This window comes from Thunnus thynnus, chromosome 24 (assembly GCF_963924715.1).
Source record: "Thunnus thynnus chromosome 24, fThuThy2.1, whole genome shotgun sequence".
Classification (NCBI taxonomy): domain Eukaryota; kingdom Metazoa; phylum Chordata; class Actinopteri; order Scombriformes; family Scombridae; genus Thunnus; species Thunnus thynnus.
This window is the reverse complement of record NC_089540.1, coordinates 17,973,052-18,117,071: the sequence shown is the minus strand read 5'-3', so window position 1 is coordinate 18,117,071 and position 144,020 is coordinate 17,973,052. Positions and strand designations below refer to the sequence as shown.

General features: G+C 38.0%; 4 protein-coding genes across 9 annotated transcripts in view; 1 reads left to right on the top strand and 3 right to left on the bottom strand.

The window, feature by feature from the left end:
• LOC137177371 (NLR family CARD domain-containing protein 3-like) overlaps positions 1–243 on the top strand; it is a 6,287-nt gene extending 6,044 nt beyond the window's left edge. The window contains exon 10 of the mRNA XM_067583641.1: positions 1–243. This exon is cut by the window's left edge and continues 334 nt beyond it. Within this exon, the coding sequence (XP_067439742.1) occupies positions 1–211 (211 nt within the window). The 3' untranslated portion in view covers positions 212–243.
• Positions 244–26,501: 26,258 nt separating this feature from the next.
• LOC137177377 (glutaminase kidney isoform, mitochondrial) lies at positions 26,502–60,869 on the bottom strand. Of its 4 annotated transcripts, none has more exons than XM_067583649.1 (18): positions 60,456–60,869; positions 48,711–48,807; positions 47,173–47,291; positions 44,633–44,762; positions 44,211–44,290; positions 43,414–43,577; positions 41,643–41,701; positions 36,574–36,606; positions 35,447–35,505; positions 35,142–35,208; positions 34,682–34,732; positions 34,411–34,587; positions 34,186–34,317; positions 33,907–33,999; positions 32,569–32,630; positions 32,264–32,340; positions 32,090–32,153; positions 26,502–31,414 (listed from the first exon to the last, which is right to left on the bottom strand). In XM_067583649.1, exons 1-18 carry the CDS (start codon positions 60,725–60,727, stop codon positions 31,267–31,269), a joined length of 1,884 nt encoding a protein of 627 aa, XP_067439750.1. In that variant the 5' UTR covers positions 60,728–60,869; the 3' UTR covers positions 26,502–31,266. The 4 variants fall into 4 exon arrangements, with proteins under 4 accessions (XP_067439750.1, XP_067439751.1, XP_067439752.1 ...); XM_067583650.1 differs by having other exon boundaries at positions 48,711–48,801; XM_067583651.1 differs by lacking the exon at positions 60,456–60,869 and adding an exon at positions 52,106–52,815.
• A 5,642-nt stretch (positions 60,870–66,511) lies between these two features.
• nab1b (NGFI-A binding protein 1b (EGR1 binding protein 1)) lies at positions 66,512–96,144 on the bottom strand. Of its 2 annotated transcripts, none has more exons than XM_067583654.1 (8): positions 95,999–96,144; positions 81,214–82,016; positions 80,971–81,104; positions 80,421–80,472; positions 77,903–78,022; positions 74,172–74,340; positions 70,082–70,237; positions 66,512–69,850 (listed from the first exon to the last, which is right to left on the bottom strand). In XM_067583654.1, exons 2-8 carry the CDS (start codon positions 82,012–82,014, stop codon positions 69,774–69,776), a joined length of 1,509 nt encoding a protein of 502 aa, XP_067439755.1. In that variant the 5' UTR covers positions 82,015–82,016; positions 95,999–96,144; the 3' UTR covers positions 66,512–69,773. The 2 variants fall into 2 exon arrangements, with proteins under 2 accessions (XP_067439755.1, XP_067439754.1); XM_067583653.1 differs by lacking the exon at positions 95,999–96,144 and adding an exon at positions 88,275–88,775.
• A 13,665-nt stretch (positions 96,145–109,809) lies between these two features.
• LOC137177376 (major facilitator superfamily domain-containing protein 6-A-like) lies at positions 109,810–141,388 on the bottom strand. 2 transcript variants are annotated; one of them, XM_067583648.1, is made up of 8 exons: positions 141,110–141,388; positions 136,869–138,435; positions 130,131–130,228; positions 126,897–127,058; positions 126,561–126,659; positions 125,416–125,708; positions 112,686–112,763; positions 109,810–110,195 (listed from the first exon to the last, which is right to left on the bottom strand). In XM_067583648.1, exons 2-7 carry the CDS (start codon positions 138,431–138,433, stop codon positions 112,716–112,718), a joined length of 2,265 nt encoding a protein of 754 aa, XP_067439749.1. In that variant the 5' UTR covers positions 138,434–138,435; positions 141,110–141,388; the 3' UTR covers positions 109,810–110,195; positions 112,686–112,715. The 2 variants fall into 2 exon arrangements, with proteins under 2 accessions (XP_067439749.1, XP_067439748.1); XM_067583647.1 differs by lacking the exons at positions 109,810–110,195; positions 112,686–112,763 and adding an exon at positions 119,844–122,124 and having other exon boundaries at positions 141,110–141,387.
• Between the last annotated feature and the right edge of the window lie 2,632 nt (positions 141,389–144,020).

Here is a 144,020-nt window from a genome sequence, read left to right as displayed (position 1 = left end):
AATCATCCCCTCCTCCTCTGTCTCTAACAGAGTAGCAGTGTATGTGGACTGTCCTGCTGGCACTCTGTCCTTCTACAGAGTCTCCTCTGACACACTGATCCACCTCCACACCATCAACACCACATTCACTCAGCCTTTGTATGCTGGGTTTGGGTTTGGGTTTGGGTTTGGGTTCTGGACTGGTTCCTCAGTGTCTCTGTGTTCTCAGTAGGAGGGAGAGTCTCCTCATGTCAGAGAAACTTTCAGTTAGATGTTTTTTTATAACTTGTACATTATTAGAAGTTATACTATTTATCTAAACACAATTTAGCGCAGGGTCAATTTCTCATTCCTACAACCTTCACACAACTCAACTTTTAATGACAAGTGACTTTTTTATATAAATAATGTACATTAATAGTTATATTTGGAAAATCTGCTTTGGACAAAAAGCAAGTGTTTTTTTCTCCAGGAACAAAACAGTGAAACATTGTGTCAGTTAACCTCAGGTTTGTGATGAGGAGCTGAGAGAGGAAACACAGAAAGTAAAAAGCTCACAGCTCAACATCCAAACACAGACTGCACACAGAGCTGCAAGCATGGAGAGGAAACCATCACATCTACAGATCCAGGTTCAGTTCTCCAGTTTACTTTATCAGCTAAAAACTCTGATTTTTCCCTTTTTTAACTTAATTTGAAAGATGAATAAAACATCTGGACTCCTGCTGTCAGACTTCCTACAGACCAACCTATGTTTACTATTTCAATCATGGTGAACATGCAGGTTTGGAAAAACAAAATCTTTATCCAAATTTCACCAAACAAGACTTTTACAGTCTGTGAAACAGAAATACAAGAAACAAGAGAAATGGCTTGTGTATCACAGTCTGCATTAGAGTACATCAGGGGTGCAAGACGCAAGCTGTTGGGAAGATTAAAGGGTCTCTCTGTTATTGTCAAGAAACTGGATCAGAGAGAAGTTCTCACGGAGGAAAAAGTCAGTAACATAAAGACAGAGAGTGATGACTTTGATAAAACCAGAAAAATACTGGACTCTGTCATAAATAAGGGGGAGAGGCCTGCTATGAATTTCTCAGGATTATTGACACAACAAGGAAGAGGACCTTCGAGAGGCCATCTGCTGTACCTGAGAACACCAATTTAACTTCTACTCAAAACAACACATTTGACCTAAACTATTGGATCAGCTGCTTTTCCTTCAAGGATGACATGCAAATTGATATAAACTTCTTTCAGGGTATTTTAAAAGAAAGTGCGATTGGTTTGATTCCATGTTTATTTATAGCTTATCATAGTAGTCAAAAGGCATATCAGTCAAATCAGTTAATTGCTTATCAGTTTTTTACTTACCATTGCTTTCTTGTTGGCCTAAAATCTTTTTCCCTTTCGTGTCAAGGCAGGAATATGTTTTTGAGATTAAATATCTCTACATCTGTCTGATTTAAGCCAAAAAAAGAAACTAACTAACAAAATAATATATATAACATAAAATACATGTATTAAAAAAGTATGGACAAATGATGTAATAAAATACTAATTTAAGAATCTCTGGTTTAAAAATGTGTATATCTGCAGTTGTGCTTGTAGTTTCTGCTCTTGTCCACCAGATGGTGCCATTATATGAATTATATATTATATATATATATATTTATATATTATATAATAAAAGACATTATGCAGCAGAATGGCCTCTGTCTATCAGTGGTATATATTATATTATATTATATTATATTATATTATATCATTGGATTATTATCACTAATCATCAACATGTAACCAACCAACTACTTTATATACTGTATAAAATGTCTATTATTGTATGTAGTGGGGGAAAAAACTACAATATTTGGAACATATATTGAAATGTGTGGGAGTAGAAGTATCAGCCACCACTGATCATCAAACTCAGGTGCATCTAAATGAAGCAGAGCCTCGTTAATGTTATCAGCTTCACCTGTGCTCTTCCTGACGTGACTCCTAAAGTCCCCCATGTGTTTATACTCCTCCATTTGTAACTTAAAAATATTTTCAAAACATTTAAAAAGTGCTATACTCAGTTTAAACATCACCAAAATCCAGTAGTAATGCACAAATACAACAACTCACTACATCTTCTTTACATTTATAATATTGTATATTACAGATGTTAAATATTTAATGATTAATATGAGGTATAAATTTAGCTCCCTCTTTCTTTTTCTCCCAGGCTGGCTGACTGTGTTCCTGGTCATCAGATTGCTTCAATGACATCACATCTCTTCCTCCTACAGGTGGTACAGTTTAAATAAAATAAACTGTTTTCTACTCTTTTCTGGATTCAAATGGTTCATTAAACTTCTATCTCTTGAAAGTTAGAAGCAGAGAACTCAACTTATAAATTCCTCCAATCATCAATTAGTGTAGTGAAAGTAGGTGGATTGTGTGGTTAAGTTTTATTATTGTTCTTCTCTGTTTTAATGACTATGAATTTTGAATGTCAACACCTAAAAGAGAACTGAAAAGGTCTGTGAAAAGACAATTAATGCCAGTGAAATTGGCTCTGTGTCTGTGTTCAGTGGCTTTTCAGAGATTTTCAGGTTTTGAGTTTAAGCCTGAGTGTATTTTGAAGGTTTATCTTCAGAAGACTGTTCTAATAAAGCAGACTTCCAGTCTCTGTGTCTAAATGATTTGAGATGGCAGATGACTCTGTAGAAGTTTCAATGCTGAGAGAGACATTTAATTTTAAAAACCAATGTCCAGAGAAAAGACTGAAATGCTCTAAGACATTGCACTACTGGTCTCTCTGTCCCAGTGGTTCAAGCTGATTGTCCATATCAGTAAGTTTAGAAAGATCAATAGCACTATTGGCATCAATATTTATAGCATTTGAATAATATGTAATGTCATCTGTGTTTATTAAACTGACAGCATGCAGTTTATCTTTTCACCACTGGGGAGCCAAAGCTTCATCAATGAAGAGTAATACTCCATGTTTAATGCAGATATTAGATACATTATAACTCTACTGATCATTAATCAATAATGACTCATCAGCACATTTAAAAGTGTTTGTCCACCTATGATATCAAAGACAAACTAACTGTGACCAAGTCAAGTGTGATAATATTAAAGCTCAAGATGTTTTACAGTCGATTAACTGATTTGACTGATTAGTTCATGTTAATGTTTGTCAGTGTGACTCTGTGAGCAGTGATTCATAAACTCCAGCTTTCAAACATTCAAACAGAAGCTGAGTATTTGTGTGTTCACATGAGGAAGTTTCATGTCTTAATATCACTTCAGCATCTGAACTTTACTCTGAGATTCAGTCAAACCAGTCAGACTGCGTACTACAGACACGCGCACACTGATGAAGGATAAGAAGCTGCGTCGGTTAAATGACTTTAATGAAAATGTAGCTTTAACTGAAGCACAAAGCTGTTTTTCTACACAGACCTGCTCAAGACTTAACAGAGCTGCAGAGTGATGAAGTTCATGAGAAAAAGTTCAGTAAGTGGAGTTCGGTTTCTCTACATTAAAGGGACATGGTTTTCTCTAGTTTGTGGAAAATGAATCACTGATTATTTCAGCTGGAGAAACTAATTTATTATGATGTGCTGTTGTTGGATGGAGTTTCTTTAAATCATGTGGTGGCTTAAACAGTCGTCATTTCAAACAAATATCAGCTGCTAAACTTCCTCCTTAGATGAGGAAAGATGGCTATCTGTTCATTACGTTCATATTTCAAATGGTGTTGTTTTTCATGTCTGTGTGAGAAGAAACTCTGAAGAGTCCAAAAGTCAGATTTGTGTGAATTATTGATTTTAATTCTGACTGTGATGGAGGAGATTATTTCCATCTGATCTGTGATGTGTTCTGTAACAGAGGATGAAGTACAATTATTGATGTGAAGAAATAACTTTACAAATATTATAAAAAGATGTTTTATATGTCTTAAATCTTGTGAAGCTAAATGTAACATTCGGCTTCTCTTCACATGAATTTTTGTATAATACTTTTGTATCATACTTTACATTTCTCTTTAGTAACTTCAGGGTTTGTTTCTTGTATGATGTTTTTTAGTTGATGTTTTTATTTAATCGGAAAGTTTAGAGAATTTTCATGTTCTTCTTTGAAGATATGCACTTGATTTCTAATTCACATGAAAGAAAGTTCACATGTGCAAATTACATTTTATCTGTGTTATTAAATGTCTCACACCAGTTAAGATCTAACATCTGGCGCTGTTAAACAAGTCTGTATTTACTGTAAAAAAAAAAAAAAAAAAAAAAGTCATATCAAAGGAAACGTGCCCTGATTATAATAATTTAATAAATTTCTGTTGGTGCATCATGTGCACGACTTATGTGACAGCAACATCAGAGAGAACTCATGCATGACTGAAACTCAAAATTTTGTTTATTGGTGTTGACTTTCATGAATATTAATGAAGCTTATATATATAATATATATATATAATATGTTGGTGGAGGTGGAGTGGGGGACAGAGGAGGATGGGTGCCTGCTGACCTCCGCAGGGCGGGATCTCTTACATTGGACTCAATGTATTTCATTTTTTTTCATGCTAATCTGTGATTGGCCATGACACATAAAATGACGCTCCAAGGGAGGCTGTCCTCCCTTACCAATCAACAACCAGAATGCAATTTTGACATTGAATTGATCCAATGATAGTTTCCAGAATTCATCTTCAATTCTCTCCACTGTAAGGCAGAGTAGCAGCAATAGATAGCTCCTTGCCTTAGCCAATGCAACAGCTGGCTTGTTGTAGCAGCCTGAAGGACTCTTTATATGGAAGGACTGTTAAGGACTGTTGTTAAGCTAGTGGGAGAAATTATCTGGTCTGTACAGTGCAGCAGCTGCAGGACGCTACCATGGAGGCTGGAAAGAGAAGCAACCGGAGAAACAACCAGGAGAGTTAGCTTGTTTGTCATTGTTGCTAATGATATCAGACTGGTTAACCAGCAGCCACAAAGTTCTGTTAACTAACAAACAAGATGACCAACAGCTACAAATGGACGTTATGACATGAATACTTCATCTCCATGAAAGAAAGAAGAAGACGTCAGATAACGTGAGTCAGATACAGCTTCTCTGTCTCTGTCTCTTTGGTTGCTAATTTCATCTCTGATGGTTAAATGTCTGTGTGGCTTTTTTGTGTTTTTTATCTCCTTAACAAGAATGCAGCAGAGATCATATAATGTGTTGTGGGTAAGGTTAGTTTGCTTGTTGAAGTTACAGTGAGCTGTCTGGACTCACTCATTCATTTGTTTTTAATTGAGTGGTTGTTCAGTCACCTGTTGATGTTGTGTGATTAGTGAATGAGCGCAGGAAGTCTGGCTGCTTGCTTCTGACAGTTTCTTTAGTTCGTTTCAAGCTGAGCCGTATATTGAGTAATAAGCTTAAAATAGCGAGAATAACAAGTGTTAACTAGTGGTGTAACTGATTGTAGTTGATCCGTGATCCGTACAATTCGTCCCCCATGGTTCGGCAGGTATATGAACTGAGGATTAATTGCAAAATTTAATGTCTCGTTTAAGACAAAGTAAACAAACTGCTGTAAGTACAAGTCATGGACAGTCAGCGTGTCGCTAACAAGGATTTTGAAGAGCAATGATCAAACCAGCATCTAACGGGTCTGATGTGACATTTGAGTTATGTTTACCTGCTGTTTAATGTGCTGCAGCTGAGCAGCTAATTAGCATCTAGCTGCTAACTAACATTAGCAGTGAATGTTTGTTATCATCAAGTTTTGATGATGTGGACAGATTCACAGTTTAAAATAGGAAGGTTTCATGCCTCATATTGCAATAACTGAGCACTGAATATTTTATTTATTTTATTTTATTTTATTTAAACATTGGACATCTTAAATGTTGTTTTCATTTAAGACAATGGGCAAAAGTTCCTTGCTGTTTCTGGCTGTCAGTGTGTTATAGAGTAACTGGAGAACAAAGTTTTATTTGTCCCCCCCCCTTTTTTTCCCGCTGATCCTAATAATGATCTGATCCGTTACTCAAATCCGTGATATGATCCGAACCGTGAGTTTTGTGTTCATGTTAACACCCCTAGTGTTAACATGTCAGCTTTGTATACTAGGCCTGTATTTTGTATATCGTACATATAGATAAGGGTGTGTAAGTCATGTATTTGATACATGGATTAATACTCTCTGATGTGGACCTACACTTTTAGATCTGTGAATGTTTTTAGTGTTCAATCTTTTTAGTATTCAGCACTGATCTGAACCTGTATTACATTATAAGCTTTGTGCTACTTTATATATTTCTGTATACTAAGAAAATTCATAGGCAACACGTGTAAGTCATGTGATATGTTGTCTGTTTTTGATGAGAACATAAATTTCTTTTCACAATAGAACAATACTATAAATTTGAATTTCACTTTGTTTGGAAAATGACACATTTGAACCACTCCATGGCTAAAATGAGCACTTCTTTCTTTAGAGACATTATGTATATGCTAAATGTCTTTAAAGAAACAGCCTTTTCACCACTCAGGGGTTTTTGTTTTTGAAAGCAAATTGTTTTATTGGCATATGAAATTGCCCCCCACCCCTTGGATTTCATCAGGTGGGGGACAATGATATAGTTTGATGCGGTTTGTTGTAAGATTCCATGTTGGTTTTCCTCCTGTCCTCCCCAATTTTTTGAGTCACCAGCCGCCACTGATATAAATATATATATATATATATTAATATATATATTAATATATATATATATGTATATGTATATATATATATATAATAACCGGGTACTATACGTACACACACACACACACACACACACACACACACACACACACACACATATATATATATATATATATATATATATATATATATATACACACACACACACACACACATACATACATATATATATACATACATACATACATACATACATATATATATATATATATATATATATATATATATATATATATATATGTACATACATGTAAAGCTATAAGTGTCTTCCGGGAAAATTCTATCAGAGACCTCTCAAATATTTTTGGTACAATGATCGGGTACTATACGCACACACACACACACATATGTACTTTGAATTTGGGGTGTCTTAAAATTATAAAAATTATAATCTTCCGTGAATATTCTTTGCACTAGTTTGAATTAGTTTGCTGCTCTTCACTTCACTGTAGCTTCATGACGCCATCTAGTGGACTGATAGTGGAAGTACAGCAGCTGATGGCAGCTTTCTCTGCCTCACACTGCTGTCTGACTTCATTCAAACTGATAATGAAAATAAAGCCAATCACAGAAGGAGCAGCTGATATTTAGGGTCTAACAGGAGAAATGATGTAAAGGATGATTTGTGTTTCCTTTCCAGATGAAGTTAGAAAGTGTGTGTGACTGATGTTGATGTGACTTCAGCAACATGAATCAGTGTGAGGACAGAGAGGAGGGAGTCCCTCCCTATAAACGCTCTCTGTATGGGGAACATGACAGCCAGACCAAAGCCCAGAGGTAAGATGAGGATATCTAAGTGTCCATCACTGTTCTCCACCATCATTATTCACACTCAAAGCTTTGTGTGTGTTGTGTTGAAGAACAAGGAAGCAGCACAGACCAGACTCTGCTGGACCTGGAACTGAACCTGAATCTGAACCTGAACCCAGTTGTTTGTCTTTCAAAAGAGACCACTCAAAGGATATTGTTATTGAATTCAAACAAAGACATTCATTTGACAAAATGTGAGATTTGGTATCAAATAATGTTTCTTTAATCAATTAGTTTTTTTCCAGAGAGAATTCTACTAAATATTTGAGCTCAATAACTTTCAATGCTGTTTTTCTACCAGGATCCATCAGAGACCAGACTCTCCCAGACCTGAAACCAGCTGTGTGTCCTTCAAGAGCAACTGGTCAAAGCACACTCTTATTGACTTTAAACAAAGACATTCATCTGATCAAAGGTAAGTTGTTTTCAGTATTAAAATCAGGAAAACATGAGCTAAAATCTAAAACAGGATAAATAGTTGTCAGTTGAATCATGTTGAAATTGAGGGTTTTAGCTCTTCAGCAATGCAGTGAGGAAAAAAATAAATATTTAGAATAGAAAAAGCAATAGTAATAGATAAAATAGTATAAACAACAACAGTATGAACCATATGAATGTATGTATGTAAAGTGCAATGTGTGTGTGTTGTTTTTTATATTAAAATTGTTCAAATTTGAAACATTTTAAAGAAGAATTCTGCTGAATATGTGAGCTTAAACAAAATGATAAGTGATGTTTTCCTACCAGGATCCATCAGACATCAGACTCTCCTGGACCTGAACCCAGCTGTGTGTCCTTCAAGAGCGACCGATCAAAGGACGCTGTTATGGACTTTAAACAAAGACATTCATCTGATCAAAAGTAAGTAGTTTTCAGTATTAAAATCAGGAAAATATGACCTAAAATCCAAAGGATAAATAGTTGTTTGTTAAATTATTTAAGAAAAAGATCATTTATTGAGATTTCTAATATGAGTAAGACATAAAACTCAGAAATCTGATGCAATCTTTGTTATTGAAGTTTTCCAAAGAACATTTTAGCACAGGGAATCTTTGGATGTTACACTTCCAGCAGCAAAAAGAATTTAATTTTGGATGACTTTTGTTCTCATGTTGTTGTAAGTGGGTGTAGAGGACTCTTGTCCCCAGCGTCAGCACTGTAGCTGTAGTTTGAAGCTTTCATTATGTGCAGCCAATTAATGAATCAAGAAGTTGCTTAAAGTTTTCATCTGTAAAGGTTCATCCTCTGACAAGCAGCGCTGTATTTCAGCAGCGCTCACACTCACACAGTCAAACACATTCACACTGGGAGCTGCCCAGTGAAACCAGTCTGATACAACCATACACTGGCTCTAGCTGCCTTGCTCCAGGGCAATTCAGCAGTGTACAGTGAGGGAGGGAGAGCTTCATGGAGGGTTGGTGAGAGCAGTTGGGACTAAACCTGAGCTGAAAGCTACAAACAGACTGAGCTGTTGATTCTCAGTGGGATCAGCAGGACTAGTAAAACTTTACCACCACAGGGAGTCATCTGATTCTGGTTCACATCCAGATATCACTTGATGGACCTTTAGCTTGTGTTTGTCTCTGTGTGGACAGACATGATGTGAGCTCATTCTTCATGATTTCTCCACAGAGTGGACCAGGAGAGCTCAGAGCTACCCAGTGGTCAGTCTGCCCAGCAGCATCAAACAAACCTGGACTCCATATTTATGGTATGTATGTGTATAACAACTACTTTTACACCTATTCTGTTCACAATCATCTCCATGCTGCACTTTGTAGACCAGTGGATTGTCAGTCTGTCCAACATGGATCTGATGTTTGCTTCATGATTTTAGTTTGATTGTCATTCATTTAGTATTCTGTTCCAGCTGCTGGAGGAGAACATCGTCACTTTTGTGAAGAACGAGCTGAAGAAGATGCAGAACATTCTGAGTCCAGATGACCCAGAATGCTTAGAGTGTCAGAGGGAGGATGAGGAGGTGTTGGACAGTGAGGAGACAGTGCAGGGGAGGAGCAGCAGAGAGGCATTTCTGAAGATCACACTGCACTTCCTGAGGAGAATGAAGCAGGAGGAGCTGGCTGACCGTCTGCAGAGCAGTAAGAGGATTTCTATAAAGATTTAACATGACGGATACATGACACATTTACTGATGTCTCAATAGATGAAGGAAAATATGTTTATATATGCATTTTTAGGGGAAGTAAAGTGTCATATTTTCTTTATTAATCAATTATTGATCTTATTTCTGATTTGTTCATTCAGGAACTCGTGCTGCAGAGTGTCAATATAAACTCAAGTCTAACCTGAAGAAGAAGTTCCAGTGTGTGTTTGAGGGGATTGCTAAAGCAGGAAACCCAACCCTTCTGAATCAGATCTACACAGAGCTCTACATCACAGAGGGAGGGACTGCACAGGTCAATGATGAACATGAGGTCAGACAGATTGAAACAGCATACAGGAAACCAGACAGACCAGAAACAACAATCAGATATGAAGACATCTTTAAAGCCTCACTTGGAAGAGATGAACCAATCAGAACAGTGATGACAAAGGGAGTGGCTGGCATTGGGAAAACAGTCTTAACACAGAAGTTCACTCTGGACTGGGCTGAAGACAAAACCAACCAGGAGCTACACTTCACATTTCCATTCACTTTCAGGGAGCTGAATGTGCTGAAAGAGAAAAAGTACAGCTTGGTGGAACTTGTTCATCACTTCTTTACTGAAACCAAAGAAGCAGGAATCTGCAGCTTTGAAGAGTTCCAGGTTGTGTTCATCTTTGATGGTCTGGATGAGTGTCGACTTCCTCTGGACTTCCACAACAATGAGATCCTGACTGATGTTACAGAGTCCACCTCAGTGGATGTGCTGCTGACAAACCTCATCAGGGGGAAACTGCTTCCCTCTGCTCACCTCTGGATAACCACACGACCTGCAGCAGCCAATCAGATCCCTGCTGAGTGTGTCGACATGGTGACAGAAGTCAGAGGGTTCACTGACCCACAAAAGGAGGAGTACTTCAGGAAGAGATTCAGAGATGAGGAGCAGGCTAGCACCATCATTTCTCACATCAAGACATCACGAAGCCTTCACATCATGTGCCACATGCCAGTCTTCTGCTGGATCGCTGCTACAGTTCTGGAGAATGTGTTGAAAAGCAGAGAGGGAGGAGAGCTGCCCAAGACCCTGACTGAGATGTACATCCACTTCCTGGTGGTTCAGTCCAAACTGAAGAACGTCAAGTATGATGGAGGAGCTGAGACAGATCCACACTGGAGTCCAGAGAGCAGGAAGATGATTGAGTCTCTGGGAAAACTGGCTTTTGAGCAGCTGCAAAAAGACAACCTCATCTTCTATGAATCAGACCTGAAAGAGTGTGGCATCGATATCAGAGCAGCCTCAGTGTACTCAGGAGTGTTCACACAGATCTTTAAAGAGGAGAGAGGGCTGTACCAGGACAAGGTGTTCTGCTTCATCCATTTGAGTGTTCAGGAGTTTCTGGCTGCTCTTCATGTCCATCGGACATTCATCAACTCTGGGGTCAATCTGCTGGCAGAAGAACAGTCAACCTCCTCCTGGCCTGAAGTGTTCAGGGGCAGATCAACTAATTTCTACCAGAGTGCTGTGGATGAGGCCTTAAAGAGCCCGAACGGACACCTGGACTTGTTCCTACGTTTCCTCCTGGGTCTTTCACTGCAGACCAATCAGACTCTCCTACGAGGTCTGCTGAAACGAACAGGAAGTAGCTCAAAGACCAATCAGAAAACAGTCGAATACATCAAAAAGAGGATCCATGAGAATCAGTCTGCAGAGAGAAGCATCAATTTGTTCCACTGTCTGAATGAACTGAATGATCATTCTTTAGTGGAGGAGATCCAGCAGTATCTGAGGACAGGAAGTCTCTTCACAAACAATCTCTCTCCTGCTCAGTGGTCAGCTCTGGTCTTCATATTACTGTCATCAGAAAAAGATCTGGACGTGTTTGACCTGAAGAAATACTCTGCTTCAGAGGAGGCTCTTCTGAGGCTGCTGCCGGTAGTCAAAGCCTCCAACAAAGCTCTGTAAGTACACAGATAGTTGGATATATTCATCATTATTTAAATACTCTGCTATCTTTTCAACAGTGCAGAAAAATAAATAATGTCTTACTTGTTTTTTTCTTTTTATTTCCTCTTCAGGTTGAGTGGCTGTAACCTCTCAGAGAGAAGCTGTGCAGCTCTGTCCTCAGTTCTCAGCTCCCAGTTCTCTAGTCTGAGAGAGCTGGAATTGAGTAACAACAACCTGCAGGTTTCAGGAGTGAGGTATCTGTCTGTTGGACTGAAGAGTCCTCACTGTAAACTGGAAACCCTCAGGTCAGGATTCATAAACCTGTTCAACAGATGACCATTTAAATTCTGATTTATGTTAATTAATAGTATTTTTATGCATCATTTTTATGTATGACTGTCAAACCAGTTGTGTTACTAGCCTTTGGCAGTAGTTTCCCTCACTGTCTTTGTTTTTTAAACCTGGAAAATCAGTGAGGAAATATAAAAAGCATCTCAAATTGAGCCATTAATTCATGGAGTTGGACCAAATAAAAACATAAAGCTAATTATTTGAGAAATTTATTTTTAGCATTTGACTGCACAAACAGTCTGACATGTGTGTTGTTTTGTGTTTTTGCAGCCTGTCAGGATGTCTGATCACAGAGGAAGGCTGTGCCTCTCTAGCATCAGCTTTGAGCTCCAACCCCTCCCATCTGAGAGTGCTGGATCTAAGCTACAATCATCCAGGAGATTCAGGAGAGAAGCTGCTGTCTGCTGGACTGGAGGATCCACGCTGGAGACTAGACACTCTCAGGTATGGAAAGACAATGTCTGATAAAGGAGGAAGAGTTGGAAATATTTTCTCTGTCAGAGCTGATCACAGATCTCTGAATCTTTGAGTTTTTGTTATTTCTAACTGAAGTTTCCTGTAAATGTTGAAAGTGAAAATTAGATTCAATAAGGGTTTCAGAAGGATTGGGATACTGGATTCAGATTGGATAAATGTTTCCAAAGCCCAACCCCACATTTGAACAGAATAATAAAACAGTATACTAGATGTAACATACATGTTTGCATGCTGAAAGAGAACGTGCTGCTCTGACCACCCTCCTCCTTTCAGGCTGCAGCCTGCTGGAGTCCAATGGTTGACACCAGGTCTGAGGAAGTGTAAGTGTGTTTTTCATTTGATTCTTAAAAACAAAGCAAACTTCAAACTGTGACATCACTCATTCACATCCTACTGAGGATAAAGATGATGTCATCATCAAACAGATGATAGATCAATAACTGCAGCTGTATTGTGTCTTGTTCTCTCCATCAGATTTCTGTGAACTCACATTGGATCCAAACACAGCACACAGAGGGCTCAAACTGTCTGACAACAACAGGAGGGTGACACATTTTGGGGGGGATCCATCATATCCTGATCATCCACGCAGATTTGATGACTGGCCTCAGCTGCTGTGTAGAAATTATCTGACTGGTCGCTGTTACTGGGAGGTCGAGTGGAGAGGAGGAGTTTATATATCAGTGAGTTACAGAGGTATCAGCAGGGAAGGATACAGTGATAGCTGCAGGTTTGGAGGGAATGATCAGTCCTGGAGTCTGATCTGCTCTGATGGTGTTTTCTCTGTCTGGCACAATAAAAGTGGAACATCCATTCCCTGCTGCTCCTCCTCCTCTGTCTCTAACAGAGTAGCAGTGTATGTGGACTGTCCTGCTGGCACTCTGTCCTTCTACAGAGTCTCCTCTGACACATTGATCCACCTCCACACCTTCAACACCACATTCACTCAGCCTCTGTATGCTGGGTTTGGGTTTGGGTTTGGCCAGTCTGGTTCAGTTTCTCTGTGTTCTCTGTAGGAGGGAGAGTCTCCTCCTGTTAGAGAAACTTTCTTGTGTTATTTAGTACCAACCTGATCTCTGACTGGTTGTAAATACAGCTTCTAAACCCAACATGGTTTCCACGTGACTGACAGTTTGTCAGTAACATATATGCACATTTAAAAATGCTCTAAAAAGATAGCTCAGTCTGTTAGTGGACTGTTTGGAGGTTGTGGGTTATGAATCTCAAAAGCTCTCACAGAGAAAACCCCCACCAGCTGAAAGTCTACTGAAGAGTCAAGTTGTGATGAAGGTTTTTAAAATTGTTGAAAGAGTTTTGTAAACTAACTGTAACACAAATAATAACAGTAATTATCCACTGCCCTACATAGGCAGTTTGTTGTTTTTTCTCTTGTTTGTTGTTATTACTTTTATTATGTCTGTCTCTACTAGATGTGCATGTAGAGATTCAAAGAAATATTACCAATTCATAGTTTTGTCTATAAAATGTCAGAAAATTGTGTAAAAAGCTCATTTTAATTTCACAGAGTGAAAGGCAGTGTCTTTAAATGTCTTATTTTGTCTCAACTAAAGACCAGAACGCTAAAATATTCTGTTTATTATCATGTAAGACAACGAAAAGCATTAAATCTTCACACCTGAGAAGCTAAAATCAGAAATTGCTTAAAAATGACTGAAATGATTAATACCTCAATTTTCTATTGATCCATTTATCAATCAATCAACTAATTGTTGAAGCTCTGGCTGTATGTGAACAGAATATTAGAGGACAAACAGCTGACAGTTTAGCACCTTCCAAAATATCTACAATAAAAAGGTCATTTACAGGATAATAAATCTTTTTAATTTTTTTCTTATTTCCAGTTTTGTGTTGTACAAAAACAACACAAATGATCAAGTAAAGTTGATCATTTGTATATTTATGTTAGTCAGGCAGAAATAAATGTAACTACAGCATCACCTGTTATGTTAAATAAAAAAGGATAATAAATAATAGAAGCTTTAATTTGATCTATTTTTATTTTGAGTTTTTAAAAAAATACACTAATAACAACTCAACTTAATGAAAAGTGACATTTTTATATAAGTCATGTACATAAATAGTTATATTTGGAAAATCTGCTTTGGACAAGAAGTATAAAAGCCAAATCAAAACCTGTAAAATACTTTCACTGAATCTCCAGGAAGAAAACAATGAAACATGTGTGTCGGTTAACTTTCTGCACACAAAGAGAATACAGACGTCTGTTTGTCTGCTGTTGTGAGAATCAGCAGGTCAGAGGTCAGGTCAAGTTTGTGACAAGGAGCTGAGAGAGGAAACAAAGAAAAAAGTAAAAACCTTGCAGTTCAGCATCCAAACACAGACTGCACACAGAGTTGCAAGCATGAAGGAGAAACCATCACACCTACAGATCCAAGTACAGTTCTCCAGTTCACTTTATCAGCTAAAAGTATCAACTTAATTTGAAAGATGAATAAAACATCTAGACTCCTGCTGCCAAACTTCATCCAAACTAACAAATGTTTACTATTTCCATCATGCTGAACATGCAGGTCACCAAACAAGACTTTTACAGTCCGTTAAACAGAAAAACAAGAAACAAGGAAACGTGGTTTGTGCATCGCAGTCTTTAGTAGAGTATGTCAGGGTTGCAAGACACCACCTGGTGGGAAGATTAAAGGGTCTCTCTGTTGTTGTCAAGAAGCTGTAGCTCCCACAAAAAAGTTCTCATGAAGGAAGAAGTCAGTGAAAATCCTGGACTCTGTCATAAATAAGGGGAGCAGTCTGCCATGAGTTTCTCAGGATTATTGACACAACAAGGAAGAGGACCTTTGAGACCTGAGAAGACCAATTTAACTTCTACTCAAAACAACACATTTGACCTAAACCACTGGATCAGCTGCTTTTCCTTCCAGGATGACATGCAAATTGATATAAACTTCTTTCAAGGTATTTTAAAACAAAGTGTGATTGGTTTGATTTCATGTTTGTTCATAGCTTAGGATAAGCCAAAGGCATATCAGTCAAATCAGTGAATTGCTGTGAATTTTTTTTACTTGCCATTGATTTCTTGTAGGCCTAAAAACTTGTTTTCTTTTTTTGTCAAGGCAGAAATATATGAGACTAAATAGCTCTACACCTTTCTGATTTAAGCCAGAAAAAAAGAAACTAAATCAGAAAATAATTTTATAAAATAAAATACATGTATTAAAAACAGTATGGACAAATGATATTATAAAATACTCTGAATAAAATAATCTGTGGTTTAAAAATCTATTGACAGTTGTGCTTGTAGTTCCTGCTCATGTCTTCCAGATGGCGCCATTTGGCCGAAAACAGCAGCTGAAAGCGGTTGTAGCTCGTTGTCTGCCTTACACATGGATGGATGGATTTTAAGAGCTCATATATTACATCCATGGCCTTACTACGGTAGGAAAAAGGCTTCGTTTGTGTTTTGTCTATTTGTTTTCTTAAGTTGCAGTGCGTTGAGCTCTCAGGGCCACCGTAGTATCATTCATTAGGAGCTTCACTCACAGTGTGCTTCGTCTCCTCGATCTTCATCATTTAATTACTGTAAGTAACGTTTCCACGGTCAGTAACTTAAAACACGGTGTTATTTTCTAACGCTTGAATCAGTCTGTTCACATATTGTTAATCAAAGTACAGCTAAATACTCTTTAAAACCAGAAACGTGTAGCTTTGCTAAAATCCTTGTTTACAACCTACGTCACGTTGACGTAAGGTGACATGGCATAAAAGCATTTAAAACTTTATTTTAACTTGAAGCAGATTTATTTATTTAAATGACCTAAAGTATAATTATTTACAGTATCAGGATGGTTGATCTGTTATTGTATCAACAAATAAATCAAATATCAATAAATGCTTGAAATTACCACATATAGTACAAACAAGCAAAAATGACATTTAATAATTACAATACAGCTAATTGAAAAGTACACAATTATCCATAATATTTACGTCATATAGTCTACTAGATTAGAGTATTTAGTTCCTGTAAAATGCCTACTTAATATCAAAATGAGTCATTATTATATAACTGGATTATCGTCATTTTAAGTACTTTATATTCTGTATAATAATATCCCTCATATGTTTTTTTTTTAAGTAAAATATGAATCTAGTAACTAGCACTGAGTAAATGTAGTGTAAATGTACAATATTTCCTTCTGAAATGTGGTGAAGTTGAAGTATAACATAGGAGAAAATTACAATATTCAAGTAGAGTATGAGTACTTCAGAAATATACTTGAGTAAATACGATTATTTTCACTGTAGATTAATCTGCTAATTATTTTCTCAACTAATTGTTTAGTCTATAAAACGTTAGAAACAATTGAAAAATGACATTTATAATTTCCTAAATCCCAATGAGATGACTTCAAATTGCTTGTTTTGCCAGACAATCACTCCACAATCTGTATGTAGTAAGAAAAAAAACATTTTACACAGAAAAAAAAAAAAAAATTTAACATCTTCCATAAAGAACTAATCATTTTTTTTCTTTCTGTATTCATAATACAAACAAATAAAAAATGCATCTAATTTTCTGTTTCATTTAGCTCACATAACTGACAAAGCTGATCCTCTTCTTCAATACCAACATATCATCCTGTTTCAGTACTAAACTCATTTCTCATTAAAACATATGTTCTTGTATATTAGGATATTATCAGTAAAATGTAGGAAGTATTAAAAATAAAGGACATTATGCAGCAGAATGGCCTCTGTCTGTCAGTGGTATATATCATATTATTGGATTATTATCACTAATCATCAACATCTAACCAACCAACTACTTTATATACTGATTAAAAATGTCTGTTATTGTATGTAGTGGGGAAAAACTACAATATTTGGAACATATATTGAAATGTGGGGGAGTAGAAGTATAAACCACCTCAGGTGCATCTAAATTAAACAGAGCCTCGTTAATGTTATCAGCTTCACCTGTGCTCTTCCTGACTTGACTCCTAAAGCCTCACATGTGTTTATACTCTTCCATTTGTAACTTAAAAAGCATTTTTAAAACATTTAAAAAGTGCTATATTCCGTTTAAAGCTCACCAAAATGCAGTAGTAATGCATAAATACAACAATCTCACTACATTTTCTTTACATTTATAATATTGTGTATTACAAATTTTAAATATTTAATGGTTAGTAATTCGAAGTATAAATTTAGCTCTCTCTTCTTTTTCTCACAGGTAAAACAGCTGACTGCGTTTCAATGACGTCACACCTCTTACTCCTACAGGTGGTAACAATTAAATAAACTGTTTTCTACTCTTTGCTGGATTCAAATGGTTCATTTAACTTCTATCTCTTGTCATCAATCAGTGTAGTCAAAGTAGGTGGATTCTTTGCTTAAGTGGGACTTCTGTCTCACTCAACATTAGAGGGAGTTTTATTCTTGGGGAGGGTGGTGGGAACTGATGGTGTAAAGGTTAGAGAAGAGGGCTTGAAGATACAACATCACTGGTTCAATCCCACACCTCCAGGAGAAAGTGAAAGTCCCCCCTCACCACCACCACCAAACAGCCTGCAGGTGCAAATATCTGTATTAAAAACTAAAGATAAGTCAGTAAATAAGTGTTTTCACTATTAAGGTAACTAAGATATCTTTGGTTAATCTGGTGTATTAAGTGTTTCACAGAGCAGACACACACAGTTACATGTGACGCAAACACAAGTCTGTCGACTCATCTGAGAAGTTTTCATTTTACCCCGATAGGAAGGCGGTGGTTTTGTGTATTAGTAATGACAGAACGTAATAAGCAACAAACATGCGATGGTTGCTTCCAACATTTTTAAAAACTTGTTCACACCTTCATGCATCAGTAAAACTTCAGCTGGACAGGACTTCCTCTTTCATAACCTCCTGCTTACATACCTGCGGAACATCGGGGGAGGACAAGGCCCCCCCCCTTACCCACCCATGTGGGACACAGTTGTTTTGCTCCAGTTACTGGTGAAGGAGAGGGATCGAACCAGCCACCTCACGTCCGCAGACGTATCTGAGATCTGTGTTGACGAAGCCGTCACTCCACCAGGTCCCCTTCGCACTCACATCTCTTCTCTGAGCGCTTTTCAACCTCTCCTCTGAGTGATGTCATTCAAAAGTCACAGACTGGCCCGGGACCGAACCCACAACCCTAAAACACAAACCTGCTGACTAACACACTGTGCCACAGAGTCATACTGTTCTTGAAACTTAGGTCAATGGTTTTCAATCTCACCTCTTAGTGCTTTCGTTCAAAAGTCACTGACTGATGCGGGATCGAACCCCAGACCCTTAAAACATGAACCTGCTGTCTAACACACTGAGCTATACACTCAGGTGTCTCAGGTGTCTTCATGAGATTTTCAGTCTCCAGCTGTGTGTCTGACTTAAAAAACTTCAGTGAAAGTTGGGATCAAACCAACAACCTTAAAACTTCCTCACAGCTGTCCATCACAGTGAGCTATGGTTTCCCGTTGAGTTTTAGCTTTTGTCAGCTTTTCAACCTTCAGTCTTGTGGCTCAATTTCAAAATTCACTGACAGACGCAGATTTGAACCCACAACCCCAAAAATGTCACACTGAACTTACAGGCATCTCTACACCTGGAGCTACTGGACAAGGACAGTCCTTAAGTACTCAAGATATCGGCTTTAAAAAATCTGCAAGCAGCTCTGGCTTGAACCTTAAAACCTTTGAGTAGCATAAGTAATCACAGTGAGGCTCAAGGGTCAAACATTTACCAAGGGTTTTACATCTTAAATACAGCTGCTAACTTTAAAAAAAAAAAAGACTGATTAAGTCAGGATTGAACCAACAACTTCTAAATTACAGTGTTGCTGTCCATCACAGTGAGCTACAATTTTACACTGTGCTTGGGCTTTTGTTGGCTTTTCAACCTTCAGTCATGTGGGTCAATTTCAATATTCAAATGCAGACTTGAACCCACAAGCCCAAAAACACACACACTGCATCTCTACACCAGGAGCTAGTGGACCAGCAGGATGTCATGACATCATTTTTGAATATAACAGAAGAGGAACACAAGCTCATCAGGTTTAAGTTGACACACAATTTCTTTTAAGAGAACTGCTTGACCATGAACCTAAAAAGTATTTTGTATATTTTGACAGCATTTAAATCCTTGCGTACAAAATTTGCTTTAAAGAAAGACCTTCACTGAATTGAACCCACAATCTTGAAGCTGCAGTGCAGCTGTTTAACACTCTGAGCCACTGAGTAAAACTGCTGCCAAGAGCTTTCACCAAAGACTTTCAATCTTCATCGAGGCTGCTCAATTTCCAAACTCACTGATTGAATCAGGATTGAACTCACAACCTTAAAACGTTAACTGCACCACAGGCTCAGATGGTATCAGGGTAATGTCGTTAAACAATTTCACTCTTAAGTGGTGTATCTTGTGTCTCACTTTTAAAAGGTTCAACTGATTCAGGATTGAACCCACAACTTCCTAAACTTTAAACAGCTGCTAAACAGACTGAGCCACTGGACCAGGACAGTCATCACATCCTATATTGGCTTTAATAAATCTCCAAGCAGCTCTTGTTTGTACCTTAAAACATTTGGGTAGCATAATTTAACACAGTGAACATCAAGGGTCAAATCTTTACCAAACCACATCTTAAATACAGCTGCTAACTTTAAAAAAACAACTGATCAAGTCGAGATTGAACTCACAACTTTTAAACTGCAGTGTTGCTGTCAAACACAGTGAGCTAAAGTTTCACAGGGCTGATTGGCTCTGGGTCGAACACACAACTTCAATCTTTAGTCAGAAAGTTACCACAAGGGTGGGTAACACCCCACTCCACGTAAAACTGCTTCAGTGCAGACACCTGGTTGGACAACCAGGACCAGTTTGTCCGTAACACCCGGCAGCCTGGCTGTGAGGTGGTTTGCTTCAGTGAGGCCACATCACTGTCTCCTGCTTGTTTATGGACACTACAGGTGCAACTGTTTGTGCTCTCACCCAAAACATTTGAATTGATTTAGCATTACAGTGTAAAAATCACCCTGTTCCAAGGATGATATCTTTAATTCTGCCGGGGTGGCGAAAGTTACATCAATGTACAGTGAGCTAAAGGTTAGACAGCAACACTCAAGCTTTAAGATTGTGGGTTCAATTCAAAAAAAACTTTTTTTTTGAGCAAATAACTTGCATACAGATTTAGATGCTCTGTCAAAACCACCTTTTTAGGGACCTGGTCCAGGAGCTTGAACTGTTTAGTAACTTTTTGACTTTGTTGAAGCTGTAGGTTCAATCCAGTCAGACCACTGAGGACTGAAAACACCAAATGAAAACATTGTGTCAGTGTAAATCTATAGCTCACTGTGTTGCACAGTGAGTTGGAAGTTTTAAGGTTGTGGGTTCAACCCTGACTTGAATTTTGAAACTTAGCTTCTCAATTGAAGATTAAACAACCTTTGGCAAAAGGTGTTTATGGCTCACCGTGTTAAAAGTTTTATGGTTGTTGGTTCAAGTCGTGGCCATTTGGTAACTTTTGAAAACCAATATCTTGATTAAAGACAGAAATGCTCTGATGAAACATCCTTTCAGCAGTCTGGTCCAGTAGCTCAACCTGTTTGGCAGCTGGTTGAAGGTTTTGATGTTGTGGGTTCAATCCTCAGTCTGTCATTGAGCTTTTTCAAGTCAGACACACTGCTGAAGGTTGAACAGCTCCAAAGAAAAGTCTATTGTACCATCTGATTCTTAAGCTCACTGTGTTAGAAGCTTCTTTGAAGCAGCTTCTTTTGCAGTTTTAGTAACTTCCTGACTGAAGATAGAAAACCTCAAATGTTGTTTTTTTTCAACTGGTCTAAAGCTTTAGCTCACTGTGTTTGACAGCAACACCAAAGTTTTGGGTTCAATCCTGACTTAATCAGTCTTTTTTTTTTTTTAAAGTTAGCAGCTGTATTTAAGATGTAAAACCCTTGGTAAATGTTTGACCCTTGAGCCTCACTGTGTTTAATTATGCTACTCAAAGGTTTTAAGGTTCAAGCCAGAGCTGCTTGCAGATTTTTTAAAGCCGATATCTTGAGTACTTAAGGACTGTCCTTGTCCAGTAGCTCCAGGTGTAGAGATGCCTGTAAGTTCAGTGTGACATTTTTGGGGTTGTGGGTTCAAATCTGCGTCTGTCAGTGAATTTTGAAATTGAGCCACAAGACTGAAGGTTGAAAAGCTGACAAAAGCTAAAACTCAACGGGAAACCATAGCTCACTGTGATGGACAGCTGTGAGGAAGTTTTAAGGTTGTTGGTTTGATCCCAACTTTCACTGAAGTTTTTTAAGTCAGACACACAGCTGGAGACTGAAAATCTCATGAAGACACCTGAGACACCTGAGTGTATAGCTCAGTGTGTTAGACAGCAGGTTCATGTTTTAAGGGTCTGGGGTTCGATCCCGCATCAGTCAGTGACTTTTGAACGAAAGCACTAAGAGGTGAGATTGAAAACCATTGACCTAAGTTTCAAGAACAGTATGACTCTGTGGCACAGTGTGTTAGTCAGCAGGTTTGTGTTTTAGGGTTGTGGGTTCGGTCCCGGGCCAGTCTGTGACTTTTGAATGACATCACTCAGAGGAGAGGTTGAAAAGCGCTCAGAGAAGAGATGTGAGTGCGAAGGGGACCTGGTGGAGTGACGGCTTCGTCAACACAGATCTCAGATACGTCTGCGGACGTGAGGTGGCTGGTTCGATCCCTCTCCTTCACCAGTAACTGGAGCAAAACAACTGTGTCCCACATGGGTGGGTAAGGGGGGGGGCCTTGTCCTCCCCCGATGTTCCGCAGGTATGTAAGCAGGAGGTTATGAAAGAGGAAGTCCTGTCCAGCTGAAGTTTTACTGATGCATGAAGGTGTGAACAAGTTTTTAAAAATGTTGGAAGCAACCATCGCATGTTTGTTGCTTATTACGTTCTGTCATTACTAATACACAAAACCACCGCCTTCCTATCGGGGTAAAATGAAAACTTCTCAGATGAGTCGACAGACTTGTGTTTGCGTCACATGTAACTGTGTGTGTCTGCTCTGTGAAACACTTAATACACCAGATTAACCAAAGATATCTTAGTTACCTTAATAGTGAAAACACTTATTTACTGACTTATCTTTAGTTTTTAATACAGATATTTGCACCTGCAGGCTGTTTGGTGGTGGTGGTGAGGGGGGACTTTCACTTTCTCCTGGAGGTGTGGGATTGAACCAGTGATGTTGTATCTTCAAGCCCTCTTCTCTAACCTTTACACCATCAGTTCCCACCACCCTCCCCAAGAATAAAACTCCCTCTAATGTTGAGTGAGACAGAAGTCCCACTTAAGCAAAGAATCCACCTACTTTGACTACACTGATTGATGACAAGAGATAGAAGTTAAATGAACCATTTGAATCCAGCAAAGAGTAGAAAACAGTTTATTTAATTGTTACCACCTGTAGGAGTAAGAGGTGTGACGTCATTGAAACGCAGTCAGCTGTTTTACCTGTGAGAAAAAGAAGAGAGAGCTAAATTTATACTTCGAATTACTAACCATTAAATATTTAAAATTTGTAATACACAATATTATAAATGTAAAGAAAATGTAGTGAGATTGTTGTATTTATGCATTACTACTGCATTTTGGTGAGCTTTAAACGGAATATAGCACTTTTTAAATGTTTTAAAAATGCTTTTTAAGTTACAAATGGAAGAGTATAAACACATGTGAGGCTTTAGGAGTCAAGTCAGGAAGAGCACAGGTGAAGCTGATAACATTAACGAGGCTCTGTTTAATTTAGATGCACCTGAGGTGGTTTATACTTCTACTCCCCCACATTTCAATATATGTTCCAAATATTGTAGTTTTTCCCCACTACATACAATAACAGACATTTTTAATCAGTATATAAAGTAGTTGGTTGGTTAGATGTTGATGATTAGTGATAATAATCCAATAATATGATATATACCACTGACAGACAGAGGCCATTCTGCTGCATAATGTCCTTTATTTTTAATACTTCCTACATTTTACTGATAATATCCTAATATACAAGAACATATGTTTTAATGAGAAATGAGTTTAGTACTGAAACAGGATGATATGTTGGTATTGAAGAAGAGGATCAGCTTTGTCAGTTATGTGAGCTAAATGAAACAGAAAATTAGATGCATTTTTTATTTGTTTGTATTATGAATACAGAAAGAAAGAAAATGATTAGTTCTTTATGGAAGATGTTAAAAAATTTTTTTTTTTTTCTGTGTAAAATGTTTTTTTTCTTACTACATACAGATTGTGGTTTACAGCAATGATTAATTTCTGTTTGGAACATGAATGTCACCACACTAATTCATTCATATATAATTTAGTATTTATACACTGAGTGCACTGATAGTTTTACTGAGGTAAATGATCTGAATTCTGTGTTCAGGTTAAGGTGGTTGAACTTTACTTTTTCCATTTTCATTTTGTCAATTATGAAGACGTTCTGCTTTTCTTTATCTATTAAATAGAATTTTAATCATACTCTACATTAATATTATAATTTTCGATTTTATACTTCATCTTCACTACATTTCAGAAGGAAACTGCTGCTTTAAAAGGCTCCAGTCATTTCATCTCTGGAAGATGTCAACTACATGCATGAGTTTGACAAGTTTACTAATCTGTCTGGGCTGCATAGTGTTGGCTGATACTAATAGTCAATAGCTGTGTGTGATAACCTGTATTTTATGCATAATGATGATGGCAGGTGGTGCAGATCTTCTATTATATTTTCTTAACTGCCTTAAAAATATAATCTGCATTTTGCAGACAAACAAAACTATTGATCAAAATCTTGATTGACCCCAAGCTTGAAAGAAATTTAGATTTATATTTTTGGCTCAGCTCTGACTGCTGCACTTCTACTATCAGGCCACTAGATGGCGTCATTAAGCTGCAGTGAAGTGAAGAGCAGCACACATGATGAATGAAGGATGATTTACATTCACTGACACACTTACTGAATTTGACAGAAAGCTTCAGTTTCATCAATATTCAGTAAATTCAACAACAATAAACAACATTTAAATTGTCTCAGTTATCTATTAGTTCTGTTTGATGCTGTTGTCACATTAATAGTGTGAGAATGTATTAAATTATTATAATCAGGGCACATTTACTTTGATACTTCTTTTACAGTTGATACAAACTTGTCAAACAGCAACAGATGTTAGATCTTAACCGTTGTGAGACATTTAACATTGCAGATAAAATGTTATTTGGTCTAAAATTCAGTTTGTTATTCAAGAGAAACTATTTTTTGCCTTTTTTTTTAAATTTAGAACTTAACTTTTATTTTAAAGATATATGAACCAATAAATACACACATCATCACCTTCTGTATAACTATAATAACTAATTATAAACCAAGAACAGAAGTGGACTGTGTGCATGTTGTTGTGGCAACACTGACCTTCATGACTGTCCTCTGATTGTTCCTCCACATCAGTGAAAACAACACATCTGATTTCCAAAGGTCGCCGGTGGAAACAACGTTAAAAAGTAGTTTGATATCTGAGAGCTGAAGAAAGGAATTAATCATCAGCTGTTCATTAATACTGTTTGATTCCAGTAGGTCTATCAATAATTTAACATATAGATTTATCTTCCAACATGAGAGTTCTCCAAACTTTCTGCAATAAAAACATCAAACAGCAAGAAACAAACCCTGAAGTTACTAAAGAGAAACTTCAAGTATTAAACAAAGCAAACTTACAGTTTACAGTCCAAACAAGTCCAACAAGCAAGACGGTCATGTGACTGCATGACAGTCATGTGACTACATCATATGACTATAACAACAGGTAACACCCCACTCCAGGTGAAACTGCTGCCTGTGTTGCTGGTCATCAGACTGGTGACACTGGGAGCTGCAGTGCAGACGAAGAAGCCGAAGCAGTAAATAGAGATCCAAAGAAAATGTGTTTTAATGAAATGTTAAGTGTAACATGAAGATTCAGACACACTCCTTGAAGACTGAATATCAACTATTTCTGCTCCTGAATATCATTCACACTCAGACAAATACCAAAGTCACTTTAATTGATATGTAGTCATTGATTTAGCATCACACTGACAGCTTTACAGGGTCAGAACTAAGCTTTAATCAGGACGTACTTTTCTTATGTTTGTTAGAAGAATATAATCTGGAAACTAAATAAAAAGCAGAGCAGTTCAGCTGTTGAAGCTAGTCTCAGAAACACAAAGAGACCAAATGTTCAGACCTACAACTCTAAACTCTCTGCAGTTTTCTACATCCTCGAACCTCCTGGTTGGTTTTAAACTGTTTTGTCCTCAGAGTTTTTCAGTCTTTAAGTAGGATGTGTATTTTAAAAAATCACAATCTAACTGAGGTTTGAAACTCTGCAAGAAGCCACTGAGTCAGACTGCTGCTGAGGATTTACAGATTATTCATTAAATATTTGATTTCCTTGAACCTGCAAACTTTTCTTCACAGTTTAAAGTTATCGCAGCGTTTCTTTAATCGTTTCGTTTGGTTGTTGGTCTTAAAAATGTATCGATTATGAGACTGTAAGTGAAGGCCAGTAACCTGCACATATTTTAATTTGATAAATGCCTGAAATAAATTATACATACCCAATAAATGTCTAAACTAATTCAAATTATTTAGATTTTCTAAATTTTTTATAGAGCCCATTTAAAAACACGTTAACCAAAGTGCTTCACAGAGACTGAGAATTACAATTATTACAAATTACAAAGAATTACAATCAGATAAAAACAGAAAATTAATAAAAGTGTAGAATAAAATTAATCATAAAAAGAATCACATAAACTAAGCCAATGTTTAAATAAATATAACACATAATTTTTATCATGAATTACTATATTTTATATAATTTTTCACTCAGTTTTTATTTACAGACTACAAAATGGTTTCAGATCTTTTGAGGCAGTTTTATTATTATCCAACAGAATAACAAAACAGTGTTTCATGTCACTAAAACTTCACACAAACTCCCCCTACTTATTTTTATAAACCCCCCAAAAAACACATCAGACATCCAGTGAAGTTTTATGACTTTTATTAAATGTTTAATCTGTGAATAAATATCTGAACTGCCTGCGACACTCAGTAACCGCCCAACATGAGCCGAAGCAGCAGAAATATACATGAAGAGGAAACAGAACGACACCGAACACGTTTACATTCAGAAACACGTCAGTCGCAGCTTCAACAACACAAACAGACATCATATCACTGACGACAGCTGAGTGAGGAGCTGCAGGTCGGGATCAGCTCAGGAAAGGAAAAATCTAATCCGTATTGCTGATTTTATCTTACAATCATTGAGTTAATATTGCTAATTGCCTCTAAAATATTGCATTTTTAGGGGAAGTTTTGTGCTTCTGGGAAATTTTAATCAATTTTTTTGCACTCAAAGACATTAAATGAACAATTTCAGTGAAAGAATAAAACTGCTAGCAGCGACTCCGGGGTTCAAGCCAACACAGACCGTTGGAAGTTGAAAGCTTCAAGAGCTTCATTAAAAAATATCCATCAAATCTGGTGATGTTTGGACAAACTATCAGTGATTTATTGTGCCAGGCCCAATGCACGAGTCTGATTTATGTTATGCCACGCCCATTTCTTTTTGCATGTGTAGCGCCCCCTAGTGGTCGATTTGAATGAAACTTTCAGGGTGTTTATCAGGTACTTCTGTGAACACATCCTGCAGGTTTTGTGATTATCGGCCCAACAGTTGTTGACTTTAGTCTAAACTAAATAAGATACCAATAAAGCTTTTAGCAACTTTTGATAAGCTTGGTCCAATAATGATCAACAGAAAATTTGGTAGCAATTGGACTGACAATTTAGATTGTTTAGATTTAAATGTGTTCAAAAAATTCAAAATGGCAGAAAATCCATCTAGGCGTAAATGGGTGTGGCTTATATGTACAGAATTTTGTTTCTTAGACTTAAGGCTGATTTATGGTAGGTCAAGAAATGACATATATATATATATCACAGGCACTGTCATATTGTGTCGTGCGATGTGATTAGGTAGTGTTACTAACGTCACCATGGTGATTGTAGTTTTCACTGAACTTCCTTATTGATATTTTGGTCTGTAACTTTAGATAACTTAAAACGCCCTTGTTTAATTATTCCTGGTCTGGATGAGTTGATGTGGAGGATAACGTCTGGTTACCATGGAGACGACTGAAATCTTTCACTGAAGCATGAATTGAAAACCTTGCATGACTTTTTAATTTCTGTTGAGCGACACTCATCAAAAGTGAGCGACCATAAATCAGCCTTTACAGCTCAAAAGTTGAAGGCCAAAATGTAAAGTTTGTTGTTATAGCGCCCCCATCAGGCCGACTGAGGTCATAATTCTTGGGCTTCACTTGCACAAAACCTCCAATCAAAGGGCAAAATCTCATGTCTCCACCATATATCATCTCATGAGAATTTGCACAAACATTTCTAAAGAAAAAGAATAATTAACCGGCACAAAAACAATAGTTTCATCCCTTCAGGCTCAAACCCCTAAAAATGAACTGATCCCAACCTGAAGGCTTAGAAATGTTTCCTGCTGCTCTAAAATTAAACTAAATGTGGATTGTTAACATCACGGTTTGCTGAACAGAAACATCCAAACCTCCATCACGCTACAAACACACAAAACCACCGTTCAGAGTGTGACAGATTCTCCTGCACGTCAGATATAAAAACTATCCGTCTGTGTTATAAAGCTCCTCCAGTTTTGTTTTTATTCTTTAAAATCTGTGGTGGAAACAGACCGAACCTTCCTGAGTCCTCAGCAGGAACAAGTGTTTACATACAAACCTTCAAATTTCATGTGATACATTACAACACGTTTACAGGCTGAAAACTTTCTCACAGATTTGAGGTTACAGCTTCAAATTAATTGCACTCAAAAAACGATAATAGTCGGACTTTTGTGTCCTGCAGCTCAAATGTGTGAATAAACTGTGATGTTAAGTGACTGGACATGAAAATCCAGCCATAACTTTAAGGGTCAACTGTAGGAAAAAGGCTTTAAAGTCTGTTTCTGGTGGTGAGGGGACATTTGAGACCGAACTCTGCAGAACTTCGATGAAAAAATGTTCAATTTTGAACCAAATCAGCAGCTGTGGTGCAGACACAGATTCCCTAAATTCAGCCGGACATATTTGGTATTTTTGGAAACTTTGAGATCAACAACAAGAAATAGAAATAAACGTTTGAAGGCTGAAACATCAGTGAGACAAAATATCTTCTGTAGTTGAGTGCTGTTCCTTTGACAGGAGTTATTTTGGGTATTGAGACCTGTAAACCTGTGAGCTGTAACGTCTTTAACTTTAATCTAAAACAAATAACATAAAAGCTTAAGAGAACTTTAAAGCCCAAATATGTAACTTTTCTGCAGTAAAATGTGTAAAAACAACTAGAGCTATGTTATATATTTTATTGAGTTGTGTACTTACATCATCCCAAATGTTTCCAACAATTTTCAAACCCAGAGAATGGTCTGTTTCATTTGGTTGCCCGTCAATGTCGTCATATCTCCTTTAACTTCAGTGTCGGCGTTGTGGTCGTCCGCCAGAAGCTCTGTCATAAATTGACTTTTTATCCCGTTTTAAGCCACATTTTCTTGATACACTTTTTAGATTTTGGTTGTTTTAAATTATATCTTTTAACAAGATCAAGGATTTTTGTCATTGGACATCTGGATCTTAAATGATCTGAGAATCAAGCTGAGCAGCGGCTCGACTCGCAGCCCCGCCGGTGCTTTGGTTTAACGAGCGACCTTGTAAACTGGAGACTTTCAGCCGGATAACTCTGTGGTTGTCAGCTGTTGAAAGCATGAACAGAACCTTAAATTATCTTAAAATGAATGTTCAATAGAGTATATATTCATCTGGTCCTCTTTGTCTTAAATTATGTAAATTAAATTTGTCGCCAACCAGAACCTTTCACATTTCTTCACTTATTTTTGGGAAATGCTGAATGTTGTCGCAATATATTATTATTATTATTATTATTATTATTATTATTATTATTATTATTATTATTATTATTATTATTACAGTATCCAAACTGATGGTAGGTTGGTCAAACCAGGTGACCACACACAATATTTAGCCACAAGCTGAACAGATTGGTTGAATATGGGCCTTGTTCCGAATGAAGATAACTATAAATCCAGATGTTTTATAGCTGCATGGCCAACTTATAGGTTATGTTTTGTTTCCCACATTATAAGAAACATTACAAGGTGATAAATGGTTTGTGTAGATAATAAACACAGATATAAATTGATTAATGTAAATTTGATAAGGCTTTTAGGAGACAGCGGCCAGTTAACATGGTCACTCGTTAAACCAAAAACACTGGACGTCCAGCGTGGGAAAAACACTGATTTTTAATGTAAAACTGCTTTATTCAGTGTTTTTGCTGGTTTAATCACCATGTCTGTTTGTTTTGGAGAGGAGGAGACCTCTGAGGATAACTCGACTCCCAGTAAAAACCTCCTGAATGACGAACACTGAAGGAATCCAGGAAGCTGACCGCAGAGCGACGTCTGAGAGAAACCGAACAACAGCGGTGGTTGTTTGACAACGAAGACAACAACTCCCATGATCCCACGCTACTTCATGACATCATCAAACCCCGTCTTTTGTTACTGTTTGGATTGAGAGACCCCTAACGGCTGAGACTTACATATTGTGCGTTTAAATGTTGTTGATCTTTACAGCAGTTCAGTCTTTCTGCTGTCACATCTGATATGTAGAAACACAACAAACAACCTGAACTTTGGCTGACTTGCTTACATTATTTCCTACTTTTTTCCTTTAAAAAAAAAACAAAATAAATAGCAAATAATCCAGTAAAACAGTGAAAAATAAAACTCCACTGAGGGGGAAAAATAAAAATGGCCTTTAGAAAGCAAAACAAAGTGTTTTAAGTCACCTTTACAAGTTTAAACAAGGTAACAAAAATTAATATTTGTGTCATATTTAAAGATTAAATACTGACAGTTTCCAGAGTGTCAGTGAAATCTACCTCACACACTCACACACACACACACACACACACGACTACAGAAACTACAACTCTACAGCTGTACGTATTTACACTAACTCGTCCTCTGTGAGATCGTCTCAGGAATATACACACTACATGAATGTACACTTTATCTTAAATAGATAAATAAATATCAATGTTTACACACACACACACACACACACACACCAATGTGTTTTTGAGGGGGAAGATACATTCCACCATGTTGTGATGATGAAGTGAGGAAGGTTTTTTTTTTTTTTTTTTTTTTAAACGAGGGAACAACACTTGCTGCTTCCTGTTTCAGAGTTTCGTGATTAAAAACGACTTCGTCCCTCAACTTAGCAGCCGCAGCTGAATTTACCCAGCATGCAGCTGGAGGCCGGTGACAGAGAAAAGCTAAATACAGAAGGAGAAATCCAAATAAAAATGTTTTCCCCTGTTCAGAGTAGATACAGTAATATAATACAAAAACAACACCTAGTAACAACATGATGAGGAGCTTCCACGCCGTTTCCTTTCATCTACGTTGTTTTAACTGATTAATCTACTGCACAGTTTATTGTCTGAGCTGATTTAAGTGACTTCTATGGAAGGTGGTTTAACTTTCTGACCTGATTTAAGATGTTTTCTTGTAGATTTCTTCAGATCGAACAGTTTAAGAGGGAATTCTTTGTCTGTATAGCATCCAGGTGGGTTTTCCCCTCGGTGGATACCATCCATGATTTACGGGTTACGCTTGTTTTCTGACGTTTTCCATCAGAGCAAACCGTCCAGGTTCTTCTCTGCGCTCTGCTTGTCGTCGCTGGTTTCCTGAGGGCTGTACTGGGTGTGGTAATCGCGGAGGATGGTCACCACATCGTGGTGGCCGAAGTGAACCGCCTCGTCCATTGGTGTGTTTCCCCACCTGCAGCAAACACACAGCAACAGTCAGAGCAGTTTATTCATATAAACACTGACTGCAGTTAAAGTCTTCAAACAACAGTGACACATGTTTTTCTTGCTGTAATCATTCATCATGTTCATACCGACCATTAGAAGATCCCTTCATAATGACCTTACAATGGAAGTGATGGGGACAAAATGTACAAAAATGTATTTAAGAGTTTATCTGAAGCTAATATGAAGCTTCAGCGTCCAAATGAGTCAAATCAAGTAGATATCTTTCAACGTTACAGTCTTTTTAGTGCCAAAGTCCCTCTTTTTGTTACTATACTTCCACCTGCAGCTCAACAGGGAAACACAAAAAGGGAATTTGATGCTAAAAAGACTGTAAATGTGTCAGATATCCACTTGATATGACTAACTCAGACTGCTGAAGCTGAATATAAGCTTCACATCAACTTTCAAATGCATTTTTGCACTAAATGATATTTGGATATTAGTGGATATTTGTGGATATCTTTTAATATCCAGTATGAACAGGAGGAATGATTACTGTTCATATGGACACCTGACTGCAGTTTTAAGACACACTGGAAAAATTGTGAATCTGTCCTTTAACTGGATTTGAAGAAACAGCTTCATCACCTTTATAATAAAGTAAAATTAAAGTTGATCTGATCTATGAGTGTAAGGTTACCTGTCTCTGGGAACCGGGTTGACTTTACAGGCCTCCAGCAGGAAGCGAACCACCTCAGCGTGACCTGGAACACACACATCACATCACATCACATCATATCACATCAGCTCCACAAACAGAAACACACCAATCACACTGATGTCTAATCAATAATCTCTTCTGTCAGTATTTTACCTTCAGCAGCTGCCACATGCAGCGCCGTTCTGGAGTCATAGTCCCTCTGCTCCATGTCCATGGAGGACAACGCAAACCTGGATGACAAATAACCGACAGATCATTCACCACTGTCTGAAAAAACTTCCTTCACTTAACAAGAAGCAAAGAGCTCAATCATACAAACATGGTTCTAATTAAGCAAAATATGCACATAAATAAAGGAATTTTTCAGTTTTGGTATTTTAAATCTCTCATCAGGAGGGAAGTTCTTGCTTTTTTTTTAGTTTAGAGAGAAAGACACTGAGAATAAATATCATGTGTACCTCCTCAGCGCTGACACGTCTCCAGTATAAGCAGCAAACAGCAGATTGATCACCGACTTCACCTGAAACACAACAAGAAGCCGTTGAGGCCTGAAATGGTGAATAACTGTGGTTATTCAGTAATTGTCCTCCAGATGGCGCTGTGGATTCAACTCCTTGCAGACAAGGTCATGCAGCAGCAGCATCCAGGCCGCTGAGGACACGGAGGCAGGATGTGACGCAGACTGACTGAAAAATGTTGTGCTGCCTGATAAAATGACGCTTTAGACTAAAAATAAACCACAACAAGAAGAAATGTAACAAGAGAAGAGCTGACTGTAGCAGGTTTACATCATACTGCTCAACGAATGACAGAAAACCAACAGGGACACTAAATCCTATAATTATTTATTAAATACTTGAATTCATTGACCTTCATGTCACATTTCTGTCACTACTTCCCAGCTGAATATAGCAATAAATCCTATAGAAGTAATATAATTAATCAATTAACCTAGACCCAGATTAGTGGCAGCAAACTGATGGATTTAGTAACCAATTATAAAATCATTTAATTAATTTAATCACAGCAGTCGCACTTGTAGTTTAAGATGTAGAACATCTCGTAACTACTGACAACTTCCTGTCGACAGCAGGACAGAAACAATATTCAAGACTTTTTAAGGGCTTTTTTGAGGGATTCAGAGCTTTTCAAGACTTTTCAAGACTTTTCAAGACCTGCAGATATCTGTAAGTCTTGAAAATACTTGAAAAACATTGATTTCGGGGCTTAGAAGGTGTTTAAAAGTCTTAAATTTCATTCACAAAGGTCTTAAATATTATTTCTTAAACATATTTCAGTAATAGTAGAAATAATTAAAAAAAAAAAATCATTAGCAAAACCTGGCTGGAAAATCTCCAATTCTATTGTTCCAGACGTCGTACCTTAAATGAATGAGTTATTATTGGTTATTATTGGTTAATTCATCCATTCATAAGTTATTTTTCTGCTGCTCATCTACGTCCAGGTCCTGATTAATGACTCATTATTTACATTATTGGGAATGACTGTTCACAAAACTGTGAAATAAATTGACATTTATTTCATATTGCACCTGGTAAATAATCATATATCATCACTGATGGTTTTTATTGATATCTTTCATACTTTAACTGTGAAACATGTATTAAATTACACTCTATATGGTATTAAAATGTATTAAAAGTCTTAAATTTAACTTGGTCTACCCATGTAGCAGTAACATAGTATTTTCTTGGTAATAAATCATGTGATAGACACTGATGGAAGTGAAGTTGGGTGAAGAGCAGCTGGAGGAAGCAGCGTGTAGCTGGACTCACCCTCTGGTCTCCTCCCTCCCGACGAGGATCCAGTTTCTTAGCAAAGTGCCGCAGATTATCATAGTTGTGGAAGTTGAAGAGAGAAACGAGGTCCTGAAAGGAGAAGATGCACTCAGTTTAACTGCTTCACTTTGATGACATCACCTCAGGCTTCAGGTAACTGTGACCAACATTTCTCATTTTTTTCTGGTATTTTATGAACCAAACGAATAAATAAAACGATAGTTAGTTGCAGTTCTGGTTTAGAGTTCACATAATGAGGTTAAAATCTGAGCTCACCGTGCAGAACTGGATGCCTCTGACGCTGTTGCCCAGCTTGTCAAGAGGAGGAGACCAACACATGATGCCCATGACGTTTGGAACAACCAGCAGAATCCCGCCAGCGACACCGGATTTCGCCGGCAGACCGACCTGAAGCAGAAAAACAACGACGAGTCGTCAAAACGCGTCTAAACTCACATGCGAGTGTGAATGTTTCAGAGTGTAGATGGATGAGATACTGACATGGAAAGCGAACTGTCCGGAGAAGTCGTACATGCCGCAGGAATGCATCAGACTCAGAGTGTTTCGCACCGCCTCGGGGCTCAGCACGCGCTCTCCTGTGATTGGACAGAAGCCGCCGTTGGCCAGGGTCGCCGCCATGACGCTGGCGCTCTCACAGGTCACCTCGATGGAGCACAGCTGACGGGGAAGGAAAAATTAACATTTGATTTCTGATAGCTTTTCTGAGAATAGATATAAAAGATTTTATAAAGTTTTAATGAGTTCTGTTTACCTGGAAGTAGAAATCCAAGATGGAGGTCATGTCCGTTCCCTCCGGAAAACACTGTAAACCACAAAAACACCGTCAACACATCTGCTGCTTTCCGTCAGACTCTGGATTAAAGATTCATCACTTTAGAAGAAGAAGAAATTAGATCTCAATCTATTTACTGACCCTTTTCTTATAAAAACAATATTTAATGGTAAATATAAACCAAATAACAGTGAAATATTAAACAAAATAAAGCAAATATGAAAATATTAACACAAAGTTACAACTGTGGAATGAATAAAGTAGAAATACATGATAAATTTGACATGATGCTACTTTTATTTTCATGATATGTGATAACTGAGGCTGCAGATTTATTAAAATGTGTAAAATCTGATAAAAGACAAGAAGAAAATAGAAGGTTTTCACATTAAATTAACTTCCTGCTCAACCCTCAGCTGTAAATGACCTTTGACCTCACCTTCTTCTCCTTCAGATAGTAGCCGATGGCAAAGTTTCTGTCTCCAGACTCGCGCTCCGACTGGAAACTGGGACACAGAGAGAGAGGAGGGAGGAGGTTTGTTTTTTTAAACATCACGACTCAGCTCCTGTTATATAAAACTCAAACTCTCATCTCTAAACGATTTTCTCTCTGACGTTGCTGTGTGGACTCGAATCCGACTCACAGAACTGCCCTTCATACCTCGACAGTTATGTGTTGAAATATTCACTGAAACTAGATTTAAATAAATATAAAAGATGCGTTGTTGTTGTTGTTGTACTCACGTGGCGTTGCTGAAACCGACGTATTCATTTCCTGCCAGTTTGTTCATGAAGTTCATGACCTGCAGATTTAGAGGAAAGAATCTACTAATGAACCAAACTAACAATTATTTTCATTATCAATTAATCTGTCGATTACTTTCTTGATTAATCGATTAGTTGTTTGGTCCATAAACCACAACCCAAAGATATTCAGTTTACTGTCATATAGACCAAAGAAACCAGAAAATATTCACATTTAAGAAGCTGGAAGAAGAAGAAAGAATTTGGAAATTTTCTTCTTAAAAGATGATTCAAAACAATTAATCAATTAATTTAATAATTGGTTCCAAACTGGATCACCATCATTTAAAAAGTGACTCTACTGAGCTCATCGCATTACAGATTCAGAATTGTTTTTCCCACTTTTTGGTGTTTTTCCCCCCATACTGAAACAGATTCCTCATTTTTTCTTCTTGTTTTATATAAAAATCAACTCTCTGCACGTCTTCATCTTCTATTTATTTATCTATAATTTTGCTGTTATTGGTCTGTTCTGTTCTCTGTTGCTCTTCTTCAGGTTTTTCCAGTTTTTCCTTGTTACAGGATCTTTTTCGGGGAGTTTTTCATGATCTGAACTGAAGATCTAAGCATAGAGGACGTTGTAAACTGTGCAGATTGTAAAACCCCCTTCAGGCAAATGGGTGATATTGGACTTTATAAATAAAACCGACCCGGCTATTTTTTTGTTCTTGCACAAAATGCATCACATGAGTTTCTGATTTAAATATAAATTACATTTAGAGCTGAAATGCTGAGTCAATTTATTGATTAGCTGACCGACAGAAAAGATTCATTATCCAAACAGTTGCAGATTGATTTTAAGTTTATGTTTTAAACCAAAAATGACAAGAAATTCACTGGTTGTGACGTCTCAGATATGAAAATGTGTCTTCTATGATTATAAATTGAATATTTTGGGGTTTTGAACCAGACAAAACAAGACATTTAAACTTTTTGTGACATTGTGACCAAACGATTAATCAATTTATCCAGAAATAATCATTAATGCACCATAATTCCATTTGGACTTTAAAAGAACAGAAAACTTATTTTCCAAAAACAATATGAAAACAATAATTGATACTCACATAATCAAATTTCTCGGCGTTGCTTGCTCCTTGCTGAAACACAAAAACAACAATCACAGTATTAAAAGAAATTAAATTCCCATCAAAAAACAAACTAAAATACACCAAACGGACACTAAAAGTTGCCCATGTCATGACATTAGCACTACCATCCATATCTATATGATATTAAACTAAGACAGGAAAACAGTGTAAGTTTACATCACTACAGTTTGTAAATTAAAAGTGGACACAGAGCTCATCAGTTACGTGACCAATCAAAAAACGGCCATTCCAGTCATGACATCAGATGAATTAAGATTAGAGGTGGGAGACTAGCTGGAGATGGAGGAGGTGAAATAAAACAGTTAATCCACTCAGGGGTTCTGGTTTTTGTAAAAAGAAAAGAAAACTCTAACATGGAAAGTATCAAAGGAAAACTGATCTATTTGGTTTTAAAGTATTTAAAATATTAATCTTTCACTTCTCTTACTGAGGTAAAGTGACTACAGAGTGAAAATGTGCTGCAGTGTGACTTTAAATCACTGTGAGTCTGCAGGTGTGTTTGTGTGAAGCTGGTGGTGAGTTAGTTTATACGACTGTAAGATGTTTTCACACTGCGAGCTACATGAACAACAAGAGACGTCTTAACATGGAGACGTTTATTTCATCTGGCTGTTTGGTCTCATTTTATCATTATCTGTCATTTCAGTCAAGTTCAAAGCTACAGAGCAGTTTAACTGAGGTTTGAACTCTGCTAAACCTGCAGTAATATTTTATTTTGTCATTATGTGAGTTTAAATCTTTCAAAAGATGATCAAAGCTTCTGTACTGACAAGACAACAAATCTGGAACTATAGGTGGCACCAGGGTGAGTTAAAGTGTGGTGACGTCATAAAGCGACATAGCAAAATTCAACTGTGCGTCTTTGAAAAATAATTGGTTCTTGGAGCTTGGTGACGTGGGACTACTCGCCCACTGGTCCACTGGGATTTGTCCCAGTATGCCCGATGGCCAGTACTGGCTCTAACTTACTGTTGCAGCTGTAAAATGATGAATAAATTGTTTTGAGCGTCACATAACCCCCCGCGAAATGACTTGTTTCACTATCAGAATTTGATCCATTCGGTCCGATAACCAGATACCAGCGTGGGAATGTCGCACCCAACATGAGATTTAAAAACTCTGTATAATGTGAAATACAGAGAGATTTACCTGGAGGCTTAATCAGCATTGTGTGAACTCGTTAGGTAAGGGCTTGAATGTAACGGATGTTCATTTATATATAAAAGTTCCACACTGCAGGTTTAAAGCTCCATATCTACAGACATCAAAAACATTATAAACAGCAAAGCCCAAAGCAGTACAAAACATATCTACGTGTTTAAAACAAGCTTAAACAAGTACAAATATGCTGTTGACCACCATTAAGGCTGGAAATATAATTTAAATCAATCTATATCATTATATTAATAAGAATATGTTCTGATATTAACATGTATAATGATGCAAAATCACACATAAAATAATTAAATTGACATGAAATGCAATTAACTGTTTTCCTGTCTGTAAAACAAAATGATAAACAACTAATTTTGGATGTTTTTGTGAACATTTGCTCAAAATTATTCATTTGAACAACAGAGATTTTATTTAAAACAGTAATAATATGTTCATCATCACACTAGAACTCAACTAGTTAATAAATGGAAAGTGTACAGACTTGTTAGTCACGTAGCTGGCAGCGTGAACGCACATTTTGTTTTTTTTTAAAGAAATTTTCTGGCCTAAATTGCGTAGAACAAAGACTGAAGTTAAGAGCTGGTAACTCAAATGGATGTATCTGTAATGATGGCTTTAATCTGAGGATATCAAATCAAAATTACAAACATAAACCTTCTCTACAGAAGAATGGAATATGATATAAAACCAGTATTTGAGTTGAGCCAGAGCCGTACTGTTTATAATCCAGACGTATAAACAGTTTGGAAGAATGCAAGTGAAAAGTATAAAAGCAACATTTAAACATTCATAAACAGCCATGTGAAGGCTAAAAGCTTGTCACAAATCCAGACCAAAAGAGGGGAAAAAATAATTAAAAAGGAAAAATTACCAACGTCATTGACCTGTTGCAGTGCTCATAATTTCCCAAAGATCCTAATGCTGTAAAATATGCAACAACACATAAAACCACACAACGAGCCTTGAAAAGGTACATTGAGTAAAAGGCACATGAGTGTATTTGAAGTGTAGATCTAGATTCATAGAGAGGAGAGAGGAGGAGGAGGAGGGGGGACGCATGCACACAGAGTCCCTGATAAACTCTGGTTTTATTACTCCAATATAAGCATCTACAAATACAGAAATCTCAACAGTGATGGGTTGGGATTCAAAGGGAGAGACTGGTTTCATATCATATGGGAATGATCGGAAGAATTTTTCTCGTTGCGGATAAAATTCATGATGAAGAACCTCACAAACTGGTCAAAAGACAAACCCAGAGAATATCTAACAGAGGTGTAAATCTTCACTGGGCTCACGATTACGATCTATTTCTATATCACTGCACATGGCTACTTTTTCATCAGTTGATACAAGCAGTCAGATAAATCTAAACTCCATTTTTATGTCCAAAGTGCTTCAAAAATCAGACTATAACAGTCTATGATATATAAAAAGCTGCATCTTTTCAATACCAGTACCTGTGTGACCCTCCTCAGTACATAAACATTACAATAACATACACATGTAAAGGCTACTCGACTAGCTTTACTCATTGACTCCATTACCTGAGCTTTACGCTGTAGAGTTCACGCCAAATTATTTGGTTTAAGTTGTTTAACGCTGCCGTCGGTCTCGTTTGTTACTGCTGGAGTTCACTGCTCCGCTAGGCTAACGTTAGCTTGCAACTGCTGCCTTTTATGAAGATGAACTGTAAGATAAGTCTAGCCTGTTCGTGCTGTAGACTGTCCAGGTGCTGCGCTGCCCTCATCAATTTGTGAATCGACTCAGAATCGTCCGTGTCCGCATCCACGACGCATCTTAAAATCGAAACACCTCTAACATCTGTATTTTTAAATCGAAGAGCTTGTAGCGACCATCACTCCCATATGATGTGAACACAACAGAAGACACTGGATGATTATTCTGCTCATCCATAAATGCACAGCTGGTGTCATGTGACAAAAAAGGAGAAAAACAAAGGTTGGTTTTCATAATTGGATTCATATTTGTGTTTAACTTCCTGACACATACTGTGTAATTTAAAAATGAAAAACAGAAAAAAACACTTAATTCCTTTAGTTTTTCATTATAGCATTGTATCTGTATTTAAAGCCTATGTTGTGTTGATTTTCAGTAGTGTAAGTATTACTTTGTATTACTACTAAATTGATTTTTGTTTTACTATTTTCATGGAAGATTCATCTCCTGACAGCTGAGAAGCAGCATGAAGAACGAAGGTTTGGTGGTTTATTTCTAATCTTAAAGTCTTTCTTGTCTTGTATAACAGAGTAGAGGCGGTAATGTAAGTTTATTAACCATCATAGATTGTTTATTGTCTATTATACATACTTGGAAGTTTGTTGAACTTTGTCTGAACCTCCCTGATTATTGTATTTCTATACTGAAAGTCTTCATTATCAGAGATTTTGAGAATGTGAGTGAATGTATGTATGCTTTGTGATTAATAAAATACTCTATCGATCCGTCTATCTTGAGGATTTGAGGATTATGCAGACAGTATTTGTTGCTCTAATGGTTTCTAACCTGAACAGGACACTTAAAACATGCATCATAACCTCATTATTATAAATCTAACAGCCACATATTAGTGTGCAGCAGCCAATCTGATACAGATGATTGACAGCTACTCTGATGGTTTGTTCACACTGAGCGAGATAATCAAACTGCCACAGACGTTTTATTTCATGAGTTTGTTGGCTGATATTTTCATAATCGCTGGTTGCCAACAGTATAATAGATTTCAGTACCACTGGTGGGTCTTTGTTAATAAACACAAGCTTTTACCTGGCAAGTACAAAATGGAAAAGAAGTTAATTCTTCCCATTTAAAACTTGCCAGCTCTCTACAGTTTTATTTTAACACTCTGACAATAAGCTCCAAAGTCGAGAGCTTGTTTAATAAGCAGCTAATGACTAGAAACTGTTTAAGAAACCTACATGATTCAACCTTTCCTTTAACATTCACGCCTGGTTTCTACATACAGCAGCAGTAATTCCTCCTGTAATGTAAGTTTTTCTTCTCCATGTTGTGGCTGTTTGAACTCTATTTTGTTTGATAACCATGAGCAGAGAGATATTAAGTCATTCATATGGTCGTCTTACACTGGTTGAATGTCATACTGTAATTAAACTGCTTCTCATTTCACTGAGCACGTCTGGGAAGCCCTCCTGTTTAATCTCCACTGGCCTCTTGAGGAAGGACGGGTCGGGTTCACTGAGTTTTTCACTTTTTAATTTGAGTCTGGACTCAGCAGGTGGTGCTCTTGTAGTTTCTAACAGAGAGCTAGCTTGCTGTCTGGCTGAAGGTCAGAGGAGGGAATGTGATGAAACATTCAGGTAGCGGAGCAGTTTTTCCCCTGATTAAAGCTGTTAATGCTGACCTGACTGGTCTCCATCTCCACCCACTCTGTGCACTCTGAACTGCATGTGTGTGTGTGTGTGCAGGATGTCTGAGTGATGCTGCTTTCAACCAAATCCCCTTTCAACGTGATTATCTATAACCTTAATCCCCCTGTATACAGTAATCTGGCAGAAACACGTTCTCCAGACGATTTTATTTATACAACTTTGACTCTTTATATAAAGTCATAAATTCAGATTTCAGATTATATAATTATATAAACATCTCAGCTCTGACATAAAAATACATTTTCAAATCTGAAATCTACATTTTAAAGATAACTTTCAGGATTTTACACCCTAGCTTTTTAAAAACATCATATTTTCATTATCTGAATAATATATATGCCTGTTTGTGGCCCATTTTATTCTTTTATATTTAAGCTTCACAGTTTCCCAAATGAATCTACTCAATAATTAAAGATGGGGTGTGTAAATGCAGTTTACCTTAATGAGGGAGGTACAGACGATAGCACCAGCATTAACCATGGGGTTGTGTGGTTTATCTGTAGGAGAGGAAATTAAAGTTAATATCGCTCAAGAACATGAACGTTAATGATGTTTTTTTTGTCTTTTACTGACAAAATGAAAGTGAAAAGAGACAACAGACGGAATGAAAAGCATCTCAGACATTAAAATGTACTTAAAGATGTAAAAAGTATTGAGTAAATCAACACAAAGGACACTGGAGGTCAAAACTCTGCTGAATAATCCAGAGTGAACGTCAGTATGATGAGGTTTGTCACTATACAATATCACAACACACATTCACATTAACCAAACACACACACTTTAATCTTCTTATACAACAGGACAATGTTTAAAAAAATAAACAGCTGGAATATTTCTTGTCCCTAAAGTGACAAATAAAGTTTTCTGAATTTAATTCAGTGACACAGAATCAAACAGGACCGACATGAAAAAAACGGTTATACATTTTGTTTACTCTGCTGAAAAATCCAACAAAGACGGGAAATACCACAAACTAAGTTTATCACCCGGAGCATCAATAAATCCTGCAGAGTCTAAGCGCTTACAGTCTCAAAGACCAGCAAGTAGACCAATAATATACAATATATGATTTTTCCAGCATTAATAGACATGATTTCTGTATAAATTTCACAACACAGGATTTATGGATTCACACTGATAAGATTTAAGTTTTTGGTTATTTCTTACAGAGCCTCGAAGAGGACATAAGCAAAAATATATACATCCTCCTGCATCCTATCCTATCCTATCCTTACCCATCCTATTATACTGTTATACTATATTCCCATCCTATTATACCATCATACTATATTCCCATCCTATTATACTGTTATAGTATAGACCCATCCTATTATACTGTTATACTATATACCCATCCTATTATACTGTTATAGTATATTCCCATCCTATTATACTGTTGTAGTATATTCCCATCCTAACTATTTAGGAGCAGTGAGCAGCCACAGTCTGACACTGGATAGTTGAAGCAGGTGCACTTCATGCTTTTGGGAGAAAGGTCTGGTCTGTTGTTCTGACTCTCTGAATGTGCACTTATCTCGTGCTCACAAATTAACCAAAATGTGGGGACAAATTGTATCTCGTGCGCACACGACAGCATTTCAAGCACTTGATGTAGTAAAACGTGGCCTCGACATATGTTTTTTCTCTCTATGGCCCTTACAAGGCTCTGTTATTTCTGTATAATTTATTTATTTAAATTTCTGTTAGTAGCTATTGGTTGTTTGATTCTGAATCCACTAATGTAACGCAACAGAAGTAGAGACTTAAAAGCTTTTTGTTGGAGCCCTCTATACAATAAATCTTTAACACCTGAATGCTCCAACCTCCTCCTCTCAGTACATTTCATACCGGTGGAAAGCTGCATTTTTTTTGGATGAACTATGCATGAAAGTTATTTCTTAAAACTCGCATTGCCACATACTGTCAGCAGCTTGTTGTTTTCCAGGATATTAAATCTCTATCACACATTGGCAGCTCTGTTTTATTCTGCCGCGGTGCTGCAACCTCTCATTAACAATTCATCACAAGTTCCATGGCAACCAGGCCTCCTCTCACAGAGAGAAAGTTCAACCACAGCCGTCCGAGTCACGATGCAAACACATGAAATATGAAACACAGGAGAGGCTCGTACGAGTGGCGGGTGAGTGTAAGTGTGAGTGTGTGTGTGTGTGTGTGTGTGTGTGTGATCAGCTGATTCTTTCCTCACCGTCCTCATTCAAGAAGAGCTTGTTGAACCGCAGGCCGCTGGGCTCTTTGCCGATGAAGCGGTGAACGTACTCGGTGCCGTGGTCGTGAACGGCGATGGCGTATTTGAGTGGCTTGACACAAGACTGCAGACAGAAAGGAACCTTTGTGTCGCCGACAGTGTGTCTGTTACAGAGAGACACGCAGATATTTAATTACACATTTTAATCTTTTGTATGCAAAAGGTTTAGGTCTACAAGGTAAGTGTTGTGGTATAATTTTTGCTGCTAATGTCAAAGTTTTGTTGTCATTTTTTGCTACTTTCAAATCATCTTTTGTATTTTTCTGGTCGATGCAAAGTCTTTACAGGAATAATTCAGTATTTGAGTTGCCAGTAACTCTAAATTCTCCAGAAACCAAACTATTCCTTTAACTATAAATTCAAACTTAACATTCTAAAATAACCGGAAGAAAGAATTGAAGTAGAAGAAGCACTTTCACAATCTAATAATGTGTTATGTGATCTTCTTGTTTCTCTCTGTAAACAACTTTTCTAATGTGCCGGCTTGTTCAAAGTGCTTTTTCAGTGAGATAATTTGGATTTCTGGGCAGCTCTCCTCCACAGTTCAGGAGTTGACTGGCCTGGTCTCACTCTGACAGCTGCTTATGAATACAAAGTACAAGAGATTTCTGCCAGGAACTGATGTTTTTTCAGTAGCTGAGACCCTTTGTGACCCTTCTGAGTCACTGTACATTAGTTACAGTCGAACATTCAAAAACACTAAAGCTATCTAGCACGAAAAAACACTTAAATTGTACCTCTGTCCGTCCACGGTGCACAAGGCGACGGCCCACAGGTCTGGGCTGAAGCGAGCCAGCTGGGGAATGTAGTCCGCCACCTACAGCGTGACACGGTACACAGCAGTGATTAAAACACATGAATAAACAACAACTCTAGGATTGTGGTTAATTAATTCAACAGAGATGGATCAAAACCTTTTCTTCTCTACATGTTTAACACTGTGATAAAACATCAGGACTGCTGCATGAATATGAAGAAGCTGAAAATACTAACAAATTAATTTCAAATTGGTTTATCTCAAATTAAAATGACTGTACTTGTTATTTTGATTCAGAGCCAGAGGAGATTAGAGTTCTATACTGAATGTTTCAGTGGACACATTCCACATGTGGAACAGTCTTGTTTTGTCAGTTTTATCTTTGCAGCAGCCTTCACTCACCTGCCCTCCGGACAAGTTTCTGGCGTTTTCAAAGAGGTCGTCCATGTGGCCGCAGAAGGACTGGAAGTCTGGGATGACAAACTTCTTCCTGAAGGCCTGAGTGAGCAAAACGATGTTGCTCTGGACACATCTGAGACAGGAGGGAAGACGACACTTTAGACTTTGAGGCAGCCTGCGAGTATGACCGAGGGGACCAGTCTTATTTCAGCCAAACAAAAACAAAAATTTTAGACATGCAAATCAACCCTTGAACCTTTAAGTGTGGACCTGCGGGTGTAGATGCTGATGTGCGCCATCTACAGGCAGAGAAAGTAACTTTGACCTTTAAACAATAATAATACATTTAACATACATTTGTATTGCACTTTTCATTCGCAGTGAAACTCAAAGTGCGACATGCTCAGCGAAAATAACAGGAGTTAAGATGAATAAGCCACCTGCTGGCAATAAGTGGTACAGCAGCTTTTTCTGCATGTTTTTTAGTTGTTTTGTGTCTGTGGTTTTATAGTAAACATTTCAAACTGCATAATATAAGAGTTTTGTTAACTGGAGCCGTTTTCTGTTGAATACTGGGAAGAGTTTATTCACTGAGTATCTTCTGCCCTCCTAGTTCTCATGGAAAAGGAAGGATGAAATAAAGGAGGAGGGTCTTAACCAGATTTTATTTTTCTACAGAGACTAGAGAGGTTGGTTGCAGGATCAAATGCCATCAATGTTCTCTCTGGAGAAAGACTATTTATGGCTTTCTTGTTTAATGGAATTTCCCTTCAAAGCTTAAATGTTAAAAAACCACTGCCTTCAGAGTCCTCAGTGTCCAAAATCTTGCTTGTTGAATTCTTCTGCTACTGGACTAAAACATCATGTAGTTAGTTGTGTTATTTTTTTCATGGGAAACTGTTTGCTTTCCTGGTTCGGTGCCTTCATTTCTAGCGTTTCCAGACTAAAATCTCCCAGTAACTTTTCTAAACAGTGAGTCTGTATCAAACCATTCGTACATCTTCAGATTCCTTCTGTTTTGTTTTTGGAAGTAGCTTTTTACTGGTTCCACCACACATGTGATTATGGTGGTATTTTTGACAGTGGTGGTGTCTTACTCCACCAACTGTTTCTCTAAAAATGCTGTCAGAGCTTCAGATTTTGTCCTGATCCTTTTTATTTCAGCGATTAAGGACCACAGATAGTAAACCTGCAACTCAATAAGGCAGTGAGGTGGAAGCTGTGCCTCTCCGGTAGCAGAGAGATTTGTGGCTCAGCTATCTCACTGCATCAAACCCCCGTCTAATCCCCCGTAGCGTGGAATCCCTGCAGGGAAAACACACGCTACGCTACACTCTACCGCCCGCTCACGTGCTTCCCTCTGTGAGGCTGAGCTCTATAAATAAGCCCGGGGAGAGGATGTGATGGATCCAAGCCAGGAGCGGCCGTGCTGGGGTCTGTTTCGTTGAGGCTTCAGCTCCCCGGTGAGCCGTCATATGCCCCGACTCACCACGCCACCGTTTCCCAAGCTGTCACCCAGTTCTGTCACACAAACGTTTCCTCTGGGGTCAAACAGCAGCAGCGCTACTGAGGCAGGCGGGTTAATGTTATTGTTTTCCACACCCATCCTTGTTTTGTTCCTTCAGTTGTGGTTCTAAGGCAACAAAAATGGTCTTGATTACTATATAAATATGTTGAAAACTCGCTGTACTTGTCTTAGATTCATAAAAAGTTACACTTCACTTCATAGTGACATTTCATATTTACCAGCTTTTGTTTTTCCCGTCTGTATTATAAATAATAAATGACAAATTATGTGGTGTTTTGGCAAACTAGCACATTTGTAAGTTACTTAATGTCATATGTCCAATTCAAAAGTGCTTCTTTGCCACAACAGACTGTGTTTTTAACGACTAATTATTTCCCACATGCTCACAGCTGATTTGACCTTTTATGTCGACTGGTGAAAGGTCATTCTGGGAGCTGTAAACATCTCTTCTTTCATCTCCTGTTACTCTCACATAAGGCAGAAATATCTTAAAATCTCTTAAAGCAGTTATACTACAGACTCCATATGTCTATTTTAAAACAATAATCTTTAACAGATGTTTAAATGATGCACATTTTGGAACCAAACCTTTAGTTTCTAACACATTTTCTATATAAATCCTAAATAATACCTTGTTGTCTGTAATTTGGAGCTTAAACGCTACAACATGCCAAATATTTTAAAGTCACAATAAACAACAACTGTCTTTCTTGTGTTTTAATCTGGAAGCTCCTGTCTTCTTGTTTCTTGAAAGCAGTGTATCTTGCAAATAAAAACTACTAAACAACTGCAGATTTTAGAGCAATCTTCTCTCTTCTCTGGCATTTATATGAAGCTGCACATCTGGATCTTTCATTATATTTATAGACATTCATTCAGAAAACTCCTGGATTTCCAGTGTGGCCTTTTTCCAGTATTTATAAATAAAATTTGGGAATAGAAAAATATAAAAATGTGTGCCATTTCTGAAGTAATATTCTGCAAAAGAAGTCAGTCGGTCTAATAAGAAACATACTTCTTGAAGAGGTGTCGGTCCAGCGCTCCGTCGGAGGTCGTTTTCACCGTCACCTTCAGCATCTCCATACATTCTTTCAGCCGGGGGTCTCCTGTGCGAAGCCCCGTGGCTTTCAGAGCCTGTAGACAGAGGAGGAGAAGGAGCGGCATGATTAAGACAGCTGGACAACGAATCAATAAAGCGACGAGCTGTAAACCGAAGCTCCTGAAGAGCTTAACGAGAGGAGTCACCCTGATCATAATTCAACCGGGGAGAGAGCCACACAGAAGCAACCTGCTGTTAAATTACCTGCATCACTCACATTTGTTTACCTGCTATAAATCCTAAAAGCACCTTTTTCCTTTCATATAATCTCACTCCTGTTTTTTTTTTTCTATGTTCCTTTGTTATTTTCCAGTTCAAATCACTGGTTCACTGCAGGGTGTTTACTGCTTTTAATGACCTTAATTTCTTGTTTTTATCTAAACAATTTGGTTGGTGTACAGTATCCCTGATTACACCTGTCAGTTAACCCTGCAAATAAAGACTTCAGCAACAAGTGAGGATGTGTGAGATGACTGGATGAGTTCATTTAAACGAATTAATTAAAATGTCTTTTCTGCCCTGAGAACTACAAGATCAACATCATTTTCTAAACACATGTAACTTCATATGAAGCAAACATGTATAAATCAAGGCTGTAGCTACCACTGAGGATACTGAGGTCATGTCCTACATATTTGTCTGGGAATTTGGGTGTGTAATGGAAAAATACAAAATGTTATACTTATTCTGATACTACTCATATTTTGGTGATATTCTATGATCTTCTGTTAGGGTCTAACTGCTCTTTTAGAGATAACAGAGGCCAGCCGCACCTGTTTACTGAGGTATAATGATGGACTGTTCAGAGCTTGATTGTATACTTTACCTGAGACATCTGTCTGTATCTGTTGTTGGTATTGTCCCTGCTTGAAAGTGTGATATTAAACTCAGTTTTAGCAAGTTTTGGGGCTCTTACATCTTGCAGTTAAAAACATATCTTTGGGCTCATTCTAGTATATTTAAATTTGGCTACTTTTAGATAAATGAGCATTTCTCCATTAGAGTTTTATTCCTGGCAGCATAGAAGAGGCTTAGAAACAGCATTTAGACTTTTCAGTAACTCTTTTCAATTTTCCAAGAAGTTTCCTGGAAAGAACGACATAATTTGGTACTAATGACAGAGAAAACAGGATGTCAGGAGACAATCAGGGAGAGTATAAGCAGCTGTGGAGGAAAGTAAAATTTACCAATCTTCCAAACACTCAGTATACTGGCTGAAACTGTTGTCTTCTGTCTATATGAAAATGTTTAAAGTGGTCGATGGTTTCAATATTCCACCAGACTGTGGAAAAAATATCTAATAAATCAAACAGCTACTTGTGTTAGCTCTGTGCTGGTTTCTCTCTCTAATGCGTTCAGGATGCTGTTTCTCTTTCAACTGTCAAACTGTGTAAGTCATTCAATCTTCAAACATGAATCCGACGTCATTTTCTTTCCTGTTCTCAGAGACTCACTGTGGTGAATTTGTGTGCAGGGATTTTTTCTTGGCCCTCTGCGATGGTGTAGAAGAGCAGGTCCTCCAGGCTGGGCAGGATGCCTGCCTTCCTTCTCCTGCAGGAAAGACAAATAAAAAACACACACACAGAACACAGAGTGAGAAAAATAACTCCACAGTGAGGCGTGTTGTGGTGGAAACATGGAGGGGTTTTACTGCAGCGGAGGGAGGAGAAAAAGCTTTTTTGACTGCAAGGAGAAGCAACTGTAATACTGCACTGGAAAACACTACCTTACACTGGCCTTACTTCAGTGTGTTAACCTGTGGAAAACGTCTAAACAGTACGTCACGACTTAGAAAGCTTTTCAGTCAAGTACTAGTCTGCTTTTTCACAGGTTAATTAATACGCTGTCATAAGGCCACTGTAAAGTAAACTGTTAATTGTCTGCCCTGCTAGAATACCAGCCAGGAATGTGCTTAACAAGCTGATTAGCGTGTAAGCTAACTAAAGAATTCACGGTATAGATTTACTAAGAAAACTGAAGCTAAAACCCTTTAAACCCAGAATGAAACTTCCTGAGTCATTTATCTTTGTAAATGTAGCATTTACTTCTATTTTATGTTTTTTGTTAGATTAAAATCAGGGGACAATGTGAAAGGAAAGCAGCAGCAACAACAAACGACGCTGCCTTAAAGGCACCTTGGTTCGCTCTGTGCGTGTGTGTGTGAGGTTGCAATGTCAGTGCAATTCAGCCCAATAAAAGCACAATCTGTGATTTGTGATGACTGGGCTGTATCTGTTGCCGCGGTGACGTGGAGGCATGACATGGCCCTGGGTAGTCACTGCTGAATGTTGTTCAGCGGTTGGAAGAAGGTTAGAAAACGACCACCAGCCTCCCACTGAATGACAGCGCGGTCTCTACTGTGGCGGTTAAAAAAACCCCCCTGCAATTACACCTCGAGCCACAAGATTACAACATCACAGGAGGTCTAATTAATTTCCTCCAGAGCTGAGTGAGCAGAAGCAGATGTGGATGCTCCACAAACATTCATGTCAGCCAATTAGATTTTAATATTTTATTGTTTAACTCTAATTGGATTTGGCTCCATGTGCAGTTTAATTACAAATGCAGTGACACTTGCAAATCAACTGCATACATCATTTAATGTCTGAGGATTTGTTATTGATACTTTCTGCTTATGATTTGTAATTTGCTGTATTTGATAACTAGCTATTTTAGCTTGTAGCATTAAGAAAAGTAATGCTAAAACAGCAAAAACAAAGCCGTAAGTTTGTGAATTTAACAAGCGTTAAGGCTGCATATTGTTGAGTTTAGGCTTTTTTTATATATATATATTGGTTTAGAGAATATAAACATGTTAAACTAATAAATTTCAACCACACTTTTCCATGTATTTAAATTTCCTGAACCTCTGAATGTCTTTGTGCTGCTGCAAAAACCTTTCTTCCCCGTGCAGATGATTAAATAATCTTCATCTTTACAATGTCTGCTGACTTTTATAGTCTAGTAACGTGACCTGGCTGATACTCTGAGCAGCATTTCCACACCAAGTCGTCTCTGGGAGGAAAGTTAGTAGCGTGTCAGGAGGTAGACGGGGGCGACCGGCTCTCACAGCAGGCTCTCTGCTATGATTCATACCAACACCAAATTGGATTTGTGCAAAGCTCTGAGTGCCAAGGCTCACGATGTCCCTGCAATGCATCATGGGGGCACCGGCCAGCGTGCTAGGAGAGGATTCTGAGGGTAAAGCTTTAGTTGGCAGGTGGATCCTCTCAGCAGCCAGTCAAGATATACGGTAAAGCTGAATTTTTGGGACCCTTGGAAACATGAGAGCAGAAATCTACCAGTTTGTAATTTCAGACTCGGTAATAACAGGATTTCCTCTGGATTTATTCAGCAGCAGTGAACTCTGGAAATGATAAATGAGCCAGTTTTGCTATTAGAAAAGCCAATTAACGGATATGTGGGTCTTCAAAGAAATCATCAAATGAAGGACATGTTTTAAAAGGGTCATTTGAGATATTTTAGTGCTCTAAATGAGATACGCTACAATGAAAAACACCAGTCAGCTGACGGCAGTTTTTCCTTTCTCATGTTTAGCAAGAGAAGCTTTTTCTATATTCTACATGTTTCTTACTGTCAACAAATCCCATGAAAAGACCGTCACAAGTTATTCTGCCTCTCAGTACTTTCATAACCTGTTTCCAGGCCAACTGGTTCCATCACAACACATTAATCTTTACAAACAGCTCAGAAATATATAGTTTTATCTTATATAAAGGCTCAGTCCTTTCTCTAACAGCTGGCATCTGAATGTAGTTTTAAACAAACGTTACTCAGGAGGAAATCATGGATTTGTTGGGGACTATTTTTAGTGGCAGATTAATTCACATTTGGTGCTCTACTGAATATTTCCGGTAGCAGGATGTTGTATGTGGGATTTAGTTAAAATAAAAAAAACAAAAAAACAACAGCGGACATGTTGTGTAAAAATTGAGCTCTGCAGCACAGAGGAATAAGATACATCAGGCTGAGCTCTGATGCTCAGAAAACAGATCAATTCATGGCTGGTTTTGGTCTTTTCATGGGATTTGTCATGACAGCAAGAAGAATATAGAAAATTGCAGACTTAACCTTTAGGAAATATATAAAAATAATGTGTTTTAAACCATCCGACTTACACTACAATCATAAAACAAACAGAGGAGTGAAAATTTTAGCCGAGCTGCACTGCTGCAGTAAACAACAGAGGAAAGAGTCTGTTTACATGTAGACGTCATTATCGTTATTATTTAATTAACAGTTCCACACAGTCGGAAGTCAGAAATTCAAAGTGGAAACTTGCAACAGCCAATGAACAGTATATCAAATGTATAAAGCTATTATAGATATAACTTTACAACTGAAACTACATGTTATTTTGATAGTTTTAAGTCATGAATATATTATTCTGACTTGCTTTTTACTTGTTGGGAGTCAGAATTTCTGACTTGTCGACACGCGTGTGGAACACAGAACTAATACTGAGTTAAAAATAATTCACATGCAAATCTGGATTAGCATGTTGTTGCTCATAGTTTGTTGTTGGGTCCATCTCATTAATGAAGGTTGATGCCTGCTGGTGAGGAAGGAATACACATCACAGAGTGTGTGTGAGGAGGGAAGGATGGAGGGAGGGATGGAGGGAGGGAAGGAGGGATGGACGAGGTGAGGTGGAGGAGAGAGGGAGTCAAGCGCAGCCGCTGGGAGGAAGTGGGGTCATTTCAAGGTAAGGGAGGACTGAAAAGCGGATGTCGGCTTTCCGCAGAAAACCTCTACTTCTACTGGAAAACAGATTTAAAAAAAAAAAAAGAACCACTAAAACTAAAATAAAAAATAGAAACATACTTACAAATGCAAAGCAAGCAGATCAACAACAGGGAGAGAGTGTGAAGAGGGAATACTGAATTAGTTACAGTGACAATGACATTTACACAACAAGACAATACTATTGAGATAAAAACAAAATAAATACTCAGATTATCCAGTAAAATTTAAATTTAAACACAAGTATGAACAGTGGGATACTTCACAGCTGCTGTCAGGACGACAAAAAACAACAGAAATGAATGAATGGAAAGCACAGAAGAGTCCATAAACCTGATAAAAATCACATTATTAGATTAATCAAAGAGTCATAATATGCACTTTTCACACAGTATCAGCAGTAATGAAAGATTATCAAACAGTAAAACCTCAGAAATAAGAAGCAGCTCTGCGTTAAGTCGGCCTGTGTCTAAAAATAAACCTCAACCTTGGTTTTAATTATCATTCAGAGATGCTGCGACAACATAAAAAACAAAGAAAACAAACTTCATACAGAAACAAACATAAAGGAAGCGTCCTTGATTCATTTCACACATCTCATCTTAATTTATTCCAATTAAATAAAATCAGTGACACTTTAAAGGAAATATATATAACACTGAAGTACGAGGCTGTTTTGTTAACGAGGCCTATGTGTGAGGTTTGAGCAGAGGGAGCAGCATCACCAGCAGGTTAAAAGGTGGACGCTGGAACATCTGGACCAGCCGGGATCGTCTTATTAATCTACCTCAGCTGTCCTCATTAGCGCTCTCCCTCTGGCCTGCTATTTCTATCCCTCCCTCCCTCCCTCTCTGTGTGTTTTTTAAAAGGTCAGCTGAAATCCGACACACACACTGTTTGTTTAGAAGCCGAAAAGAACTCAAAGAACGTTTGTCCAAAACTCTCCCGGCCTGCTGTTTCTTCGTCAAGGAGGAGGAAGAGGTGTTTGTTATTAAGATAATAATCCTCAAATCTCTACGAACCAGGTTGAAAAACAGAGAGCGAGCTGAAAAAGTAGTACAAAATGCTGAATTGGAGCTTCAAAGGAGTCATTTTACTAACCTGAATCTCATCAAAATAATATTTTTTGACTGATTCTCTACAACAACAATTAATGTAAAATCAGCTGTTATTCTCTACCTGAAAACTATTGTGTTTTCTGAGTAGTTCAGAAGTTTTGAAGGTATTTTTGAGCAGAGCTGCAACGATTAGTCTATTAATCAATTAGTCAATTGAAAGAAAATTAATTGGTGACTATTTTTGATAATCGATTCATCGTTTTGAGTCATTTTTTAAAGAAAAAATGCCAAAATTCTCTGGTTCTAACTTCTTAAATTTAAATATTTCCTGATTTCTTTATCGTTCTCAGGAAACTGAATATCTTTGGGTTGAATCTTGGGCTTTTGTGAAACAATAATCAACATTTTTTTGACATTTAATAGCCCAAACAAATAATCAATGAATCCTGAAAACGTGTCCGGAGTTGGCAGTTGTCTTGTCATCACCCCAGTGTAGCTGCTACTGGGAGGTCAGCTGGTTCTGGGGACGCTGAGGGTCGATACGGAGGTCGGAGTCAGTATGGATCGAACAGTTGGATGCTTCAGCTGAACTAACAGCATGATGGCTTCTCGGGTGAATCGGGGTAAGAAAGTGTGTCACGGCAAACAGCCAGATAGGATTTTTTTTTTTGCAGTTTTAGCTTCAAATCTCCAGTTTTTGATTCACTTTTAATCAAACATACAGTACGAGGAATTCGAATTAAAATACTGTAAAACAAAGAAGTCAAATTAACTTGTAGTCCAGCTCGGTTTTGTTTATCTGACACACTTTTGGTTGCTGTCAGAGACGCTCGTATTGACATGTGGAGGTCTGTGTCTGGATAGAGTCGTCTGTAGTAGCCGCTGTGTTTGTTTCGACCCAATCGATGGTGCTGGTTTCCCTGCCTCACAGATGTCATGACAAACTGGTTCGGGGTGGAGGCAGACATTAAAGCGGGAGCGTTGAGAGGCGGCGCTGCACAAAATCAATCTGTGAGAGTGACTCATCTGCTCCCGGAGGCCCTGACAACCGCTGGGCAGCACGCCAGGAACTGCATGCTTTGGTGCAAAAACCATGGAAAAATGATGTAGGCGGGATGAGCTCCACTGCATTACAAACATTTTTAACCCCTTATTAGCTGGAGCACAGCCTCAGGACCCCTTATAAACCAGACTGGAGTCGAGGCTGAACGCCGTCTGGGCCGCCGGGACTTCACACTCAGCCTCCGTTATTATAAAAAGCTCATTTATTCTCGTCATACTGGCCTGATTTACTGACTCTGAACCCTGATTACTCTTTATGTCTGGCACCATGGCCTGGTAGGAGTGTCAGCATGGTGCAACGAGTGAGTCACAAACATTAGCGCTGCCATAAATGGATTGATCTGATTATTTTTATTATTCAGTTCATACTTTAGTCTATAAAATCTCATAATCTAGTGAAAAATTCCCCTCATAATATCCTTGAGTCCATGATAATTGTTGTTTTGTAGTATTTTTTTTCTCACCACTTTATTCGGCTAAATACACTTTATAGTTAGTATTTACAGTATGTTGTTGGATATAGCATATTGTACCTTTTATTGAGTTGTTTTCCATGCTTCAATTGTATAGTAGATAGTAATAGTAATGATATGATATAGTTTTTAAAGTTATTCATCATCCATGCATCTGTTCTTGTACTTTTGCTGTGACACCTTCCTTGTGTGGGATCAATAAACTTAATCAAATATCTTGTTTTGTCCAACCGACAGTCCAAAACTCAAAGATATTCACTTTATTATCAACTAAAACTGAGAAAAAGCAGCAAATTCTCACATCTGACAATCTATAATCAGAGAATATTTGGTATTTTTACTTAATAAATGACTTAATATGATTAAATATGATCAAAATAGTCAATTAACTAATCAATTAATCATTTCAGCATGAGACAAATGCCCATCACAAGTTCCCAGAGCTCAAAGAAACATTTGTTTTGCCAGACCAATGGTCCAAAACCTAAATATATTCAATTTACAGTAATCTTCTTCAATTAGAGAGGCTGGAAGCAGAAAAGGTTCGGCATTGTTGCTTGATAAATATGATTGATTGATTGATAAGCAGGGTTTCTTCATGTTAAAAACTTTCCGTGACCTCTCTCATGGATTTGATAAGCTGCCTTCCAGTAACTCATAATGAAAAGTCAACATGTTCCTCAACAGTAGAGCTGCTTACTCACTGTGATTCATTCTACATACGAGCCTCAGAGAGGTCGAGTGTTGACTGATGATGATTTGTGGATATTTAACAGAACAAGCTCAGTCTTCACTGAGAACTGGAATTGGCCTTCAGGGGGAAACAAGATGTTCGGTGACAGCCAGTCAGCTGAGCTCCATGACTGCCTACACATGTCCGACAGCTTAAGCAAATTGTCCGTGAATGGAATCAAATGGGGCAACTTCGGCCTTCGGGGGCAATGAGGCGTTTTATTACCATGGAAACTCTCTGAAGGGAGAATACAGGCCAGTGTGGCGGCTGGTGTCACAGCTGCTTCGAATGTTAAAATGAACAAATAAACAAACACATGGCCTTCGTTTTCTGCGCAACAGGGCAAAAACTGAATTCATATTCATACACGACATATCTGGGACACATTAATATCTTTATTTGCACTTATTTTTTAAGATCTGTTACTTTTATTTAATGCGATGGAAAACTGGCAACTCCTGCCCTGCAAATACTGACTGGATCTCTTACTTACTGTCTGCTTCTCTGTACTGTAACAGCTCAACTTAACACTAGAATATCACTAAATAACGACAATAATCTACTTATTATATAAGATGAATGTCAGAAATCTAGCTCAAGCTTTCATTCTAGGTTGAGGAAGATGAAGCAGGCGTTCAGCAGCATGCAGAGGCCTCGGTCAACAATCCAGTGTTTGCAGAGGGAAAGCAGCAGAGGCAGATTTACATCTCATTTAAATAAAAGACACATCAGACCGGACGCTGCTGGCATACAGATGCAACCACACACCAACCAGCTTTTATGCCTGTAATTATAATCTGTAATACCTCGCAGTTAAAGGGATGGTTTGTATTTTCAGAAGTGGGGTTATATGACGTAGTTATCCGTAGTCTGTGTGATGCCTGCAGTGGATTTGGGTCGGCACGATCGCAGTTTGGAGAAGCAGACAAGAGTACCTTATGTATTCTTACGCATTGCACTGTATTACGCTGCAGATCAGCTGTTTGGGTCGACAGTGCTGCTGCGGCGTAATACAGTATGCGGCATGCGTAGGAATACAGAGGTTCTACGGTTGAGGGAAGGTAACATTTTGCCGTGTTGGGCCGCCACGGTAAAAAGGATAAAAATCACAAAGGAGAACAAAACGTTTTGCAATCAGCCATCTGTGAGGTGGTCATAAAACTCAGTCTCTTGCTTGTCTTGATGTTCCTATAAAATCAAACATCTCCAGCAGCAAACCGGGTAGTTACTAAGGTAACGGCTAAAAGAGCTCCTCACATACTGTCACACACACATGATAGACGGTGAATTAAAAGCGTTATGAGTCAGTGTTTAATTCAGCTTGTATCTGATCCACCAACCAGCGAGTATTTTAGTGAGAAATCTTGATTTTTGGAATGGTCCTCCTCTCATTCCCACTGTCTCCTCCCACTAAAACAGCTCAGCTGACCAGTGGAGGCTGGTGGTGAGTGAGACGACAAAATGTAAAGTTTTTATGGAAATATGGTTTATCTTTATGAATTATATTGATGCTGAATTGACAAGAGGACTGTCGACATTTGACACCTTTTATCTTGTGTTTCTAGTGTTTTTGCAGACGCATGTTAACGTGTCATACTTCTTAAAGGGAGTTTGTAATATTTTCCCCGCAGAGCGACGGGAGCTTCAGTTTAATGCAAACTGCTCACTGCTACAGATCAATAACTGCTAACGTATGATAAGTTTATCTGACGTTGGCTGGTGTCAGTTATTGGTTTGATTAATGGATTAATAACGTGTGTTTGTGTTGATTAGTGATGGTAGCTGATCAGGCTAATTATCTGCTAACTGTAATCAGTTTCTAACAGCAGTAAACAGTTGTCCTTTGTGTGTGTGTGGTTTGAAACTACTTTCCTAATTAAACACAATGTGCTTGCTCAGCATTCTCTTCGGCCTTTAGCTTCCCTTTTTATAAATCATATTAACATTTATTCATCCAGAAAAAGCTAATAATTCTCTGTATAATATTACTTCCTCTTTCCTCTTCCTCAGCTGCTGTGTGTCTGCAGTGTATTTACTGCCTTTTCACACGTGATTTCAGTCCAGTTGGAGGCGTTAAACCCATCTGACTATCTGCCTTTGTATAATCATCCAGGCTGCTGCTGTTTCATGCAGTTTGCAGGGTTTAAAAACAGAAATACTGCAACATCCAGCAGCTGAATGCTGTGTACAGATAGTTAATGGTTGAAGGTGGTTTCTGTGGAGCTGTATAAACTGTGCAGCTGTTTTAATGTTGTAAAAATACCTCGTTTTCCTCGCACATCCTGGAAAACATCTTGTAAATTTTCACCAGGAGCAGGATGGAAAACAATCTCAAAAGGAATGTAAGATCCCAAGTCTTTGCAAGATCTGATGGTCTGTGACTAAAAACTCAGTGACTTATGACACATCGTCTTTTGATGTGAGCGGGTGTCAGACTTAAGTCTTTTCAAAGTCCTCTAGTGTTTGGTATAATCCAACACCTCGGTGACTCACCCGAGAAGATCAATGGCCGGGAGTACAACAATTTTAGTGTCATTATGTGCTCACTAATTATAACTACTAGGTAACAATGAACTTGTTACTGTAGTTCACTGTCTGATATTTATTCTCTGCTCAAGTTAAGTGAGTAAAAATACCAAATATTTGAATATTATAGCTCCACAGATAGTCAGAGTTAATTTCTCTAATCTGTTTTTTTTTTTATCTAAATAAATGGAATACTTTAGAGCTGCAACGATTAGTTGATTAATTGATTAGTTGCCAACTATTTTAATAATCGATTAATCGTTTGAAGTCATTTCTTGAGAAATAAAATGTCCAAATTCTCTGATTCCAGCTTCTAAAATGTGAATATTTTCATCTTGGTCTTTGGCAAACAGTGATTGACGATCACGATTTTATAGACTAAACGACTAATCGATTACTCAAAAATGTATCAACAGATGAATCAATAATGAAAATAATTGTTAGCTGCAGCCCTAGAATACTTTGCATTTTACTTTGCTGGTCAGAAATGTGAAGACGTCCCTTTAGGCTTCAGTACTGTGATCAGTATTTGATTTTTTCTTGACATTATAGAGAAAACAATCAACTAATTATTCCTATGATTGTTAAAAACTGTTGTAACATGAACTCACATCTGTAATTAAAGAATTATAAAAGCAAATATCCTGAGCTTTGCTAGCAAAGCACTGAGAGTTTAAAATCAATCAAAAACAACGTCGGTAAATATCAGGTAAATGTCAAGTCTCTTCAGAATCAAAGAGCGAGGGCCTCTCAGTGCAGATGCCATTTTCGAGCCCAGTGTTCAACAAAGATACAGTGAAAAAACCTCAAAAGCCTTTTTTTTTTAACACCTGCAGGCTATGATGCAATGCAGCTACAAGACAGTTTTGGGGTTTGTAAGTACAGGCGCGTACGTTGCTCTGGGATATGTCACTGTCACCTTCAACTGTACATGACGCAGCAGTTTCCTGTTAAATCATGATATAACATTCCCTAAATTAAAAATAATAATAATCTAACAATGTGTATCATTGTTTTCATTGATGTCAATGGGTTTTAAGTGGCCATATCAACCTGTGGTGATCTTTAAATGCTTTTAACCTACATTAAATCAGCAGGATGACTCTCATCCTTGCTTTTCTATCAGCGTTTGCTAATTTCCGCTGTTAAACAATCATCTCTGTCAGGAACATTCAATTACAACCTTATCTGTTCGTCTAACACAGCAAATAATCACTGATAATGACGATGCAATATCTCCATCAGTGGACACTCGTATGTTCATAATTCTTTCTACTTTTTGCATCATTATTGTGAGACATGTCTTTAAAAACAGTCACCCAAAGGACAGAGGGCATTAGAGTTGAAACTAGATGATTGATTTAGTAGTTGAGGCTTCATTACATGATATGGAGTAAACGATTAATCAATCAACAAATTAAATGACTAATAAAATAAATGTTTGTTTTATCCCTGGATGCCATCACGACTGACCTTCATTAGACATTGAGTTGAGGCTTGGTGTGTCGCTTTAGTGAAGCTGATCAGCGTTAAATTTAATGGACAAAACCTTCATCTACTGTGGTTATATGATCATTTTCAAAGGCGAAGAGAAACCGGTCACAGGTTGATGCCTCAGTGGGTTTAACATGCTGGGCCTGTGGTTGAAAGCTGCTGCTTCTGGTGGTCATAATATCCAGCTGGCTTCACACGACATGCTTCCACTTGCATGACATGAAATAAAATGTCACGCTTTGACTCTGAAGTGCTTATTTCCAACAGTGGTGGAAGCAGCACTCAGAGCCTTAAGTAAAAGCACCAATACAGCAATGTAAAAAAAAAGTCCTGCATGAAAATTCTACGACAGTAAAAGTACATGTGTGTATTTTAAAAGCTTGTTATATTATCCATTGTGTTTAATCAACTGAAAAGTAACTAAAGCTGTTAAATCAGTGTAGTGGGTCAAATGGAAATACTAAAGTACTTCAAAATATTACTTTCCACCACTGATTTCCAAACTCCAGTTTTTCTGCAGTGCAAGTTTAATGACGCTGTTAATTAGGATTCACCTGTTTTAAAAGCTTTTAGACTGTCTGCGCTTGCATACTTGTCCGATAATTTATCTCGGTACTCAGTTGCTAACGTTAACTAAACTACCGGTACGCACGCAGCTGTTCGCCGGTCACTCCCGCACTGACCGTGGTGCCACCGGTCTCTTTAGGTTTTAGTCCCCTTCTACTACTTCCATGAAAAGCCTAGTTTGCTGGAAAACCCACACAGTCGCCGTTATTAGCTGGCTGTCAAGCTACTGCGTCAATCCAACTAAACAACCGCTGAGCTAGCTACTTAACAACGCCCTAGCCGAACTCCCTACCAAAAATACACAATTTAAAATAGAGCTTTTTCTAAGTGTAGGTCAAGAAACATAAATTATATTTTAAATATAAAGTAAAGTTAGGAGCCATTATTTAATTCGGCGCCTATTTTGTTGATACATGTGGATTATATCAGTAAAAAAGTAACTTAAATGACGAACCATCACCTATCGTCGTTAGATTAAACTGTTGGTTTTTTTCGATGGAGTTCGGTGTTAACGTTACTCACTTCTCCGCTGAGGAGTCCTTAGAGACTTCATTGTGGCCGTCACCCTTGGAGCAGAAGCCTCTCACGCCGTGCTTCTTGGTGAGGTGCTGCCCGGTAAATGCTCTACCTCTGCCCGGGGACCTCCCATCAGAACAGCCGGTGCTGAAGCTGAAGCTGAAGCCGGAGGCGGTGGCAGCAGGCGCCGCTTTAACACCGACTCTACCCGTCAACGGACGCTTCAGCTGGGTTTGAAATAACTCCTTGAGCGCTACCGTTGACCGAAAATGTAACATTTCAATCCTGTCGGTAAGAGTATCTGAACGGTAAACTGAACAACTCTGTTCCTGAGGAGAGTGACGGCTCTCGGTCGAGTAACGGTTTTTTTTTTCCCGGTGACTCAACAACAGGAATTTTCCTCAGCGGGGCTACAACCAACCGTTCACGCCGCACGAGTTTTGATTGGACGATGATCACAGAGCTCTGCATCTGATTGGTCAGGAGAGCTGTCAATCATCAGGGCTGTTTTGACCGGGTGTGGGTCGTGTTATTGATCATTTATCTCCATCACTTCACAACAGATAGTGAACAGTTTAACGATTATGACTCACTCTTATAATGTTTTAAAGCACCGTTCCCTTACTTATAAGAGTTTAGCTGAGATACACAACAACTAAAATATATCAAATATTACAGTTTTGAAAGGGACAGTATAGCAAAAGTATATGACATATACTATTACAATCTTTATTAACTACAACAATAATATTATGGTCATACCACTGTAGTAGCAAAATGTAGCTATGGTATAAAATGCAGTAAAGTACAATGATGGCCAGAGATAAAATAAAGTAAAATTAAGATGAACAAATCCTGAAAAGTTGAATAGCAGGCTATTAATATAAACTTTTTTTTATTGAAAACATCAATAAATTACTATTATGATTACGTTTTATTGGGTTATGATGTAGTATACATGCCTCTCAATCATGTCAAACATTAGTGCAGATTTCAGAGCACAATGTGGCTATTCTGATTATTTATAATTATTAAATCCATCCAGTTTGGGAATGGTTTGGGGTAGGGGGTAGATATATTTGCCTATATATTTTGCTTTTATTGTATCCGAGTTCTTTCTTCCTGTATTTACTTATTTTCTTTTCTCCTATATTTCTAATTTTTCCTCTTTATTCTGTCTCTATAAGTAATGCAGTTACTTGTGCTCCTTTTTTAATATTATTACTGTTTACTTATTGGGCATGTACCTCTAGTTACTACTTTACTACTTCTTTTGTGGATTGCTTACAAAGTCCTCACATAGTCAAGGTATATTTGTATGTCTCTATTACAGTAGCCTATTTAAAATATAATTTAATAATTATTTTAAAAACATTTAGTCATTCCACTTCTACCAGTTAGCCCTAGAAAGCAGTCAGATGAGTACTAGAAACACAAGAACAAAGTAATTATCATGCATCACTGCAACATTTTCAGCTTCAGCTTTGCGACTTCATTAAAACTGCAGCTTTATCATTAACATCACAGATGAGTTCAACAAGTTGCTGCAGTTACACAACATTTCAGTCCATGTTTTAAATGTAGTGAAGCACCACAGATACACTTTTGGTCTTTATATTTCAGTTGGTATAAGAAGAAGTGCACTAAAGATCAGTATAAACTCACTACTGAGGAGCACAGACATTACAGTCGCCTGCAGTAACATCACCATGCAGGAGCTTCCCTGAGTCTGTCCTTGTGTGTGTGTGTGTGTGTGTGTCAGCTGGTCAACAGTGATGTCTTGTTCTGGTCTGACACCATGTGCATCATTCTGGTACTGCACATGTTAAGACTGCTTCCTCAGCAGATGGCAGCCTCTGTCTTTAACAAAAACAGTCACAGCACCATCTCCTGGCCAGAAATAATTTTGGTTAATTCCACAGGCAACACTGGAAAAACATCAAACCTAGATTAAGATAATAGAAGTGTCTCACAGCCTAAAAGGAGATAGATAAGTTTTTACTTAAAGTATGTTAACATATAGAGTTGTATACATATTTTACACTTACCTTTGTTTTACAATAATCCATACATTTAGCTTTATTTCTGTACATCTGGATATATTTCTGGGAACAATGTTTGGAAAAGCTGTAATAAATCTAAATTTATTTTTTATATATACTTGTTCACATAACGTTCAAACTGAGCCACTTCCCAAACAATCTGTACATGTTTTATAAAAGTGTTTGATCTTATGTCAGCCAGTAAAACAGATTTTAACTTTAAGGCTCTAATGTTTTAGATCTGAGTCAGACGGCATTTGAATGTTTGTTTTAACCTCTTTGACGGACTGGGTGGGTGGAGTTTAACAACAGTGAAATAATGACCTACAAATGAGATTACTCACCCGAAAGTATTTTCTAAATTGCTTCTGTTTACTTTTCTTTGGTTCCCAAATTTTATCTTTCTTTATCTGAATTTCCGTAATATCCACCCACCTGGAGCTCCAAGTAGGATAAAACAAACAAACTAATGCTGACTAATAAAGCCTGACTTGGAACATTAAACATTCATGAACTTGGACTAAATTTGCTGGAAGTGTACGGCTCAAATTTCCATGTACAGTTATCAGGTCTTCAATCAAAGGGGACTTCCAAAGAAATTTACCATCACTAAAAAAAGCATTTCTTGCAGTTGCTGAATAAGTCTCAAAATGGAGGAAAGCAGAGTAACCTAGATTATCAACCGCATTCAAAAGTACATGTGCAAGCTATGTGGTCTATATAGACATTGTCCTAGTTTGGTGTGACCTCAGGAAGATGAATTACCTTCTGAAATGACGTGTTCAGCAGTCACATATGGGGTGATGTTCAGGTGTCCACATACTTTTGGCCATAAAGTGTATTTGACAGCCTTGCTAGATTTTTCTCGACTATTGTGAGCTTCTAAAAGAGATATCCGTTACATTTTATCTGCAGTTAGACCACCTGTTATGGGTTATTTTTTTATTTTATTGAACTGTGTTTTTATGTATTACAGTCTATTTATCTGTAACGTACACTCATTTTGTGTAAAGTGACCTTTAAATACACTTTCAAGCTTACTGGCTAGACAAGTGCAATCAAAGTTAAATGTGACCAACATTTGCCCAAGCGTGTCCGACACATGCAAACATAAGTACGTTGCGGTTAAGTGGGTTTCTGGTTTAATCACGACCACTTCTGAAAAAGCAGTTTTCATGCAAATTTCTGAGCTTTTTTTAGGCTATAACATCCGACAATCATGTACCCATAACTACTGTACTGTCAAGGTGTTGAATGGTGCAATGAGCAACCTTAAAGACTCATGAGATGGTTTTCAACAGCTCAGCAGATGTCAGATACTTTGAACCTAACAGGTGTAACAAGCTTTTGTTAAAGGAAATGCTTGAGTGAATGCATTTTTAAAAATATGTACTATTTGTATGATGTGTAATACCTGCCATAATTAAACTTCCATTTAGAAGTACAACAGTCTTTGTTGCTAGCATGATTTTGGGCAATACCACAATGAAAATAAGTTATATGTTGGTGTAATCATATTGATTTATGACCAGTATGTGTCATAATGTGGAAGGAAATGGTGACAGTTCACTGTTGCATACAAACTTTCAGTCTCAAAATAGAGATAAATGCAAAGAAGGTGAAGAATGGTCTCCACATCCACTTTATATTTAAAAAAGCCTTTTCTATTCTATTATTTTACCCCTGTGCTTTTTTATTCCTCATGTGCCTCTCTTGAAAGAGCTCTGGTATACAATTTTAAAAAATAAACCCTCAGAAGTAATGAAAAGAGCAGGAAAACTGTCACTTTTTCAAACTCACAGCAGCTATCAAAGTTTAATTTTGTGCAGAAATCCCCTGTGAGCAGCTGCATTCACACTGCATGGAGCAGTAAACCAGAAAACAAAGGAAGGAAAGAAGGGAGAAAAACAAGGCGATCCCTAACGAAGCTGCAGGGAGGAGAGGCGATAATTCACCAACACCCACACCTTCTCAAAAGCAGTCAGCTTCCTGCTCCTTTCAAAATGAGGGTGATGGGTGCGCTCGGCAGATCCCTCCCACGCTGCTTAGCGGCTGGCTTCCGCCCACCGCCCGTAGAGCCGCCCACCTCCAGCCGTTGCCACGGCAACACATCATCATCAGTGACTTGCACTGGAGGAGGAGGAGGACAGGGAGGGGAGGGGAGGGCTGCCACTGTGAACAGCAACTAGCGTGGGTGTTCATGAGCTGAGCTATTCTCCAGAGAAAATCTGTCTGCGTGTGTGTATGTGTGTGTGTGTGTGTGTGTGTGTGAAAAGGGGGGGTGAAAGAGGGGTGGAGGGAGTGGAGAGAAAGAGAGAGGATGATGGGAGGTATGTGAAAAGGACCTGCGTCAGAGTGAGTCATCAGCCAGTTTCACAATGTGTTGATGTGACGCTGATGCAAATGGCCTGCGCAGGGATTCATCTCAGTAAAACAAAAAAAAAGAGGAGAGAAAAAAAGAGAATAAGAAAACAAACAGAAGACAGAAAAAATCCTTTAAAGGAAGCTTAACTGTCCTGTGAGTGTTTTTGGCAGTCGCCACTTTCATCCCAAACCTGCCTCAGTTTCTTTTTTACCTGTTCAGGGAAGTTTAGTTTTTGAGCAAGACACCGAAACTCAGTCAGCTCCTCCCTGTAGCGGGAAGCTAATATATAATCAACCAAAACATTATTATCACTATATTATAGTGTTACTAAGACTATAACCTATTATTACAGGACTACAAAGGCCTTTTCTGCCTTAGCTTGATACTCTAACTTGAACAATATGGCACCAAAAGCTCAGTCTGGTGTGCATGCTAACAGCATAGCAACTGCAAACAAACTTAAGCGTGAAAGTTCATTTTTGACCTTGGGAATGGTAGTTTGACAAAAAAAAAAAGTCTTACTTCAAGGACTACTTACTCGCTTTTTCTGGAGCTTCATCAGAGTTGAAGACTGCTGAAATCGCCAGAAAAAGCAAGTAAGTTACGTTGACCTTGAGTCGAGATAATTTTGTCAAACTAGCATGTGTACAGATAAACCTTTTTGTTTTAGTCGTGAGTTGTATTTTTGTTTTTTTGCCATTGTCCTGATATGTACTTCTAACATCATAAACATCTAAATCTTCATTAGTAAATTTGTTATGAATTAACAAAAGTTTAAGCTGTGTGGCTAACTCATATCATCAAGTCAGGCTAACTGTGGCTAAATGTTGGCTGTGTTCTGGCACTGGATGACCAAATGTGAGCCGGCTTTAGCTCATGAATGGCTGCCAGATTTGGGAAGGTTTTGAGTGTACTTAAGTGAATTTGGACTGAGAATTAGCTCCTGTTAGCAACCTCCTGGTTATTTTTGGGCCCATGTTGGCACCCTGAATCCAAAGATGTTGGATTTAAGTTGATGTTAGCCAACAATTTAGCTAGTAACTATAAGTAACTTTAAATTTATGCTAGTCACCTAACATTATTCAAGTTAAAATGTTAGTATAGCTATATTTAAGAGAAGATTTAGTATCAATCCTTTTCTTACAGGTTTAACCACCCAAAACTATAAAATCGTCATATACAGTCTTTGTAGACCATTGAGAGGTCTAACTACCAAAAAGATCTGCTAACTATAACCCAACTGATATATTGGCATGGCCTATAATACTGGGACGATTTTTGCTTATGATAGCTATCATTGTCAGCACACTGTCAGCTGTTAAAACACAAGAAATATTAGTACAAAAAGATCATCATCCATCAAAGAGCACCCTTTTAAACTGTGAAATGTCCTGCTCAGCATATATTTTGTTCACAGTCCTTTAATAACCACATTTAAAGGACCTTTATCAAAATGTTCGTTGTTGAAAAACTAAAATTGGTCAATATATAGATCTTTTAAACCCTGAAATAACAATGTAGATATCAGCCAATATCAGTCAGGCTCTAGTAGTAAACATAATATTTTCATGCCAACACAAATATTCATGACAAGTAATGAAAACACAGATTTGAATTGGATTTAGATGACATTGATCAGAGAACGCACCTTACAATAGAGTTCAAAAAAATAAAGTTTAATGTTTATGTGCTGTATAACAAATAAAATATATTAGTGTTTAAAAAACAGGTGCATAACTAGGTGAAGCCTAATCTATCACTTTACAATAAACAGTGAGGAGAACGGTGATCAGTGAGACGGTAGTTCAGACATGCGCTATATTCTCTGAAACATCATGGGCCAGTGTTTGAGCCAATCAGGCGGGTAGCAAAATATTTTTTTTGTCCCCGACCATGATTGCTGTATCTCCCAAAGTTCACTAGCTACTTTAGCTTTTGCAAACTAGATTTTTACAACAAATCATGACTCCACATCCTCCCTAGTTTCTTGCCATAGTGGCTGCTTGAAACAAAACAACCTCAAGGAATTTTGTGAAAAGAGCACAATGTCTTTAAATACAAATACAGTGCGCTGCGCACTAAAAAGTAAGACAACACAAACATTTCCAAAGTTGTAGGTGATTTCCCACCCTGGTGCTGATGACAGACATACAGTTACTGAGCACATGACAAAATGATCCATATAGTATGCAAATAGACTTATTACTTACATAAATATTGCATTGGTCTGTCATTACGCTGAGTGAGACTAAACTATCTGTAAGGAGCAGGGGGGAAGGAGAGTTAGACCAAATTGTCTGGACATTATCATCATCTTGGACCAAACAGACGTATTTACACAATGTGGCCAACACATAAAAACACAGTGAACACTTATTTGTTATGTATCTACCTCTAAACAGCAAAAACACATCTTTGAAATATGCACTGATGGCCATCACAGGTGGATTAAACACTGTTAAGAGCTAAGGCTAATTAACATTATCATCATGTAAAGCATGTTTTTATATACCAGACACTTTCACACTGTTGTATTTTTTCCTCAATGACACTTAAGTTTTCTTTTTTTGTTTTTGCTCTACATACATAAACACTGTATTGACACCAAAATCTACAGCAAAGTTACACTTGACAAAGGAAAACCCTGGTTGAGAGATTAGGCTAGCACTATTTGTTATCACGGTACTATTTACAGACCCCAGGCTGCTGCTCAATGAAGAACAGCAATAAATTTTGCTTTTTGCTGCTTTTGTCAAAAAACCACATACCTGCAATCTTTAATATTTTATCCTTTCTTCAGTTGAAAGTTTACACATCAAGTGGATTTTAAGACCCTTGGGGCCTGCTGAAAGCTTTTTGGATCATTTAAAAAAAAACAACACACAGGCATCTTCATTCCTGAAATACTCCCTGTTTGCAGATGCGTGGTTTCGGTTCAACAGCAGTGTTTTGCTAAATTACAAAGTGAAATGAACCAATTAGCTCGGCCTCCGGCATGCCAGCCCAGCCATCCTGCCAAGACGAATGACAGAGGTCCCCTGCTGTTATTCCACAACAGCTCTACATCTTCTTAAATTACCTCCCATAAATATACACAAGACAAGAGTGAGGAAGGAAGGACTAATCCCACCTCTCCTGTTTTCCCATTTGAAGAGAACGACAAATAAAAACTAACCTGCTACAGGGGCTGAATCCTAACTCAATCTCCCTACAGTACTTACACCTTTGTTTTGAGTTACAGTACAAATGCAGAGACCTAAGTTAGACTTGGGAGAATGACGGAGGCTCAGAAGACGACCTGGGTGACGACCTGGGAAACCACAAGCCACCAACAAAATGCTGCTAAATCTTTGGCTATTGCTGGTAAGTTCTGATCTTCTTCTTGTAGTCAGAAAGTCTAGTTGGCTTGTAAAGTCATGAAAATGGCTTGCGAGGTTTTGGACACCAGCCACTGCAGCCTACAGACAATTACTGTGCATTCCTTGCCGCAAATCTCAAAATGAGGTAACACTTTGCACTTTATATGTCTACCATTATTATGTGTTAATGAGTTTGATATTTTACCAGTAAATATTCATATATGCTTGTATGTATATTACAAGTTCATCTATAATTTGCAACATAAATCATTAATAGTAGTAGTAGTAGTAGTACGGATATTGACCTTGCCTAAAAAGCTGCAAACCCAAAAATAACAGTTTCCACCCTGACAATAATAATAATAATAATAATAATAATAATAACAATAATAAAGAAAATAATAAGACTAAAAGTCTAAAAGGTTCTGTGACGCTACACAACTAATGTCACTTGTTACTGTAAGCACTTTAATGTAAAGTACATTGAGTTTACCTGTTAAGAAATGTGCTGTATAAACAAAATTGCCTTGCAATGACAATTTTAATATGCTCATGTTTAGCAAGTAATGTCACCATCTTAGTTTGCATGCAAACATTTGCATTTACAAGTATAGTTGAGGCTGGTGGGAATGTCAGTAGTTTTGCAGGTCAGGACAAATTTAAGTTTAAAACTCATAATGAGGAAAAAAATAAAGGATGAACAAACTTAGTACAATTCTTCATGTGAGTGATGTGAAAGACTGTAGGAAATTTTGTGCTATAATTTCACAAATTAAAATCTTGAACCTGCAGCTGGCTCTACATGAAAACTGAAAGGCTTAATAAATCAATTAGGATTAATTATATTCGGGATTATATGCCTGTCTGTGCAAAATTGACAATCTGGCAATCCATTCAATATTTGTTGAGATATTTAAATCTGGACCAAAGTGGTGGATTGACGAACACTCTCTAGAGCCCTGCTGTTCATGGATACTTGAAATATTTTGGGATTTTAAATGTTTATTATATATCAGTTTTAAGGTGTCCGTGAGTGAAAGAGAACTTGAAACATTAGTTAAATGGCAGTCATATAAAGTGTTACCACTTTGATGCTAAACTTGTCAAATCATGCTCCAACAATTCTTCCATCTCTGAATCTACGTTTGAGTTATGATTCAGCCCCGGCATGAAAGCCTGCAACCTGGCTGTCCAAATAAAGCAACAAAAATAACACCCAGGCAGAGGTAAAGAGTGTACAAATGTCTGCAACAGATCACTCTTAAATTACATGTACATCTAACATGTACAATTAATCAACAGACAAAGACCTGTAGAGCATCGAGGGGCTTCTCAACATGCTCTCTAGGTGCTTTGGCAAATACTTTTTTTTAAAACAAAACAACAAAAAGACAAAATCAAAGAAAAATAAATGCTATTCATGAGGCAACATTGGTTGTTAAGGCTCTACTGTGGCTGTGCTTGCTTAGTATCTATTGACGGGTAATAACTGCATACTGTCAAGTGTGAGTAGAATGACGTGGGGGTGGGACGGGGGGGTTGTGTGAGGCGGGAGGCACTATGTGGAGTCTTCTGGTTCTGACTTGATGGTCTTCTTTTCTGCGTTGCTGGATGCCCGCTGCGACGTCCCATTTTCTAAAGATGAACACGAAGATAAAGAATGGTATCGTCAGCAAAGAGGTTGATAAAGCAGCATAAATCCTTATAGAAACCCATAAAGTAGTAATTGCAGAACAAATGTGATGCTGTAAACTCTCAGATTTTATGTTCCTAAACTCTTACCAAAGCTGCCCATGAGCAAGGCACTACACATTCTTATTGTAAGCCAGGATAATAAGCTCCGTCTTCACATCAAACATCACTAACCTGTTGCTGGTGTTTTGGTCTCGTCTGTGTTGTTGTTGTTGTTGTTGTTGTTATGGTTGTGATGGCGCTTAAGCTCATTGGCTAGCTGCTTGCCCAGTGGGAGGTCACCTTCCTGCATGTTTTGACTAACCACCCGCAAGTTGATTGGTCGTTCATCTGGAGAACGGAGAAAGACAGAAACACAAAAGCACAAACATTATTATTATTTTTCTAATAAAACATAACTCAGATTTTGCTGCCTTTACTTGTTGAACCATCGCTGAAACAACCAGAAGTTCAGCAAATTTTTAAACAGTTAGTGCTACAGGAGGGGTGATTGTGTCCAAACAATTTTCCCTGATAGACACTTTCTTCCATGAATTTGAACCTTCGAACCTGCACTCTCATGACTCTCACTGCTGCCCAAAAACATCAAAAAGTTTGACTGAACATTATTCTTGACCATGAGTAACTCAAAGAGAACTGAGCTAATTCTATCTGCTGAAAAAAACTGAGGTATGGTTGAAAGCTCTGCAGAAAGCTACTAAATGGACCTTAATTTTAAAAAAAATGTCTAGAAAAGAAAATCAAAACTTCCATGTTGTCTGTGAAAATAAATGTATGCCTTCGTAGGACACAAAAACCAGGAAAAAAAAACAATAAGAGGAAGAAGACAGAGAAGACTATGTCTGAGAAAGCTCTTCCCACAAACCAGTGTAGGATTGATCAGTCAATAATGAACACAGAATCAAATTGCAGCCTTCATCCATCAGACATGACTAAAGTAAATCAAGTTGGATAAAAGCAAACATCAGCCCAGATGTTGTTCTACAGTAGCTCAGGCTTTGTTTTACATGTTCAATATTCCCAGTGGTAACAAAACATTTGTGTTAAGCTGCTGATCCCTCGTGTTTGCCTTTTTTCCCTCTGAGAGCAAGAAAGAAACAAAGAGGGAAAGCCAGAAAGAGAGAAATGTAAATGTATTTTGTATCCCTCTAGAATACCACTGATATTCTTTATTTCACAGATTGTTATTGAGTATGTTTACTTGCAAACTAGTGTCCCAGTTTTGAGTCTTGTCCTGTTTTTGATGATATTTGTGATACCTGGTTATTCTAATTCCTGTATACAAGATTCAGATATTATCCAGGTTTCTCATCACCTGCTTTCTGGATTATCATCAGTAATGCAAGATGAAAATTACAGTACAGTTAGGTTTATCTTCCACATCCCTGCCTTTTACTTTTACTTCTACTGCCAAAAAGCTGTGATAATGTAATTCAATCCGTAAGGATTTTCACAAAAAATATGCGGATTTTGTGGATATGCAACCTCAAGCAGTTGTAAGAACTTTCTGTTGATACTAATTCATTTTTGTTGACTGCTTAGGTGCATAACATGATATAATGTGCATAAAAATACTTGGAAGGAAACACGGCGAGGAAGAGAGAATATTGAAAAAGAAAAGAAGAGAATAGAGAGAAGAAATAAGGAAAATGTAGGTTGATAAAGAAGTAGAGACAGTGAAAAAGAGGATAAAATAAAAAACATAAAGTATGAGAGAGGTTAAGATAGACAAGAAGAAGGAGAAAAGAAATGACAAATGACAGAGAGGGGGAAAAAGAGACAAGAGGAAGGAGAAAAAGAAGAAAGAAAGCAGAGAAGAAGAGGGGGAGGAGAGAGAGAGGTAGACAAAGAGAGACAGAGAGAGAGAGAGAGAGAGAGAGAGAGAGAGAGAGAGACGCCCCCCTCCGGGCAACTGGCTGGAGGTAAACAGGCGTGGGCGTGATAATTACAGGTGCATTGTGGGATTTGTGGGAACAGTGATATAATGAGCTGTCGAGAGTGGGTGAGGGAGGAAAAGGATGAAAATGAGATGAGGCCCGGAGGAGAAGTAAGATCCTGAATAATGATGCATCTTTTTTTCTCTTCTTCTTCTTTCCTCTTTCTGTGTTTGAGAAGTCAGAGCAGGAAAAAATGGAAATGAAAAAAAAAAAAAAAAAGAAGAAGAAGTGACAGCAGCCACGGCCGGGTGTGGAAAATAAGCAGCTATGGGTGATGTTTCCATGCACACGTACACATCCTGTGGCGTTTATGACATGAAATTTTCACACTAACAAGTGGAATTAAGCTCAGATTCAGTTTGTTTGTTTCCACCCGAGCTTAAAGACCAACAAAATGCAACAATTTGGTTAATTTCTGCTTGTCTATCTTTCCGACAAAGTTTTCCATTTTTACTGTCGTTCCACTGCCTTTTCTTCTTCTCTGTTTTAATATTCTTTCTTCCTCGCCACGTTTCCTTGCAAGTATTTTTTTTTTTAATATTCATTTCTTTATTTGTGAGTGCAGGTTCAACAGACATTTTCAAGGTCTATTCATATTTCCCTGTTTATGACATTGTATTGTGAAGATTTGGTTCAACATATTATAGGAGGAATGTAATTCCAATACTCCCCCTCATTTGTTTATTCCAATTCCTCCACAGCTCCCCCATCACCCCTTCATCCACCCTCACCAGAGCTGGAAAATTACAAACAGCTGTATGTATTCCTTGCACATCTTAACAAACTCTCTGTGTTGAATGAGCAATAATAGAACAAAGCAACAAGAAAAAAATAAATTAAATTTTTAAAAAAATGACAGAAAGAAGAAAAAAGACAGGCGGAGGGGAAAAAAAGAAAATAGAAGTTTAGTCTGGCGGTAAGACCTTTGGTGAGTTGAAGTATGTTATGAAGGGTTGCCATTTCCCAAAGAATTTCTCAGAGTTACCTATCAGTTCATACCTGATCTTTTCCAGTTCTAGAAAAAACATGACATCCTGAAGAAGACGGCATCGTGCTAGTAAAGATGTGAAAGCTAAAGTGTCTAACTGAGTAGAGGTGAATAGACTACAGTCATGAGGGCCACCAAATATCACAATAAAAGGGCAATCTTTAATTTTAGTCCTAAATACTTTAGACATAGTCTCAAAATAGTCCCGCAAAAAATGATATAACTTTGAGCATGAATAGAACATGTGACTTAAGTTGCATGGAGATGTATGACATCTGTCACCCCTGTCCTCTACTTCTGGAAATATTTCAGACCAGGCTTTAGAAAAATGAACTGTATGAGTCCAAGTCGGGCACAGAGAGAGCTTGTATGGGTCCTTTTGATAGCACCTTTCCACCCTTCCTCTGTGAATTCTATGCCCAGCTCCTGCTCCCATACCACCCTTTTTTGCTGCAAACTAGATTGAATGCATTCAAAACAAAATGTAAAATGGGCAAGACAAGCATCATATCAACTCTATGCAAGACATTAAAGGATATACTCCTGGTTTACCATGTTTATCTTAATAGAACAGAAATACTACCAGCTTTAGAATCCAGTTGTGTTATATTTCAAAGGAAAAAGGAAAAATAGTGTGTTTACATCGGTAATTTGAGGATTAATCCACAAGTACATTTTGTTTTAAAGGTTTTAAACCTGTTTTTTGTTAGCAAAATTTAGCAATAGCATTATCACAATTAACCATAGACTGTAAATGCACCGTGCTAACCAAGCTAGCAGCTAGCATTAGGGTCAGCTCCACCCTCTCGTCCAAATATGGTCACTTCTGGCTCCTATTTTTTGCTCCTAGAGTTACTTTAAATAAATGCAGCTCAACAGGAAAACCCAGAGGTGGAAACACAAAGAGTTTTTTTTTTGTTATTGTGAGTCTTGCCTTTAAAGTTAATTCAATCACAATATTTGGACATGTGATTTTTCTGTTACCTTCACCACTGCATATTATGGTTTATGTGTTGCTTCAGTGACCTCAGCCAGGTGGATTTGTTTTGTTTTGTTGCATATAACAGAAATGCCACTACCATCCAGGCAGAGTTAGTATGTTTTTAGTATTCTCTTGTGTTCCTACAAAAAAACATTAGATCAAGTTTCCTGTATTGTAGCTTAAGCACTAAAACACAAGCTGAGATATTTTCCACTGCAGCTTCACACAATAAGATTGAGAAAAGTATTCAGGACAACTATTCAAACAAGCTAATTTTGCTTTTTCTGTTTATGAAATGTTTGTTTCTTAACCAGTGTTTATGCATCATAAATCTGACCCACAAGGCTGCTGGCCTACCTTGGTTGTCTCTGCTGGAGTCGCCGGCGGCTCCGTTGGTATTGTGGGCGTCGTTGAGGTACTTTAAGGCGGCGGGGGGGATCCTCCAGTCAAGAGCCTGAAGTCGCTCCTGGACGGCGGCGTCCTGCAGGATCTCCATCTGCCTCGCCAGCAGACGCTCCAGCTGCATCTGACAGACACAAATACTTCATACTTAGAATTAAACAAGCAGATAAATTGAAGAATACGTAAAGAAAAACAGAAGATTAGAATAAAAAAAGATGAGAATGGGGGGTGTTTAGGTGGCACATGAAGAAAATCAAAAAGTCCTTTTTGTACTTTCTTTGTGCTGTAATAACATATTTTAGGAATATATGGTGTAGTATTTTCCTTTCCACCTTTTATGACTGTCACGCAACTTCATGGACATTAAAATCACACTATAGATACCTAACTGCTTGAATATATATACTAAGGGAGGATATTTTATAGTTTATAAACTATATTACAAAGACTGACTGTTAAAAGTAAATATGATAATGAATAAAAACAAAAATAAAGCAAATATACATGTAATGAGCCAATTTCAGCTGCCAAAAGCTGACAAGCAACGTATAAACCAAGAAATTCAGTCTAACAGCATTAACACTCTCACGAAACTTCCTGGAAAACAGTTTGTCTTCAGTGGTGACCTCATGCAGCACTAGTGGGCGTACAGTATCTAAAACATCCAACCAATACGGTCATGACAGAAACACGACTCCAAATGAATGATAATGTTGCACTGTAACCGCTGGATGTGGAAATAAGCAACTTGGAGCGCAGATAAAGCATCCTCAGACAATGTTGATCTCAGATGTATTTCAACCTGATTTTTACTCTGGATTTGAGATTTGTAGTCTTGACAACATCACAGCAGGAAAATAAGACAAACAAGCAAGTCAGTACAGACTGACACCTCAGTTTCATCCAAACTGGAACTGAAACGTACAGGAATCACGGGTGTAGATGTGGGTATGGATGGTAGCTACATGTCCCTACTAATATTTTTACCAATCTCAAATAATCTATCTGCTTTAAACTCCACATAATGTTAACCGTATGATCTCTGCAGAGTTGCCAGGTTTGTGTGTTTTCTGCAAAAAAAGGGTGCTATTATGATTCAGAATGAAGGAGCAGGATATGAGGGATACTTGACCTGATGATCTGGCAACCCTCAACTTCAAGCTGTACGCACTGTTGACTAGAAGCAGCTGCAGCTGGAGTCATTGAGGTAGAAGTGGTTTGTATTTATACTTTAAGCGTTCCAAGCCTAACAGAATTGAAAACAACTTCACTAGACAAAACTAAGATCATTTGATATTATATTTAATTTCAGGCGTTAGGTGTTCCTCCCAAAAGTAAATCTGATCCTTTTTAAATAAGAACCAAAGTGTCAGTAACAGTTGAGCTGAGTTAATAATAATGTTCTGTAATCAATCCAAACATTAATCTTTGAAATTAGTGGGAGAATTATTTACTATTTAACACCATCTCTCCCCTTTTAAATGAGTGGATCAAGAGCAGAGTCATTACTGCATATGTGCCATTAAGACATGAACATTTATAAGCTAAATTAGCCACAGCTTGTCCAACTGATCTGTTTGTGACTGTCAGGCATCATTTCATTATAAATATCCTGTCAGCAGCAGCCTGAGCAGCATAGAGACACACAGACAGGTGAGCTCTGATGTCAGAGTGAAAGATCTCGTCATAAGTTCAGGAGTTGAATGAAAAATAATACAAATAGAAGTTGTTTTTGAGACGATTTAAAGGTCTGAGCATCACTGTGTCTCTGTCATGAAACTCTTTCATGATACAAGTCCAGTTTCAGACAACAAATGCTTATAACATTTTGCAGAGTCAGGCTCTTTATGTGTGTGTGTGTGCACATGTGAAGAATGATAGAGAGCAAATACACAATTATTTACTCCGTCCGACAACAAACGTCCCCACCAAAGTTAAAATGTCCGGTTATTATCAGTCTGCACATCACTGTCACTTTAAATTATCATAAAAAACACTTCATATCCTCCAGTAAACTGTAAAACGTTTGATATGAGCAGCAGCAGGTTCGGAGGGCCTGCGGTGTGAACGCAGCCATGAAATCTCTTCTTCTCCTGAATGCGATTTTTTTGAAAATCACATCAAAATGACAAGTGTAACTGCAGCAACACAAACACGGGCTGACACACCAGAATACACACACAATATGACAAGACATATGCTCACACATGCATGAAGTGGCACACATAAAGACATGAAGGAGCACGTGCGTTTCCACACAATCAACATGACCGTGTTTTCTGGTTAATGAGTTATCATAAAGCTCTCCTCCTACACTCCGGCTCTAATTAGGAACAAGCTTCAGCAGCGGCAGCAGCATGGAAACCAATAAAGAACATTACTGGGATCAAACTGGATCTTACAGCCACAAACATCTGCTGACATGGAAATCTGTCGCCATCACTGCTGACGAGAATCCTTTCAGCCCGACAGCTGAGGTGCAGATTATATTTGTTTGAGCAGGAAAGAGACACTGAGTGTTCATTATTTGTTCCCAATCAAGCATTATGATTGAGGGGCTTTCATGTACATGAGTATACGAACCCGTACCTCCCAAAATATCACCTGGTTTTGTTTATTTACAGCAAGACCAACATAAAGCAATGATATTTGTTGCTTAGTAACCACTTTTGTTGGTGGGAAACCAAAATAAAACTGAAAATTCATTCCTGACCTTGAAAAAAGTACAAAAGGAAGAAAAAGTGACTGACAAACGAGTACACTATCTGCTGATGAAGGCTGTGGGATCAGTTTGAAAACTCAGCCAAAAAGCCAGTAAGTGGCCCTTTGTATTTATGTGAAAACAAATAATAACAACACAGCTTTGCCTCTTATATGTTACCACCACCAAAAAGGTTATATTCACAGATCAGTCAGTAAATTAGCAAGACACTGTCTCTCAAAAATCTGTTATATTTATATTCTGGGGCTCTACTGGAATATCTTTGCATGATTTCCAGTTAAAAACTCCTTATTTATCTTCTACTGGTCTTTTATGCAGCCCCTCAGTTCAGCCTCTGTCTGAAACAGGCCGTTTTAGCTCCTGTCTCTTTAAGGCCCCGCCTCCTGATGAGCCCACTCTGTTCTGATTGGTCAGCTTCAGGAAGCTTCCTCTGGCTCTGGAGGCTACGTAAACAAACTATAGTAGCAGGATTTCACTTCTTTTTCTCCTTCTTTACTCCAAATGTCAACTTGTCAAATCCGTCCATACATGTACGAGACGAAATCCGATTCAAAATATGAGAGAAGAAAATATGAACACGTTGCAACCTTAGCAACAACCTTACCAACAAAGGCTACATTTGTGGACAATCGGACGTCATCGCGAGGAGGAAGTAGAGGTAACTTTGCAAACGAAGGATGTTGACTTGCAGGGAGTATTTTTACATACGTTCCAACATCAAAACAGTATAAGAATGACAGAAAATCACAAAAAGCATGATATGTCCCCGTTAAGGTTTTCTCACAAAGTGCTGACGTGATTTGAAGGACTCATATATTCCACACTACACAGCAGTTTGAGTGCTTTCTAGTTTCACATTTATATAAACACATCTGTAGGTTTTGTGGATTCTGGAGGTGTTAAAACACAATCAAAGACAGCAACAGTTTCTGCCCTGGATTTAGTTTTAGTTTTCTTCGCCTACCTGCAGATTTCGTCCGATGGTTTCCTCTCCTTTCGACTTGGCGCAGGCCAGCTGCTCCCTCAGCATCTCCTGCCTCATGTGGATGGCCTGCAGCGCCTCCTGGATGTCGAAGAAGTTCTCCTGAAGATGTCGGAAAGAGAGAAACATGTTTACGTCACATTTCTGGGGCGGTGTTATGAAGTATTTATGGAGTTCCCTGCCTCGCTGAGGGTGGTTTTACATCAACAACCATTGTTTAAGTGATATTTTTCAAATACTGTTCTGAGTGGAATTATGTTTTTTCCTTCAATTATACAGTCAAATAGCAGCTTAAAGGTCAGATTTGAAATCAGGATTGCTACCACTAACATGTCCTCTGTACTGTTTTGGGGAATTTGGGGAGTTTAATGACCCGCGGAGGAGTTTAAACTCTACAATTATACATAATTTTTTAAATCTGGTTTTGATATTTCAGTCAATTCTTCAAAATGACAGTTTCTAAGCTCCAGAAAACCCATTTTCTTGGTATTGTAGGGAAGGATTTTAAAGAAATGGCATCAAATTTACAGAAAATATAACATGAATATATAAAATGTAAAGAAAAAAAAGATTGTGATTTTTTTTTGGTAGTTAGTTTTATTATTACTAGTTGTATTATTGTTATAATTAATGGTAACTATGGTTTCTATGTCATTCTGTGCATCTTTATCTCATTTCTCAAACTAGTTTTTACATAATTTGACAGATTTGCTTTTGCTTGAAATGTAATTTTCCCTTTTTTGCCATTACTTTGAATTTGACCTTTTCATCTTGAGGTGCCATATTTAACTTTATTATCATTATTATAACAACTTCCATTTATTCTAATACATATATTTATGCACCAGTATCATAATATAAATAACTGTAGGTATTCTCTTTTGCTGTCTCAGTTTACAAGTATAAATACAGTAAAGTTATTTATTAAAAAAAAACTACTACAACCACTAACTTGTATTACAAGTATTACTTCTGACTAATTAAGGACCAGGAATATATTCCACCCACAATATTTGCATTTCCTCTAATCTTAGAACGACTAAACTGACAAACTTTTTTGGGTTTTCGGGACATTTTTTGATTCTGCAGAAAAACTGCCTGAAACTGAATTTGGCAGGAATTCCCCCCTTTAGGAGCTCCTAGTAGGTTTTTTTTTTTTTTTTTTTTTTATGAGCAGGTGCTGGTTCATCTGCAGCTCTGCTTCTTGGTTGAAATCCCTTCAGAGTTTGCGAGCCACACATGTTTCCGATCATCGGTTTACAAACTGAGAGGAGCCATTCAAAGAAAACTCTCAGCCAAGGGTGTCAGGAGATTAACGCTGAGAGTCCGCTTTGTACTCTGTTCAAGGATGTTACTGCCGTGTCTGTTCTGTTTTCCACTGCTGATAACTTCACACAGATCAGCTCCATCTGCCACAGTTCTGTCTTTGCAGGTTAGGCATTTTAAAGAATCACCCAATAAATGAAAACAGAAAAATAACCTTCAGCTATTTCTTCAAGTTTGTTACGAGCAGCCGAAACTACAGGGGTTAAAGGTTACATTGCAAAGTTGATCTTTAAGTGATACTCTGCCTCATAGTTCCCATTTTCACTTCTAAAAACACTTACAGGAAGTGATGTGTTTTACATTTGTGGTTTCTTTGGAAAAAAAGAAAGAAAAAGAAACTAAAATTTCATCAATCTAAAAAAGAAAATCTAAAAATAGAAGTTTCAGTCTCGCACCAAACTGTTTGATTGACAGGTGAATTATTGTCATTATCAATTAATTTGCTGATTATTTTCTCAAAATAAACAGATTTTTTTGCTTGGAAACAAAATTTTCCAAAGCCCAAAATGTTATCATCAAATTTAGAGAAGCAACGATCAATCGATTAATTTATCAACATTTTTGATAATCGAATAATCGTTTAAGCAAAAATGGTAAAAATTCACTGGTTCCAGCTTCCCAAAGGTGAATATTTTCTGTTGTTTTAAACTCTTCTATGATAACAAACTGATTATCTTTGACTTTTGGGTTGTTAGTCAAACAAAACAAGACGTTTTTCACAATTTGCTGACATTGTGAAAATAATCAGTAGATGAAATAAGTTGCAGCCACATTCAAACAGCTTCTTTTGTGCGACTAACAGCCCAAAACCACAAGACATTCAGTTTGCTATCACATAAGAAAAAGTAAAGTAGCAAAGCCCCACAATTAAAAAGCTGGAAATGAGGAATATTTGGCATTTTTTGCTTGAAAAATCATAATCACAATTAATCGATTATGAGAATAGTTGCCAATTAATTCTCTGTAGCTCAACTAATGTATTAATCGTCAAATCGTTTCAGCTCTAGACTGGTGATCTCATGTAGGTGTGAGTGCAGAAACAACACCGCACTGCATCGTTATCTGATAGAAAACTGCAAAAATAAAGAAAATCTAATGTAAAACAACAGAAATCTGTATTTTTTGAGTTTCAGGAAGTAAAAACATTAAAGTCACAGCGTTAATCAGACCTCACCTCTGTTTTAATCCTTTTAGGTGACGGCTCGTCTCTGTCTCCACAGCGAGACCTGAAGAGAAACATCAGGAAATACTTTAATTTTAGGTAACAAAACACTTCAAATTCTTCATTTAATTTCACTCCCATTGTTGAAGAGAAGATGATAACTATTAAATCAGTTGGAGAAACACAAAAACAAGACAACCGGCTGATTCCAGTTTTCTTTTTGGAGAATTTGGAGAGCTGAATTTTTCCTTTTAAGTACTTTTTTCTTTCAAATAGTGAAGATTTAAGGTGCGTTTGTTTTTAAAGCATGTCATGCCAAGATACATGGACGGCTCATTGAAATTCATAAGGTGCTTGCATCCATTAAACCTCAAAGGAACCATGAAACATGTATTAGCCTGTCAGATTTCAATAAGCAGAGATCAAACATATTTACAGGAATAAAGACAAAAAAACTCATCTGACAAATGTAGATTTTAACATCACGAATAATGACGTCTTCAACGCTACAAGAGGGAAACTTTTTTGCAGTATATAAATGTCAGTGTTTGTTAGCTCTTACTTGCTGGTGCGGTAGGTGTATTTGTAGGTGACTTCTCTGGAAATCTGCCGGGCGAGTCCGAACAGCTCGTCTCGGCGTGTCAGCAGAGCCATGTCCCGCATACAGAGCTGAGCCGCCGCTTCGTTCACCGTCAGCTACAGATCAAACGAGTCAGTTTAGACAAAAACATAAACCTCAGTAAACCTTAAGGATAAAATCATTCATCAAGCATTTTTCTGAAAATGTTTTTTTCTCGGGGACAACCTCATGGAGTGTCAGGTGTTTGCCGTCCCTCCTCTTGGAGTCGAAGCGTCCGTAGATGGCGCTGTATTTACGAATCTCCTCCTCCCTTCGCGGGTCGTCGTCGCTCATTTCAAAGATGTGTCCGATCATCTTTGCCAGTTTCTTGTTGTTCTTCAGCTGCTCTTTGACCTCAGCCAGGTCTGTCTTGGCGAGTCCTGGTGCCATCCTGTCCACACACTCCAGGACCGACTGGACGGCCGCGGCGTCCAGAGCCTCCAACGCGTCTCTCGGCGAGGACGGGGAGCCGAGGTCAGACGGCGACAGGCTGTGTTCGCTGTCGTTGCTGTGGCCCGACCAGAACCGAGCCTCGCTGCTGCCCTGAAGGGGCGACCCTGCCGACACTTTGTCCCGCGCCACATCCAGCTTCCCCGGGTCGGAGCAGGCGGCGGCAACAGATTTGGGCATCTTGACGCTGGCTGTGTTGGCGCGGTCCTGGGAGCTGAGCAGTGTGGGCGAGCCCTCGGGCAGCTTGTAGACGGGGATGCTGCAGACGGGCAGCGAGGTGAGCGGCTGGTTGAAGATGGCCGGGTTGGTGACCCAATCACGCAGCGCCTTCTGTAGGCGGCGCACATGCAGCGGCTTGCTGGCCATGCCGACGAGGGCCATGATCTCCAGGAATTCCTCCTCCCCGGCCTCGCACAGCTGCTGCACGTCATCGCCGCCCTGCTGGATGAAGGCCTCGTAGTAGTAGAGCAAGTTTGCCCGCTGCAGGATCCGGTAGAGCTGCAGCTCACCCAGGGTTCTCGGCAACACCGCCGCCATACCTGAGAGAAGAAACAGATACATAAGACCTCAGATTTACAGAAAATGTGAGCAAAAACATATTATGTAAAGGAACAGTTTGACATTTGCTTAGATGAAAAGATTGATACTTCATGAAGCCACAGCCAACAGCCAGTTAGCTTAGCTTAGCATAAAGACCGGAAACAGGTCATATTGTAAACAAATTCACCTACAAGCCCCTCTAAAGCTCACTAATTAACATATTATATCTTGTTTGTTTAATCCGTATGAAAACCAAAGTGTGGTTTTACAGTTGGTCACGTGCTGGACTTTGTTACCTTTGGACAGAGCCACGCAAACAGCTTCCTCCTGTTTCCAGACTTCATGCTAACCAGCTGCTGGTAGTAGCTTCACATTTAATGCACAGATATGATGTCTTCTCGTATAATTCCTGGCAACAAAGCCGTTAAGTGTATTTCCCAAAAATGTCAAACTCTTTCTTTAACTCGATAAACAGTCAGACACAGTCAGAGTTGACAGCTTAAAGGTGTTTGTGTTTGCGCTTTAAAATGTTTGAATAAGTCCAAGTTATTCAAACAAGTCCTTCTCTGTATGCAGGGCCTGAATTCCCCCTGTTGAGCACCAAATGTGAGAAAAACCAAGTTGTCCTTTATGGATAAATCAGCCAACCTGCCACTAACTCCTTCAGCAGATTTAAGTTTTTTTCCACACTTATCTTCAACGTTTCCTTGCTGCTTAAACGGTTCATTAACAGAAACAAAACAGCTACTGAGTGAATGAACTTTAATAAAAACTCTAAACCTGTTCTTGTCTCTTTACTGGTTATCATGTCTCACCTGATTTTTGCACACAAATTACCATTAAAACTGACATTTCCACAAATAAAATGAATTATTTTTGGACTGTACACATTATTGGCAGGCACATGATTTTAGTTTATCAGGCCTCGGCAGGTGTGTATAAAGGTTAAATATGGCACCTGGATGGACGACTTTTCTGACTTGAATGCCACAAGTGCCGCACATTTTTAGCATGAATGGCACCAGTGGGATTGTCAAGTTTTCTGCTTCATTGCCATATCAAACAAAGGCGAGGAGAGGATTAGGCAACCTACATATTCTCATATTTCATGTTTCATGTACTGTATGAGAGACAGGTGCAGTTAAAGACTACAAAATTCTCGTGTACAGGTATAATTTTGTGTTTCTTATGCAAAGATATTTTTGTCAGGATGCCTTTTTGTATTTCTAATGTACAGTTTTAGCTGTCAGTGTGTCTCTACTGCATATACACGAGATTTGGAGAGATTCCACATGTACAGAACTGTATAAAAACTTTTCCTGGTTGGGATGTTTGCTGCCCTGACAGCCCGTGAGCTTTGTAATCATCTTCAAGAGTGACATTAATTCGCTTACAAACTCAAATCTGGGTAATACTCGTCAATACCTGCCACCTTAAATTGAAAGAAACCAAAGTGGAGTTTTTTGAATGAGGTTTTTGAGTCCAGCAGCCTTCCCTTCCTATTCCTTCCTATGTGCATGTGAGGCCCTGCGGAGGCCTCGCTGACAGAGGAGTGGCAGTCAGCAGGCCCGGGTTGCTGGGAGGACCACATGCCTCTCTCCACCCCTGCAGGATGTGTAGGTGGTGGGCTCGCCTCGCCCAGAATAGGCGCAGAGAGCCTCAGCCCAGGGAGCCAGGCCTCGGCTCAACCCTGGCTGAGTCGGGAAAAACGACAAAGACAAACGCTGCCTGAGCGAAGACTAACAAAACGTCACCTATATGTAGATCATCTTGAGTTTTACCTCCACTAGAAGCACAAGTACCACTGATACTTCAACTACTACTACGGCTGATTCTGCAAGCTGTAATTTAGAGGTCAAATGAACAACAATCTCATATATTTAGAGTAGATTGAGAAAGTAGATTCATTCACTTTTTGCACACTTTACTGTGTTGTAGATTTAATCTTAAATGGATAAAACTGAAAAGTACTGAGTTAAGGGTTTGAATACTTACATGAACGACAGATTTCCGTGTTTTCACTTTGTTTTTATGGGTTATTTAGTGTAGATCAATGAGTAAAATCTTTTATCCATATATGATTAAATCAACACAAAATTCTGCTGCGAAACGTTCTGCCGTTTGTAGACGAGATACGTCACAGAAATCAGACAGCAGATGTTGTTTGTTTGCACCAAAAAATAAGAAAAAATAAAAAGGTAGTGTAACATCCTATCAAATGCTCAAATACAAATAACATACATGTCTAAGACTATTCTATTCTTGACATATTATGGATCATGAGCAGTGATGTTTTGTACGGCTCTGTTTCTGTTTCTGAGGATCTACTCTGCAGCTCTCTGACATCTAACAGCATTTTTAAGTCAAGATAAGTTTGATAAATAGTTCTCTTACATTCGTGAGTAAAAGGGAAGGATTTTTTATTTTAATCTTTCACTTAAATCCAAAATTGTACTGTCAGCAATAAATTCAGACTCAGACTAGCAACAGACAGTAAGTTAAAAACACAACCAGTATGATAAACAATGATTCATTCGCTTTCATTTGAAAAACTGCAGCTTGCATGAAATTTTATCTGCTAGTCCAGTTAACCTGATCACACCATTCACTAATCACTAAATGCCCTTTATATGGTTGATTTATCAGTAATTTTAAAAACACATAAATGTATTATGATATATTGACTGTCATGTTTTGAAAACTGACCCTGGATCTGCCATGAATTAACCTGCTGTGATCTTAAGTGACGCTTCTTTTATAAACTTTTCTCACAGTTTCCATTTGGTTCTGTTAAAATGCCAAATTGTTTAGTTTGAAGTTGTTATCCTCAACTTTTGTTTAGTTTAAGGAACAGAAGGCTTTAGCACCCTGTGCGTGTTCGCTGTAGCCGGCGCTATAAACATTAGCCTTTAGTCGCAGTCGACTTCATGGAGTAGAATTTGCAAACTTAGTGCGCCACAGTTTGGATTCAAGTGTGCGATAGTTTACCCTGAAATGTGAATATATTGGAGTCAAACCTGTAAACACTTTGAGGTCTAGAAAAGCTATTTTTTTTAATCATTTTGCTTCTTTTAGCACATAGCATTCATGGATGCTATACCATCACATCCCAATCTTAAAAAAAATGCTGGGTACCTTTGTCGTCAAACACAAAATGAACTTTTTACAAGTTTCACCACTCTCATTTGGAAACAAATCCAAAAACGCTTATCGCTTACTGAAAACACCTTTTCGGTGGTAAATGTTGTGAACCTGACGAATTTCCATCTGCTGTATATCAGTGTTACTGCTTGTGTCACCAGAATGCAACATGTGGCTTCCCAAATGAAAGTAGTGATACAGAAAATCTCTGAGGAAGAATAACGTCATGCAAGACCAGGAAGTTCATCATGTGCAGCATAAGCGTGATGATGCGTCAACTAATGCTGATCTGTGACTAACATATGGCAGGAAAAGATAACATTTACTGTACATCTTTCCTTAGTGAAAGAATCACTAAATATCTCATTATTTAGATTCATTACAGCAGTGTAAATCTAAAGGTAAAGGTGTTTCTTTTTGCTTTAAACATATTTTAGACTCAAATAATGTTACAAAAATGTAAACTAATTCAATTCAACTCAAAGCCCTGAACTCAAGCGCTACAAATTAACAACAGTTAATATACCAGATTCTCGTTAAACCAGACCCCGTTGAGATATTCTTGAATATTGAGCTACAGCAGATAAATATCACTTTATCACTTTAATATAAAAGCACTTCTCATATTTTTTTTATTCCACAAGAAAACAGCCATCAAATATATTACTTTGTGACTGGGAATAACTTTTTAAGCATGTTTTTTTAATGTGTTGACTTACATGATGTAGACACACGTCTGACACATCTGACACATCACTAAAGCTGGATTTATACTTATATATATATATAGACACACCCACACACACACACCCACATATACATATATATATATATATATATATATATATATATTTAAACCAGGTGTTGTTTTGTACATCTGCGATTGGGCTGTAATGTGTTTTTGTGTCTCATCCTATTTTATTTATTTATGTATTTTAAATGATGTTTTCCATTGTTGTCCTCGTCCTGTGTTGTCAGTTATCCTGTATTGTACTCTTTCTTAACACAAAGATCATTTTCTACAATACTTGAGATTCTTTTATTTAGTTTGTGATGACTTGCAGTCGCTGTGTTTACATTTTTTCGTTTACTGTGATAAGCGAGTGCCGATTGCAGCGACCTGAAGCTTTTTGTTCCTGAAACAGGAGGAAAATACTGAGGATTTCTTTAAGTTGCTTCATGTTTTCCTCACTATTAAATAAGAAAGTTGTTGGAGAGAACATGAACAGCACAAGCTGACCAACTGCTTTTGAATCACTGAAAATTATAAATTAACTGAGTCGACTAATCGATTAGTCGTTACAGCTTCTCAAATGTGAAGACTTGCTGCTTTTCTTTATCAAATATGACTGTTAACTGAATATCTTTGAGGTTTTGGACTGTTGGTTGAATAAAGAGAAGACATTTCCTTGAATTGTGGGAGTGAGTTGAATTTTTGAGCAGATCTATTCAAACTATGGCAGACATCTGCGTAGCCTGCGAAGCTTTGCGGTAAGCCTTTAACGCAAACTATAAATCCTCATTAACGTAACATTTAAACCAATGCAAAGGTTTACATGTTCACTTAGTCTTCAGATTGTAAGAACTGCTTTTAAAACTTAACTGCAGATTGTAAATTAATTAAAGATTAGTCGACTAATCAGAAAATTCACCAGTTTCAGCTCCTCAAATGTGAAGACTTGCTGCTTGTCTTTGTCATATATGAAGGAAACCGAATATGTTTCAGGTTTTGGACTGTTGTCGGACAAAAACAAGACATTTGAACACATCACCTTGATGTGTGAGAAATAAAAACAGGCATTTCTTTACTATTTTCTGGCAATTCATAGACTAAACAATGAAGTGATTAATCAAAGGAACCACTTTTTTCTACCTGCTTCTATTCAAATGCAAGAATACGACCAGCACAAAGGCTGTCACTTCTGTTGAAGCTGGTAGCAACAAACTGTATCACTACACTGCAGTGTGAAGGTAGATTATTGTCTCTGTGATCAGTAATGTTCACAGGTAAATTGCTGCTAAAACAAACCTCTGCCTGGAGAATAAAATAACCCTCATAGCTGCAGCTTTAAAAGCATCACAGTCTTTGTTTCTACTAATAAAACAAAGCTTTGATTCATTTTCTTTTAAACAGCTTCCATAATGCTCATTGTTAGTGTGTTAGTTCATCAACCATCTGCACAAACACTGCTCACATCCAACAGCCTGCCATCTTACTCCAGTTTTATCACAGCAGATGTGTGTGTGTGTGTGTGTGTGTGTTCTGGGTGTAATAGGCGTCTGTGAATGGGAGCCTCTAATTGAAGTCCTGCTTCACAAAGCGAGTTTAGCGAGTTCGGCTTTTCACCTGGATAAGCGAGGCGTGCACTGGCACAATGGCACACACACGCACACTTAGATTACACACACATGTAGTTTTCCAGGTGAAGTGCCACGCAGCAGGATGGGGTTCCTCCTCCTCAACCCCCCCTCAGCAAGATGAGGAATACTTTGATTTGTGATTCAGTACATTTCCCCAATTTCTCAATGCTGCACAACTGTGCTGCAACTTAATCATCACTAATCACTATGATGACTTGGAATACAAAAACGTGCTCACACAGATGAGTGTGTATGAGCTGTCTTTAGTCTCTAAAAACATTTTAAACACCACATTTAGTAAAATTATAGAGTGAATATTGCAGAAAATGGCTCTAAAACACAGAATATACTGAACCCAAATGACAAATCCTATGATAATTCAAATAATTGCACTATAACTCCCATAATGCTCATTTATCAAGCATATAAGTAGCTATAGTTGTGCTTTAAGGTATGTTCATGTCTTAAAGCATTTCTATAATATTCACACACAGACTTGTAGTCTGTATATGATGCTCACTATTGGGTTTTCAATGGCATTTGAGCTATTTTTTTTATCGCTATAGTGTAAGTTTACGTGATCCTCTATGATATTTTTAAGCATTTCGTACAATATTTCTGTAGCAGCTGACCGTTTTGTGGTGCTACAAGCTCGCTACCTTTGCACAATGTGGCTGTGTAGGGAATTAAAGCAGCAGCAGCAGCAGGTAACATGCAGGATTAAATCCTGTGCGTTCATGTCTAATTGTGTCTACCTGGTGAGTGTTTGGCCCCCTTTGGTCCGCCCTGGTCCGGGTTTTCTTCTAGTCCTCGCTCTTCTGTTTATCAACACAAAGCCTTGGTGTCAATATAAGCAAAAAAAAGAAAGCCCGCAAAGAAGAGATCCCACAGCACAGCCGGGCGCGTAAAATGAAAAATACAAATTTAAAAATAAATTCCAGGCCAAAAAAAAAAGAAGCCAAAGAGCGGACTGCTTGTCTTTGCTTGCTCAGACCGAGCGACACTCCTCTCCTCTGTCTCTGTCTCTCTTTCTGGAAACTTTTTCTGTCTCCTGCCGTTGAGAGAAAAGAGGAAAAAAAAGCGCAGAATGTCAGAAAAAGCCGCTGACCTTCGTGCGTCTTTCGGTGCGTCTTTTTCCTCCAAGTGTGTGTGTTCGCCCGACTACGCTGAGTGTGTGTGAGTGAGTGAGTGTGTGTGTGAATATGTGTGAGTGTTTGAGTCCTCTCCCAGCGTCTCTCCACTCCCCTGCACTGTTAAACTATCGTTAAACCACCCACAGCCACACGCACACACTTCCTGCCTGCGCAACACAATAAAACCACCGGTGACGAGAATGTAGAAAAGTGAGAAAAGTTTGTGTCTGTGCATTATGATTATATCCACAGACCACTATTAAAATGAATATATATGCTAAGTTCTCACATTATAAGAAAAATTCCACCTAAAATACATTTATTTACTGATTTTTATAAATGCACTTTTGTTTGACTTTGGATCTAATAATCTGATCTCAGTGTTGCACGTTTTTTTAAAAGAGCAAAAATAAAAATACCCGTAAAAACATTAAAGCTTTATTACATGGTATGATATTTAAAGTTATAAATCTTTCTTCAACAGTTGAGTTTCAAGAATTTTGACCTTTTGGATATAGAATTTCATCATTTTCATCATTTTATTAGACATTTGTGTGAAACTTTGTCACAATTAGCCTATGAATTCTTAAGTAATGGCCAGAAACATGTTTTGTGAGGTCACAGTGATCTTTGACATTTGACCACCAAATTCTAATCAGTTCATCCTTGAGTCCAAGTGGACGTTTGTGCCAAATTTGAAGAAATTCCCTCAAGTCGTTCCTGAGATATTGCGTTTACAAGCGAATGGGACGAACTGTCATGGCGCCGAGGCATAAAAACACAAAAATGATATAAAACACAAAATATAAATGGTTAAAAACAGACTTCACAAGTTAAAACTTTTTTTTTAAATAAGGTTATTATTAATAAAAATATAAAACCATAAAATAGTTTAGATCCTACATGTAATTAATATTAAAGAGCAACTTGCAGGTTGAATTTTTTTACTGGATTTACAGTTTATGTATCATGAAAATGATCCTGTTAAAGGTTAATGTGTGATTTTATTAGTTTAACGAGACATAAAGGCAGAAATTTGAGCAGCACCTTTAAAACAAGCTTTTGTTTCTCCAACAATGCCTCATATTACGTCACATAAGGGAGTCGCTCTCCCCTCCCAGCTGCAGTACTACGTACTAATGAGTCAGAGGGGTCATCACTCAGTGAATTTGTATTTTTTTGCTGGTCATGATTTGCATTTTATCATTTTTCATCGTTGTGAATAACTGTGTTTGTCCAGGCTGTAGAATTTCCAGACAGACTTCACTAATTAATATGAATAATATGAACGGTATATGTAAATAATCTCCTCTATGCTTATGTCCTCTTTTAATGTCAACTCAAACTTGTCATGTTTTTGTTTTCTCAGCTCTTCCTGTCTGTTACGCTGTACGTGCGCGCAGCTTGACGCGCACCACACTAAAGTGGGATATTCCTCTCTCTCTCTCTCTCTCTCTCTCTCTCTGTCTTTCTCTCTCTCTTTCTTTCGCTCTCTCTCTCTCTCTCGCCCACGCTGCTCCCTGCGTGACGCAAATCCGTGCGTGGGCGGACACACGGGGCGTGGGAGGCTTTCTGCACGGAATACCAAACACAGGCAGGTTCAACACCCACAGACACACAGCAGTTTGCACACTTCATGCTCTCAAACTACATCATCATTGTGGAGACTATTTACTTATTTGCTGCTGAACAGTAAATATTTTTAAAACCAATAGTCAATAGTTACTGATATTGATCACATACATGCATGAGGTGTAACATTACCTTAAAATAGTCGAAATGTTTCTCCTTTTTCTATAAAAAGGGCAAATCTGTCTGCAAAATGAAACTATTCATTAAGTTTCTATAAATGGTGCTTATATGTGTATGTTAGATACAAGTTTTAATTATAAGTACAGTATATATTTTATATGTACAATGTGTCCACATGTATATTTTCCTCATGTAAAATATGCGCATGTATATATATTTTTACATACAGTATGTATACACACTATAAGGCCATTAGATATCAGTATTAGTATATTTGATATATTTATATGTATATTTTTTGTATACAGTATCTTTTCTTTATAAGTATATATTGTATGTGTCCACATGTACATTATTATCTGTATCTATATGTGACGTATAATTATTGTATTAACATACATACATAGTATATACACACACATACATATATATACATACATATATACATATATGCACACATACAGTATATAAATGTATTTATGTGTATATACGTATGTATATACAAGAATTACATCATATATACATACACACACATACATACACATATAGTGCATATGTATATAGACACACTGTGTATCTTCAGGTGATGTGTAATTCTTGTATATGCATATACATATGTATATATATGTATATGCATATACATATGCATATATATACTGTATATACATACATACACACACATACATGCATACAGTAAATACAAGAATTACATGTGTCACATAAACATATAGACACAGATTACATATGATGTACCTATATACAGTATATATACAGTATATATATAGTCTATATATATATACACACACGTACATATACATTTATAAACATATATAATTCTCTGTGATCTGTCTGTAGTTTTTGATAATATATGTATTTTCTCTGAATGGTGTATGTTTATTTCTATTGTTGCCTGTTTGAATATGCACATTTGTTTATATAAAACTTGTAAATATGTGTATTTTGTCTAAATTAAAAATGATTTCAGGCACATATTGTATACGTATACATATAAGGTGTAACATGAAAATAATGTAAATTTAGTCTATATAAAATGCTAATATGCAGTGTGAATTATGTAGTAAAATCACAGTTTTGTACATGTACATTTAATTCTGTATATTCATATTTGTTATATGTGATGTATCAACATAATGTCCTTTTAAAAATATGTATGTGTTTAATTTCTCTGTGTTTATGTATACATTCATGCTTTATGATGCTACAAAATTTTTTTGAAAATTCAACATTTCCTGGAAATTTAACCACAAAGTTTAAATATGAAGGACAAAAATAATGAATCATCATGAGAACTTGACATTAGCAGTGAAGTAACAAGTTTAATGCTGAATTTGACATTTTTTGATGGATATTTGGAAACTACGTAAACTGTACACAAAGGGACACATGGGCATTTAAAAAATTTGGTGGAATTTTGAGGAAAAAATTTGCTCTCGGGCATCACTTTCTCTTTGACGTGCTCCAGAAGAAAGAGGAAATATTCCAGCTGTGGTTCAAACTTTTCTTGAGGGTTCCTTGTTTTGGACAATTTTCAAAGGAATTACGTTGCAAACTTAGAGAAAAAAATAAAGAAGAAACACAAAAACATTCCCAACACCTGGCATAAACAACATTTCCTGAAAAGGGAGTTTTCTAGCACGCTCACGCTCAAACACGTTGATGTTGTTTTTAAAATGCATCTGTGTGACATTATGAGTGTGACGACACATGAAAGGAGTGTGTCGTCGTCATCTGACTGATATCTGTATACTCAGTTTGGTCACGTGTGAGTCTGTAACGTTGAGCGTTGCGCAAGTACGTCAATGAAACAGGGGCTGGATGCAAATGTTCAATTCAGATTTCACAAATTTTTACAATCAGCAGTGATGTGACGGCGCATGCAAATGGTTTCCAACACAGGGAAGTGGGTAGCAGGAAGCCCTGGGCACAGTATGTGTGTGTGATTCTCACTGGTTTTGCTTGTGGCTGATGTGCAGCTAAAAACGGGTTTTCCAAATGTGACTGAGCTGATTTCTATCTGCAACACTTTGACAATATTGTTATATTAACTTTGCTCCTTTAAAGCTCATTGAAATGAACTGATGAACACACACAGACAGAAAGGATACTGTGAAGCAACCACAGTGTTTATAATTATAAGAGTATAAATACTACAGTGGTAAATCTATATAAAGTACAGTGCACACTTTCAATTCAGCTACTATTCATACATATACTGATACTGATACAACCAACACTGCTACCACTTAACTGCTGCTATACTAGAGTATTACTTCTCATTCTACTTCAACTAACTAAATACCACTACTACTATTACTGCCATTGCTATTACTCAGTTACAACGACTAACACAAGAACTGCTAATTCTACTACTGCACCTGTATTTGTACAACTGATACTGACACTGAACTCCCACTAGTACTGCATAAATTAGGTCGTATACAAGTCGCACAACTATTACTTCTTGTATGAATACTACTACCACTACTGATACTGCTGCTACTACAAATTACACATCTGCCTGCACTACTGCTACCATAAGTCCTTAATTTTACAAGTACTGGTACCACTACTACAATTACTGCTGCTGTTGCTACTGTACTACAGTGACTAGTACTACAGTTACTGGTGCTGAAACAACTAGGCTACTACTAATTGTATTTCTGCGCTGACTGCACCTTTTTATGGTAAAGATACATTTCTTAGAAATATGACAATAAAGTACTACAGCTACTACTCATACAACTCCCTCTAGTACTGCAACAAGTAGGTGTTATAAACTTTGGACTACTTCTGTTGCTACTACTACTACTACTTCTTGTACAAATCAACTGCTTTGACCACTGCTATTGTTACCACTAGTGCTACTGATACTACTATTACTGCTACTGTTACCGGCACACATGTTACTAATTCTACTACGACTTCTCCTTCTAGTGGCATCAGTGCTGGTTAGTTTCAAGTATCAAGACATATATTACTACTATTACTTTCTTTATAAGTGATATTAGTAGTATTGAAATTAATAGTTCCAGTACTAGCGTGCTTCTGCTATTACTTTTACAGCTGATTTCAGTATAGATTTTATATTCTCATCAGTGAGCTGAGACTCCTGAAGCTTCACTTCCTGAATGATCTCATGTAAACACCAATAAGTAGGTGAAAGGTCAGAGGTCACAGCGTCCATCATCAAACATCTGAAATGAAAAATGATGGGAGGAAAATATTCCTGCGACTGCAAATGAAATTCACTTCCTGCAGCTTCCAAAAAACTGCCATAAAACCAGCCAGCGTACCGAGAGAGCAAACACTCACACGCTAAAAAACCTCCACTTAATATTTGCATGTAAGATGAAGCCCACCCAAAAAAAAGCAGAGAGCTTGTAAACTCTCCTGGCAGACTGCAGAGTGACGCCCTCAGCGCTCATCAGGGCCCCGAGCAGCTCAAATCAAATCTCCACACGATCACTTTGACTCTGCCTGATTCCCCATCAACGAGCTATTTTGGGGAATTAGGCCAGCCACCACCACCGAAACACCCCGGGGACCAAACCAGAACGGCTTTTGTCAATCCAAACCCCCCCTCCCACCCTCCAACATCCTGCCCTCCCACCACCACCCCCACCGTCATTACATCCCGAACACAGCAGCAAAATAAAATAAAAGAAGTACAATTTACACTCGACGCTGCAGCTTCTTTTATGTGTCTTCAAAAGCCCCAAATGATGAGAAAACTAGTATTTGTAGTGTGTGTGTGTGTGTGAGTGTGTGTGTGTGTGTGAATGAGGGGGCGGATGGGGTGGGACTGCTTGCTTTTCAGATCCTCTAATTAATTTCAGAAGGAAACTAAAACAAATATCAAAGCAAAACTGCAGATTATGCTGGAATTTTAAATCTTACAGTAACTTTGTTCCTGTGGGACACTGATACTAAAATGTAAAATATACCTCCAAAAAAACCTCCAAATAAACTAATTTATGATATTTGTTTAACAAATATAAATTACATATACTATGTGAATATTATAGGGTTAATATATTGATAGAATAGAAGCTGTAAACCCTTTATGACATGTGATAAACTGCAAAATATGACTGAATTAAAGGAACTTCTGGTGAGTTTTGCACCTTTTTCCAACAATGTCTGCTGTTCAATCCCAACTCAAGGTTCCCTTACTAGCTTTTTAAGGAGCTAGCAACTGTATGACATGGTCTTCATTAGCAGAAGGAGTTATGATTTTATTTATAGCACTTTTAGGACTTCTTGTCCGTATTAGCGTTAAAGTTGCTATAATCGATATCTTTTAATAATAATGTCTACAGAATTATCAGTGACTCTGCAGCTTTCTAGTGAGTTTCAGCTCATTGTTTAGCTGTCCGGCTGCAACTTTACCGTTTTCGTTCACTCTCAGCACGTTTTCAGACAGCTGCGTAAAAAACAGTTGCTTATCTCCACGTCCAGCAGTTACGGAGCAACATCATCATCATGCATTTGGAGTCGTGTTTCTGTCCACCTGGTGAATGTAAGTCCAGTATTCACTCTCTTTTAGCTCTGTTTTTGCTCTCTACCAACTCCTGAGGGAAATATCTGGCTCTTTAGCTGTTAAATGCTCCACTATGTTCACCAGCTAGTCTACAGGTAGTGTACAGTGACTTTTTTTTAGTGTTTTCTCTGAAAACAGCTGCCTGCTGCGGCCCAAAACGACGCTATGAGAGCGCTGAGAGTGAACCAGAACAGTAAAGTTGCAGCCGGACAGATAAACTATGAGGTGAAACTCACCTTAAAATTATAAATTCTCTGTAGGTTCATCACTACAAGCGACGCCTGGTATTAATAATAAAAATATCGAGGCTGAGTGTGTTTGAGACCCATACATGAGGCAGGAATCCAAGGTCGGTTTGTTTGTATGTTTAAATTTTACAAAGACAGAACAAAATTATTAACATCAAATCAAACCTCAACAGAAATTGTGTGTGATAAAAATAAATCAAATATTAAATAAGGAAATTCACTTAGAGGACACCTGCAACATGGCTGAGGTCAAAAAGACAGAACAAAGACAGGAAGGAAGTATATATAGCCTCTCATCAAGGTGAAGTTATTGCACTTAAGGGTCATGTGACTCATGATCATGATCATTCTTTACAAGCCACTTTGAGACACAGACTTACCTCCGCTAACGTAGCAGTAATAGTAAAAACTAGGAGAAATAAACTCCAGGTCTGCTTACCTTGTGGTACGGTTGAAAGCTCCGGAAAAAGCGAGTAAGTGAAACTTGAGTCGGGAGTGTTTTGTCAAGCTCCCAAAGTCAAGCATGAACTTTCACGCTTAATGATGTGTTTTCCAAATGCACACATGGAGCAGGTAGGCAGGTAGGATTCCACACCGCCCACCTTCAGCCTTGAAATCCACGTCTGGCTGCTCTGTGTGTGTGTGTGTGTGTGTGTTTGTGTGTGTTTGTGCTCATATATATGTGTGTTTGTGTGTGTGTGTGTGTGTGTGTGTTTGTGTGTGTTTGTGCTCATATATATGTGTGTTTGTGTGTGTGTGTGTGTGTGTTATTATGCAGATATGACCTTCTAACGGCGTTCCGATGGATCAGCCTCCGAGCAGACGGGGATCAAATCAGACTCTGAAAGGAGTTGAGAAGAGGTGGAATATCAGCTTCATATCTCTCTCTTATGACCTCCCTCGCTTTACTCCCCTTTCCCTCACCTGCACACACACACAAACACACACACACACACACAAACACACACACACAAGCACACACACACTGTACTCAATATCTAACAACAAGCACCAAACAAGAGCCAATTAAAACGATAGCGCCGGCAGGAAATAGGATGTCCACCCACACTGTGAGGTAGGTCGACACCCAGGCTGCCTGTTCCCACAAGTCCCAGTTTCACAAATTTTACACCACTGCCTATCCCTGCTCCTTACTGTACAACTCCTGTTGCTTCTTTTCTGCACAGAGAGCTTGTTGTCATGATTGTTTTCACAGAGGACAAAAATCAGATCAAGTTTATCAGCCAGAAATACACACAAAAAGACGTAAAAACTGATTGTTTTTGCTCCAGAATTGACTTAAAAGCTACTTTTTTGTCCCTTAAAAGAGCAGATCAACATCTTGGGAAATGTGTTTTATCACTTTATGACCAAGAGTTACATGAGAAGATTGATCTTCCCAATAAAGTAAAGTAAGGTAAGGCCAAGAAACAGTCACATATACACCCATAAAAGGGTGAATTGTCCTTTTTACAGGTGGTGGAAAGTACCGTACCTAAGTACAGTTCTGAGGTACTTTTACTTTACTTGAGTATTTCCATTTTATGCATCTTTATACTTTCACTTCACTACATTTCAGGGTGAAGTATTGTACTTTCTAGTCCACCACATTTATTCCACAGCTACTTTTCAGATCAATATTTTACATGTAAAACAGATGCTTTTATATTTTTTTCTACATTTGTAATTTGCTGTCGATCAGTGTCAAAAAATCTACATTAAATCTTCTTCGATTCAAATGTTTTAACAACAAATCATGACAAATTCCAAGAGTGAATACTCTATACTATAGACTAGAGCACTATAAATCTGTATACATTATATACAATAAATATAACACTGAGTGGGGACATTAGTACGTTTTATTTTTAACGCAGGACTTTTACTTGTAATGCAGTATTTTTATGCGGCAGTATTGCTGCTTTTACTTAAGTAAAATATCTCAATATTTCTTCCACCACTGCTTCTTACACATTGGTTTCTGTACAGATTTAACAAACAAGATATAACGTGTTCATTAGTAAGCTTCAGAGGTGCCGGTAGGTGGATTTTGTTCCCTCTGGTCAGAGCCAGGCTAGCAGTTTCCCCCTGTTTCCAGTCTTTATGCTAAGCTAAGCTAACCAGCTGCAGACAGTAGCTTAATATATACAGTACACACATGACATCTAACTCTCACAGATCCAACAAGAAAGTAAATTATCGTGTATTCTTGTACTAAAACAAACACAGATGGCAACAGCTGCTTGTTCTGTTTACATGCGGAGCAGTTTGCGCTGAGATTTTTGGGTGGAGATCCTGGATGGAGAGACTGCTGGAGGTGAGTGAAGTTCAGGTTCTGGCTGGTCTGCGTAGCTCTTTCCAGCTCAGTCATCTTTTCCTCTGTTTCAGTTTGCTCGCCATTTCCCCCCCGTCTTTTATTGAATTAGCTGTACCCTGATAGACTAGTGACGTCAATGGTCGCAAGTATCAAACATGTTTAAAGTCCTCCTCCACGCAAAAATTCATCTGCTGAAGGGGGAAAGTTAAATCTGAACAGCCGGGCCTACGAGCGTGATTTGTGACATCACAACTAGTTTGGAGCCAATCGTGGTCCAACATTCAACTTGCATAAGTGTGAAACTTGAAGCCTTCAGTGTACAAACACTGATTATGGACTTTACAGGGAAGGAGGAGACATCTTATGTGCAGCAGGAAAACTTCTGAAATGAAATATATTTGCATATTTATGTGATTTTTTTAATGACGGAGAGAAGAGAAGATGCCATTTTAAGGATTTTAATGTAGTAATTATACTATTTTTTGGTGGAAAAACCATATCAGACACACATTATTGTTCCAAGCATATTTCCATATGTCTTTAATACATGCCTGGAGGAGATCTTTAAAAGCGGCAGCAGCGACTGGATCTGAATATCACACACTGTATGATTCTATGCTGCTGACTGTCGACCCAAACCGGAACAGTTCTGGTCCGGCTTCGGTCCAATCAGTCATCATGTGTGTGTCCCCACTTTAAATCTTTCTTGAGTTAATTTGATAAAATGTTTTTCCACAACCACAAAAACTCCTCTCACGCTTCAATTTACTCCTAAAAAACACACAAACCACAGAGAGAGAGCAAGAGTTACAGGGTTTTCACACGACAGTAGCAATCTGCTTTCATGTCGTCCTGTCAATCATTCCCAAAGAGTAGGCGTCACTTTTCTTTTTTTTTTCCTGTTTTTTTTTTTTTTTGCGTCCTCCCCTCCCACTGAAACCTCCAAACAGTGGATGTATCTCATTTGGCAAGGAGCCTCTTCATATTTCACTTTTCAGGAGACGCCTGTTCGTTTAATTTCTGCAGCGGCTTGCCTCTCTCTCCCTCTCCCTCTCGTTTTCTTCTTTTCCTTTTCTTTTCCCTGCAACTTTTTTTTTTTCCCTCCCCTTCCCGTCGTCTTCTTCTTCTTCTTCTTCTCCCCCCCTCCGGAGTAGAAACACATTTCAATGACACGCCCACGCCTGGGCCTGTCAGCCCCTCGCCCTGTCAGAGCGCCCACGCTGCTCTGCTCCCCTCTGTCTCCTCCCCTCCCCTCTCCTCCCCTCCCCTTCCCACCAACCCACATCCTCAACACTTTGCGCTCTAAAAAAGCAGCTCTTTTCATCCAAGTTCCTCTTTTGGAGGAAAGAAAAAAAATAAAAATAAGGAGAGGAACAACAGAGCAGCATGATTCAGTCTCCAGGCGGTGGTAGTGCTTGTCATGGAGTGTCCCTTTTCATTTGGAGGGAATATGGGTTACAGGATGACTATGATGCCAAAAGCAGGAGTTAAAATTTAAAAAAAAACAACTCCTCTTGAGTTTAGTGCCATTTGCTCCCTATTGTCGTCTCCACCCAGTATTATGTTGGCGTTTTGGGTGGCAGACACACTTTAAACGGGCGTGACAAAAAAAAAAAAAAATGTTGTGAAATCAAAAACAGCTAAGCAGCCAAGCAGGTTTTCTTTCCATAAAAGCACAACATATTTCTTGAATTTACAACAGAGGCCACGGCATTGGAGAGTTTGAGTGTGTGTGAATATGCAGGGCTGAAGCCGGTGTGTTTGCACAGCCTCCCCGGTTAGCAGAGTCTTACTTTGTGTCTGTTGAGAAAGTGTGGGATGGTATGAGCGGCTTATGTCTGACTGAACACGTGTGTGCCTGCGTGGGCGGGGAGTGTGTATAGGGGCGATATGTGTGTGTGTGTGTGTGTGTCTTTGAGCACACATTACACTTGTGTGGGCGTTTTGGGCAAGGATGTGTGTGGGCGTAGTGTGCGTAGGCGGAGGTTATGTGACATACAGATAGAGACTGCAGTGTTCCCGCAGTGTGTTTATGTGTGTGAAACTTTACTGCAGAGTGTGGACTGCAGAAACAGCTATAGGGGCCCTGCTGCCTGCAAATCTGCCAGCATGGAAATCTGCTGCCTTCACATCGCATGTACCTCTACTTTAAGTCAAAAATTACCTGCATGAGGAAGAAGCCTGGAAACAGACTCTCCTCCCTGGAAAAAATGTCACATATTTATATTCAGCAATCATGTTATTATAGAGCAACAAAGTCTGCATTGGCGAGGAGGTTGGGGATGTTATGTAGTATGCCAGAAAAAGATTGAGTATTTCCCAATACATAGAATGTCAAATGCAATATGCTAAAAATACCAGGATGTTGGGTCATGCATACCGCGTGCAACAGTGCATACTTTATAAGGGCAGCTGCAGTACGAGCTAAAAGTAAAAACTAGAAGTACGCGATGTATGTGAACGCAGCATATGACTCAACAAAACTTTCATACGTGACATCGCTGTTCACTTCCCGTTTCTGACCACGAGTCAGCATTGTTTTTTTAAAAAACCAAGACCACAAATGTCCCCGAACCTTAATCACGTTATTGTAGCCATGATGATGAAGGTCCCCTATTTAATTTACATTTTCTATGTAATTTACAGGTATTTAACAGTTAATTTTACAGAAAGGTTAGTGCAATTTCGTACAAATATTGAGAAAACATTAAAAAAAAGGTTATGTTAGTTGGTAGGTATCCCCTCATTATAATTGGATTCATACGCAGTTGTTAATTTGCAGAAACCACCACACATTCTGTAAAATGTCCTAAATATTAACTGTTATATACCTGCAAAATACTCAGGAATTTAGTGTAAAATGAAGGAGCCTGTAAAATAAAGTGTTACCCAAATTTTAACCAGATTTCCAGAATATCAGAGTAAGAAAATTAAAAGTAATGTGTGTTTCCATCCACTGCCATTTTGCGACTATTTGGAGTTGGCACCTCAAGATAAACAGCTGGTGATGCTTTTTTTCCACTCGGGGCCATTAAATAATTTCAGAAGAAGAGGGTGCAACGAGGTGACGTAATTAAATGATGACGGAAGATGATCTGATGTTTCCGTCTGATGCTGTTTTTCATCTTTTCAGTGAAACGGAAACGTAAGTTGACGTTTAAGTCTTAGTGCACGCCATGATTTATTCACTAAATCGCATTTTGATTTTGTCGTTTTGTCGATTTTTTTCACCTCAGAAAAGCGCAAAACCTTTTTTTTTTTTGTGAGAATTTCTTGCATTTTCCGTGTTTCCACTCAGGTTTTTTTAATGCACCAACTGCAAATGCGAATATAAGACATGATCTGTATTGGTTTTGGAAGACACAGAGAAATGATGTCGTTCTGCCAACGGTTCGTGTTGATTTAGAGTTCATGGACAAACATATGCATTTTGTCATTTCATTTGGAGGACTTGTTGTGCCCAAGTACGGAAGTACTGGACTTCTGAAGGACATCAAGATTTCAGGACAACAGGAGATTAGAACAAGTGATCTAATTATCGTAGAATTTGGATAGAAATTCTCAGTATTAGGTTTCAGCTTTTTAGAAAGACTGATAAAACCCTTCATGAGAAAACTGTCCGTCCGATGGTGGTGGGACAGATGCTATCTCAAAGAGAGGACAACATACAAATCTGAGTCTTTAATATCATCAGAATTCGATTGAATATTAAAAATGACGTGTTTAAGGCAAGAATGGTGTGTTATCACATCCTGACACATGCTGATGATGACTCATCATCTAAAGTGGGCTCAGTTTGTGGCCTTGTGGTTAAAAAGATTGTGCTGCAGCTGAAAGGTTAAACTGCTATAAAATCCAATCTGCTGATCAAGTGTGAATCACTCTGCCGCTCCGTCAGTGTGTCTGTTTGTTTTGTCTCTTTATCTGATGCTAACATGCTACATGTGGAATTCTATATTCCTGAGAATTAAAAACACATTTTTTCAGGTCAAAGTTCATGTTTATGCTTATTGGAAAAGCAAAAAGTGGAATGATGGCTGATAACCACTAACCTTAAGGATGTTAACCGCGGAAGCTACGTAAACCAACGCACAACGTTATGGCGGTAAATTTGTGAATTTATTCCAAATTGAAACAGTTCTGAAGCAGTCAAGTGTGTCTAAATTATTGTGCTACTGTTACCGCTAATGTTAAGATGCTAACAATGCTACAATACAGACTTTCTACTGGCTAAACTTTTTGCAGATGTAAATTTTTGCAGAGTTATTTAAAATGTGTATGACGTAGAATCATTTACGATGCAATCTGCATGACTCACATTCCAGAAATTTTAGGATCAATCAATCAATATTTGACATACTTGGTCAGAGCTGTTGCTAACATTTAGCTAATTTCCTTGGTAACACTTCTGGGAATTTGCACATGAACAAGGGTTTCAATTCTGCGGTTACACACATGTTTCATATTGTTCACATGTTTGTTTTGTCTGATATTTTTTGACTAAATATTTTATAATGTGACTTTCTATGTAAATAAATAACAGTGAACAGTGAAACATTTACATTTTTCATAATTTGGGGAGAAAAATATTTACAAAAAAGTATAACTGAATGGTTAAATAAACACATAAAATGTGGGATTTTGTGATTTTGTGAACTACTCATACATACATTTGTACAGAGTTTGGTTGGTGACTCATCAAAACCTTCTTCACTTTCTTTCTTCAGCTCTTCTGGGGAATTTGGACTTTGGATTCATGTATATATATTTTTAAGTCTGTCTAAAGCTCTGACTGTGTTGTTGTTGTTAAAGCACAACTGATTCCCTGATGATTAACTGATGTTATATTGTGTAACTCTGAAGTTTTACAGTGCAGAAACACAAACACAGAAAATGTAAAATGTGAAAGGTATTGTGCATCACATCAGAGCTTAAAAACTCAAATAAAAACAGTACATTTTTATATTTGGTGCAAAAAGGAGCCCAGAAAACTCAATCTCTGTCAGGGTACAAGTGATTTTAGTGCCATGATTTATAAGGTTTTGTTTTTGTTATGCTTTAAAACCGAAAACGTCACCTCAAGTGTAAGTGTGCATCATTTGATGTGTAATGAAAGTAGTGGGTTCAGAAGAAAAAAAAGGCCAGGCGTCATTAATGTGCTGGAGTTTTTGCTGCTCTTAAAATGTTACGTGTGGCACCTTTAAAGCTTCGTTGGGAGGCCCTGTAGCTCCCTGCTGACAGGTCGTGGGCTGACGTGGAGGGGATTTGCCCATTTTGGCCACGTACGGGCCTCAGCGACCCTCGCCGCCCACGGCATCCTCACCCTGAGAGTGCTGCTGACGTCTGACATGTCTGCTATCTCCAGGTGGAGGCTGACGCTCCCTCTGCCACAACCACCCACTGCAGTCAGAGAGAAACCAAACGGCCTTCGATGTGGTGTGCGTCTGTGCGTGACAAAGACGCCTCAGCTTTGAGCTTATCTGAAGGTGTGATTAATCTGTTAAGTGTATTAATTTGGGGCTGCTACCGAAAGGTCACGACTACCTCTCAGATCGCCTTCAAACCTCGAGGACTGACAGTGCTGAGATGTGACAAAAGATGAACACTAAAGGGGAAAAAAAATCCCTTGCAGGAAAGGAAGGAGAAGATAAGAAAAACTGGTGGAAATGATGAAACAATGCGAGCTACAAGAGTGTGAGCAAAGTTGAGGCAGGCTTTGAAGTGAAGCCACACATTTTGCATGATTATTGCTGTTAAGTTTTTGATCTCGAGCCAGCAGGCACGAAAAACAACAGCAGCTTGGGATTAGTCTCCCCCCCACTCACACGCCTACCTTGCCAGCATAAGTCCCTGACTCAATTAGAAAAAAACCTCTGCAACTTAGGGCTCCTCACGCACAAGTACCCACATCGCCCTGCCCACGTCCCTGCAGCACATCACAACCAGCATCACTTTAATCGCCAAGCACATTGAATGCACAGGGATTTGTCTTGGTGACATTAATGCAGTGACGTGCTGACAAACTAATGTACACACTGATAAGACAGTGCCGAGACAACGGGGCCAAACACACAGAGGAAATAAAAATGTATCTGCCTTTAATTAAATATCAGATATCATCCACCGAGATCACCGCCTGCACAAGAACTGACAGGAAAACCTGTGACTACTGATTGTTTTTGTAAGATTGTTTTGTTCATTTAACCGTTCAGTGGTGTTATCTGCCAACTGGTACTCAGTTGAAAAGCAGCTTAACCCAAAACTAAAAGAAATGTCAGTAGAGTTTGGTGTCACTGGAGAGTTTTAGTCTCATGATGGTCTGAATGTTGATTCAGAGGCTTTTGTTGAAGGTATTAAACACTGGTGCAACATTGTCTCCTAATAATTATGTTAATATACGACTAAATGGTGGCAACTCTAATGCGAGACAAGATGATTCTGCAAAATCCCGGATTACATTGAATGCCATGTAAAATTTGTAAAATTCTCACTTTCTGAAATATCTGCTCATGGAAACTACAATATGTTTAAGGTTTGGCAAATAAAATATGGTTAATTTAAGGGAGAGATTGTGGTTACAGTTAATAAAAGGCAAATGTTAAAGCTATATTTTTCTTCTTATCAACAAATCTCATGTTTGGAGCCAAACCAACAATGAACTTATCTACTATCAAGTATTGTGTGTGTGTGTGTATCCAAAGCCTGATATATCTTATTCCTGCACTGGGTGACATGTTCCTTCATCATGAAGAGTTTGGTCATGTTAGTTTGTTTAGAAACGGCTCCAAAGACTAAAAACAGCGATCACATTTTCAGTCTCCGAAGAGTAGTTCTGTGTAATGCAGACACCACTGAACATATGCAGGAAAGCGGTTCTGTTTACAGCTTTAATAGCTTGTTGTGCTACGAATCACAACCTCTGGACTTTGTACTGAATTGCAAATTTCTCACATAACCTCAGTACAAAGGATGTGCTCATGATGGTGTTGCACTTGGGAGTGCACACAAATGCACACGGTGTGATTGTCAGATTATCTGTTTTGGAAAGTAACAAAACTTGAATGCAACCTCCCCAATTTCAACGACGGAAAGGTGTGGGGGAGAGAGGTTTCAGATGCTGCTTGACGACCAAGCAAACACTTTGTTTGAGACAGACTGACAGGCTACAAAATCACTTTGGTTAAGGTTTGGCAAAGATTGTGGTTTTGGTTAGAAAGTGAACTTTTTTCAGTATCTAACCAAGACCACCATCTTTCCCAAACCATAACCAAGAACTTTGAATCATCTAAACAGGAAAAAGTGGATACTTTCGGGAAAACAAATGAAATACGTTCATGTTTTGCAGATTCATTCATTTTGTGAACTTTGCAGACATGTTCATTAAAAGTTTCCTCATTATGTTTTTTTTTTTTTTTTTTTTAAAAACAATCTGTTCTAGATTTCATTCAATTTATTAGTTTATTTGTCAGGGACAATGCTCATTGATGCAGTGGTGGAAAGTAACTAAGTACATTTACTCAAGTACTGTACTTAAGTACAGTTTTGAGGTACTTGTACTTTACTTAAGTATTTCCATGTGATGCTACTTTATACTTCCACTCCTTTCAGATGAAGATTTGACACAATGGATAATATAACAAGCTTTTAAAATTCAACACATTGTTAAAGATGAAACCAGTGGTTTCCAACCTTTTTGGCTTTTGACGTCTTACAAAAAGCAGTGTGTAGTACTTTTTCATGCAGGACTTTTACTTGTAATGGAGTATTTTTACATTGCTGTATTGGTACTTTTACTTAAGTAAGTAATCTCAATACTTCTTCCACCACTGCATTGATGAACATATACTGCATATGTTAACCCTTTCATGCATGAATTATTAAATCACAGAGTAATCATTTTTTTATTGCTTGTTACCATGTATGAAAGGGTTAATATGCAACAAAACGTTGCTATTGTTACATTTGTCTAACTTTGTTTTAGATTGAGTTGTATCAAGAGGAATTTCTGTTACTATGTGACAGACAATAAAGTTTCTTGTTTTTAGGTTTTCGTATCTGGCTAAGGACAATAGATGAAGATTAGCCTCTTGGGCTAACTCTGGCTCATTAAGTTTGGCTGGTGCAAAGTATAAACTCATTCAATATGAAAATACTATCAGTGTCCTTGGAACAAATAACAGACGAACACCAGCATATCAAAAATGTTGTGTTAAATTAGGGTTAGAAACAAGTACTATTATTTTTGACAAATCAGGCATAATTAAAGAGTAAACTATAAACTTACTGGGAATAAAACCTGGCTATGTTTTGTCCTTTGACCTTTTGAACCAAACAAGGTATTGAACCCTGTAGGTGTGAAACCCAATCCCTCTTCTCTTGCTTCCTGCTAAAACCTCAATCAGATACCATCACTCAGCCCGAAGCAGTAAGGCTTCACCTGTAGAGGTTTTCCTCTCAGGTCAAACTCATAGTTTCCACAGAAATTCATTCAACTTGCGTGGTATGTTAGGTCAACCCTCTCTCCTGGAAATGACACTCATATACAACGAAATTTCAACAGCAATTACGTTTTGCGGGAAATGAAATGCTGTTGAATCATGGTTTGGATTGGAGCATCAGGCGCAGGCAAATACCTCATGATCTGTCTGCTTCTGCTCTTTTTCTTTCCTTTGTAGACTGTTGTGTTGTTATCTCTCTTTCATTTAACCTTGTATGTCAACACTTAGTAACTAAATGCTTTCTGTGTGAGGAGCTATAGAAATGAAATAGACTCCTTTGTTAAATTCAAGAAGTAAATGTCTTTATTGTTATTGCATTGTGACTGTGACCATAAGAGATTAACGTGCAAAATGCTGCCACTACAATCCAATACTACTTAAATGTTCGTATACATGTTGCTGATTTGTTTTGTATATAAATGTAATATTTAAACTTGCATATGTATCTTATAATTAACTGTTATACTACTTCTGTGTTTATTCAGTGTAGTGAAATAAAAACATCCTTACTGTTTAAAATTTGCAGTTTTGAACATGCAAAAGCCCCAAACTTATTTTTTCATCATATAAATTAAAGTTATATTCATGATATAATAAAAGAGTTTCAGTGTGAAATTTCTGTGTATTTCTCAACAAAACATTATAGTTTCTCCAACATTTACAACCATTAGTGATGTAAACAAACCTGTAACAGCCTCATAAAACATGAATCACCTGCTTTATATGATTGAAAGCTCCAGAGTGGCTACTAAAGGGACCTTGAGGTGGGATTATTCGGTCAACTGTTGTTTCCAACGTCAATATTGAACTTCAAACCTCAACTTTTAGATACATGAGAAGCCCTGAAAGTGAAATATCAACATCCACGTTTCTTAAACAACTCCATCTGGTGATGAAGATCATGTGATATTATAGAAAGCTCTGGATCTGAGTGGACCTCGAGGTGAAAGTATTTTTTTCAATCAACAACTCAGATGTAGTTGTTGACTAGTTTCTATATTGAAAGTACTGCATTTGAATTTTGGTGGTCTCGGTTCCTTTTTGTGTGGTTGCAGTTTTGATGAATTTAAGTTAAAACAAAGTAAAAATAGGATTTTTCCTCTTCTTTTCTTTTCCGAAATCAGCACGGGTGAAAGTCAGATTTTTGAAAAACAACACCCTTTCACCCTGATAACCCATTGGTTGGGGATGATCCCTCCCTCAGCAGGAAGTAGATCATAACAACAGTGACTTTAAAGTTCACTGGAGTGTCAGCTGAAGGCTTTCATATGTAAAGTGCAGCTCTCCTGCTGAGCTGAGTCGGCCCTGCAGGCTTGCGGGGGCCGGAGGAGGGCCAGGCGGGGCCGGACTGGACCGGCCTGCTGGGCTGCTGGGCTACCGGCCGCCCACGGAGAGCCTGGCTGAGTGGGCGTCATCTATGGAGCGATTGATCCCAGCCAAGACAAAAAGTCTCCCTGTTGTCCTGCTCGACCAGCAGCAGCAGAGGAGCTCAGAGTCACTGCAGCAACATTATACTACATATACACACTCATACTACTTCTACTACTACCACTGCTTCTACTTTACTCCAATTATTACTACTTAGCTTAGTATACATACTACTACTAAGAGAACTACCACTAATAACTAACTTTAAAGTACTACTGTAGAGTATATAGCAGGGTCTGATGGTATGAAACATGAGCTTTTTTTGCCTCAGATATAATTGTGTTTTCGGAATAACCACAACTATTTTGAGAATGAAAGAAATGCTTGATGTGAAAAAAAAGAGTATTATGACTTACAAATATGTGGAAGATAAGATGTAGATTCCTGTAAAAACAACTACAAAATGCTTATTATTAGATTTTTGAAGGTGTCAGAAACACACCTGATGAGTGAAATCTGTGAAGTTTGTGGTGAAACTGACAGCAACAACAGCCAATAATCAATACATAACAACACATAGATGTTCTCAAACCAAATAGTCCCACTGACTTTATAGAAGTCAAGAGTGACACCTAGAAACTAAATATACCTGCTCAGATGTGCTTGAAGTTAGGAGGATCCTTCTGCCCTCTAATAGCAGTTATATCTAACAAAAAACAGTAACACTGGAGGTCAAAGGTCAGATGGAACAATATAATCTTGTGGCCATGGAACAGTTATGGAGGACAGATATGTATCTGCTGTTGTTGGCGGTTTCCGTTAATTAATGCCATTGCGTGAGACAACGGTGGAAAATATGAGGCAAAAAAGTTAAACTTTTTGTACAGTGCTGTAGTATGACTTTGGTATCGCGCCAGTCTCTCTCCTTTGAAGTCCAGGCAGCCGTGCTGGGGGGGCGGCTGCTGTGGGTTTGGTGTGGAGGTGTTTGCCTGGAGAGGGGGAAAGGTCACAGCTACAGAGTGCACATCTTTTACACTCTATAATTCGCTTCACAGCTGAGCCGTGTCGTGGCTGAGCTGTTTATCAGCTGCTGAGCGAAAGAAAAGTACCTGTAGGTTTTGTTGGCGTCTGCTTGATGATAACTTTTATGCATTGAGGGAGTTCTGGAAACTTTTGGGCGTGAAACCAGAAAAAAAAAACCACACATTCATGGCAAAGATACATGGCTGTAAAGAAGAAAAAATGCTTAAAAAAAGCACAAGTACTGAATTAAAAGCCTCTGAGGATGTCAAAATCACAGCAACTGGTGTGAAAACATGACAAAAAACTAGACATAAAGATACAGTATGACAGAGTATTTGTGATATAAAATAGTAAACTACACTCTAAAATTAACTTTTATGCACATTTTGAGCTGCAAAGGAGAGTTTTTTCTTACTGTCATTCTCTGTCAGGCTCCTCCATGAAACCAGCTGCTACAAAATAAATGATTTTTCCCACAAACCACGGGGAGGTCCTCTAAGAAAGCTAAATTTGTGCTCGTTTCATTGCCGGAGGCAGCTGGGACGCCTGAAAAGCACAGACGGGGGATCAAGCCGATGAGAAAGGACGTGGTCAACATTTTCTACAGTTTTTCCTCAAACCAATGTGAATAATTGCCAAAATTTATCAACTGATAAAAAGAAACTATGTAAAGTATGATGCTTTGACCGGAAAAGGCATATTTTTATCCTGAAGAACTGGTTTTCTGAATAATTTCTGCTCCATGATTCCAGTAACTGAAGCTACAAATGGTTTACATAAAAATTATTACATATTTCAAGCTGTTTTTTCCTTTAAACATATACCAATAAATCTTTTTCACAAAGCAACCCTCAGAAAATGTGCTTCTTTCATTTATTTGCTTGGGACAAATGTCATTTCAAGTGATAAAGCAAAATAAACCATTCTTTGATCTCGGATTCTGGTGTTAGAACTGGAAAATTCAGGAAATGTCTCCAAATTTCTGTTCCAAAATTTGCATAATTCTGAATATGTGTTGGACAAAAAATACCCTAAATCATGTTTCAATTCATCTCTTCAACATCTTCTACCATCTCCTGAGGGAAATATCTGGCTCTTTAGCTGCTCCACTATGTTCACCAGCTAGTCTGTTTGCTGTTTGGTGCTGAGCAGGTAGTGTACAGTGGCTTTTTAGAGTTTTTTCACTGAAAACAGCCGCCTGCTGTCACTGAAAACGACGATATGAAAGTGCTGAGAATGAACCAAAACAGTAAAGTTACAGCTGGACAGTTAAACAATGAGCTGAAACTCACTTTAAAGCTCCATAATGCCGAGGGGAGCTGTAGAGTCGCTCACACTGACAGCTCAGGCAGTGTTACTATAAAAATATCCATTACAGCCACTTTAATGGAAAATTACAGGTTATTACACCCATTTTCTACATATGGGCAATCATTTTATTTTATGATAACATTGATAATCACTATAACAACGTTTAACATGGCAAGAAACATGAGGAGTGTTAAAGAAGACAGACATTGTAATAAACTGGAATTATCCTTTAAATGTTTGATTATTAAGTGACTCAAATTGGGATCTAAACTTCAAGTTGAGAAGAGTTTAGTGTCGTGCTTCATCCATATCAGGATAGAAAGCTTTACAATGTGGATCATGTGACATAAAATACGAGTTTTCCATCAGTACCTGTAGTTTTATAGATGAAACATAAATCCCTCTGTGATCATCTCACTTTTCCATGAGTGCAGTTCGTCCGTCCTTTTGGTCTGACAGCAGCATCTGTTGGAGGCCACAGATGTCGATGCATGTAGGGAAAATGAGATTTTGCTCTAATTAGTCCAGTTAGTGACACTTCACTCTGTACTACGGCTTTCTCATCTCATGGTAATTATCATCATAATCCATCATTAACCACATCATAGACCTACACTGCTGCTGCTTGTAGTCAGCCTGTCCTCATTGATTTTAATGATTAATAATGCATGTCTCTATTACATAATTATAGAGTACAAGCACACGATACAAGCACAGCCCGGAAAAATGAATCAAATATTGACACCATGAAAAAAGTTGTTGTTTTTATTCAGTTTTCCTTTCAATTATTAGGAAATAAACAGAGAAAAGATGAAATTTAACGGCTATGTTTCAGCTTTCCTCTGATTATTTCCTGATCAGGTGATAGTAATCAATATAAACTGAAAAGCAACTACACTGCTTCCAATCACTAATCTGTTAAAGGTAGAAAAACACCAGCAGTCTGCAGTGAAACACTGGTAACCTCCCATCCCGCTGAGACTGTTCTGCTTTTCTAAAATCATACTTGGCTGGTGAAACAGTGAACGGCTCTGGCAAAAATTTGGAACCATTGTGGCCGGTGGATGAAAATGTTAATTTCCTCCCTTGATAATGATGCATGTCATTTCCAAATGTGATTACACAAACAGAATGGTGTGTAACACGCTCGTAATGTGCTTAAGATGTTTTAAAATACATTACCATGCCTGCACACTGTGAAATGTAAAAGGCACCCTGAGGAAACCTTTTAGGTTCCTCAGATTAAACCCACAGGGGAACCCGGGACGGATCCCTGAGGAATCCCAGGATAAAGGGTATTTAAAACAAAGGTAATTTGAGGCATTTGTGACATTTCAGAGCTGGGGATTTGGTTTCTGGCAAAGAAGGAGATTATTAGGTATGTTTGGTTATTAGAAGAGAATTATTTTAGCACTTGCTTTCATGTGTGCAGCTCTACATGGAAACACAAAATCCTGTTTTAAACCCACAAGGGGAGAGTTACTTCAAAAAAGGTCAGAGGCATCGCTGCAGTCTCAAGCTTTTAAGAAGCAGAAGCTCTCTTGGATGTGACTGGCAGAATTTCTCCTACTATAATTCGACTGATCAGTTGTATAAATGGCTATAACTGTGCCAACATATGCCTGTTAATCACCAGATCACTTGTAAACACCCTAGTGATAAAAGCCATGTGCAAAATTTAGTTTTGAGTGGAGTTCTAAAAAAGAGGACAGCTAATGTACAGTATATCTTGCTGCAGCTGCTAGTAAGATTATATTACTGGTTGTGCAAACTTCACTGTAGATATATGGAAATAATATATTTAACTCTTGCAGATCTGGTCCTTGTCTGCATATTTAAAAAGCCTCAATTAAGTATTTAATTTCAATTAAAGATTAACAAGTCCATATGCAAAATAAACGTCCCTAAACAGTTTGTACTGCTAAATAAATATAAAAAGGCACAACTGCACTTGGGATATAGCTATTTTAGTGGGAGTATACATGTTTACAGCAACACCTTTTTATTTTTCATGTCATACAGGATGTTCATTTCTTCGCTGGTGTTGTCAGAAACTTCCCCAAGAAAAATGACAGCATCAGTCAACTAAACAAATGCCCAAAAATGATCTGGTGACCTTTGAGGTGACAAAGCCATGTAACAGCTGTAGGAACTGTGACTCTTGAAGGAAAGGAGGACTTGACTTTTAGCAGCCCATTTCCTACCGTCAGTCATCGCTGGTTTCCATGTCAATGACGATGTTTGTCTAACTTTACCCGGAAATAGTTTTTGTGTCTAAACCTGACCGAACCTTAACCACAGTGGTGTCAAATCACCAAATGATTTTGGAAGTTTTGCACAGAAAAATCATGTTAGTGGTGTCAGATCAGAAGTTTTATAAGTTTTACACCACGTATTTTCTCTTTTAATTTGGACTTGTGTTGTAGAGTTTCTGATAGGAGCCTTCTCTGTTTTGAAGTATAAAGAAATCTGTAAACTCTGTCTACATTTTGGGCCTCTTGGGTTTAAGATGCGAACCGTGAATCGCAACGCTCCTGGTCTGTGGATCTTTGTGGACCTCATCCACCATCTCTCTCTCCCTAGTTTCTTGTCATCTCTGTACTGTCAACTATTAAATAAAACCATAAAATGTCCCCCAAAAATATTTACTACGTACCTGTGAAACACAAGTATAACGTAAGGAACATAAGGTATTTCGCACAGTGGGTGAAAGTCTACCAATCTCCTAAAGGTCCATTAGCGGCTCTGATATTTTGCAACAGTAAGTAGTTTTCTATCAAATCTGTTCTTAAAGAGCCAACATTTGTTGACTTTTTGTGTTTTGAACAACCATAAGGTCAGAGAATTGATCAAGAGCCCGAATCCCTGGTTCAACTGGAACATTTTAGGCAGCAGACTGACTAACAAACGCCTTCAGATATCTCAACAACAACCTCTGATGTGCCAACAACTTACCCTCCATTTAGTCCAGTGGAACAACTGTGGTCATGAATATGATGAACTGTTTGAATGTTGTCCAAACTGCTCCCTGCACTGAAGAAAAAAAAAGCTTTAATAAACATCAGTTAATCAAATGAGGGTTATGAATTGAAAATCAGGTCAATGTCTGAGAAGACATTAACATCAGTGTGCTGTTCGTGGCCAGGTAACAGTGCAGCGTCCTCACCATCCTGTGTAAACAGAGGCGAAGCTGTAAGAACACAGCGAGCACGGTGATGCCAGACCGACCATGACAGCTGTCTGCTCTTATATATCTTAGTCTGCTGCACCCGTTTCACACTGCAGCGCTCATTCTGCTCTGCACACAGATACTGTTAACATTACTCTAAGTCCCAACAGCGAGGCGCTAACGATGCCTTCGGTTGGAGATCATTTCCCAGATCAAGAACAGATTTAAAGCTTCTTAATGGCCAATTTAATTCCAAAAAACTGCATCCTCATCATGATGAAAACTAGAGAATTATGTGTTGGTTAAAAAACCAGCTAGAAACATGTGAGAGGTAGCTGAGAAAGCTTGTGGTGATGTGTGTAGATTCGTTAGGTAGATTGGTGTCCAGGGCTGCAAATAATTATATTTTATTATTTGATTTGTGATTGATCTACAAAATGTCCCCAAAGTGTCAATAGTAAGAAACCAAAAGAACAAGTTGATGTTTTCAAATGTCTGTTTTGCCCAACCAACAGTCCAAAACCTAAAGTTTTTAGTTTAAATTGTTTTTAAAAAGAAACATTCAGTAGGAATTAATGAATGAAATGAATTCATGAATGAAAAAAATATCCACAAAGGCTAATGTTTAGCATTTTTGTCTTTGTCTTCACTCCAAAAGTTGGTCATTGAGAGGTAATCAAACTAGTCAGTCAGTGATGAATAAGTTTCCAGTCAGAAATTAAAAATGTCAGACAACCTTCAACTTGGCTAGCTGGAGTGTTTCATAGTGAGGTGGCCACCTCGCCTGAAACAAAGACAAAAACCAGAGGTGCTACTTCACATAGCAAATGGCATTAATGTAATTGTTTAGGCTGTAAGAAGTATTCAGATTCTTTACTGAAATAAAAGTATCAATACAGCTATGTAAAAATACTCCATTACAAGTAAAAGTCCTGCATGAAGAATCCCCAAAAAGTAGCTTAAAGTAGTTTAAGTATTGCAGTAAAAGTACATAAGTATTATGAGCTTGATGTAGTTAAAGTATTGCAGTAAAAGTAGTGGTTTGGTCCCTCTGACTGATATATTATTATATATGACATCATTAGATTATTAATAGTGAAGCATCAGTGTTAGAGCAGCATGTTACTGTTGTAGCTGCTGGAGGTGGAGCTAGTTTACACTACTTTATATACAGTTAGCTAGTTTAGTCCAGTGGTTCCCAACCTAGGGGTCGGGGCCCCTCCAAAGGGTCAGCAGATAAATCTGAGGGGTCGTGAGATGATTAATGGGAGAGGAAAGAAGAAATAGTTCTGATACACAAATCTGTTTTCAGTTTTTGAACTTTTTCTCTAATCTTTGATTTTTGCTGAAATATTGGATCATTTGAACATTTATTGAAATGAAAGCATGTGAGAAGTTTAGAGGGAAAAATCACTATTTGGTGGAGCTGTTAACAACTCATAGACATGTGAAATGTGACCCCGACTACACACTGCTTTTTGTAAGACGTCAAAAGACAAAAAGGTTGGAAACCACTGGTTTCATCTTTAACAATGTGTTGTATTTTAAAAGCTTGTTATATTATCCATTGTGTCAAATCTTCATATGAAAAGTAACTAAAACTGTCAGTTAAATGTAGTGAAGTAGAAGTATAAAGTAGCATAAAAGAACCTCAAAATAATGCTTAAGTAAAATACTTGAGTAAATGTATTTAGTTACTTCCCACCACTGCAAGCATCAAATGGGTATTGTGGTGACTTGCAGCTCTTGCAGGATGTTTTTCCAAAATGAGAATAAGCAGCATGCGGCCGTGCGCTACTTTGTCTGCAGCATCCTGCCAATAACACAACTGGCTGTGGTCTTTATTCTGACTCAGACTTGACTCAGGTGGTCCTGAGTAGCAGCGCTGCAGGAGGTCTTACCAGGGTTGTCTGGGGGTTTTCTGAGAGGGCGTCAGCACCGGGCTCATCTTTAACCTGTGACCCTCTCTGCTGTCTGCTCAGTTATACTTCACAGTTTAGTCATTTAGCACGGTGGTCTCCAGCAGTTCGCCTTGCAGGGCCAAGAGTTTGCAGGTTTCTGTTACAAGTAAACACTGAAGCAGTAAGTTTCACTACCTGGTTCAACACAGAGAGCCCCCCAAACAGTCAAAACAAACCAATTTGAGGGTTTTAAATACTCAAGGAGGAGTTTGTCATCTACAAATACGCACAAATTACACATGGTGGGTTCTTTTAAAGGCGGATTCTGATTCAGCATGGGGCAAAATTTACAAATAAATGAAAGTTAAAAAGGGGATTTTGTATTTCTCCAGCAAAATCATATACTTGGTACACTGAAGAGGGCTCAGAAACAGCATTTATATCATCACACTGGTTCCCAACCACGAGGCACTTTTAATAATCTCAAGATTAAAAGAAAGAAAGAAATTCTTATGTTACGCAAAAATATGCTTATTTCTATAACCTTTTCTCTAATTTGACCTTTATTCTTGTGAAATACTGAATGTTCAGGCTACTAATGAGACGATATAAAATGAGAAAAAGTCACACTACAGTTTAAGTCCACAGACATTTCCTCATTTTAAGAGGTTTGGGAACTTATGGAGGAAAAACTTACAGAAATATAAGTGCACAGTTAAATAAAAATTAGAACATTTTACAAATATTTTTAGTGGATAGTCAAAAGTTTCTACTTTGTTCTCATGAGCTCAGCATTTTTAAAAATCCTAGCATCACACTCACAGGCTGAGTATGAGCAAGAAAACTAACTTAAGTCCACATTTATAATAAAACCTCTGAAACTGGGAATACTGGGCTGTGAAACCAAGGAAACAAAACTTAGTTATGTTCTGTTAATTCACTGAGACATTAATGAAACGCATTTAAGTTGGTCCGGAGTTTTTTGGTGTCCAGAGAGCCTTTTTTTTTTATTTTTGACTATTTTTCATGTCTGTGTTTGACCAGTAACCCGACTGAGTTACGCTAAAAGACTGCTGTGAAGTAACCTTCACATTTACAAAACAATAGTTAGTCTTTAAAACCAGGAACTGCTGCTTGATTTCTCTGGACTCTGATATGAGAAGCCTTTTAGCAGGAAGACACTTTTGTTGTTGCGTCCACCACAAAATCATGGCAACAGCAGAAAATAATGATTAGAAAGTTTAGGAGTTACACATTTTGAGCTTCAATCAGGTCATTTTGAATGTCTAATAGTTAACAACCCTTCATATCACCTTTCATAGAAATTACATTTATATATGACTAAATTTCAACAGCAAATACATCTTGCTAGAAATGAAATGCTGCTGAATCACGTTTTCTCTCAACATAACGAGAAAATGTTAATTGTCGTCTTCTTGTGTTGATGGTCTTTAGTTTAATACAGAAAGCAACAATTATGTTTTCCTGTTTGAAAACAATTAAGTAATATATGAATTTAATTTCTAGTTGACCTTTTTTATGACGGGAACTAACATCACAGATTCAAAACAACAATCATGCTTCTGAAAAAGTTTCCAGAAATCTTCCTTTGACATTAAAGCAGTTCAGAGCTGCGGAGTCCAGCCGGCCGTCCTGTGATCCCAGAGGTGCTGCTGGGTAATCCGGACACCTCGGTCTCGTCTCAGTCCCTGACGAGAGGAGCCGTCATCACCTTGACTCAACAGATCCTGCCAAGTCGCCTCCTCAGGGTGTCTGGCTCACCTCTCCATCACAGCACAAGGAGGAAAATAAGCTAAAAATAGCCTCAGGTTGTATCTGGGCAGCGGTTGGCCCGGAGACTGATAAGCATGATACTGATGCGTTTAGTTATTGATGGTAATTGAGCACAATTAACAAAATTGACTCTGGATGAGGATATATTATGTTTTGATGTTATGAACACACCATTTATGAGATGTTAACATCTAATTTGAATCCTGTAAAGGCTCAGGTACAGGTAGAGGTTGTGGATAAAAGCTTTTTTCTGCGCCGCTGATTAGTTTTTGGTGCATTTCAAATGCAATGAAACCACAAGGGAAGCAAGTATAGGATGCTACGAAGAGGCCTTAATGATCTCTCCTCTAAAATATTATCATATGTACCAGCAAATAACCTCATTTACTGAGACAATTTTCAAAAAATGTTAATGCAAATTTGTTAAATTTGTGCTGGCAATGATTTTGTAGTATCATTAAACATGTTATGGTGGAAATTAAATCACCATCTTGTGAAATTTTATCACTTTTTCCCATAAAGTCAATTAAGTTTAGTTTAGTCATTCAAACCAACGTCTCCACTGCAAAAACAGTCCATGGAAACAATAGAAAAGTTAGGGGTAGGGTTAGGGTTAGGGTTAGGGTTAGGGCATTATTCCCATTTTTCAAGATCGTATACAAGCTAATTTTTACAATACATTTATATAATTGCAGTATTTTATCAACTACCTGACATAAATCAAACTGTATTTGTCCTTTGATGATGTGATTGTGCCATTAAGGAGACGTTACCATCAGATTTGAATCCTCAGGTGTATGTAGAGGTTGTGGATAAAAGCATTTTTCTGCGTCGCTGATTAATTTGAGTGCATCCAAAGGCAATAAAACCACAAGAGAAAAGAAGCAAGTTAAGAGAAAAAAACAGGATGGTGGAAAATGACCTTAATGTTCTCTGTTTCCAGGTGTGAAAGCTTTATTTTGCTTCTGAACATTAAGCTCTAGCAGTGAGAAAGAAGGACTTTGCACTTCAGTTCAGGACAAACACTTAAAAAAAAAAAAAAAAAAAAAAAAAAGGTGGCATCAGTGGCATTTTTCCAACTGTACAGACAGTCCTGTGCAAGAGAGGTCACAGCTGATATGTCTACAATCATCTGACTGTCCTGCCAAAGTGCCCACAAGCAAGACACTGAACCGATTAGCATGCACGCCGCTCTTTGTTCCAGCAATTGGACGCATCTGCAGGTCAACGTTGCGGTAATTCCCTGCAATTTTCAGAGACGTGTCAGAGAATAAACGCCCCGTCTCTCCTCGACCCCTCGGTGTCATTTAAAATTGAAATTGTGCGGCGTTGTTCTGAAGCTCGTGGTCATGACACCTTTGCAGAAAACAACATTATTATGCTGTTCATTATTAAGCACCACGCAAGACAAAACAGCATCAACAACAGCAGTAGCAGAGGGGTTGATGAAATTTCTCCACAGATATCAGACAGGTTGAGTGTGCCAAGACGGTTTTGATTTTATTTTTTTAGTATTTTTTTTTTTTTTTTTACGACAGCACATAGTCTAGTTTTTGAGGAAGCCTATTACTGTCCTCCCACACACACCCATCAGTAGCAGGCGCACCACGACCTCAATAACCCTCCATACACACACACACACACACACACACACACACACACACACACACACATACACAAGACTGGTTTAGTCCGTTTAAGACTCCATAAACTCACCAGCTCTCCCAGAACGCTACTGCCATCAAGTGGTTGATTTTAGACGCAACATCTGCTTTCAAGATCATCCTGCAGCATCGACGTTGACAGATTTGAACTCTCAACCTCTGTCATGTTAACATGAAGGGCTGCAAATAAAGATTACTGTCGTTATCTGCTAATTTGGTCAATAAAATACCTGAAAATTGATGAAAATGACCATCAGTGCTCAAGCTGATGTCTTCAAATTGGTCGTTTTGTCCGACAAATGAAAACATTTTCGTAAAGGAATAAAAAACAGCAAATATTCACATTTGAGAAGTTGGAAGCAGCAAAATATTTTAAGTTTTGCTTAAAAAACATGACAATCAATTATCAAAACAAGTGCAGATGACTTCTTGTTTCTTGCTACCTTCAACCTTGAGAGTTTCTGAGACTGAAAGTTCATTTTTCACCTTCTTGTGGTAAAAGAATGATCCTTTATGTACATAAAAGTGGCAATAAAGCAACATAAAAACACTAAGTATTGCATTAAAAATCTCCCTCAGATAAATGTTGATCTCTTGTGTTTGTTTCCTCTTAAATCTCACTTACGTTGAGAAGTATTATCAGCAAAATGCACTTAAAGTATCAAAAGTAAAAGTACTCGTCCTGCTGAAAATGTATTTATTATTATATATGACATCATTAGATTATTAATACTGAAACCTCAGTGTTAGAGCAGCATGTTACTGTTGTAGCTGCTGAAGGTGGAGCTAGTTTACACTACTTTATATACAGTTAGTCACCAGTTGAGATGATTAAAAGAAGAAAAAAACAAACACAAACTTTCACATTTATGAAATATTGGATCATTTCACCTTTTTAGGCTTCAGTTGTTTAAATGAATCCAACTGAGAAGTTAAGAGTGTCTGAAATGAGACACAACACTGGTTTAATCTGTGACAATGTTTTATATATTATAAGATTATCATGTTTCTTTATGTTAAATCATAATCTGATAAGTAAAATTAGTTTCTAGTTTATCAAATACAGTACACTGAAAAATGGAAGCTTGAACATCTACAACTGGTCTGCTGCAGAATATCATGTGATGACGGCTGAAAGCTTCAGAACAGCTACTAAATGGACCTCGTGGTGAGACTGTTAAGTCAACAAATCTTAAATCTTCATCTCTGAGTTCTTGAGCTCAAAAACAGCAATTTGACCAAAAAAAACTTAACTCAAGGTTCACTTACTAGACTTGTACAGAGTTTTTAATGGTATCTCATGGTCATCATCAGGAGTCTGATGGGAAAAGACAGTAAGTGGATCTTGAGTCTGTTTTTAACATTTTAAATTCATTACTTTCCTGGTTTTTTGTTGATGTATCTGCAGTTATCTTTGACATTTTAAATGATAATTTACACCATAATCAATTATTGGAAAATATTTCAATATTGGGAAATAATCGTTAGTTGCAGCCCAAGTTGTGTTTTGTTTCAACAGGAAGTAGATCATATTTAAGAGGAGAAAGGCTCCTCTCAGACAGACTGTAGTAAAACAAACACACAGTTTACTTTTCAACACAACATACATTTAATAATATTTTTACCAATATGATCAATATTACACTGATACTGTGTTAAAGAGCTGATATTGGCCTTCATCACTGAGGTTCCTCTTTTACCTCAGAGACAGAAATACGTATTTCATTTCTTTCCACTTTTTTCCATAAAACCTCCTTCAATCATCTTCCGACGACGTCAGAAATTCAGTTTCTGAGGCTGAAAAACACTGAAAACTGGAAATTATTTGGCATGAAAATGGGAAACAAAGACAGTAAATATGATGTATTGACTATCGGCAGCTTCAATACAAAAATATTTTGTATGCTGTGTTGAAAATGACAGATCGTCCTGTAGGAGCGTATAAAGGGATCCTTGCTTGACGTCGTAATAAGAAGTCAGAACAGTGACGATAATTAAGAGGCACTTCTTCACAGATCCTTCAGTAAACAATCGTCCGTCTCAGCCAGAAGTTTATCTGCAGCTGAGTCTTCAAACAGCTTTTTTTTTTTTTTTGTCTTGAAAGAAGTGAGAAAATGTGAAACGAAGGTGAGAAAATGTGAAACGAAGGTGAGAAAATGCAACTTCTTTCCACTGCGGGTAGACTTTTAGAGAGTTAGCGCTTCGAAAACGAATCTAATTCACAAGTTTTTTTTGCAAATCACTGTTCTTCTAAAGTGTTACAGTGGCTTCAAATAAACAATTATGCTACCAAGCTGTGAGGAAATAATGGGATTATGTGCAGTAATTACCTTGATCTCAACATAAAGTAAGAATTGTAACTCTCTCAACAATAATAAATTCTAATACAGTAGTTCATCAGTACACGAGGTCATCGCCACCTTTCAGTGTGTTACTATGAGGTCATATCTGTCATATCTGTAGTTTTTATAATTTAGTGAGAAACCAAAATGAAAATGCAGCAACTGACTCATACATACAGGATTTGTGAACATGTAACGTCCTGTCAAATGTTTCTTTCTAGGAGCCGCTAACGACTCTGAAACTAGACACTGCTTATTACTGGTTTAGTCTTTAAAAATATTATATGACACTTGCAGCTGTAGCTTATTGTATGTTTCTTTGTGTTAAATCTTAAATCTGAAAAGTAAAAGTAGTCTTTAATTTATCACAGCTTACATACTGTATGTGAGAAGTCCTTACAGCTCTGAAAAATGGAAATTGAAATACAACTGGGCTGAAGAATATCATGTGATAGGGTTGAAAGCTTTCTACCCTCATCCTCCAGTGTAAAAACTCATCTTCACCCTTTTGTCTGTCGGTCGCAACGACATCGTCAATATAAAATCAGACTGTAGTGGAATAAAGTTTGGTCACTCTGTGTTGTGTTACAATTAATGAAAAAAAAATGACTACAGCGATTTAAAACCATTTGTGAAACAACCTCAGCTGCTAATAAATTCTTCAAAAAATGCTTTTTAATCCATTAAATTTGTGCTGTCAACCGTCTGAATTTCTTACAGTAAATTAAATCACCATCTTGTCAGATTTCCCTACTTTTTTTAAAGTTTATAAATTAAGTTTGGAGAGGCACATTCTTTACATCTGAAGGATTTTCCTTCACGCTCCACCGGTAAAAGGTAGTTAATATAGTGCACAACGCTCACAGGTGTGGATTACACCTTCAGCTTCAACCGAACATTCAAATCCCCCCAAAAAAATTGCAAAAACAATCCATAGAAACAAGTCTGAGTCTTAAAAAACATTTTAAAAACCATCAAACTCTGCTGATTAGAGGAATAATCCACCTGCTTCCAATAAAAATCAGCACTTTTTGAGAATAAAGGGATATTTTTTTGGCCTCATTTCAAGCTAATTTTTTTTTTTTTTTACAAAAAAATCCACATAAATACAGCATTTTGTCAAGATACTGACTCATTTCTAGAGAGTCCTCGTCATTAATGAAACTGTGGTGGAATTATTTCACAGCAACAGCAGATTATTACTCAGATTTTAAGATTGAATTGGAGACTAATCAACCAGTTAAAGATGGATATTTTTGCGGCAATAAAACACACTGAATGAAGCTCCACGTGTGTAAATTAAATTAGTCTCTAAATGGACAGTCAGCCTGTGCTTTCTGCTGTGAAGGCAGGGTTTTCACTGGGGCCTCCTGGGTGCGTTTGGTCTTTGTTGTCCTCGTTAGAGTCCGTGGGCGCTGGGTGGATGGGTTCCGACTGTGCGGACGCAGTGTCGCCATCATCACTGGGGTTTCTGTGTGACGTCGCCACCGCCTCATACTCGGGTGACGCCCGGTCATTAGATACCTAGCAACGAGGAGAACAAACAGTGAGAGCAGCTGACGGGCAGCAAGGTTTACAGTTACATCACACACATCTGACACCATCATGACGGACGCTAAACATTAATCTGTAAACCAGGCGGGAAACAGAAGCTAGCTGGAAAAGCTACCTAACTAGCCAGACACTTATCTTAAAGTGTCTGCTATTAGATACGCTGACTGGTTGCACAAAGATAAATTCTGACTATTAGTTTTATCTTACAATGAGTCAAACTTTACATTTTCATCATCTGCACTGACCTGTTTTTAACCTTTAATCCAGCAGCAGGCTGCGTCTTCAGAGGCAAATCTGTGATCTGACAGATGTCTACAGATGTTTGGATTTAAACCAGATTTCACATCCATCTGCTCCGAGTGGGAAGTTTCTCTGAGTTCACTTTAAATCTACGAGCAGAATTTGTGACATCACGACTAGTTTGGAGCCAGTCGTGGTCCAGTATGAGACTTACACAAGTGTGACGTGGAAACATGAAGCCTCCAGTGCACAAACACTGAACATGGACTTATCTCATATTCGTGGATTCTGGATTAAATGTCATTTTAAAGTTTTTAATGAGGTAATTGAACTTATTTTGTGGAAAAACCACATTAAACACAAATTATTATTAGAAGTAGTGTAGCTGCAGTCTACACAAGCGCCAAAGACTTTAAAAAAAATGTATAAAATAAGACAAAATGTGGAAATGAAGAAGGAAAAATCATAAATATAAAGCAGAGTTTGTGTCCTTACTGCAGTGTGTTAACAGCTTAGTTCAGAAAAACAAATAGAAATTTATATTTGTGCAACCCGACTTCACCATGGAGACCAAAGTCTGAGAAACTAACAACATCTGAACACAAACCAATCAGACTGATCAGTGATGAAATGATCAGACACACAGAGCTGAGGATGCAGAGGGAGGTTGAGGTCTTTAGATACACACACACACATACGTAGACGCCACATTGTTCGCTGCTGGTCATTGTGTCAACGTGTCAGCGCACGTGGTTGCCGCTCTGAACGCAAACAAGTACTGGATATTGTGTGAAGAGCCAATCAATCAATCAATTTTCCTGCAGTTTATCACAAAATAAATGACGGTTTTCACACCAGCATACTTCTGTTTAATAAAAAGTAACAGTAAAACAATATTACTACAACAAATTAAAATTTTGTAATTATTTTAAACATATATCCTGCTTTCATATTGTGTTCTTATATGGTTACTATGATGATTTAATATGTCAACATCATATATGAATGTGTTTTTAACAGTTAAAATGTCTAATATTTGAATGATATTCATATTTCCCACATTATTTACATAAATGACACATACAGTGAGTTATTAGTAACAGTTTGACGTTCTGTTCAGTCGTTTTGTAGAAACAAAACCAAGAGCAGCAGGAAAATGAAACTGAGTTTCAGGCTGATGATGTTTGTGCCTGAGAGACACGATTGATATAAATTTAGTCTCATGTAAGTTAATTCAACGTGAAAGCAGCGTTTATGCTTTGAGGGAGATCATCAGGTCAGTTGGACTCTGAACAATAATAATAACAATAATGATAATAATTAAAAGAAGCTACAAATTAAGTTTGATTGCCAAGATTAACAGTCGTCTAAAGGACGGGTTCACAAATTTTATAAGTGCGTCCATATGAGCGGTGAAAGAGGTTTTCCTCGCTGTAATCTTTCCTCCTGTTCATACTGGCTACTAAAAGATCTCCTTCAACTGTGCTTTCATTCATTAATGTTGTGAAATAACTCCTGTGTGTTGCGAAAATGATTCTTTGTGCTTCAGTTTTTGTGTTTCTTTCTTTAAAAAACATTCAAATGAAGCACAAAAGGAGGGCGGCGAGAAGACCGGAGCAACATGGCGGCGTGGCTGAGACTCGTCCCACAGCCCTGATGTGGCGTCTATGTGTATCTATGGGTGGGGTCGGGGTGACATCAGCGGGGAGTAACTCAGGCATGCAATGCACCTCATCACAAGACGTCATGACACGAGCGTGGGAGGAGAAATACGCATGCACGTACAGGGGCCACATGCCACATACCACACACACACACACACACACACACACACACACAGACAGACACAGACAGACAGACAGGTATAGATGAGTCACTGTTATCACCGCATGCATCAACACACAGAGGAAACTCTGGACGGACGTGTCCCCCTCCCCCCCTCTCCCCCCGCACACACACACACATACGGTAGTTTTCCATTGACCTTTGCAAACACACACACACATATCTCACCTTTCTTCAGTGTGTGTGTGTGTGTGTGTGTGTGTGTGTGTGTGTGTGTGTGTGTGTGTGTGTGGGCAGCCGGAGAGAGGAGGAAGTGTCAGAAAGTTCAAGTTAGTAAACCGTAAAGAAACATTTCCCACACGGTCATTAAACTGTCAGATATGACAGCTGGAAAACATCTGTCATTATTATTATTATAATATAATAATAATAACGATGACAGATGCTGTTACTGCAGCTACACCAGTGCTGTACAAGTCTGTTTCCAGTTACAACACGCATTACTGTGATCTTAAAAACACAAAAATCTAACATGTTTAATGATTCGTTATGGATGAGTGAGCGTCATCCATCTGAGGGATTCATACATGAAGACTCTGCGGAATTTTTAGATGTCAAATGTGTCAATGTGTCAATGTGTCAATGTGTTAAATGTGTCTAAAAATAAATAAATCAGCAATTATTCATGTGAATGTTTAAAGCGTTCAGACAAAAACTGATGACAACTAAGATTTAATGAAAATTCAGATGTTTTAGCAGCAGCTGTAGCATCTACATACTGTTAGTAGAACATAAGTGCTGCAAATATTAATCAATTACAAGATCTACAGGAAATAACAAAACTTTGATATTTGATTGATTTTTTACATTATTTATCAAACAAATATACCAAATATTCTCTGGTTGCAGCTTCTAAAATGTGAGAATTTGCTGCTTGTGTTTGTTTTATATCAAAGTAAACTGAATGTTTTTGGGTTTTTGACAAAAACAAGATGCCACCTTGAGCTCTGAGAAACTGTGAAGGACATTTTTCACTAACTTTTGACATTTGATAGACTAAATTATAAACTGATTAATCAGAAAAATAATTGATTAATTGACAGTGAATATAAAGTGGTATAAATATGTAAATGCAGAGAAATATATGAATGTTTGTACTTATACACATGTACACACATGGCAAAGTCATATAAATGAATATTAAATATTACATTTTAGAATCATGATTTTGTTCACCTGCAGCGGTTGAGTCTCCAGAGGCGGCCCGCCGCTCTTCGCCATGTTTATCATCTCTCTGATCTGGACGATGGCGAAGGCGATGGTGACCCAGGGGGCGCCGGAGAGCACCCAGGCAGGCCGGGTCACATCCTCCTGCTCCTCCTGGTGCTTTGTCTTCTTGACGGGCAACACGGCGGCCTGCCGGTTCAGGGCGGGGCTACCTACGGCGGTCTGGTTCGGCACCAGGTCGATGGTGGCGATGGGAACCGGGCTGGACGGGACCGGGATGTTCTCCGCCAGCATTTTGTCCTCTGAGAGAAGAAGAGGTAACAGGAAACATTACTTAGTATAGTAGTATTTTATTTTTTTATTTAAGAATCATCAAACTAAATAAAACAAGAAAAACAATCAGGAAGGTTTTGTTTTCTACATGCAGCAAAAAATAAATACAGGAAAAAAACAGAACAAAATTATGTGTATTTCAAATTTTATTTATGATCATGTATCACGAGATACATTTATCTGTTTTATGCTGTTTGTCTGTACTTGCTCTTGTCACTTATCTTGTCCAGGATGCTCTTAAAAAAGAGATTTTTAATCTCGAGGAGTAAATAAAGGATAAAAATAATAAAAAATACATTTAAATGTGACCAAAAACAGTTTCTAAACCTGCATTAATTCATTAAAAAAGGAACAAACCTCACAGTTTTCCTCACTGAAACTTTCAACATGTCACAGTGGTGTCGACTATCGACGTATGAGAAGATAGAAGATCATTTATGGGAAAAGCGCAAAATGTGATTATAAAATATTAAAAATCTACTGCAGAGTTGAGCTGTTAATTATGTTGTGCTGTTACAGTATCATCAGATGCCAGTTAAGTCTCCTGTTTCTCACCTTTAGAGGTTGAAAATATTGATGATTGTGGACAAAACTATCATAAATTAGTTGTTTTTTTCCCTTGACAGTTTAGTATTAATTTGATAAAGTTAAATCCTTTATAGGTTTTGTGCTACTGTATAATTCATGCCTTCCTGTCCTTCCTGTTCATCTACTTTAAAAACGCACGCAAACGTATTGTTTGCCGCTGCATAGATGTTTATCAGTTCTCTGGTAACGAAACAAAAGGGAAACAGTGTGTTTGGATGGAGGAAGTGTCCCACCTTTCCCCTCGGTCTCTCTGCTCAGACACTGGATGAAGGAGAAGATGAGGAGGATGACGAGGGAGGCCATGCCGATTCCTCTGAAGGTCTCCGCAGCACCTGCAGTAGGAAAGGAATCACTCACTGATGTAAAAATATCAATAATACACAAATAAATTCTGCAATTAGATTCCACTTAAAGTGCAGTTTTTGTCCACTAGAGGGCAGAAAAACTTAATAATCACTTCTTACAAAATGATTTTCTGGCCCCAACTGGTCAAAATAAAACAACAAACTTCTTCTGCAACAGTTTAATGTCATCGAACACAACAGGAGCTCCAGCGTGTGACATCATACCGAAATAGCTGACGAACACTCCTCCCACCATGGCTCCACAGCCGCGGCCCAAGCCGAGGTGCAGGCCCTGCAGGATGCCCTGTGCAGACGTCCGCAGGGCCGGCGGGACGGCGGCGCTCAGGTAGGAGATGCAGGCTGCCCAAACCGAGGCGTGCGTCACACCTGGAGGACACAGAGAGACAGACGTGGTTCACATGATGTCTGCAGCTATTCTGCAGGTACGGACTTGATGTTTATTAAAAAAAGATAATAACGACTGTTAACCTTTAAATTAAAGTGATATTTGAGTGATAAATTGGGAAACAATGAAACAGCAGCATTTATTGTTTATTTTATTGGCTTTAACAGTCAGTTAATTAGTTAACTGTAATGTATCCAAGATCTTAAAAATACAGCATTTAAGCTATTTTACAACAATTATAGTTGTAAAATAAGGTTACATACAACTCTGAGAAGCTGTATAAGAGAAATCTGCTGTTTAAATATTATGAAAGTTGAGCAGATTATAATAAACTGCTGTGGTCTGGAGAGAGTTCAAGTGTTACCTAAAAAAAAACGTTCAGACAAAGTTTCATTTATATAGAAGTTGAACATTTATCAGCAACCAGTTTATTTTTCTAGATAAGTTCAGACTTGACTTTTCAGGAAATCAGAATAAAAAAAGTGTAATTGCAAGTATTTGAGAGTGTTTTTAATTGCACAGTTTTTTCAGGAGCCTTTTGATTCTGTGAATTATTAAAGTTTTGATTATAACTTGACGTATTTGATGTTTCCACTAGAATCACAGAAACTGCAGATATATTAGCATCAACATTTATGTGTCGGCTGATAACTAACTTCACAGAAACTGCAGTAGAGAAAATGCAAGATACTTATAATTAGGGCTGCAACTAATTAATCTCCTGATTATTTTTTTGGTCTATAAAACATCAAACAAGTGAAAAATATCCATCACATCAGTCCCCAGTGACGATGTAAGAGTCTGACAACTTGAAACTGTTTTTTCTCATAAAAAGGACCAAAATGATCAATCAATCATCAGAATAGTTTCCGATTGTTTAATTACTATTTGTTGCAGCTCTATTTATAACTAATAATTTAGAAAATGTGTCTTTATTCCAGAGAACACTGAGTTTATTTTTATATTGTAAAAATAAACTTTTCTTTAATAATCTAATTTAAGTGATCCTGATCTAAAGTGTTTATATATTATTATCAGATGCCTAAAATGCACAACTACTGATATCAGTAATTAGTATTTGTTGGTCTATAATCTCTATTTATGGTCCAAAATGTAACAAATGACGCTCCCTGCTGACTTTTAGAAGAATATTTGAGTTTTGTGGTCTGTATCGGTTTAAAATATCCAGTATTTGTTGATCCATCTCTGCTGGTTCCAACAGTAACACTATAAGATTATGAAAATATTCTGTTATCTTCATACATGAAAATAAAAAAGGTCAACTTCCTGCCTGAAGTCTGAAACACAACGTGTCACATGACGCAGCGTCGAGCCGGTCGCAGCTTATCACAGATTATGTGCTTGAAGTAAACAACAGTAAAAAAGTCGCCTGTTGCTCTTCCTGATGTTTTCTGCTGTGTGTTATCGACTCTCGCTGGACATTCGGGAGCTAATGGACATGTTGACGACTCGTTCTTTTAAACTTTTAATTGTTTTGCTGGTTCAAAGTCAAAACAGGCAGCCAACTTGAACTTGAGGGAGTGAATTTTGTTTGCTCTGTGAGGCGTCAGTGTTTTCTCAGCGTTGACGTCTCAAACAAGTTTCAACAAGTTTCCTCCCACAGTCACAAAGACATTCATCACTTTACTAGACTTCACTGTTTATTCTCTTTATTATTTCCTTCTAGTCATGTGATCTGTATCTGTTTTAAATGTGTTTCTACTTTGATACTGAATTTTGCATCTTAAATGATCTGTAGCATCTGTTTTCATAAATCTCATGAGAAACAAATGATTTATGAAGCTTTTTCTCATTTCTACCTTCAGGATCATTTATGACATTAGTTGGATTTATTCAACTGAAACTGGTAGTTTTGCTGATAAAACTTGTTTAAAACTCTTATGTTTCCAGCTCCTACAGTTTCCTATAATTTCCCAGAAAAGGAACTGATATGCGACTGTAAATTCAGGAGGATTCGAGGGGAGGATGATGTAATATTATATTGATTATCAGGAAAAATGCTGAACTACAAAATGTAAAAATCTGTTCTCTTTGCTGTCAATGCTGCTCTCTCTGGCTGCTGATGTTTTGGGGGCATGTTGTAGATGTGTTACATAATTTCTACACAGTGAAAGCAGCAGTAGTCTAGAGTTGCAACGATTAGTTGAATCAATAATCGATTAATCATTTAGTGCCTTTTTTAAGCAAAAATGGCAAAGATTTAATGGTTTTAGGTCAGAAAATGTATTATGTTTGGTTATACAATATTTGATGACGTCACCACGGACTCTAGAAAGTTGTGATGAACATTATTCACTGTTGTGATGTTTTATTTTTTAGGACATCTGGAAGTTTCTTGTTATAAACGACTTGCCAACTGAAAATATTAATGCAAAAAGTGTGTTTTAATCAGAGTTTTGTGATATAACAGGATGAAGCGATATGTTGTTCTTACAAGTAAAAACTAAATAATTTGGTATTCAGTTGAAACAATGACTCCAGCTACGTTAGCAGATGACAGAAAGGTATTTAATCAAAAATAACGTGAGACTAGGCAGCGTCATCATGACACCAAAGAAACAGAGCAGATATGTTGCTGTAACAGACAAAATGAGGAAGTTTACTTTCAGTTGGAATTCAAGTTGCTCTCTTGACCCATTAATGTGAATATTATTTTAAATCCTGTACATTTCTTTTATGTCTCATGCACTGACTGTACTGTATATAAAGATGGACGTCATGACAGACGAGCTTTTAGCCTCATTAAGTTCTCTCTCTCTGGTTGTTTTATGTGCCATTTAGTTTGTTTTTAGGATGTGAAAATATGAGTCAGAGGTTCCTCTCCTTCTACAAACTCATCAACGTCTGACATGCAGCTCGGGCCGCCTCCCACCAACCAGCACATCCTGCTTCGCTGCCGTTAGCGAGCCGGGCTGCTGGAGGAAGAAAAGGCCGACTGATAAGCTTAGACAAACACCGCCGGCTCCTTTCCTGTCCCCTGGGTCCTAGCTTCCCCCGTCCTCCCTGCAGACAGAGAAATGAGGGCACGTTACCTTGAAGGACCTCCATGGGCAGCACGGTCCAGGCGTTGGTCAGGTAGGAGATGTACAGGTAACGCGCCGTGTTGCAGGCCAGGCCGATGTACAGCACTCTGAGGGGGAGAGACGGAGGATGATTAGTCAATTAATTGATTAGTCGATTGTGTGAAGCAACTATTTCAATTATCGGTTTGTGAATTTAGTCATTTTTCAAGCAAAAATGCCAAATAGTCTTTTGTTCCAGCTTCTCAAACATGACAATTTGCTGTTTTTCTTGGATATATATGACAATAAATTGAATATTTTAAGGTTGTGGACAAAACAATCAAACCGTCAGCTCTAATCAATTGTAAATTTTTTACATTTCATTGACTAAATGAGCAGATCTTAAGATCATTTAGGATTTGAAGTGAAATTACACCTACTCTGTTTGAAAGCAGAGTTCATAAGTTTGTTAAATGTGGTTTGTAAATAACTATTACTTTTATTATTTATTAATCAGAATATTCATACAGTATCATAATTTATCAGATCTCAAGATAAAAATTCTTGTTTGAACGGACCAACAGTCAAAAACCAGCAGATATTCAGATCACAATCATTACATGACAAACAAAAACATCAAATCCTCACATCTGAAAGGCTGCAAACAGAGAATGATTGACATGTTTTCTTGTAGTTGAAGTTGATTAAGAACAATTATGACGTTTTGACATCATGTCTTTATCAGGTGAGGTCGGATGAACTTCTCCATAGTGAGACGGTATTGCATATAAACCCTGAATACTGTCTATCACCACTGATTGACGAGGATTTTGACATTTTTTGTAATCTTTGATTTCCTTGAATTTGAGCGATTCTGATGATTGATCATCATCTAGCACGTTTGGCAACTCGTGTACAACTGTTTGATCATGTTTTTTATGTATTTTTCTGAACTTGCGTAGTTGTAGATCAGTGATTGGTCCTCTTCTTTTTGTGCAAATAGATTTATTCAAACTGTTAAACTGATTGTGCTCAAGGGGCTGACGTGGAACTGATATCTCTGAGTTTTGTGCTGGATGAGTAGCCGACATATTGACATCATTGATTGGCTCGACCTGAGATTCACACTTGGACCTTCTTGGTCACATGTTGAATATGACCTGATGAAGACATAAAGTCAAAACATTGTAACTGTACTTAATAAATTGACTCTTCTCTTGAGGTTGCTTTTGCCTAAACACATGTTATGTGTTAGGACGTGCACACCTTGAGGCATTGACAAACCACTGATATGATTAATCTATTAAGAAACTACTGCCAACTAGTTTCCTGTTGATCAACTAATCAATTCATGGACTTATCAGTTTAATTATAGTAAGTACAAGTCTGCCAGAGCTTTTAAACAAAGACATGTTATGCACACGTAGCTGGTTCATTTGAGGTTTTGTTAGATGATTGTTAAGTTTTAAAAATCTCCTTAAATTAATATTTTTTATTCACTAAAAGTAACAAAACACAAACGTTTATGATGATATATATAAAATGGAGAAAAGCACACAAATCTTATATAAATTCATTTCAGTTTAAAAAATTGTATTTTTCTATGAATCAATTATCAAAATGTGATGATTGGCATCATTGTTTGTATTTTTTTTTTTTAGTTTTGTGCTGTTTCATATGTATTTTCTTGATAAGTTTTGTGCTTTATGCATTCATGTATGTATATGTATTGTTTAGTTTGTGTCTGGCATTAGTTCATGATATATAATTGTCCCTAAACCAATAAGCAATTAACTAAATTTAATTGTTTTCTGTCTATATCAGGTAATAAAGTCTTTCTACCTGTAATCCTTACATGTTGGTTTCTTGTTGTTTGTTAGGTTGTGTTTTCTACTGCAGCTGTAATTTCCATGTTAGAGCATCTTGACATTTTCAGATGTATTATTTGGAGAACGTCTTCGCTTTGACCTGCACAAACAGCAGATAAACCAACCTGAACATGACACGCCCTCAAACCCTCTGGATATTGATCCACACAGGATTATTTCTCTGTTTGACCACCCAAAGACGGTTTGCTGAGCACACACGGATAAATAAAAGCTGATGCGTGGCCGTCTGAGGATCTCTCACTGAAAACAATTTAAAATCCACAAGCAGCTTATTTACCAATGTGAGACTTTTATATCATTACATTTATATCCCCAGGGAAAGCCCTCTTCTAAATGTTCAGCAGAGACAGTCGGTTCCTGTTCGCTGCCTGGAGAAAACAGCAGGTGATGTTAGTGTTTCCCTCTGATGATGATAACAGCTGCTAACCACAAGATGAAGCTGTTATGACTATTAGGAACATTAACAATGATAACACACGTCAGACTGATACATTCGGGGGAAGGTTTCATTATCATAAATGTAAATATGTTGGTCGACACACAAAACCATCATGTGAACACAGCTGTGTGATGTTTTAGAGCAGTAACAATTAGTTGCTTACTATTAAATGAATCGCCAAATAATCATTTTGAGTAATTTTTTAAGGAAAAAAGTGTCCAAATTATCTGATTCCAGCTTCTTAAATGTGAATATTTCCTGTTTTCTTTAGTCCTTTATGACAGTAAACTGAATATCTTTAAGTTGTGGACAAAACAGGACATTTGAAGATGTCATCTTTGGGAAACAGTGACTGACATTTTGACCATTTTGTGGCATTTTGTAGATTAATTGATAATGAAATGAATCGTTAGTTGCAGCCCTACAATGTTTTCTGTCTGACAGAATGAGTTGCATCATGGGAAGTGTAGGATCCAGACTATCTGGAGCTGGATCCATTCTAAAAGTCAGGATATCTCACAAAAATCTGTCTGCTATGAATCTCATGACTTTATGAAAGTGCACTACTAGATAAGGCTGAAACGATAAGCAAATATTCTCTAGTTTCAGCTCTTCAAATGTGAGAAATTTCTGCTTTTCCTCGTCATATATCATTGCAAACTCAACATTTTCTAGTTTTGGACTGTTGATCGGTGAATAAAGACATGTGGAAGTGTCACCTTAGCTGCTGGAAGTTGTGATTTTTCACTATTTTTGACATTAAACACATGAAACAATCAGTAAAAAATAATCAGCAGATGAATAGAAACTGAAAATAATCATTAATTGCAGGATAAGCTCACTTTTTCTTAAGTCTAAGTCACTGAAAACATTACTCACATGCCCATATGTACATCAAAAGAGTTATTAGTTGCTGTAATAATTTCTCCTTTCTAATGGTCTCAGATGAGCCTCTTTTCATATAAAAAAGCATTTAAGCTGAAGCTGATGTGTTTCAGCAGTCTGAGTTTTCCAAATCAAGTGGGTATTTTCTAAAGTTACAGTCTTTTTCTTTCCCTGGAAACAAAGTGTGTTAGATCATGTCTGACTCCTCAAACCCTACAATACTCTCATCTCATTCACTCACACTGCGTCTTTGTCTGTTCTGCACTGTGTAGATGTGTGTCCTGTCCTGTCAATACACACACACACACAGTGTATTTACACTCATATTTATATTTATATTGGCATTTACACTTCTACAAGCACATCCGCCCTCACTACAGAACAATCTTGTGTCCGTTTTCTACGTGTAAACTTCAGAACTTTCATTTCTCTTTTCTCATTTAGAAAGTGTAAAATAGTGAGCAGAATATTTCTTTTTTCAATAAATGTCTTTAAATTAAGCAAGAAGGAGCTTTTTTTGAGCATTTTCAATATTTTCTAATGAACATATGTCTCATATTTCTCACTGATGTGTATTTCTAAGCATAATAATGATAATAATAATGAAAAAAGTTCTTTAACATGTCTTGTAACACCGGAGATGGGAGCTAAAATGGTAACTTTCACTGTCCTTCGTTCAGAAAGTGTGAACTAAAGCTCTGCTGACAGGATCAACACAGGACACCTGCAGCCTGACTCGTTATCGTCCTCCGATCTGAGACGAAGATTAACGACCACCAGAACGGAGCGAGATGCTTAAAAACCTGCAGCTCTGCTCTGCTGCTCACTGTGTGTGTGTCTGCTCTGCTTCAAAGTTTCCAGTAAAGCAGGAAGTTTATTTTTGCAGCAGAGCGTCACCCACCTTCACACCTCACACACACACGCTGAGGTCTGAACAACATGAAGAAAATATGTGTGAGATAAGCCAGATGAATAACGCAGTAAAACACAGATTTCAATATTCAGGTTAAATCTGTCTGACTGTACGAGTTGCAGAAAATGAAACATCTGTTTCGCTGCAATGAAGGAAACCAATTTGTTTTACAGTTTCTGAACTGTACTGCATGTTTTTGTTTTATTTAATTATGTGAAACGTGGCAGCTACAGTGAAGTTCTGGTAACATATGAAAGTAGACATGAAACTAGATAACATGAGGCCTCCATTGGTACCAACTGTGTCATGCTAGCTTGTCTGGAAGGAGGCTAAATAACGCTCCAAAGTTAGGCTAAATTTTGGCGAGGAAAAAACTGGCACGGCCATTTTCAAAGGGGCCCCTTGACCTCTGACCTCAAGATATCTGAATGAAGATGTGTTCTATGGATACCCACCAGTCTCCCCTTTACAGACCCATGTAATTTCTGCATACTGGGGTCTCTAAACAGTCTTGGAATTGCATAGATTGGGTCTGAATGGAAAGCTGAGACTCTTGTGGATTCAATGAGCCCAACTGTATTCATGTGTGATGATGTTAATGCCCACAGTAGCCATTTCACTGTAGTGAGACTGTATAAAATGTGACCTCTAGGATAATCACATCCTCATGAAACTTTACACCCACGAACTAGAGACCGAGGGCATTACGAGGATGTGAGGCATTACTGGGAATACTGACAATAAGGGGGTTTCTGAGCAATTTCCGTAAAATGTAACTCTTACAGAAATCTCCAAATGTCAGAAGTTTTTGAAACCAAATCACAACATGAATTTTTCTGTGGTCTCGGTGTCTTAATGTGGTATTTTGGAGGAATTTTTGACCATTTTTTTTCAGTTCTCGAGTGGTTAAAAGTAGTTAAATTTTGCACTAAATCTCTTTAACAAATGGTATCAACCCAAAAATTGCTGCAACAACTTTTGAGTCATAATTGCGCAATGAGACAGTCCATCATATACTTCCTCATCATCATGTTATAAGAGCTTACACACTCTAAACTTTCAAAATTTGAATAAGCACCAAACCAAAACACAATGTTTATGATCTTCAGGTCACCACCTCTACGTGTCAGATACTGTCGACCTGCTGTCGGCCCCTTAAAAAAGACTGAAAACTGGGTCTGTGGTCGGAGGTTAAAAGCATCTGTGTAAAAAAAAAAGGCCAGAATATGTCACATAAACAAGTTTTTGAAATATTCTGTAACAAAAAGCAGGATAAAAACTCAACAGGTAAAACTATTTTTCAATATTTTCTATTTCAGAATGAATAGAAAAATAATCGATCAATAATTAATTGTTTTACTTTGGGACAGCTGGTCGGACAAAACCAGCAAACTGAAGACATCAGAGAGACAGAGACTGACACTTTTTCACAATATTTAGTCAATTTAGTTGATTGAAAATTGAAAATGAATCATTTTAGTGATTTTTTTTTAAACAAAAATGCCCAAGATTTGATGCTTCCAGGTTCTTAAATATAAGAATTTGCTGCTTTTCTTAATATTTTATAGGTTGTGTACTTTTAAAACGGGAAAAATAAGACATTTAATGACATCACCATGTGCTCTATGATATTGTGATGGACGTTTTTCACTGTTTTATGATGTTTTATGGATCAAATGATCAACTGATTGACCAAGAGAATGAATCAATCATGAAATAATCGTCGCTAGTTGGTACCATGTGACACTTGAGCTTCAATACACATTAATAATTCAGAAAGTTGCTCCCAAACAGAAGCAGTTTTTTAGTTTGACGTGAGCTTCATGACTGTTGCCATAGCAGCGCTGCAGCTGTACTGATGTTGACTCAGGAGTCGATTCTGAGTCAACAGAGGAGACGTTGTGTGTGTTTTATGTGCAGCGCTGATGCAGTTTTACACAGCAGCAGCCTGAAATCTAACACCACGCTCTCAAATGTCCCCGCTGCCCGCGAGGTCCGGCCCCTAATTCACTCCGACGGGAACCACATCAGCATCAATGACATCATTGTTTCAAACATCAACCTGAAGCGCTTCATACACACACAGACGTCCTTATTTACTGACACGAAGGCTGCAAGACAGGAGGGATAAGTAAAGGTATTGATCAGGATCCCTCATCTTTCTCAATAAATGTCTTTAAATTAAAAGGAAATCTGAGCTTTTATTGGCAATTTTAATATTTTCTACTGAACATGAATAAAAGAAAACAACCATATTTATTCAATAATTCACACTGATGTGTATTTTGATGCAGATTGATGGATTAAGATACAGTTAAATAATAATAAAAATTGTACAATCTAAAAACAAATTAAGTATGAACAAAAAAATGTTTTTGTACGCTGAATTGCAGCTGGTCGGAAAGATTCTCTGGTTCCAGTTTCTCGAGTTTGAGCATTTTCCAGCTTTATATCTTTGTAAGGTGAATCTGTTTGGGTTTTGAACTGTTGGTCACATGAAATAAGACATTTACAGACGTCACGTTGGACTCTGGGAACTTGTGACGTGTGCTTTTATGACTAAACATCCAGAGGATTGTGCATCCTCACGGTATGGTTGTAAAGTTTAGATAAAAAGTAACATCCTATGAGCCTGTTCTTACCTGACGTGTCCAACCAGCTCGATGAACTTGTGGCTGGTGAAGTAGGCGACGAGTTCGGAGACGTGGCTCAGGACGGAGCAGATCCCGAACAGCGTGTACGTCCCCTTCAGGTCCTCTAAGTGCCAATACAGGAAGCTGAAGACGAAGCCGTAGCCGAAGCCCATGAACCAGGCGACGAACAGGACGGAGCTGTAGCGCACGCTGCACAGCAGCTTCAGAAGGTCGCTGTAGTGGAACTCCTGAGCGCCGTCAGAGCTGATGGGCGTCTGATCCGAAGACCCGGACTCGGGCAAGGCCTGAGGACTGTCCGACTCCTCCACCACCCCCTCTGGGGGCTCCTGCTGGTAGTTGCCACTTTTCTCAAAGTAGAACTGCGTAGCGACAACGAACGCCACGCCCATCAGCACGCCAAAGACGATGAAAGCGATCCGGTAGTTGTGGAGCCGGTATTCAGGCAGGATGCAGCCCACGCCGTCCAGCTTGACGATGAGGTGCGTGTGATCGATCCAGATGCCCACCAGCAGCATGGCCAGACCCCAGCCCAGAGAGCCCCACATCCTCTGCAGGCCGTAGCGGTCGCGGGCTTTGCCGAGATACTGCAGGGTGACGGTGTCCACAATGGTGACGGCGGGGGCGCTGAAGAACTCGCCAACAATAATGACAAGCAGAATGAGCAGGAAGATGGTCTCCACCTGGTCCTTGTTGTAGATGATCTGGTACTCCTTGGCTTTGGTCGGAGCAGCGGAGGTGGTGGTGGTGGTGGTGGTGGTTTTGGTGGTGGAGGTGGTTTTGGTTTTGGTGGGGGGGGTGGTGTGGAGTGTGGTGTTTGGCGTGACATGGGTTGTGTTAGCTGGCTTGAAAGGGGATGATGTCACGTTGGCGTCCACACTTCGTTCGTGCCTGGGGAGCACGCTGAGGTAGGAGTCCAGGAGTTCAAAGAGGTCAAGGAAGCTACGTCGGCTCCTGGTGTGGTGGGTGGAGTTGCTTGAATACGAGACGTTACTGTGCGGAAGAGTCGTCCTCGTTGGCGCCAACGTCGTCGCCAACGTCGTCGCCGGAACAGCACCTTTCTCCTCGCACTTCATCTCCGCAGGTTTGACAAAACCGATGCCGCAGTTGAACACCAGCCAGCAGAACACGGAGAACAGCAGCACCGCCTTCCCCTTCTTGAAGCGGTCGGCCACCACGCCCCAGAAGGGGGCGCTGCAGAACTCGATGAAGTAACGGATGCCGACGAGCAGCCCGCTGCGGCTGGCCGACATGCCCAGCTGCTTGTAGTACACCGCCAGCAGAGGGTGCAGCGAGCCGTAGGCGGCGTAGAAGAAGAAGTAGAAGACTTTGGAGATGAGGAGGTGGCTGTTGATGCGGAGGCACATCCTCTCGCAGCAGTCGATGGAGGTGGCCGTTGGCTGCTCGGGCGGGGCGTCAGCGGCGGGCGCAGGCGTGGCAGACACACCCACCTGCCGCTCCATCGACAGGGTGTTGAACGGTTCGGCCAACACATACTTCCTCTTCTGCTCCTCCTCATCGTCTGTCAGGATGGCAACCTTGTCGTCAGCTGCCATATCTGGAAGATAAGGAAATGAGGGATTAAAGCAGCTGCAGGACGTAATGACACCAACGCTCAGTAACCAAATCATCACGTTCTCCCACGTTAACAACCAAAATGTCTGGAAAGAAACTAAACATGTCCTGTCCAGTATAATGTATGATGTTCAGAAAACAGACCTTTACATCTGTCTTTTAAAAACACGTGAGTCTCTTCTTAACAGCACAACGGTGTTGCAGGAAAGAGTCTTGAAAGGATTCGTTTCTCTGGAGATTTTCCAACATTAACAGCCCAGTCAAACAGCCAATACTGATATAAATAGATCTAACTTCAGAGGAGTGAGCTTTAAACACTGCAGCCGTAGTCATTCACATCCTAAACAGAACAGATTTTTAAGAAACAGACACTGAAAAGGTGAGCTGTTATTTCTCTTTCTAAGATCCTTTGTTAGAAAATCATCAGTTTGAGTCATAATAGTAAAGAATCGACTGAACAAGGAAACTTTTTGATGCCTCGGCCTTTCACACAGATCCATATCAAACCAAGGACTCACATCTGATTAAGTTTCAGTGCGAGGAATTTCCTTCAGATAAACACATAATTGAACGGTGAGAAAAGATGAGAGGAAAATTATGATCATCTTCATTCTTTCAGAGGAATAACATGATGGAAAGCTGCTCAAGGACACCTGGAACACCTTTAAAACCTCACCAGGAGCTCTTACTTCCTCAAGGACTCATGAAACACCTTTACAGACACCTACAACCTCTTCAAGGACCATCAGACTTTACCTCAGGACCCTCTGTAACAACTGTCATTGTAATTACTCAATTACTCCTTGAACATCCTTACAAACTTACAGAACCTTCTCAAGGACTGAAATAACCTCCTAAATGTACCAATGACTGCTGGAACTTCTACAAGTACCCTTGAAAGTGCCCCTTACCATTTCAGAAACCAGTTTACCACAAAAATCTAAACAGAACACTCAATTCTAATATGAAACTCTTTTCTAATCAAATTAAAGTACAATAAAACCTTCAAGGACCACTTAAAGTTCATTGAGGACTCAAACAATCTCCTACTCAAAAGTCATGTTAGTCACCACAAAGATTCCCCATCGTCTCCTGGAACTTCTACAAGGACCCTTAGAGGTGTCTGCTCCCATTTCCGAAACAATTTTACTACAAAAATTAAAACAAAACACTCAATTCTACCATTCAACTCATTCCTAATCAAATTAAAGTGAAATAAAACTAACTGAGAAGTCCTTCAAGGCCCTTGAACTCAAGTTTAGAGACTACTGAACCTTTTCTAATCCATAATGCAATCTAAAAATGTTTTTTTCTGTGAAGACAATAATATTAAGAATATGAACAGTCCTGTTTTGCTGTGGACCCTGAGTGGAACATTTGAAGATCCTTGGAGGTCCCCAGGCCTCAATAAATGTTCAAATGATCCAATATTTCAGCAAAAATCAAAGATTAGAGAAAAAGTCCAAAAACTGAAAACAGATTTGTGTATCAGAACTTTGTTTTTTCTTCTTTCCTCTCCCATTAATCATCTCACGACCCCTCAGATCTATCTGGTGACCCTTTGGAGGGGCCCCGACCCCTAGGTTGGGAACCACTGGACTAAACTAGCTAACTGTATATAAAGTAGTGTAAACTAGCTCCACCTCCAGCAGCTACAACAGTAACATGCTGCTCTAACACTGATGCTTCACTATTAATAATCTAATGATGTCATATATAATAATATATCAGTCAGAGGGACCAAACCACTACTTTTACTGCAATACTTTAACTACATCAAGCTCATAATACTTATGTACTTTTACTGCAATACTTTAACTACATCAAGCTCATAATACTTATGTACTTTTACTGCAATACTTTAACTACATCAAGCTCATAATACTTATGTACTTTTACTGCAATACTTTAACTACATCACGCTCATAATACTTACTTGTACTTTTACTGCAATACTTTAACTACATCAAGCTCATAATACTTATGTACTTTTATTGCAATACTTTAACTACATCAAGCTCATAATACTTATGTACTTTTACTGCAATACTTTAACTACATCAAGCTCATAATACTTACTGTAGTTTTACTGCAATACTTTAACTACATCACGCTCATAATACTTACTTGTACTTTTACTGCAATACTTTCACTGCATCAAGCTCATAACACTTGTGTACTTTTACTGTAATGGAGTATTTTTACATTGCTGTATTGGTACTTTTACTGCAGTGAGGGATCTGAGTACTTTTTCCACCGCAGCTGATATATATAAATATACCCTGTTACGAGCAGCCTTTACAGGACCGCAGGAGGTCCGCGGACCCCAGTTTGGAAACCGTCTGCCCGTCACTGACAGTCGCTGACGATCATATGCGGAAGTATTTGATATCTTGAGCAAAGATGCGGTTTATTTTACACGTAAAATTAATAAAATTGAATGAATTGAACACAGTTTAACGGCAGAAATGGAGTAAATTGTCTAAAATGTCGTAAAATGATAAATAAACCGGTTTAACAGGCAGAAAACGACTGTTTAACAAACGATCATTAAACTAGCCTCCTGTAACGTCGATTTAACTCATTAAACATATTAAAAAACACTAAATATAAGAGAAAACAGTCAGATTAAAGACAAAAACACATAAATGTCTCACCTGCTCAGGTCACCGCTCCCATTAAACTATGACTGCGCAGTTTCTGATGAATTTTTCTCTCTGCTGTCGGACATTTCTCACACAAAACGCGTCATAAATGTCGGTTTTTAAATGAGATATAATAATGTTTAAATGTATCGTGATGTGTTCATGTTTTTAATGTAGTGTTTCTGTCCGGCTCCTCTCTTTGTGTTCAGAACAACAGCAGCTCGTCAGACCGGAGCTCCCACCTGTCCTGCTGCCCGAGACACCCGCGTCAAGTTAGACAAGATGGAGGCCGCAACTTCCGGTGTTACATCGTGTTTGGTGACCCATCAGATTCTGAGACCTGTAGCGTTGGACGAAGTACTTTTACTTATGTAGGATTGATGTAGGATTTTTACTTGTGATGAAGTATTTTTACATTGTTATATTGATACTTTTACTGACGTAAAGGATCTGAGTACTTCTTCCAACACTACAGGTCAAATAATCTGATGGGTCACCAAATACAGTGCAACACCGGTCTCTGCTGACAATATAACACATCATATATCATATTATATTTATATTTATATTTATATTATACTGTATATATGATATTATGGTAAAGCTATGGTCATATTTTCCAGTATCTCCACAATACAACATGATGAACTTGGTTTAATATGACTTTTAAAATAAGTATCACTTTCACTTAATTGGATTCCAATTAATATTATGATTTCTTATGATTATTTAATGATTTTTTGTTGTTTTTCTGTCAATTTTAAGTCTTTATGGAGGCTGAATCTACCCTCCATATATTCTCTTACTTACAAATAGAGCTGAAACAATTAGTCAATTAAAGGATTAATTGATCATGAGAATATCAGTTAGCAGTAATTAGATAATAAATTAATAGTTTAAATCTTTCATGCAAAAAGGCTAAAAAGAAATTTAATATATTTAGGTTATGAGTGTTACTCAACCGAAACTTTCACTATTTTATGAAATTTTGTATTAACAAAACCATAAACTGATTAATCAATAAAATATAAATCTATAATGAAAAGTCCTAAATATAATATTTATATTCCAGTACAGCACCAAGCAGAACAAAACCTTCTATTTCCAGTTTAAAGTAAAAGTTGAGCCTGTTTGTCGTTTTATTTTCTAGATGTGTTTATTCTGCTTTAATTTGGTGAACATCCGGTTTCGCTCCTCGTCAAATCCGGTGAGCTTGACGCAGCAGAGCGGCTCCACCTAAACGTCTCGGTGCTCCAGTTAAAGGGGAAACTCCCATTAATCACACTGGAAACCAGTAAAATCACCACTGTAATTCATGTTTAAGTGACTGGAAAACTGTGTGGGTGTTTGATATATTAGTGGGAATAAAATAGAAAATAAAACATTAAATCACCACTGAGCAGCACATAGACGTCCCTACAGTGATATTATACTTAACAACCAATGTAATAAAAGCAATATAATTATAATTATTGTATTCATTTTTATTTCATATATTATTTATTATTACTATTATCACACTGCTGTAATATTAGATTTTTAAAGACACAAAAGTCAGAGAAACTCAACACTTATTGTCATTTTATCCTCTTAAACTCTTGATTTATCTTCTGAAAATTCCCCTCAAGTTTCCGTATTTTTTTTAAGATAAAGCTTCCTCTATAACAACTATTTGATAATCATTTCATCATTTTAGTCATTTTCAAGCAAAAATGTCAGAAATTGTCTAATTCCAGCTCCTCAAATGAGAATTTTGCTGCTTTTCTTTGTCACATATGACAGTAAACTGAATATATTTATGTTTTGGACTGTTGGTCGGACAAAAAAATACACATTTCCTGGAGCTGTTGGACATTATAACAGGCGTTTTTCACAATTTTCTGACAATTCATAGACTAAATGATTACTCGGTTAATAGAGAAAATAATCAGCAGGTTAATTAATAATGAAAATAATCGTTAGTTGCAGCGTTATGACAATAGATGTTCTGTTTTAGCTCTCCAGTGAAGCCTCATTACACCAAACAGTCATATGAAATGTTATTTTCCTCCCAAAATTCAGTGTATTTTGTGACATATTTGGTATTTTTGTAATCTTTAAGCTTTAAATGACGTTAAATTAATGTTACAACATCTGTAAGCTGTTGTTTTCTTTATTTATTTTGTTTAGAAAAGTGTCTTTTCTTTTCTTTTTTCCACAGTATTTATGTCATTTTGTGCCAGAAACAGATCAACCAACTTAAAGAATGTAACAAAAAAGAGATGTAAAGTAGTTTTTATGTCTTCTTATATAACAGAGTTAAAGAGAAAATGTAGCAACAGCTGCAGACAATAAAAACACATAAAAATATGAAAAACCTTGTTGTTAAATCTTGTTTTTTTGGCTGTGTTGCATCTGCGTCTCACAGTTTGAGTATATTTCCCTCTATTTAGTCCAAACAGACACCTGCAGCTGATTTAATTTAATTTCTGTGGAGCCAGATGGGCGAGGATTTAAAAAAAAAAAAAGGACAATGACAGCTACTGGAGAGCGTCATAAAGCTAAATTACCAGGACATAACAAACCCCACCCGTCTGCTGCTTTGAGAAAATTAAATCAAACACCATAAATGCTTTCCACTGTAATAAACGTTTCCACCTGCAGAGGGCGCCGCAGGCTTCAGTTCTCTACTCGACTACCGGCTGATTGTTTTTGTGTTGTTTTAAAACATAAAAATGTGGGCAAAAGTTTGTCTTAAATGAGAAAATTATGAGACATTTTAATGTCACAACATCCCATTTAATGTTTTCCAGAAGTTGGATTCACATCAGGAACATTAAACAACACACGGCTTTAATTTCATCACATCCATTCACATAAAAAAGTGATTCATCATTCAAACGTTTTTGGTTGAGAAAATAAACCTTTCTCTTAAATGTAGCGG

What these genes read in the sequence shown, in the direction of transcription:
- nab1b (XM_067583654.1), bottom strand. Translation starts at nt 82,014, where the DNA reads ATGGCGGCGGTGTTGCCGAGAACCCTGGGTGAGCTGCAGCTCTACCGG. An exon ending in AACACCTGACACTCCATGAG is followed by an intron (nt 81,105 to 81,213) that starts GTTGTCCCCGAG and finishes TTTGATCTGTAG; the next exon opens with CTGACGGTGAACGAAGCGGC. An exon ending in CTCCAGCAGAGACAACCAAG is followed by an intron (nt 70,238 to 74,171) that starts GTAGGCCAGCAG and finishes TCCGTTCTCCAG; the next exon opens with ATGAACGACCAATCAACTTG.
- LOC137177376 (XM_067583647.1), bottom strand. Translation starts at nt 138,433, where the DNA reads ATGGCAGCTGACGACAAGGTTGCCATCCTGACAGACGATGAGGAGGAG. An exon ending in GAGCTGGTTGGACACGTCAG is followed by an intron (nt 130,229 to 136,868) that starts GTAAGAACAGGC and finishes TCTCCCCCTCAG; the next exon opens with AGTGCTGTACATCGGCCTGG. An exon ending in CAGAGAGACCGAGGGGAAAG is followed by an intron (nt 125,709 to 126,560) that starts GTGGGACACTTC and finishes TTCTTCTCTCAG; the next exon opens with AGGACAAAATGCTGGCGGAG.
- LOC137177377 (XM_067583649.1), bottom strand. Translation starts at nt 60,727, where the DNA reads ATGTTACATTTTCGGTCAACGGTAGCGCTCAAGGAGTTATTTCAAACC. An exon ending in GGGAGGGAGGAGACCAGAGG is followed by an intron (nt 32,631 to 33,906) that starts GTGAGTCCAGCT and finishes GTTGTGTTTCAG; the next exon opens with GTGAAGTCGGTGATCAATCT. An exon ending in GACGTGTCAGCGCTGAGGAG is followed by an intron (nt 32,341 to 32,568) that starts GTACACATGATA and finishes TTTGTCATCCAG; the next exon opens with GTTTGCGTTGTCCTCCATGG.